The 137,659-nt window shown below is 52.9% G+C and overlaps 1 protein-coding gene across 1 annotated transcript; it reads left to right on the plus strand.

The window, feature by feature from the left end:
* The first annotated feature begins 21,262 nt into the window (after window positions 1-21,262).
* On the plus strand, window positions 21,263-22,296 carry LOC142790433 (uncharacterized). Its single transcript, XM_075885250.1, has one exon. The coding sequence runs from the start codon at window positions 21,288-21,290 to the stop codon at window positions 22,290-22,292; it is 1,005 nt and encodes a 334-aa protein (XP_075741365.1). The 5' UTR covers window positions 21,263-21,287; the 3' UTR covers window positions 22,293-22,296.
* Window positions 22,297-137,659: the final 115,363 nt, after the last annotated feature.

A 137,659-nucleotide genomic window follows, 5' to 3' on the forward strand; every position in this document is an offset into this window, starting at 1 on the left:
GTGGTGCAGTGCTTTTTTTTCTTTGGGCTGATAGCGTTGATGCTATGTTCTGATGGTGGTGAGAAGGGAGCAGGACTGTCTTCGTGGCGCAATTGGCTAGCGCGATCGGCTGTTAACCGAAAGGTTGGAGGTTCTAGCCCAGCCGGTGGCGGTGCGGCGCTTTTTTTTCTTTGGGGTGATAGCTTTGAAGAAATGTTCTGACGGTGGTGAGAGTGGAGCACGACTGTCTCCGTGGGGCAATTGGCTAGCGCGATCGGCTGTTAACCGAAAGGTTGGAGGTTCGAGCCCACCCGGTGGTGGTGCGGCGCTTTTTTTTTTCTTTGGGGTGATAGCTCTGAAGAAATGGTCTGACGGTGGTTAGAGTGGAGCAGGACTTTGTCCGTGGCGCAATTTGCCAGCGCGATCGGCTGTTAACCGAAAAGTTGGAGGTTCGAGCCCTTCCGGGAGTGGTGTTTTGCTTTTTTCTTTGCGCTGATAGCTTTGAAGATATGTTCTGATGGTGGTGAGAGTGGAGCACGACTGTCTCCGTGGCGCAATTGGCTAGCGCGATCGGCTGTTAACCGAAAGGTTGGAGGTTCGAGCCCACCAGGTGGTGGTGCGGTGCTTTTTTTTTCTTTGGGCTGATAGCTTTGAAGTTATGTTCTGATGGTGGTGAGAAGGGAGCAAGACTGTCTCCGTGGCGCAATGGGCTAGCGCGATCGGCTGTTGACCGAAAGGTTGGAGTTTCGAGCCCTCCCGGGAGTGGTGTGTTGCTTTTTTCTTTGCGCTGATAGCTTTGAAGATATGTTCTGATGGTGGTGAGAGTGGAGCAAGACTGTCTCCGTGGCGCATTGTGCTAGCTCGATTTGCTGTTAACCGAAAGGTTGGAGTTTTGAGCCCTCCCGGGAGTGGTGTGTTGCTTTTTTCTTTGCGGTAATAGCTTTGAAGATATGTTCTGATGGTGGTGAGAGTGGAGAAGGACTGTCTTCGTGGCGCAATTGGCTAGCGCGATCGGCTGTTAACCGAAAGGTTGGAGGTTCTAGCCCAACCGGTGGTGGTGCGGCGCTTTTTTTTTCTTTGGGGTGATAGCTCTGAAGAAATGTTCTGACGGTGGTGAGAGTGGAGCACGACTGTCTCCGTGGGGCAATTGGCTAGCGCGATCGGCTGTTAACCGAAAAGTTGGAGGTTCGAGCCCACCCGGTGGTGGTGCGGCGCTTTTTTTTCTTTGGGGTGATAGCTCTGAAGAAATGGTCTGACGGTGGTAAGAGTGGAGCAGGACGGTCCCCGTGGCGCAATTGGCTAGCGCGATCGGCTGTTAACCGAAAAGTTGGAGGTTCGAGCCCACCCGGTGGTGGTGCGGCACCTGTTTTTTTCTTTGGGCTGATAGCTTTGAAGATATGTTCTAATTGTGGTGAGAGTTGAGCGGGACTTTCTCCGTGGCGCAATCGGCCAGCGCGATCGGCTGTTAACCGAAAAGTTGGAGGTTCGAGCCCTCCCGGGAGTGGTATTTTGCTTTTTTCTTTGCGCTGATAGCTTTGAAGATATGTTCTGATGGTGGTGAGAGTGTAGCACGACTGTCTCCGTGGCGCAATTGGCTAGCGCGATCGGCTGTTAACCGAATTGTTGGAGGTTCGAGCCCACCCTGTGGTGGTGCGGTGCTTTTTTTTCTTTGGGCTGATAGGTTTGAAGTTATGTTCTGATGGTGGTGAGAAGGGAGCAAGACTGTCTCCGTGGCGCAATGGGCTAGCGCGATCGGCTGTTGACCGAAAGGTTGGAGTTTCGAGCACTCCCGAGAGTGGTGTGTTGCTTTTTTCTTTGCGCTGATAGCTTTGAAGATATGTTCTGATGGTGGTGAGAGTGGAGCAAGACTGTCTCCGTGGCGCGATGGGCTAGCGCGATCGGCTGTTAACCGAAAGGTTGGAGGTTCGAGCCCACCCGGTGGTGGTGCGGCGCTTTTTTTTCTTTGTGCTGATAGCTTTGAAGATATGTTATGATGGTGGTGAGAGTGGAGCAGGACTGTCTCCGTGGCGCAATTGGCTAGCGCGATCGGCTGTTGACCGAAAGGTTGGAGTTTCGAGCCCTCCCGGGAGTGGTGTGTTGCTTTTTTCTTTGCGGTAATAGCTTTGAACATAAGTTCTGATGGTGGTGAGAGTAGAGCAGGACTGTCTTCGTGGCGCAATTGGCTAGCGCGATCGGCTGTTAACCGAAAGGTTGGAGGTTTGAGCCCACCCGGTGGTGGTGCGGCGCTTTTTTTTCTTTGGAGTGATAGCTCTAAAGAAATGGTCTGACGGTGGTGAGAGTGGAGCAGGGCGGTCCCCGTGGCGCAATTGGCTAGCGCGATCGGCTGTTAACCGAAAAGTTGGAGGCTCGAGCCCACCCGGTGGTGGTGCGGCGCTTTTTTTTCTTTGGGCTGATAGCTTTGAAGATATGTTCTAATTGTGTTGAGAGTTGAGCAGGACTTTCTCCGTGGCGCATTTGACCAGCGCGATCGGCTGTTAACCGAAAAGTTGGAGGTTCGAGCCCTCCCGGGAGTGGTGTTTTGCTTTTTTCTTTGCGCTGATAGCTTTGAAGATATGTTCTGATGGTGGTGAGAGTGGAGCACGACTGTCTCTGTGGCGCAATTGGCTAGCGCGATCGGCTGTTAACCGAAAGGTTGGAGGTTCGAGCCCACCCGGTGGTGGTGCAGTGCTTTTTTTTCTTTGGGCTGATAGCTTTGATGCTATGTTCTGATGGTGGTGAGAAGGGAGCAAGACTGTCTCCGTGGCGCAAAGGGCTAGCGCGATCGGCTGTTGACCGAAAGGTTGGAGTTTCGAGCCCTTCCGGGAGTGGTGTGTTGCTTTTTTCTATGCGCTGATAGCTTTGAAGATATGTTCTGATGGTGGTGAGAGTGGAGCAAGACTGTCTCCGTGGCGCGATGGGCTAGCGCGATCGGCTGTTAACCGAAAGGTTGGAGGTTCGAGCCCACGCGGTGGTGGTGCAGCGCTTTTTTTCTTTGCGCTGATAGCTTTGAAGATATGTTCTGATGGTGGTGAGAGTGGAGCAGGACAGTTTCGTGGTGCAATTGGCTAGCGCGATCGGCTGTTAACCGTAAAGTTGGAGGTTCGAGCCCACCCGGTGGTGGTGCGGTGCTTTTTTTTTCTTTGGGCTGATAGCTTTGATGATATGATCTGATGGTGGTGAGAGATGAGCAAGACTGTCTCCGTGGCGCAATGGGCCTGCGCGATCGGCTGTTGACCGAAAGGTTGGAGTTTCGAGCCCTCCCGGGAGTGGTGTGTTGCTTTTTTCTTTGCGATGATAGCTTTAAAGATATGTTCTGATGGTGGTGAGAGCGGAGCAAGACTGTCTCCGTGGCGCAATGGGCTAGCGCGATCGGCTGTTAACCAAAAGGTTGGAGTTTTGAGCCTCCCGGGAGTGGTGTGTTGCTTTTTTCTTTGCGGTAGTAGCTTTGAAGATATGTTCTGATGGTGGTGAGTGTGGAGCAGGACTGTCTTCGTGGCGCAATTGGCTAGCGCGATCGGCTGTTAACCGAAAGGTTGGAGGTTCTAGCCCAGCCGGTGGCGGTGCGGCGCTTTTTTTTTCTTTGGGGTTATAGCTTTGAAGAAATGTTCTGACGGTGGTGAGAGTGGAGCACGACTGTCTCCGTGGGGCAATTGGCTAGCGCGATCGGCTGTTAACCGAAAGGTTGGAGGTTCGAGCCCACCCGGTGGTGGTGCGGCGCTTTTTTTTTCTTTGGGGTGATAGCTCTGAAGAAATGGTCTGACGGTGGTTAGAGTGGAGCAGGACTTTGTCCGTGGCGCAATTAGCCAGCGCGATCGGCTGTTAACCGAAAAGTTGGAGGTTCGAGCCCTTCCGGGAGTGGTGTTTTGCTTTTTTCTTTGCGCTGATAGCTTTGAAGATATGTTCTGATGGTGGTGAGAGTGGAGCACGACTGTCTCCGTGGCGCAATTGGCTAGCGCGATCGGCTGTTAACCGAAAGGTTGGAGGTTCGAGCCCACCCGGTGGTGGTGCGGTGCTTTTTTTTTCTTTGGGCTGATAGCTTTGAAGTTATGTTCTGATGGTGGTGAGAAGGGAGCAAGACTGTCTCCGTGGCGCAATGGGCTAGCGCGATCGGCTGTTGACCGAAAGGTTGGAGTTTCGAGCCCTCCCGGGAGTGGTGTGTTGCTTTTTTCTTTGCGCTGATAGCTTTGAAGATATGTTCTGACGATGGTGAGAGTGGAGCACGACTGTCTCCGTGGGGCAATTGGCTAGCGCGATCGGCTGTTAACCGTAATGTTGGAGGTTCGAGCCCACCCGGTGGTGGTGCAGCGCTTTTTTTTTCTTTGGGCTGCTAGCTCTGAAGAAATGTTCTGACGGCGGTGAGAGTGGAGCAGGACTGTCTCCGTGGCGCAATTGGCTAGCGCGATCGGCTGTTAACCGAAAAGTCGGAGGTTCGAGCCCACCAAGTGGTGGTGCGGCACTTTTTTTTCTTTGGGCTGATACCTTTGAAGATATGTTCTGATGGTGGTGAGAGTGGAGCAGGACTGTCTCCGTGGCGAAATTGGCTTGCGCGATCGGCTGTTAACCGAGAGGTTGAAGGTTCGAGCCCACCCGGTGGTGGTGCGGCGCTTTTTTTTCTTTGCGCTGATAGCTTTAAAGATATGTTCTGATGGTGGTGAGAGTGGAGCACGATTGTCTCCGTGGCGCAATTGGCCAGCGCGATTGGCTGTTAACCGAAAAGTTGGAGGTTCGAGCCCACCCGGTGGTGGTGCAGCGCTTTTTTTTTCTTTGGGCTGCTAGCTCTGAAGAAATGTTCTGACGGCGGTGAGAGTGGAGCAGGACTGTCTCCGTGGCGCAATTGGCTAGCGCGATCGGCTGTTAACCGAAAAGTCGGAGGTTCGAGCCCACCAAGTGGTGGTGCGGCACTTTTTTTTCTTTGGGCTGATAGCTTTGATGCTATGTTCTGATGGTGGTGAGAAGGGAGCAAGACTGTCTCCGTGGCGCAAAGGGCTAGCGCGATCGGCTGTTGACCGAAAGGTTGGAGTTTCGAGCCCTTCCGGGAGTGGTGTGTTGCTTTTTTCTATGCGCTGATAGCTTTGAAGATATGTTCTGATGGTGGTGAGAGTGGAGCAAGACTGTCTCCGTGGCGCGATGGGCTAGCGCGATCGGCTGTTAACCGAAAGGTTGGAGGTTCGAGCCCACGCGGTGGTGGTGCAGCGCTTTTTTTCTTTGCGCTGATAGCTTTGAAGATATGTTCTGATGGTGGTGAGAGTGGAGCAGGACAGTTTCGTGGTGCAATTGGCTAGCGCGATCGGCTGTTAACCGTAAAGTTGGAGGTTCGAGCCCACCCGGTGGTGGTGCGGTGCTTTTTTTTTCTTTGGGCTGATAGCTTTGATGATATGATCTGATGGTGGTGAGAGATGAGCAAGACTGTCTCCGTGGCGCAATGGGCCTGCGCGATCGGCTGTTGACCGAAAGGTTGGAGTTTCGAGCCCTCCCGGGAGTGGTGTGTTGCTTTTTTCTTTGCGATGATAGCTTTAAAGATATGTTCTGATGGTGGTGAGAGCGGAGCAAGACTGTCTCCGTGGCGCAATGGGCTAGCGCGATCGGCTGTTAACCAAAAGGTTGGAGTTTTGAGCCTCCCGGGAGTGGTGTGTTGCTTTTTTCTTTGCGGTAGTAGCTTTGAAGATATGTTCTGATGGTGGTGAGTGTGGAGCAGGACTGTCTACGTGGCGCAATTGGCTAGCGCGATCGGCTGTTAACCGAAAGGTTGGAGGTTCTAGCCCAGCCGGTGGCGGTGCGGCGCTTTTTTTTTCTTTGGGGTTATAGCTTTGAAGAAATGTTCTGACGGTGGTGAGAGTGGAGCACGACTGTCTCCGTGGGGCAATTGGCTAGCGCGATCGGCTGTTAACCGAAAGGTTGGAGGTTCGAGCCCACCCGGTGGTGGTGCGGCGCTTTTTTTTTCTTTGGGGTGATAGCTCTGAAGAAATGGTCTGACGGTGGTTAGAGTGGAGCAGGACTTTGTCCGTGGCGCAATTGGCCAGCGCGATCGGCTGTTAACCGAAAAGTTGGAGGTTCGAGCCCTTCCGGGAGTGGTGTTTTGCTTTTTTCTTTGCGCTGATAGCTTTGAAGATATGTTCTGATGGTGGTGAGAGTGGAGCACGACTGTCTCCGTGGCGCAATTGGCTAGCGCGATCGGCTGTTAACCGAAAGGTTGGAGGTTCGAGCCCACCCGGTGGTGGTGCGGTGCTTTTTTTTTCTTTGGGCTGATAGCTTTGAAGTTATGTTCTGATGGTGGTGAGAAGGGAGCAAGACTGTCTCCGTGGCGCAATGGGCTAGCGCGATCGGCTGTTGACCGAAAGGTTGGAGTTTCGAGCCCTCCCGGGAGTGGTGTGTTGCTTTTTTCTTTGCGCTGATAGCTTTGAAGATATGTTCTGACGATGGTGAGAGTGGAGCACGACTGTCTCCGTGGGGCAATTGGCTAGCGCGATCGGCTGTTAACCGTAATGTTGGAGGTTCGAGCCCACCCGGTGGTGGTGCAGCGCTTTTTTTTTCTTTGGGCTGCTAGCTCTGAAGAAATGTTCTGACGGCGGTGAGAGTGGAGCAGGACTGTCTCCGTGGCGCAATTGGCTAGCGCGATCGGCTGTTAACCGAAAAGTCGGAGGTTCGAGCCCACCAAGTGGTGGTGCGGCACTTTTTTTTCTTTGGGCTGATACCTTTGAAGATATGTTCTGATGGTGGTGAGAGTGGAGCAGGACTGTCTCCGTGGCGAAATTGGCTTGCGCGATCGGCTGTTAACCGAGAGGTTGAAGGTTCGAGCCCACCCGGTGGTGGTGCGGCGCTTTTTTTTCTTTGCGCTGATAGCTTTAAAGATATGTTCTGATGGTGGTGAGAGTGGAGCACGATTGTCTCCGTGGCGCAATTGGCCAGCGCGATCGGCTGTTAACCGAAAAGTTGGAGGTTCGAGCCCACCCGTTGGTGGTGCGGTGCTTTTTTTTCTTTGGGCTGATAGCTTTGATGATATGTTCTGATGGTGGTGAGAGATGAACAAGACTGTCTCCGTGGCGCAATGGGCTAGCGCGATCGGCTGTTGACCGAAAGATTGGAGGTTCTAGCCCAACCGGTGGTGGTGCGGCGCTTTTTTTTTCTTTGGGGTGATTGCTCTGAAGAAATGTTCTGACGGTGGTGAGAGTGGAGCACGACTGTCTCCGTGGGGCAATTGGCTAGCGCGATCGGCTGTTAACAGAAAAGTTTGAGGTTCGAGCCCACCCGGTGGTGGTGCGGCGCTTTTTTTTTCTTTGGGGTGATAGCTCTGAAGAAATGGTCTGACGGTGGTAAGAGTGGAGCAGGACGGTCCCCGTGGCGCAATTGGCTAGCGCGATCGGCTGTTAACCGAAAAGTTTGAGGTTCGAGCCCACCCGGTGGTGGCGCGGCACCTCTTTTTTTCTTTGGGCTGATAGCTTTGAAGATATGTTCTAATTGTGGTGAGAGTTGAGCGGGACTTTCTCCGTGGGGCAATTGGCCAGCGCGATCGGCTGTTAACCGAAAAGTTGGAGGTTCGAGCCCTCCCGGGAGTGGTATTTTGCTTTTTTCTTTGCGCTGATAGCTTTGAAGATATGTTCTGATGGTGGTGAGAGTGGAGCAAGACTGTCTCGGTGGCGCGATGGGCTAGCGCGATCGGCTGTTAACCGAAAGGTTGGAGGTTCGAGCCCACCCGGTGGTGGTGCGGCGCTTTTTTTTCTTTGCGCTGATAGCTTTGAAGATATGTTATGATGGTGGTGAGAGTGGAGCAGGACTGTCTCCGTGGCGCAATTGGCTAGCGCGATTGGCTGTTAACCGAAAGGTTGGAGGTTCGAGCCCACCCGGTGGTGGTGCGGTGGTTTTTTTTCTTTGGGCTGATAGCTTTGAAGATATGTTCTGATGGTGGTGAGAGTGGAGCAAGACTGTCTCCGTGGGGCATTGTGCTAGCTCGATTTGCTGTTAACCGAAAGGTTGGAGTTTTGAGCCCTCCCGGAAGTGGTGTGTTGCTTTTTTCTTTGCGGTAATAGCTTTGAAGATATGTTCTGATGGTGGTGAGAGTGGAGCAGGACTGTCTTCGTGGCGCAATTGGCTAGCGCGATCGGCTGTTAACCGAAAGGTTGGAGGTTCTAGCCCAACCGGTGGTGGTGCGGCGCTTTTTTTTCTTTGGGGTGATAGCTCTGAAGAAATGTTCTGACGGTGGTGAGAGTGGAGCACGACTGTCTCCGTGGGGCAATTGGCTAGCGCGATCGGCTGTTAACCGAAACGTTGGAGGTTCGAGCCCACCCGGTGGTGGTGCGGCGCTTTTTTTTTTCTTTGGGGTGATAGCTCTGAAGAAATGGTCTGACGGTGGTAAGAGTGGAGCAGGACGGTCCCCGTGGCGCAATTGGCTAGCGCGATCGGCTGTTAACCGAAAAGTTGGAGGTTCGAGCCCACCCGGTGGTGGTGCGGCACCTGTTTTTTTCTTTGGGCTGATAGCTTTGAAGATATGTTCTAATTGTGGTGAGAGTTGAGCGGGACTTTCTCCGTGGCGCAATTGGCCAGCGTGATCGGCTGTTAACCGAAAAGTTGGAGGATCGAGCCCTACCGGGAGTGGTATTTTGCTTTTTTCTTTGCGCTGATAGCTTTGAAGATATGTACTGATGGTGGTGAGAGTGGAGCAAGACTGTCTCCGTGGCGCGATGGGCTAGCGCGATCGGCTGTTAACCGAAAGGTTGGAGGTTCGAGCCCACCCGGTGGTGGTGCGGCGCTTTTTTTTCTTTGCGCTGATAGCTTTGAAGATATGTTATGATGGTGGTGAGAGTGGAGCAGGCCTGTCTCCGTGGCGCAATTGGCTAGCGCGATTGGCTGTTAACCGAAAGGTTGGAGGTTCGAGCCCACCCGGTGGTGGTGTGGTGGTTTTTTTTTCTTTGGGCTGATAGCTTTGATGATATGTTCTGATGGTGGTGAGAGATGAGCAAGACTGTCTCCGTGGCGCAATGGGCTAGCGCGATCGGCTGTTGACCGAAAGGTTGGAGTTTCGAGCCCTCCCGGGAGTGGTGTGTTGCTTTTTTCTTTGCGGTAATAGCTTTGAACATAAGTTCTGATGGTGGTGAGAGTGGAGCAGGACTGTCTTCGTGGCGCAATTGGCTAGCGCGATCGGCTGTTAACCGAAAGGTTGGAGGTTCTAGCCCAACCGGTGGAGGTGTGGCGCTTTTTTTTCTTTGGGGTGATAGCTCTGAAGAAATGTTCTGACGGTGGTGAGAGTGGAGCACGACTGTCTCCGTGGGGCAATTGGCTAGCGCGATAGGCTGTTAACCGAAAGGTTGGAGGTTCGAGCCCACCCGGTGGTGGTGCGGCGCTTTTTTTTCTTTGGAGTGATAGCTCTAAAGAAATGGTCTGACGGTGGTGAGAGTGGAGCAGGACGGTCCCCGTGGCGCAATCGGCTAGCGCGATCGGCTGTTAACCGAAAAGTTGGAGGTTCGAGCCCACCCGGTGGTGGTGCGGCGCTTTTTTTTCTTTGGGCTGATAGCTTTGAAGATATGTTCTAATTGTGGTGAGAGTTGAGCAGGACTTTCTCCGTGGCGCATTTGACCAGCGCGATCGGCTGTTAACCGAAAAGTTGGAGGTTCGAGCCCTCCCGGGAGTGGTGTTTTGCTTTTTTCTTTGCGCTGATAGCTTTGAAGATATGTTCTGATGGTGGTGAGAGATGAGCACGACTGTCTCTGTGGTGCAATTGGCTAGCGCGATCGGCTGTTAACCGAAAGGTTGGAGGTTCGAGCCCACCCGGTGGTGGTGCAGTGCTTTTTTTTCTTTCGGCTGATAGCTTTGATGCTATGTTCTGATGGTGGTGAGAAGAGAGCAAGACTGTCTCCGTGGCGCAAAGGGCTAGCGCGATCGGCTGTTGACCGAAAGGTTGGAGTTTCGAGCCCTTCCGGGAGTGGTGTGTTGCTTTTTTCTATGCGATGATAGCTTTGAAGATATGTTCTGATGGTGGTGAGAGTGGAGCAAGACTGTCTCCGTGGCGCGATGGGCTAGCGCGATCGGCTGTTAACCGAAAGGTTGGAGGTTCGAGCCCACGCGGTGGTGGTGCAGCGCTTTTTTTCTTTGCGCTGATAGCTTTGAAGATATGTTCTGATGGTGGTGAGAGTGGAGCAGGACAGTCTTCGTGGTGCAATTGGCTAGCGCGATCGGCTGTTAACCGTAAAGTTGGAGGTTCGAGCCCACCCGGTGGTGGTGCGGTGCTTTTTTTTTTGGGCTGATAGCTTTGATGATATGATCTGATGGTGGTGAGAGATGAGCAAGACTGTCTCCGTGGCGCAATGGGCCTGCGCGATCGGCTGTTGACCGAAAGGTTGGAGTTTCGAGCCCTCCCGGGAGTGGTGTGTTGCTTTTTTCTTTGCGATGATAGCTTTAAAGATATGTTCTGATGGTGGTGAGAGCGGAGCAAGACTGTCTCCGTGGCGCAATGGGCTAGCGCGATCGGCTGTTAACCAAAAGGTTGGAGTTTTGAGCCTCCCGGGAGTGGTGTGTTGCTTTTTTCTTTGCGGTAGTAGCTTTGAAGATATGTTCTGATGGTGGTGAGTGTGGAGCAGGACTGTCTTCGTGGCGCAATTGGCTAGCGCGATCGGCTGTTAACCGAAAGGTTGGAGGTTCTTGCCCAGCCGGTGGCGGTGCGGCGCTTTTTTTTTCTTTGGGGTGATAGCTTTGAAGAAATGTTCTGACGGTGGTGAGAGTGGAGCACGACTGTCTCCGTGGGGCAATTGGCTAGCGCGATCGGCTGTTAACCGAAAGATTGGAGGTTCGAGCCCACCCGGTGGTGGTGCAGCGCTTTTTTTTTCTTTGGGGTGATAGCTCTGAAGAAATGGTCTGACGGTGGTTAGAGTGGAGCAGGACTTTGTCCGTGGCGCAATTGGCCAGCGCGATCGGCTGTTAACCGAAAAGTTGGAGGTTCGAGCCCTTCCGGGAGTGGTGTTTTGCTTTTTTCTTTGCGCTGATAGCTTTGAAGATATGTTCTGATGGTGGTGAGAGTGGAGCACGACTGTCTCCGTGGCGCAATTGGCTAGCGCGATCGGCTGTTAACCGAAAGGTTGGAGGTTCGAGCCCACCCGGTGGTGGTGCGGTGCTTTTTTTTTCTTTGGGCTGATAGCTTTGAAGTTATGTTCTGATGGTGGTGAGAAGGGAGCAAGACTGTCTCCGTGGCGCAATGGGCTAGCGCGATCGGCTGTTGACCGAAAGGTTGGAGTTTCGAGCCCTCCCGGGAGTGGTGTGTTGCTTTTTTCTTTGCGCTGATAGCTTTGAAGATATGTTCTGACGATGGTGAGAGTGGAGCACGACTGTCTCCGTGGGGCAATTGGCTAGCGCGATCGGCTGTTAACCGTAATGTTGGAGGTTCGAGCCCACCCGGTGGTGGTGCAGCGCTTTTTTTTTCTTTGGGCTGCTAGCTCTGAAGAAATGTTCTGACGGCGGTGAGAGTGGAGCAGGACTGTCTCCGTGGCGCAATTGGCTAGCGCGATCGGCTGTTAACCGAAAAGTCGGAGGTTCGAGCCCACCAAGTGGTGGTGCGGCACTTTTTTTTCTTTGGGCTGATACCTTTGAAGATATGTTCTGATGGTGGTGAGAGTGGAGCACGACTGTCTCCGTGGCGAAATTGGCTTGCGCGATCGGCTGTTAACCGAGAGGTTGAAGGTTCGAGCCCACCCGGTGGTAGTGCGGCGCTTTTTTTTCTTTGCGCTGATAGCTTTAAAGATATGTTCTGATGGTGGTGAGAGTGGAGCACGATTGTCTCCGTGGCGCAATTGGCCAGCGCGATCGGCTGTTAACCGAAAAGTTGGAGGTTCGAGCCCACCCGGTGGTGGTGCAGCGCTTTTTTTTTTCTTTGGGCTGCTAGCTCTGAAGAAATGTTCTGACGGCGGTGAGAGTGGAGCAGGACTGTCTCCGTGGCGCAATTGGCTAGCGCGATCGGCTGTTAACCGAAAAGTCGGAGGTTCGAGCCCACCAAGTGGTGGTGCGGCACTTTTTTTTCTTTGGGCTGATAGCTTTGATGCTATGTTCTGATGGTGGTGAGAAGGGAGCAAGACTGTCTCCGTGGCGCAAAGGGCTAGCGCGATCGGCTGTTGACCGAAAGGTTGGAGTTTCGAGCCCTTCCGGGAGTGGTGTGTTGCTTTTTTCTATGCGCTGATAGCTTTGAAGATATGTTCTGATGGTGGTGAGAGTGGAGCAAGACTGTCTCCGTGGCGCGATGGGCTAGCGCGATCGGCTGTTAACCGAAAGGTTGGAGGTTCGAGCCCACGCGGTGGTGGTGCAGCGCTTTTTTTCTTTGCGCTGATAGCTTTGAAGATATGTTCTGATGGTGGTGAGAGTGGAGCAGGACAGTTTCGTGGTGCAATTGGCTAGCGCGATCGGCTGTTAACCGTAAAGTTGGAGGTTCGAGCCCACCCGGTGGTGGTGCGGTGCTTTTTTTTTCTTTGGGCTGATAGCTTTGATGATATGTTCTGATGGTGGTGAGAGCGGAGCAAGACTGTCTCCGTGGCGCAATGGGCTAGCGCGATCGGCTGTTAACCAAAAGGTTGGAGTTTTGAGCCTCCCGGGAGTGGTGTGTTGCTTTTTTCTTTGCGGTAGTAGCTTTGAAGATATGTTCTGATGGTGGTGAGTGTGGAGCAGGACTGTCTTCGTGGCGCAATTGGCTAGCGCGATCGGCTGTTAACCGAAAGGTTGGAGGTTCTAGCCCAGCCGGTGGCGGTGCGGCGCTTTTTTTTTCTTTGGGGTTATAGCTTTGAAGAAATGTTCTGACGGTGGTGAGAGTGGAGCACGACTGTCTCCGTGGGGCAATTGGCTAGCGCGATCGGCTGTTAACCGAAAGGTTGGAGGTTCGAGCCCACCCGGTGGTGGTGCGGCGCTTTTTTTTTTCTTTGGGGTGATAGCTCTGAAGAAATGGTCTGACGGTGGTTAGAGTGGAGCAGGACTTTGTCCGTGGCGCAATTGGCCAGCGCGATCGGCTGTTAACCGAAAAGTTGGAGGTTCGAGCCCTTCCGGGAGTGGTGTTTTGCTTTTTTCTTTGCGCTGATAGCTTTGAAGATATGTTCTGATGGTGGTGAGAGTGGAGCACGACTGTCTCCGTGGCGCAATTGGCTAGCGCGATCGGCTGTTAACCGAAAGGTTGGAGGTTCGAGCCCACCCGGTGGTGGTGCGGTGCTTTTTTTTTCTTTGGGCTGATAGCTTTGAAGTTATGTTCTGATGGTGGTGAGAAGGGAGCAAGACTGTCTCCGTGGCGCAATGGGCTAGCGCGATCGGCTGTTGACCGAAAGGTTGGAGTTTCGAGCCCTCCCGGGAGTGGTGTGTTGCTTTTTTCTTTGCGCTGATAGCTTTGAAGATATGTTCTGACGATGGTGAGAGTGGAGCACGACTGTCTCCGTGGGGCAATTGGCTAGCGCGATCGGCTGTTAACCGTAATGTTGGAGGTTCGAGCCCACCCGGTGGTGGTGCAGCGCTTTTTTTTCTTTGGGCTGCTAGCTCTGAAGAAATGTTCTGACGGCGGTGAGAGTGGAGCAGGACTGTCTCCGTGGCGCAATTGGCTAGCGCGATCGGCTGTTAACCGAAAAGTCGGAGGTTCGAGCCCACCAAGTGGTGGTGCGGCACTTTTTTTTCTTTGGGCTGATACCTTTGAAGATATGTTCTGATGGTGGTGAGAGTGAAGCAGGACTGTCTCCGTGGCGAAATTGGCTTGCGCGATCGGCTGTTAACCGAGAGGTTGAAGGTTCGAGCCCACCCGGTGGTGGTGCGGCGCTTTTTTTTCTTTGCGCTGATAGCTTTAAAGATATGTTCTGATGGTGGTGAGAGTGGAGCACGATTGTCTCCGTGGCGCAATTGGCCAGCGCGATCGGCTGTTAACCGAAAAGTTGGAGGTTCGAGCCCACCCGTTGGTGGTGCGGTGCTTTTTTTTCTTTGGGCTGATAGCTTTGATGATATGTTCTGATGGTGGTGAGAGATGAACAAGACTGTCTCCGTGGCGCAATGGGCTAGCGCGATCGGCTGTTGACCGAAAGATTGGAGGTTCTAGCCCAACCGGTGGTGGTGCGGCGCTTTTTTTTTCTTTGGGGTGATTGCTCTGAAGAAATGTTCTGACGGTGGTGAGAGTGGAGCACGACTGTCTCCGTGGGGCAATTGGCTAGCGCGATCGGCTGTTAACAGAAAAGTTTGAGGTTCGAGCCCACCCGGTGGTGGTGCGGCGCTTTTTTTTTTCTTTGGGGTGATAGCTCTGAAGAAATGGTCTGACGGTGGTAAGAGTGGAGCAGGACGGTCCCCGTGGCGCAATTGGCTAGCGCGATCGGCTGTTAACCGAAAAGTTTGAGGTTCGAGCCCACCCGGTGGTGGCGCGGCACCTCTTTTTTTCTTTGGGCTGATAGCTTTGAAGATATGTTCTAATTGTGGTGAGAGTTGAGCGGGACTTTCTCCGTGGGGCAATTGGCCAGCGCGATCGGCTGTTAACCGAAAAGTTGGAGGTTCGAGCCCTCCCGGGAGTGGTATTTTGCTTTTTTCTTTGCGCTGATAGCTTTGAAGATATGTTCTGATGGTGGTGAGAGTGGAGCAAGACTGTCTCGGTGGCGCGGTGGGCTAGCGCGATCGGCTGTTAACCGAAAGGTTGGAGGTTCGAGCCCACCCGGTGGTGGTGCGGCGCTTTTTTTTCTTTGCGCTGATAGCTTTGAAGATATGTTATGATGGTGGTGAGAGTGGAGCAGGACTGTCTCCGTGGCGCAATTGGCTAGCGCGATTGGCTGTTAACCGAAAGGTTGGAGGTTCGAGCCCACCCGGTGGTGGTGCGGTGGTTTTTTTTCTTTGGGCTGATAGCTTTGAAGATATGTTCTGATGGTGGTGAGAGTGGAGCAAGACTGTCTCCGTGGCGCATTGTGCTAGCTCGATTTGCTGTTAACCGAAAGGTTGGAGTTTTGAGCCCTCCCGGAAGTGGTGTGTTGCTTTTTTCTTTGCGGTAATAGCTTTGAAGATATGTTCTGATGGTGGTGAGAGTGGAGCAGGACTGTCTTCGTGGCGCAATTGGCTAGCGCGATCGGCTGTTAACCGAAAGGTTGGAGGTTCTAGCCCAACCGGTGGTGGTGCGGCGCTTTTTTTTCTTTGGGGTGATAGCTCTGAAGAAATGTTCTGACGGTGGTGAGAGTGGAGCACGACTGTCTCCGTGGGGCAATTGGCTAGCGCGATCGGCTGTTAACCGAAACGTTGGAGGTTCGAGCCCACCCGGTGGTGGTGCGGCGCTTTTTTTTTCTTTGGGGTGATAGCTATGAAGAAATGGTCTGACGGTGGTAAGAGTGGAGCAGGACGGTCCCCGTGGCGCAATTGGCTAGCGCGATCGGCTGTTAACCGAAAAGTTGGAGGTTCGAGCCCACCCGGTGGTGGTGCGGCACCTGTTTTTTTCTTTGGGCTGATAGCTTTGAAGATATGTTCTAATTGTGGTGAGAGTTGAGCGGGACTTTCTCCGTGGCGCAATTGGCCAGCGCGATCGGCTGTTAACCGAAAAGTTGGAGGATCGAGCCCTACCGGGAGTGGTATTTTGCTTTTTTCTTTGCGCTGATAGCTTTGAAGATATGTACTGATGGTGGTGAGAGTGGAGCAAGACTGTCTCCGTGGCGCGATGGGCTAGCGCGATCGGCTGTTAACCGAAAGGTTGGAGGTTCGAGCCCACCCGGTGGTGGTGCGGCGCTTTTTTTTCTTTGCGCTGATAGCTTTGAAGATATGTTATGATGGTGGTGAGAGTGGAGCAGGCCTGTCTCCGTGGCGCAATTGGCTAGCGCGATTGGCTGTTAACCGAAAGGTTGGAGGTTCGAGCCCACCCGGTGGTGGTGTGGTGGTTTTTTTTCTTTGGGCTGATAGCTTTGATGATATGTTCTGATGGTGGTGAGAGATGAGCAAGACTGTCTCCGTGGCGCAATGGGCTAGCGCGATCGGCTGTTGACCGAAAGGTTGGAGTTTCGAGCCCTCCCGGGAGTGGTGTGTTGCTTTTTTCTTTGCGGTAATAGCTTTGAACATAAGTTCTGATGGTGGTGAGAGTGGAGCAGGACTGTCTTCGTGGCGCAATTGGCTAGCGCGATCGGCTGTTAACCGAAAGGTTGGAGGTTCTAGCCCAACCGGTGGAGGTGTGGCGCTTTTTTTCTTTGGGGTGATAGCTCTGAAGAAATGTTCTGACGGTGGTGAGAGTGGAGCACGACTGTCTCCGTGGGGCAATTGGCTAGCGCGATAGGCTGTTAACCGAAAGGTTGGAGGTTCGAGCCCACCCGGTGGTGGTGCGGCGCTTTTTTTTCTTTGGAGTGATAGCTCTAAAGAAATGGTCTGACGGTGGTGAGAGTGGAGCAGGACGGTCCCCGTGGCGCAATTGGCTAGCGCGATCGGCTGTTAACCGAAAAGTTGGAGGTTCGAGCCCACCCGGTGGTGGTGCGGCGCTTTTTTTTCTTTGGGCTGATAGCTTTGAAGATATGTTCTAATTGTGGTGAGAGTTGAGCAGGACTTTCTCCGTGGCGCATTTGACCAGCGCGATCGGCTGTTAACCGAAAAGTTGGAGGTTCGAGCCCTCCCGGGAGTGGTGTTTTGCTTTTTTCTTTGCGCTGATAGCTTTGAAGATATGTTCTGATGGTGGTGAGAGATGAGCACGACTGTCTCTGTGGTGCAATTGGCTAGCGCGATCGGCTGTTAACCGAAAGGTTGGAGGTTCGAGCCCACCCGGTGGTGGTGCAGTGCTTTTTTTTCTTTCGGCTGATAGCTTTGATGCTATGTTCTGATGGTGGTGAGAAGGGAGCAAGACTGTCTCCGTGGCGCAAAGGGCTAGCGCGATCGGCTGTTGACCGAAAGGTTGGAGTTTCGAGCCCTTCCGGGAGTGGTGTGTTGCTTTTTTCTATGCGCTGATAGCTTTGAAGATATGTTCTGATGGTGGTGAGAGTGGAGCACGACTGTCTCCGTGGCGCAATTGGCTAGCGCGATCGGCTGTTAACCGAAAAGTTGTAGGTTTGAGCCTACCCGGTGGTTGTACGGCGCTTTTTTTTCTGTGGGCTGATAGCTTTGAAGAGATGTTCTGATGGTGGTGAGAGTGGAGCAGGACTGTCTCCGTGGCGCAATTGGCTAGCGTGATCGGCTGTTAACCGGAAAGTTGCAGGTTCGAGCCCACCCGGTGGTGGTGTGGCGCTTTTTTTCTTTGGAGTGATAGCTCTAAAGAAATGTCTGACGGTGGTGAGAGTGGAGCAGGACGGTCCCCGTGGCGCAATTGGCTAGCGCGATCGGCTGTTAACCGAAAAGTTGGAGGTTCGAGCCCACCCGGTGGTGGTGCGGCACCTGTTTTTTTCTTTGGGCTGATAGCTTTGAAGATATGTTCTAATTGTGGTGAGAGTTGAGCGGGACTTTCTCCGTGGCGCAATTGGCCAGTGCGATCGGCTGTTAACCGAAAAGTTGGAGGTTCGAGCCCTCCCGGGAGTGGTATTTTGCTTTTTTCTTCGCGCTGATAGCTTTGAAGATATGTTCTGATGGTGGTGAGAGTGGAGCAAGACTGTCTCCGTGGCGCGATGGGCTAGCGCGATCGGCTGTTAACCGAAAGGTTGGAGGTTCGAGCCCACCCGGTGGTGGTGCGGCGCTTTTTTTTCTTTGCGCTGATAGCTTTGAAGATATGTTATGATGGTGGTGAGAGTGGAGCAGGACTGTCTCCGTGGCGCAATTGGCTAGCGCGATTGGCTGTTAACCGAAAGGTTGGAGGTTCGAGCCCACCCGGTGGTGGTGCGGTGGTTTTTTTTCTTTGGGCTGATAGCTTTGATGATATGTTCTGATGGTGGTGAGAGATGAGCAAGACTGTCTCCGTGGCGCAATGGGCTAGCGCGATCGGCTGTTGACCGAAAGGTTGGAGTTTCGAGCCCTCCCGGGAGTGGTGTGTTGCTTTTTTCTTTGCGGTAATAACTTTGAACATAAGTTCTGATGGTGGTGAGAGTGGAGCAGGACTGTCTTCGTGGCGCAATTGGCTAGCGCGATCGGCTGTTAACCGAAAGGTTGGAGGTTCTAGCCCAACCGGTGGAGGTGTGGCGCTTTTTTTTCTTTGGGGTGATAGCTCTGAAGAAATGTTCTGACGGTGGTGAGAGTGGAGCACGACTGTCTCCGTGGGGCAATTGGCTAGCGAGATAGGCTGTTAACCGAAAGGTTGGAGGTTCGAGCCCACCCGGTGGTGGTGCGGCGCTTTTTTTTCTCTGGAGTGATAGCTCTAAAGAAATGGTCTGACGGTGGTGAGAGTGGAGCAGGACGGTCCCTGTGGCGCAATTGGCTAGCGCGATCGGCTGTTAACCGAAAAGTTGGAGGTTCGAGCCCACCCGGTGGTCGTGCGGCGCTTTTTTTTTTTGGGCTGATAGCTTTGCAGATATGTACTAATTGTGGTGAGAGTTGAGCAGGACTTTCTCTGTGGCGCATTTGACCAGCGCGATCGGCTGTTAACCGAAAAGTTGGAGGTTCGAGCCCTCCCGGGAGTGGTGTTTTGCTTTTTTCTTTGCGCTAATAGCTTTGAAGATATGTTCTGTTGGTGGTGAGAGTGGAGCACGACTGTCTCTTTGGCGCAATTGGCTAGCGCGATCGGCTGTTAACCGAAAGGTTGGAGGTTCGAGCCCACCCGGTGGTGGTGCGGTGCTTTTTTTTTCTTTGGGCTGATAGCTTTGAAGCTATGTTCTGATGGTGGTGAGAAGGGAGCAAGACTGTCTCCGTGGCGCAAAGGGCTAGCGCGATCGGCTGTTGACCGAAAGGTTGGAGTTTCGAGCCCTTCCGGGAGTTGTGTGTTGCTTTTTTCTTTGCGCTGATAGCTTTGAAGATATGTTCTGATGGTGGTGAGAGTGGAGCAAGACTGTCTCCGTGGCGCGATGGGCTAGCGCGATCGGCTGTTAACCGAAAGGTTGGAGGTTCGAGCCCACGCGGTGGTGGTGCAGCGCTTTTTTTCTTTGCGCTGATAGCTTTGAAGATATGTTCTGATGGTGGTGAGAGTGGAGCAGGACAGTCTTCGTGGTGCAATTGGCTAGCGCGATCGGCTGTTAACCGAAAGGTTGGAGGTTCGAGCCCAACCGGTGGTGGTGCGGCGCTTTTTTTTTCTTTGGGGTGATAGCTCTGAAGAAATGTTCTGACGATGGTGAGAGTGGAGCACGACTGTCTCCGTGGCGCAATTGGCTAGCGTGATCGGCTGTTAACCGGAAAGTTGCAGGTTCGAGCCCACCCGGTGGTGGTGCGGCGCTTTTTTTCTTTGGAGTGATAGCTCTAAAGAAATGGTCTGACGGTGGTGAGAGTGGAGCAGGACGGTCCCCGTGGCGCAATTGGCTAGCGCAATCGGCTGTTAACCGAAAAGTTGGAGGTTCGAGCCCACCCGGTGGTGGTGCGGCGCTTTTTTTTTCTTTGGGCTGATAGCTTTGAAGATATACTCTGATGGTGGTGAGAGTGGAGCACGACTGTTTCTGTGGCGCAATTGGCTAGCGCGATCGGCTGTTAACCGAAAAGTTGGAGGTTCGAGCCCACCCGGTGGTGGTGCGGTGCTTTTTTTTTCTTTGGGCTGATAGCTTTGAAGTTATGTTCTGATGGTGGTGAGAAGGGAGCAAGACTGTCTGCGTGGCGCAATGGGCTAGCGCGATCGGCTGTTGACCGAAAGGTTGGAGTTTCGAGCCCTCCCGGGAGTGGTGTGTTGTTTTTTTCTTTGCGCTGATAGCTTTGAAGATATGTTCTGATGGTGGTGAGAGTGGAGCAAGACTGTCTTCGTGGCGCAATGGGCTAGCGCGATCGGCTGTTAACCGAAAGGTTGGAGGTTCGAGCCCACCCGGTGGTGGTGCAGCGCTTTTTTTTCTTTGAGCTGATGGCTTTGAAGATATGTTCTGATGATGGTGAGAGTGGAGCAAGACTGCCTCCGTGGCGCAATGGGCTAGCGCGATCGGCTGTTAACCGAAAGGTTGGAGTCTCGAGCCCTCCCAGGAGTGGTGTTTTGCTTTTTTCTTTGCGGTAATAGCTTTGAAGATATGTTCTGATGGTGGTGTGAGTGGAGCAAGACTGTCTCCGTGGCGCAATGGGCTAGCGCGATCGGCTGTTAACCGAACAGTTGGAGGTTCGAGCCCAACCGGCGGTGGTGCGGCGCTTTTTTTTCTTTGGGGTGATAGCTCTGAAGAAATGTTCTGACGATGTTGAGAGTGGAGCACGACTGTCTCCGTGGGGCAATTGGCCAGCGCGATCGGCTGTTACCGTAAGGTTGGAGGTTCGAGCCCACCCGGTAGTGGTGCAGCGCTTTTTTTTTCTTTGGGCTGATAGCTCTGAAGAAATGTTCTGACGGTGTTGAGAGTGGAGCAGGACTGTCTCCGTGGCGCAATTGGCTAGCGTGATCGGCTGTTAACCGGAAATTTGGAGGTTCGAGCCCACCCGGGGGTGGTGCGGCGCTTTTTTTTTGGGCTGATAGCTTTGAAGTTATGTTCTGATGGTGGTGAGAGTGGAGCAGGACTGTCTGTGTGGCGCAATTGGCTAGCGCGATCGGCTGTTATCCAAAAAGTCGGAGGTTCGAGCCCACCCAGTGGTTGTGCGGCGCTTTTTTTTCTTTGGGCGGATAGCTTTGAAGATATGTTCTTATGGTGGTGACAGTGGAGCAGTACTGTCTCCGAGGTGCAATTGACTAGTGCGATCGGCTGTTAACCGAAAAGTTGGAGGTTCGAGCCTACCCGGTGGTTGTGCGGCGCTTTTTTCTGTGGGCTGATAGCTTTGAAGATATGTTCTGATGGTGGTGAGAGTGGAGCAGGCCTGTCTCCGTGGCGCAATTGGCTAGCGTGATCGGCTGTTAACCAAAAGGTCGGAGGTTCGAGCCCACCCAGTGGTGGTGCGGCGCTTTTTTTCTTTGGGCTGATAGCTTTGAAGATATGTTCTTATAGTGGTGACAGTGGAGCAGGACTGTCTCCGTGGCGCAATTGGCTAGCGCGATCGGCTGTTAACCGAAAAGTTGGAGGTTCGAGCCTACCCGGTGGTTGTGCGGCGCTTTTTTTTCTGTGGGCTGATAGCTTTGAAGATATGTTCCGATGGTGGTGAGAGTGGAGCAGGACTGTCTCCGTGGCGCGATTGGCTAGCGCGATCGGCTGTTAACCGAAATGTTGGAGTTTCGAGCCCACCCGGCGGTGGTGCGGCGCTTTTTTTTCTTTGGGCTGATAGCTTTGAATATATGTGCTGATGGTGGTGAGAGAACAGCAGGACTGTCTTCGTGGCGCCTCCAGCATTACAAAAACACGGATGATTACTGGAAAGAGATATGTGAGAGCACTCGTGAGAAGACAAGAAACTGGGGTGGTAGGGAACTTTCTATGTTTTCTAGAGCGACTGCATGCAATTGGTTCATTGTTTGCAAAGTATGGTATGTTCTGCAGTTCCTATTTATGTCAAGAGCAAATGTGCAGAAATTGCATCGAGTCTTAGCTGTGTTTGTTTGGGGGTCGGTTTGGGAGCGTACGAGTCGAACAAACTTATTTCATTCACTAAGAAATGGTGGTTTAGGATTGGCTCACCTCTTCCTAAAGCAAATTGTGTCTAGATATATTTTTTTACGCGACCAATGTAACCCGTTTGTGAGAACATTTCTACAAATTGTACTTTCTAATAAGATTCCTGATTATGTGGTATCAAGTATGTCTGTGAAATGTAACCTACGTGGATATTTAAGAGAAGTTATAATGGCATATGAAATACTGAAAGTGAGATTTTCAATGGAATATTTATCTGTTGTAAAGAGAAAACGTCTTTACAGAGATTTACGTGACGTAATGCTGCCTCAGCCTATCTACAGATCAGTATACCAGGTTGGTGCTGAACGTGACGTATTGAAGAGAGTGAAAATGATGACCGTACGCGCAAGTGCAAAGACATTTTTTTTTCAGCTGCACAGCGGAACATTGCCCGTAAAACCATGGTTGCAAGAAAAGGGTTTCTTTGTTCCGTGGTCGATGGACTGCCTTATCTGTAAGAAACCCGAGACTGTCAACCACATTTTTCTTGATTGCTGGGATGCTGTTTTTCTGTGGGACATTCTGCAGCGTACCTTGAAAAAGGACTTGCCTATCACACCACACGGTATTAGATTCTTGGCTGTAGAAAATGAGGATGGTGTGCCTTATGATATGTTTATGTTGCTTGTGCTTCACAGCGTGTGGCGAACTAGAATGGCAGTAAGACACGTAGATAAAGATGCCCGATGTGCGCATGAATACTTCACGGAAAGTATTGTATACATAAGAGACGTGTTATCTTCCAGAGAAGAAAGACCTGAATGGGTGTCGTTGTTGAATGTGTTGGCTACAATGAAGCAGTTTTAAATGAAACCAGTCAAAGCCAGGCTGGTGTTTTTTTAAACTTGTTTAAAAGTGATCGTAAATTGTATTTCTTTTGTGCGAAGCCGGCAATAAAGAAAAAAAAAAAAAGTCTCCGTGGCGCGATGGGCTAGCGCGATCGGCTGTTAACCGAACGGTTGGAGGTTCGAGCCCAACCGGCGGTGGTGCGGCGCTTTTTTTTCTTTGGGGTGATAGCTCTGAAGAAATGTTCTGACGATGTTGAGAGTGGAGCACGACTGTCTCCGTGGGGCAATTGGCCAGCGCGATCGGCTGTTACCGTAAGGTTGGAGGTTCGAGCCCACCCGGTAGTGGTGCAGCGCTTTTTTTTTCTTTGGGCTGATAGCTCTGAAGAAATGTTCTGACGGTGTTGAGAGTGGAGCAGGACTGTCTCCGTGGCGCAATTGGCTAGCGTGATCGGCTGTTAACCGGAAATTTGGAGGTTCGAGCCCACCCGGGGGTGGTGCGGCGCTTTTTTTTTGGGCTGATAGCTTTGAAGTTATGTTCTGATGGTGGTGAGAGTGGAGCAGGACTGTCTGTGTGGTGCAATTGGCTAGCGCCATCGGCTGTTAACCAAAAGGTCGGAGGTTCGAGCCCACCCAGTGGTGGTGCGGCGCTTTTTTTTCTTTGGGCGGACAGCTTTGAAGATATGTTCTTATGGTGGTGACAGTGGAGCAGTACTGTCTCCGAGGTGTAATTGGCTAGTGCGATCGGCTGTTAACCGAAAAGTTGGAGGTTCGAGCCTACCCGGTGGTTGTGCGGCGCTTTGTTCTGTGGGCTGATAGCTTTGAAGATATGTTCTGATGGTGGTGAGAGTGGAGCAGGCCTGTCTCCGTGGCGCAATTGGCTAGCGTGATCGGCTGTTAACCAAAAGGTCGGAGGTTCGAGCCCACCCAGTGGTGGTGCGGCGCTTTTTTTCTTTGGGCTGATAGCTTTGAAGATATGTTCTTATAGTGGTGACAGTGGAGCAGGACTGTCTCCGTGGCGCAATTGGCTAGCGCGATCGGCTGTTAACCGAAAAGTTGGAGGTTCGAGCCTACCCGGTGGTTGTGCGGCGCTTTTTTTTTTCTGTGGGCTGATAGCTTTGAAGATATGTTCCGATGGTGGTGAGAGTGGAGCAGGACTGTCTCCGTGGCGCGATTGGCTAGCGCGATCGGCTGTTAACCGAAATGTTGGAGTTTCGAGCCCACCCAGTGGTGGTGCGGCGCTTTTTTTTCTTTGGGCTGATAGCTTTGAATATATGTGCTGATGGTGGTGAGAGTGGAGCAGGACTGTCTTCGTGGCGCAATTGGCTAGCGCGATCGGCTGTTAACCGAAAGGTTGGAGGTTCGAGCCCAACTGGTGGTGGTGCGGCGCTTTTTTTTCTTTGGGGTGATAGCTCTGAAGAAATGTTCTGACGATGGTGAGAGTGGAGCACGACTGTCTCCGTGGGGCAATTGGCTAGCGCGATCGGCTGTTAACCGTAAGGTTGGAGGTTCGAGCCCACTCGGTGGTGGTGCAGCGCTTTTTTTTTCTTTGGGCTGATAGCTCTGAAGGAATGTTCTGACGGTGGTGAGGATGGAGCAGGCCTGTCTCCGTGGCGCAATTGGCTAGCACGATCGGCTGTTAACCGAAAAGTTGAAGGTTCGAGCTCTCCCGGTGGTGGTACGGCGCTTTTTTTCTGTGGGCTGATAGCTTTGAAGATATGTTCTGATGGTGGTGAGAGTGGAGCACGATTGTCTCCGTGGCACGATTGGCTAGCGCGATCTGCTGTTAGCCGAAAGGTTGGAGGTTCGAGCCCACCCGGTGGTGGTGCGGCGCTTTTGTTTTTCTTTGGGCTGATAGCTTTGAAGATATGTTCTAATTGTGCTGAGAGTGGAGCAGGACTGTCTCCGTGGCGCAATTGGCCAGCGCGATCGGCTGTTAACCGTAAAGTTGGAGGTTCGAGCCCACCCGGTGGTGGTGCGGTGCTTTTTTTTTCTTTGGGCTGATAGCTTTGATGATATGATCTGATGGTGGTGAGAGATGAGCAAGACTGTCTCCGTGGCGCAATGGGCCTGCGCGATCGGCTGTTGACCGAAAGGTTGGAGTTTCGAGCCCTCCCGGGAGTGGTGTGTTGCTTTTTTCTTTGCGATGATAGCTTTGAAGATATGTTCTGATGGTGGTGAGAGCGGAGCAAGACTGTCTCCGTGGCGCAATGGGCTAGCGCGATCGGCTGTTAACCAAAAGGTTGGAGTTTTGAGCCCTCCCGGGAGTGGTGTGTTGCTTTTTTCTTTGCGGTAATAGCTTTGAAGATATGTTCTGATGGTGGTGAGTGTGGAGCAGGACTGTCTTCGTGGCGCAATTGGCTAGCGCGATCGGCTGTTAACCGAAAGGTTGGAGGTTCTAGCCCAGACGGTGGCGGTGCGGCGCTTTTTTTTTCTTTGGGGTGATAGCTCTGAAGAAATGTTCTGACGGTGGTGAGAGTGGAGCACGACTGTCTCCGTGGGGCAGTTGGCTAGCGCGATCGGCTGTTAACCGAAAGGTTGGAGGTTCGAGCCCACACGGTGCTGGTGCGGCGCTTTTTTTTTCTTTGGGGTGATAGCTCTGAAGAAATGGTCTGACGGTGGTTAGAGTGGAGCAGGACTTTGTCCGTGGCGCAATTGGCCAGCGCGATCGGCTGTTAACCGAAAAGTTGGAGGTTCGAGCCCTTCCGGGAGTGGTGTTTTGCTTTTTTCTTTGCGCTGATAGCTTTGAAGATATGTTCTGATGGTGGTGAGAGTGGAGCACGACTGTCTCCGTGGCGCAATTGGCTAGCGCGATCGGCTGTTAACCGAAAGGTTGGAGGTTCGAGCCCACCCGGTGGTGGTGCGGTGCTTTTTTTTTCTTTGGGCTGATAGCTTTGAAGTTATGTTCTGATGGTGGTGAGAAGGGAGCAAGACTGTCTCCGTGGCGCAATGGACTAGCGCGATTGGCTGTTGACCGAAAGGTTGGAGTTTCGAGCCCTCCCGGGAGTAGTGTGTTGCTTTTTTCTTTGCGCTGATAGCTTTGAAGATATGTTCTGATGGTGGTGAGAGTGGAGCAAGACTGTCCCCGTGGCGCAATGGGCTAGCGCGACCGGCAGTTAACCGAAAGGTTGGAATCTCGAGCCCTCCCAGGAGTGGTGTGTTGCTTTTTTCTTTGCGGTAATAGCTTTGAAGATATGTTCTGATGGTGGTGAGAGTGGAGCAGGACAGTCTTCGTGGCACAATTGGCTAGCGCGATCGGCTGTTAACCGAAAGGTTGGAGGTTCGAGCCCAATCGGTGGTGGTGCGGCGCTTTTTTTTCTTTGGGGTGATAATTCTGAATAAATGTTCTGACGATGGTGAGAGTGGAGCACGACTGTCTCCGTGGGGCAATTGGCTAGCGCGATCGGCTGTTAACCGTAATGTTGGAGGTTCGAGCACACCCGGTGGTGGTGGTGCAGCGCTTTTTTTTCTTTGGGCTGCTAGCTCTGAAGAAATGTTCTGACGGTGGTGAGAGTGAAGCAGGACTGTCTCCGTGGCGCAATTGGCTAGCGCGATCGGCTGTTAACAGAAAAGTCGGAGGTTCGAGCCCACCAAGTGGTGGGGCGGCACTTTTTTTTCTTTGGGCTGATACCTTTGAAGATATGTTCTGATGGTGGTGAGAGTGGAGCAGGACTGTCTCCGTGGGGAAATTGGCTTGCGCGATCGGCTGTTAACCGAAAGGTTGGAGGTTCGAGCCCACCCGGTGGTGGTGCGGCGCTTTTTTTTCTTTGCGCTGATAGCTTTAAAGATATGTTCTGATGGTGGTGAGAGTGGAGCACGATTGTCTCGTGGCGCAATTGGCTAGCGCGATCTGCTGTTAACCGAAAGGTTGGAGGTTCGAGCCCACAAGTGGTGGTACGGCGCTTTTTTTTTCTTTGGGCTGATAGCTTTGAAGATATGTTCTAATTGTGGTGAGAGTGGAGCAGGACTGTCTCCGTGGCGCAATTGGCCAGCGCGATCGGCTGTTAACCGAAAAGTTGGAGGTTCGAGCCCACCCGTTGGTGGTGCGGCGCTTTTTTTTCTTTGCGCTGATAGCTTTGAAGATATGTTCTGATGGTGGTGAGAGTGGAGCACGATTGTCTCCGTGGCGCAATTGGCTAGCGCGATCTGCTGTTAACCGAAAGGTTGGAGGTTCGAGCCCACAAGTGGTGGTGCGGCGCTTTTTTTTCTTTGGGCTGATAGCTTTGAAGATATGTTCTAATTGTGGTGAGAGTGGAGCAGGACTGTCTCCGTGGCGCAATTGGCCAGCGCGATCGGCTGTTAACCGAAAAGTTGGAGGTTCGAGCCCACCCGTTGGTGGTGCGGTGCTTTTTTTTTCTTTGGGCTGATAGCTTTGATGATATGTTCTGATGGTGGTGAGAGATGAACAAGACTGTCTCCGTGGCGCAATGGGCTAGCGCGATCGGCTGTTAACCGAAAGGTTGGAGGTTCGAGCCCACAAGTGGTGGTGCGGCGCTTTTTTTTCTTTGGGCTGATAGCTTTGAAGATATGTTCTAATTGTGGTGAGAGTGGAGCAGGACTGTCTCCGTGGCGCAATTGGCCAGCGCGATCGGCTGTTAACCGAAAAGTTGGAGGTTCGAGCCCACCCGTTGGTGGTGCGGTGCTTTTTTTTTCTTTGGGCTGATAGCTTTGATGATATGTTCTAATTGTGGTGAGAGTGGAGCAGGACTGTCTCCGTGGCGCAATTGGCCAGCGCGATCGGCTGTTAACCGAAAAGTTGGAGGTTCGAGCCCACCCGTTGGTGGTGCGGCGCTTTTTTTTCTTTGCGCTGATAGCTTTGAAGATATGTTCTGATGGTGGTGAGAGTGGAGCAGGACTGTCTCCGTGGCGCAATTGGCCAGCGCGATCGGCTGTTAACCGAAAAGTTGGAGGTTCGAGCCCACCCGTTGGTGGTGCGGTGCTTTTTTTTTCTTTGGGCTGATAGCTTTGATGATATGTTCTGATGGTGGTGAGAGATGAACAAGACTGTCTCCGTGGCGCAATGGGCTAGCGCGATCGGCTGTTGACCGAAAGATTGGAGTTTCGAGCCCTCCCGGGAGTGCTGTGTTGCTTTTTTCTTTGCGATGATAGCTTTGAAGATATGTTCTGATGGTGGTGAGAGTGGAGCAAGACTGTCTCCGTGGCGCATTGTGCTAGCTCGATTTGCTGTTAACCGAAAGGTTGGAGTTTTGAGCCCTCCCGGGAGTGGTGTGTTGCTTTTTTCTTTGCGGTAATAGCTTTGAAGATATGTTCTGATGGTGGTGAGAGTGGAGCAGGACTGTCTTCGTGGCGCAATTGGCTAGCGCGATCGGCTGTTAACCGAAAGGTTGGAGGTTCTAGCCCAACCGGTGGTGGTGCGGCGCTTTTTTTTCTTTGGGGTGATAGCTCTGAAGAAATGTTCTGACGGTGGTGAGAGTGGAGCACGACTGTCTCCGTGGGGCAATTGGCTAGCGCGATCGGCTGTTAACCGAAAAGTTGGAGGTTCGAGCCCACCCGGTGGTGGTGCGGCGCTTTTTTTTTCTTTGGGGTGATAGCTCTGAAGAAATGGTCTGACGGTGGTAAGAGTGGAGCAGGACGGTCCCCTTGGCGCAATTGGCTAGCGCGATCGGCTGTTAACCGAAAAGTTGGAGGTTCGAGCCCACCCGGTGGTGGTGCGGCACCTGTTTTTTTCTTTGGGCTGATAGCTTTGAAGATATGTTCTAATTGTGGTGAGAGTTGAGCGGGACTTTCTCCGTGGCGCAATTGGCCAGCGCGATCGGCTGTTAACCGAAAATTTGGAGGTTCGAGCCCACCCGTTGGTGGTGCGGTGCTTTTTTTTTCTTTGGGCTGATAGCTTTGATGATATGTTCTGATGGTGGTGAGAGATGAACAAGACTGTCTCCGTGGCGCAATGGGCTAGCGCGATCGGCTGTTGACCGAAAGATTGGAGTTTCGAGCCCTCCCGGGAGTGCTGTGTTGCTTTTTTCTTTGCGATGATAGCTTTGAAGATATGTTCTGATGGTGGTGAGAGTGGAGCAAGACTGTCTCCGTGGCGCATTGTGCTAGCTCGATTTGCTGTTAACCGAAAGGTTGGAGGTTCGAGCCCACCCGGTGGTGGTGCGGCGCTTTTTTTTCTTTGCGCTGATAGCTTTAAAGATATGTTCTGATGGTGGTGAGAGTGGAGCACGATTGTCTCGTGGCGCAATTGGCTAGCGCGATCTGCTGTTAACCGAAAGGTTGGAGGTTCGAGCCCACAAGTGGTGGTACGGCGCTTTTTTTTTCTTTGGGCTGATAGCTTTGAAGATATGTTCTAATTGTGGTGAGAGTGGAGCAGGACTGTCTCCGTGGCGCAATTGGCCAGCGCGATCGGCTGTTAACCGAAAAGTTGGAGGTTCGAGCCCACCCGTTGGTGGTGCGGCGCTTTTTTTTCTTTGCGCTGATAGCTTTGAAGATATGTTCTGATGGTGGTGAGAGTGGAGCACGATTGTCTCCGTGGCGCAATTGGCTAGCGCGATCTGCTGTTAACCGAAAGGTTGGAGGTTCGAGCCCACAAGTGGTGGTGCGGCGCTTTTTTTTCTTTGGGCTGATAGCTTTGAAGATATGTTCTAATTGTGGTGAGAGTGGAGCAGGACTGTCTCCGTGGCGCAATTGGCCAGCGCGATCGGCTGTTAACCGAAAAGTTGGAGGTTCGAGCCCACCCGTTGGTGGTGCGGTGCTTTTTTTTTCTTTGGGCTGATAGCTTTGATGATATGTTCTGATGGTGGTGAGAGATGAACAAGACTGTCTCCGTGGCGCAATGGGCTAGCGCGATCGGCTGTTAACCGAAAGGTTGGAGGTTCGAGCCCACAAGTGGTGGTGCGGCGCTTTTTTTTCTTTGGGCTGATAGCTTTGAAGATATGTTCTTATGGTGGTGAGAGTGGAGCAGGACTGTCTCCGAGGCGCAATTGGCTAGCGCGATCGGCTGTTAACCGAAAAGTTGGAGGTTTGAGCCTACCCGGTGGTTGTACGGCGCTTTTTTTTCTGTGGGCTGATAGCTTTGAAGAGATGTTCTGATGGTGGTGAGAGTGGAGCAGGACTGTCTCCGTGGCGCAATTGGCTAGCGTGATCGGCTGTTAACCGGAAAGTTGCAGGTTCGAGCCCACCCGGTGGTGGTGCGGCGCTTTTTTTTCTTTGGAGTGATAGCTCTAAAGAAATGGTCTGACGGTGGTGAGAGTGGAGCAGGACGGTCCCCGTGGCGCAATTGGCTAGCGCGATCGGCTGTTAACCGAAAAGTTGGAGGTTCAAGCCCACCCGGTGGTGGTGCGGCGCTTTTTTTTTTCTTTGGGCTGATAGCTTTGAAGATATACTCTGATGGTGGTGAGAGTGGAGCACGACTGTTTCTGTGGCGCAATTGGCTAGCACGATCGGCTGTTAACCGAAAAGTTGGAGGTTCGAGCCCACCCGGTGGTGGTGCGGTGCTTTTTTTTCTTTGGGCTGATAGCTTTGAAGTTATGTTCTGATGGTGGTGAGAAGGGAGCAAGACTGTCTGCGTGGCGCAATGGGCTAGCGCGATCGGCTGTTGACCGAAAGGTTGGAGTTTCGAGCCCTCCCGGGAGTGGTGTGTTGTTTTTTTCTTTGCGCTGATAGCTTTGAAGATATGTTCTGATGGTGGTGAGAGTGGAGCAAGACTGTCTTCGTGGCGCAATGGGCTAGCGCGATCGGCTGTTAACCGAAAGGTTGGAGGTTCGAGCCCAACCGGTGGTGGTGCGGCGCTTTTTTTTCTTTGGGGTGATAGCTCTGAAGAAATGTTCTGACGGTGGTGAGAGTGGAGCACGACTGTCTCCGTGGGGCAATTGGCTAGCGCGATCGGCTGTTAACCGAAAAGTTGGAGGTTCGAGCCCACCCGGTGGTGGTGCGGCGCTTTTTTTTTCTTTGGGGTGATAGCTCTGAAGAAATGGTCTGACGGTGGTAAGAGTGGAGCAGGACGGTCCCCTTGGCGCAATTGCCTAGCGCGATCGGCTGTTAACCGAAAAGTTGGAGGTTCGAGCCCACCCGGTGGTGGTGCGGCACCTGTTTTTTTCTTTGGGCTGATAGCTTTGAAGATATGTTCTAATTGTGGTGAGAGTTGAGCGGGACTTTCTCCGTGGCGCAATTGGCCAGCGCGATCGGCTGTTAACCGAAAATTTGGAGGTTCGAGCCCACCCGTTGGTGGTGCGGTGCTTTTTTTTTCTTTGGGCTGATAGCTTTGATGATATGTTCTGATGGTGGTGAGAGATGAACAAGACTGTCTCCGTGGCGCAATGGGCTAGCGCGATCGGCTGTTGACCGAAAGATTGGAGTTTCGAGCCCTCCCGGGAGTGCTGTGTTGCTTTTTTCTTTGCGATGATAGCTTTGAAGATATGTTCTGATGGTGGTGAGAGTGGAGCAAGACTGTCTCCGTGGCGCATTGTGCTAGCTCGATTTGCTGTTAACCGAAAGGTTGGAGTTTTGAGCCCTCCCGGGAGTGGTGTGTTGCTTTTTTCTTTGCGGTAATAGCTTTGAAGATATGTTCTGATGGTGGTGAGAGTGGAGCAGGACTGTCTTCGTGGCGCAATTGGCTAGCGCGATCGGCTGTTAACCGAAAGGTTGGAGGTTCTAGCCCAACCGGTGGTGGTGCGGCGCTTTTTTTTCTTTGGGGTGATAGCTCTGAAGAAATGTTCTGACGGTGGTGAGAGTGGAGCACGACTGTCTCCGTGGGGCAATTGGCTAGCGCGATCGGCTGTTAACCGAAAAGTTGGAGGTTAGAGCCCACCCGGTGGTGGTGCGGCGCTTTTTTTTTCTTTGGGGTGATAGCTCTGAAGAAATGGTCTGACGGTGGTAAGAGTGGAGCAGGACGGTCCCCTTGGCGCAATTGGCTAGCGCGATCGGCTGTTAACCGAAAAGTTGGAGGTTCGAGCCCACCCGGTGGTGGTGCGGCACCTGTTTTTTTCTTTGGGCTGATAGCTTTGAAGATATGTTCTAATTGTGGTGAGAGTTGAGCGGGACTTTCTCCGTGGCGCAATTGGCCAGCGCGATCGGCTGTTAACCGAAAATTTGGAGGTTCGAGCCCACCCGTTGGTGGTGCGGTGCTTTTTTTTTCTTTGGGCTGATAGCTTTGATGATATGTTCTGATGGTGGTGAGAGATGAACAAGACTGTCTCCGTGGCGCAATGGGCTAGCGCGATCGGCTGTTGACCGAAAGATTGGAGTTTCGAGCCCTCCCGGGAGTGCTGTGTTGCTTTTTTCTTTGCGATGATAGCTTTGAAGATATGTTCTGATGGTGGTGAGAGTGGAGCAAGACTGTCTCCGTGGCGCATTGTGCTAGCTCGATTTGCTGTTAACCGAAAGGTTGGAGTTTTGAGCCCTCCCGGGAGTGGTGTGTTGCTTTTTTCTTTGCGGTAATAGCTTTGAAGATATGTTCTGATGGTGGTGAGAGTGGAGCAGGACTGTCTTCGTGGCGCAATTGGCTAGCGCGATCGGCTGTTAACCGAAAGGTTGGAGGTTCTAGCCCAACCGGTGGTGGTGCGGCGCTTTTTTTTCTTTGGGGTGATAGCTCTGAAGAAATGTTCTGACGGTGGTGAGAGTGGAGCACGACTGTCTCCGTGGGGCAATTGGCTAGCGCGATCGGCTGTTAACCGAAAAGTTGGAGGTTCGAGCCCACCCGGTGGTGGTGCGGCGCTTTTTTTTTCTTTGGGGTGATAGCTCTGAAGAAATGGTCTGACGGTGGTAAGAGTGGAGCAGGACGGTCCCCGTGGCGCAATTGGCTAGCGCGATCGGCTGTTAACCGAAAAGTTGGAGGTTCGAGCCCACCCGGTGGTGGTGCGGCACCTGTTTTTTTCTTTGGGCTGATAGCTTTGAAGATATGTTCTAATTGTGGTGAGAGGTGAGCGGGACTTTCTCAGTGGCGCAATTGGCCAGCGCGATCGGCTGTTAACCGAAAATTTGGAGGTTCGAGCCCTCCCGGGAGTGGTATTTTGCTTTTTTCTTTGCGCTGATAGCTTTGAAGATATGTTCTGATGGTGGTGAGAGTGGAGCACGACTGTCTCCGTGGCGCAATTGGCTAGCGCGATCGGCTGTTAACCGAAATGTTGGAGGTTCGAGCCCACCCCGTGGTGGTGCGGGGCTTTTTTTTCTTTGGGCTGATAGGTTTGAAGTTATGTTCTGATGGTGGTGAGAGATGAGCAAGACTGTCTCCGTGGCGCAATGAGCCTGCGCGATCGGCTGTTGACCGAAAGGTTGGAGTTTCGAGCCCTCCCGGGAGTGGTGTGTTGCTTTTTTCTTTGCGATGATATTTTGAAGATATGTTCTGATGGTGGTGAGAGCGGAGCAAGACTGTCTCCGTGGCGCAATGGGCTAGCGCGATCGGCTGTTAACCAAAAGGTTGGAGTTTTGAGCCCTCCCGGGAGTGGTGTGTTGCTTTTTTCTTTGCGGTAATAGCTTTGAAGATATGTTCTGATGGTGGTGAGTGTGGAGCAGGACTGTCTTCGTGGCGCAATTGGCTAGCGCGATCGGCTGTTAACCGAAAGGTTGGAGGTTCTAGCCCAGACGGTGGCGGTGCGGCGCTTTTTTTTTCGTTGGGGTGATAGCTCTGAAGAAATGTTCTGACGGTGGTGAGAGTGGAGCACGACTGTCTCCGTGGGGCAGTTGGCTAGCGCGATCGGCTGTTAACCGAAAGGTTGGAGGTTCGAGCCCACCCGGTGGTGGTGCGGCGCTTTTTTTTTCTTTGGGGTGATAGCTCTGAAGAAATGGTCTGACGGTGGTTAGAGTGGAGCAGGACTTTGTCCGTGGCGCAATTGGCCAGCGCGATCGGCTGTTAACCGAAAAGTTGGAGGTTCGAGCCCTTCCGGGAGTGGTGTTTTGCTTTTTTCTTTGCGCTGATAGCTTTGAAGATATGTTCTGATGGTGGTGAGAGTGGAGCACGACTGTCTCCGTGGCGCAATTGGCTAGCGCGATCGGCTGTTAACCGAAAGGTTGGAGGTTCGAGCCCACCCGGTGGTGGTGCGGTGCTTTTTTTTTCTTTGGGCTGATAGCTTTGAAGTTATGTTCTGATGGTGGTGAGAAGGGAGCAAGACTGTCTCCGTGGCGCAATGGGCTAGCGCGATCGGCTGTTGACCGAAAGGTTGGAGTTTCGAGCCCTCCCGGGAGTAGTGTGTTGCTTTTTTCTTTGCGCTGATAGCTTTGAAGATATGTTCTGATGGTGGTGAGAGTGGAGCAAGACTGTCCCCGTGGCGCAATGGGCTAGCGCGACCGGCAGTTAACCGAAAGGTTGGAGTCTCGAGCCCTCGCAGGAGTGGTGTGTTGCTTTTTTCTTTGCGGTAATAGCTTTGAAGATATGTTCTGATGGTGGTGAGAGTGGAGCAGGACAGTCTTCGTGGCACAATTGGCTAGCGAGATCGGCTGTTAACCGAAAGGTTGGAGGTTCGAGCCCAATCGGTGGTGGTGCGGCGCTTTTTTTCTTTGGGGTGATAATTCTGAATAAATGTTCTGACGATGGTGAGAGTAGAGCACGACTGTCTACGTGGGGCAAATGGCTAGCGCGATCGGCTGTTAACCGTAATGTTGGAGGTTCGAGCCCACCCGGTGGTGGTGGTGCAGCGCTTTTTTTTCTTTGGGCTGCTAGCTCTGAAGAAATGTTCTGACGGTGGTGAGAGTGGAGCAGGACTGTCTCCGTGGCGCAATTGGCTAGCGCGATCGGCTGTTAACAGAAAAGTCGGAGGTTCGAGCCCACCAAGTGGTGGTGCGGCACTTTTTTTTCTTTGGGCTGATACCTTTGAAGATATGTTCTGATGGTGGTGAGAGTGGAGCAGGACTGTCTCCGTGGGGAAATTGGCTTGCGCGATCGGCTGTTAACCGAAAGGTTGGAGGTTCGAGCCCACCCGGTGGTGGTGCGGCGCTTTTTTTTCTTTGCGCTGATAGCTTTAAAGATATGTTCTGATGGTGGTGAGAGTGGAGCACGATTGTCTCCGTGGCGCAATTGGATAGCGCGATCTGCTGTTAACCGAAAGGTTGGAGGTTCGAGCCCACAAGTGGTGGTACGGCGCTTTTTTTTCTTTGGGCTGATAGCTTTGAAGATATAATCTAATTGTGGTGAGAGTGGAGCAGGACTGTCTCCGTGGCGCAATTGGCCAGCGCGATCGGCTGTTAACCGAAAAGTTGGAGGTTCGAGCCCACCCGTTGGTGGTGCGGCGCTTTTTTTTCTTTGCGCTGATAGCTTTGAAGATATGTTCTGATGGTGGTGAGAGTGGAGCACGATTGTCTCCGTGGCGCAATTGGCTAGCGCGATCTGCTGTTAACCGAAAGGTTGGAGGTTCGAGCCCACAAGTGGTGGTGCGGCGCTTTTTTTTCTTTGGGCTGATAGCTTTGAAGATATGTTCTAATTGTGGTGAGAGTGGAGCAGGACTGTCTCCGTGGCGCAATTGGCCAGCGCGATCGGCTGTTAACCGAAAAGTTGGAGGTTCGAGCCCACCCGTTGGTGGTGCGGTGCTTTTTTTTTCTTTGGGCTGATAGCTTTGATGATATGTTCTGATGGTGGTGAGGATGGAGCACGACTGTCTCCGTGGCGCAATTGGCTAGCGCGATCGGCTGTTAACCGAAATGTTGGAGGTTCGAGCCCACCCCGTGGTGGTGCGGTGCTTTTTTTTCTTTGGGCTGATAGGTTTGAAGTTATGTTCTGATGGTGGTGAGAAGGGAGCAAGACTGTCTCCGTGGCGCAATGGGCTAGCGCGATCGGCTGTTGACCGAAAGGTTGGAGTTTCGAGCCCTCCCGGGAGTGGTGTGTTGCTTTTTTCTTTGCGCTGATAGCTTTGAAGATATGTTCTGATGGTGGTGAGAGTGGAGCAAGACTGTCTCCGTGGCGCGATGGGCTAGCGCGATCGGCTGTTAACCGAAAGGTTGGAGGTTCGAGCCCACCCGGTGGTGGTGCAGCGCTTTTTTTCTTTGCGCTCATAGCTTTGAAGATATGTTTTGATGATGGTGAGAGTGGAGCAAGACTGCCTCCGTGGCGCAATGGGCTAGCGCGATCGGCTGTTAACCGAAAGGTTGGAGTCTCGAGCCCTCCCAGGAGTGGTGTGTTGCTTTTTTCTTTGTGGTAATATCTTTGAAGATATGTTCTGATGGTGGTGAGAGTGTAGCAGGACAGTCTTCGTGGCGCAATTGGCTAGCGCGATCGGCTGTTAACCGAAAGGATGGAGGTTCGAGCCCAACCGGTGGTGGTGTGGCGCTTTTTTTCTTTGGGGTTATAGCTCTGAAGAAATGTTCTGACGATGGTGAGAGTGAAGCACGACTGTCCCCGTGGGGCAATTGGCTAGCGCGATCGGCTGTTAACCGTAAGGTTGGAGGTTCGAGCCCACCCGGTGGTGGTGCAGCGCTTGTTTTTTCTTTGGGCTGATAGCTCTGAAGAAATGTTCTGACGGTGGTGAGAGTGGAGCAGGACTGTCTCCATGGCGCAATTGGCTAGCGCGATCGGCTGTTAACCGAAAAGTTGGAGGTTCGAGCTCTCCTGGTGGTGGTGCGGCGCTTTTTTTCTGTGGGCTGATAGCTTTGAAGTTATGTTCTGATGGTGATGAGAGTGGAGCAGGACTGTCTCCGTGGCGCAATTGGCTAGCGTGACCAGCTGTTAACCGGAAAGTTGGAGGTTCGAGCCCTCCCGGGAGTGGTGTTTTGCTTTTTTCTTTGCGGTAATAGCTTTGAAGATATGTTCTGATGGTGGTGAGAGTGGAGCAGGACTGTCTTCGTGGCGCAATTGGCTAGCGCGATCGGCTGTTAACCGAAAGGTTGGAGGTTCGAGCCCAACCGGTGGTGGTGTGGCGCTTTTTTTTCTTCGGGGTGATAGCTCTGAAGAAATGTTCTGACGATGGTGATAGTGGAGCACGACTGTCTTCGTGAGGCAATTGGCTAGCGCGATCGGCTGTTAACCGAAAGGTTGGAGGTTCGAGCCCAACCGGTGGTGTTGCGGCGCTTTTTTTCTTTAGGGTGATAGCTCTGAAGAAATGTTCTGATGGTGGTGAGAGTAGAGCAGGACTGTCTCCGTGGCGCAATTGGCTAGCGCGATCGGCTGTTAACCGAAAGGTTGGAGTTTCGATCCCTCCCGGGAGGGGTGTGTTGCTTTTTTCTTTGCGCTGATAGCTTTGAAGATATGTTCTGATGATGGTGAGAGTGGAGCACGGCTGTCTCCGTGGCGCAGTTGGCTAGCGCGATCGGCTGTTAACCGAAAGGTTGGAGGTTCTAGCCCAACCGGTGGTGGTGCGGCGCTTTTTTTTTCTTTGGGGTGATAGCTCTGAAGAAATGTTCTGACGGTGGTGAGAGTGGAGCACGACTGTCTCCGTGGGGCAATTGGCTAGCGCGATCGGCTGTTAACCGAAAAGTTGGAGGTTCGAGCCCACCCGGTGGTGGTGCGGCGCTTTTTTTTTCTTTGGGGTGATAGCTCTGAAGAAATGGTCTGACGGTGGTAAGAGTGGAACAGGACGGTCCCCGTGGCGCAATTGGCTAGCGCGATCGGCTGTTAACCGAAAAGTTGGAGGTTCGAGCCCACCCGGTGGTGGTGCGGCACCTGTTTTTTTCTTTGGGCTGATAGCTTTGAAGATATGTTCTAATTGTGGTGAGAGTTGAGCGGGACTTTCTCCGTGGCGCAATTGGCCAGCGCGATCGGCTGTTAACCGAAAATTTGGAGGTTCGAGCCCTTCCGGGAGTGGTATTTTGCTTTTTTCTTTGCGCTGATAGCTTTGAAGATATGTTCTGATGGTGGTGAGGATGGAGCACGACTGTCTCCGTGGCGCAATTGGCTAGCGCGATCGGCTGTTAACCGAAATGTTGGAGGTTCGAGCCCACCCCGTGGTGGTGCGGTGCTTTTTTTTCTTTGGGCTGATAGGTTTGAAGTTATGTTCTGATGGTGGTGAGAAGGGAGCAAGACTGTCTCCGTGGCGCAATGGGCTAGCGCGATCGGCTGTTGACCGAAAGGTTGGAGTTTCGAGCCCTCCCGGGAGTGGTGTGTTGCTTTTTTCTTTGCGCTGATAGCTTTGAAGATATGTTCTGATGGTGGTGAGAGTGGAGCAAGACTGTCTCCGTGGCGCGATGGGCTAGCGCGATCGGCTGTTAACCGAAAGGTTGGAGGTTCGAGCCCACCCGGTGGTGGTGCAGCGCTTTTTTTCTTTGCGCTCATAGCTTTGAAGATATGTTTTGATGATGGTGAGAGTGGAGCAAGACTGCCTCCGTGGCGCAATGGGCTAGCGCGATCGGCTGTTAACCGAAAGGTTGGAGTCTCGAGCCCTCCCAGGAGTGGTGTGTTGCTTTTTTCTTTGTGGTAATATCTTTGAAGATATGTTCTGATGGTGGTGAGAGTGTAGCAGGACAGTCTTCGTGGCGCAATTGGCTAGCGCGATCGGCTGTTAACCGAAAGGATGGAGGTTCGAGCCCAACCGGTGGTGGTGTGGCGCTTTTTTTCTTTGGGGTTATAGCTCTGAAGAAATGTTCTGACGATGGTGAGAGTGAAGCACGACTGTCCCCGTGGGGCAATTGGCTAGCGCGATCGGCTGTTAACCGTAAGGTTGGAGGTTCGAGCCCACCCGGTGGTGGTGCAGCGCTTGTTTTTTCTTTGGGCTGATAGCTCTGAAGAAATGTTCTGACGGTGGTGAGAGTGAAGCAGGACTGTCTCCATGGCGCAATTGGCTAGGGCGATCGGCTGTTAACCGAAAAGTTGGAGGTTCGAGCTCTCCTGGTGGTGGTGCGGCGCTTTTTTTCTGTGGGCTGATAGCTTTGAAGTTATGTTCTGATGGTGATGAGAGTGGAGCAGGACTGTCTCCGTGGCGCAATTGGCTAGCGTGACCAGCTGTTAACCGGAAAGTTGGAGGTTCGAGCCCTCCCGGGAGTGGTGTTTTGCTTTTTTCTTTGCGGTAATAGCTTTGAAGATATGTTCTGATGGTGGTGAGAGTGGAGCAGGACTGTCTTCGTGGCGCAATTGGCTAGCGCGATCGGCTGTTAACCGAAAGGTTGGAGGTTCGAGCCCAACCGGTGGTGGTGTGGCGCTTTTTTTTCTTCGGGGTGATAGCTCTGAAGAAATGTTCTGACGATGGTGATAGTGGAGCACGACTGTCTTCGTGAGGCAATTGGCTAGCGCGATCGGCTGTTAACCGAAAGGTTGGAGGTTCGAGCCCAACCGGTGGTGTTGTGGCGCTTTTTTTCTTTAGGGTGATAGCTCTGAAGAAATGTTCTGATGGTGGTGAGAGTAGAGCAGGACTGTCTCCGTGGCGCAATTGGCTAGCGCGATCGGCTGTTAACCGAAAGGTTGGAGTTTCGATCCCTCCCGGGAGGGGTGTGTTGCTTTTTTCTTTGCGCTGATAGCTTTGAAGATATGTTCTGATGATGGTGAGAGTGGAGCACGGCTGTCTCCGTGGCGCAGTTGGCTAGCGCGATCGGCTGTTAACCGAAAGGTTGGAGGTTCGAGCCCACCCGGTGGTGGTGCAGCGCTTTTTTTTCTTTGTGCTGATAGCTTTGAAGATATGGTATGATGGTGGTGAGAGTGGAGCAGGACTGTCTCCGTGGCGCAATTGGCTAGCGCGATTGGCTGATAACCGAAAGGTTAGAGGTTCGAGCCCACCCGGTGGTGGTGCGGTGGTTTTTTTCTTTGGGCTGATAGCTTTGATGATATGTTCTGATGGTGGTGAGAGATGAGCAAGACTGTCTCCGTGGCGCAATGGTCTAGCGCGATCGGCTGTTGACCGAAAGGTTGGAGTTTCGAGCCCTCCCGGGAGTGGTCTGTTGCTTTTTTCTTTGCGATGATAGCTTTGGAGATATGTTCTGATGGTGGTGAGAGTGGAGCAAGACTGTCTCCGTGGTGCAATGGGCTAGCGCGATCGGCTGTTAACCGAAAGGTTGGAGTTTTGAGCCCTCCCGGGAGTGGTGTGTTGCTTTTTTCTTTGCGGTAATGGCTTTGAAGATATGTTCTGATGGTGGTGAGAGTGGAGCAGGACTGTCTTCGTGGCGCCATTGGCTAGCGCGATCGGCTGTTAACCGAAAAGTTGGAGGTTCTAGCCCAACCGGTGGTGGTGCGGAACTTTTTTTTCTTTGGGGTGATAGCTCTGAAGAAATGTTCTGATGGTGGTGAGAGTGGAGCACGACTGTCTCCGTGGGGCAATTGGCTAGCGCGATCGGCTGTTAACCGAAAGGTTGGAGGTTCGAGCCCACCTGGTGGTGGTGCGGCGCTTTTTTTTTCTTTGGAGTGATAGCTCTGAGGAAATGGTCTGACGGTGGTGAGAGTGGAGCAGGACGGTCCCCGTGGCGCAATTGGCTAGCGCGATCGGCCGTTAACCGAAAAGTTAGAGGTTCGAGCCCACCCGGTGGTGGTACGGCGCTTTTTTTTTCTTTGGGCTAATAGCTTTGAAGATATGTTCTAATTGTGGTGAGAGTTGAGTAGGACTTTTTCCGTGGCGCAATTGGCCAGCGCGATCGGCTGTTAACCGAAAAGTTGGAGGTTCGAGCCCTCCCGGGAGTGGTGTTTTGCTTTTTTCTTTGCGCTGATAGCTTTGAAGATATGTTCTGATGGTGGTGAGAGTGGAGCACGACTGTCTCTGTGGCGCAATTGGCTAGCGCGATCGGCTGTTAACCGAAAGGTTGGAGGTTCGAGCCCACCCGGTGCTGGTGCGGTGGTTTTTTTTCTTTGGGCTGATAGCTTTGAAGTTATGTTCTGATGGTGGTGAGAAGGGAGCAAGACTGTCTCCGTGGCGCAATGGGCTAGCGCGATCGGCTGTTGACCGAAAGGTTGGAGTTTCGAGCCCTCCCGGGAGTGGTGTGTTGCTTTTTTCTTTGCGCTGATAGCTTTGAAGATATGTTCTGATGGTGGTGAGAGTGGAGCAAGACTGTCTCCGTGGCGCGATGGGCTAGCGCGATCGGCTGTTAACCGATAGGTTGGAGGTTCGAGCCCACGCGGTGGTGGTGCAGCGCTTTTTTTTCTTTGGGCTGATAGCTTTGAAGTTATGTTCTGATGGTGGTGAGAAGGGAGCAAGACTGTCTCCATGGCGCAATGGGCTAGCGTGATCGGCTGTTAACCGAAAGGTTGGTGGTTCGAGCCCAACCGGTGGTGGTGTGGCGCTTTTTTTTCTTTGGGGTGATAGCTCTGAAGAAATGTTCTGACGATGGTGAGAGTGGAGCACGACTGTATCCGTGGGGCAATTGGCTAGCGCGATCGGCTGTTAACCGAAAGGTTGGAGGTTCGAGCCCACCCGGTGGTGGTGCGGCGCTTTTTTTTCTTTGCGCTGATAGCTTTGAAGGTATGTTCTGATGGTGGTGAGAGTGGAGCACGATTGTCTCCGTGGCGCAATTGGCTAGCGCGATCTTCTGTTAACCGAAAGGTTGAAGGTTCGAGCCCACAAGTGGTGGTACGGCGCTTTTTTTTTTCTTTGGGCTGATAGCTTTGAAGATATGTTCTAATTGTGGTGAGAGTGGAGCAGGACTGTCTCCGTGGCGCAATTGGCCAGCGCGATCGGCTGTTAACCGAAAAGTTGGAGGTTCGAGCCCACCCGTTGGTGGTGCGGCGCTTTTTTTTTCTGTGGGCTGATAGCTTTGATGATATGATCTGATGGTGGTGAGAGATGAGCAAGACTGTCTCCGTGGCGCAATGGGCCTGCGCAATCGGCTGTTGACCGAAAGGTTGGAGTTTCGAGCCCTCCCGGGAGTGGTGTGTTGCTTTTTTCTTTGCGATGATAGCTTTGAAGATATGTTCTGATGGTGGTGAGAGTGGAGCGAAATTGTCTCCGTGGCGCAATGGGCTAGCGCGATCGGCTGTTAACCGAAAGGTTAGAGTTTTGAGCCCTCCCGGGAGTGGTGTGTTGCTTTTTTCTTTGCGGTAATAGCTTTGAAGTAATGTTCCGAAGGTGGTGAGTGTGGAGCAGGACTGTCTTCGTGGCGCAATTGGCTAGCGTGATCGGCTGTTAACCGAAAGGTTGGAGGTTCTAGCCCAGCCGTTGGTGGTGCGGCGCTTTTTTTTTCTTTGGGGTGATAGCTCTGAAGAAATGTTCTGAAGGTGGTGAGAGTGGAGCACGACTGTCTCCGTGGGGCAATTGGCTAGCGCGATCGGCTGTTAACCGTAATGTTTGAGGTTCGAGCCCACCCGGTGGTGGTGCAGCGCTTTTTTTTCTTTGGGCTGCTAGCTCTGAAGAAATGTTCTGACGGTGGTGAGAGTGGAGCAGGACTGTCTCCGTGGCGCAATTGGCTAGCGCGATTGGCTGTTAACCGAAAAGTTGGAGGTTCGAGCCCACCAAGTGGTGGTGCGGCACTTTTTTTTCTTTGGGCTGATACCTTTGAAGATATGTTCTGATGGTGGTGAGAGTGGAGCAAAACTGTCTCCGTGGCGAAATTGGCTTGCGCGATCGGCTGTTAACCGAAAGGTTGGAGGTTCGAGCCCACCCGGTGGTGGTGCGGCGCTTTTTTTTCTTTGCGCTGATAGCTTTAAAGATATGTTCTGATGGTGGTGAGAGTGGAGCACGATTGTCTCCGTGGCGCAATTGGCTAGCGCAATCTGCTGTTAACCGAAAGGCTGGAGGTTCAAGCCCACAAGTGGTGGTATGGCGCTTTTTTTTTCTTTGGGCTGATAGCTTTGAAGATATGTTCTAATTGTGGTGAGAGTGGAGCAGGACTGTCTCCGTGGCGCAATTGGCCAGCGCGATCTGCTGTTAACCGAAAAGTTGGAGGTTCGAGCCCACCCGTTGGTGGTGCGGCGCTTTTTTTTCTTTGCGCTGATAGCTTTGAAGATATGTTCTGATGGTGGTGAGAGTAGAGCACGATTGTCTCCGTGGCGCAATTGGCTAGCGCGATCTGCTGTTAACCGAAAGGTTGGAGGTTCGAGCCCACAAGTGGTGGTGCGGCGCTTTTTTTTCTTTGGGCTGATAGCTTTGAAGATATGTTCTAATTGTGGTGAGAGTGGAGCAGGACTGTCTCCGTGGCGCAATTGGCCAGCGCGATCGGCTGTTAACCGAAATGTTGGAGGTTCGAGCCCACCCGTTGGTGGTGCGGTGCTTTTTTTTCTTTGGGCTGATAGCTTTGATGATATGTTCTGATGGTGGTGAGAGATGAACAAGACTGTCTCCGTGGCGCAATGGGCTAGCGCGATCGGCTGTTGACCGAAAGATTGGAGTTTCGAGCCCTCCCGGGAGTGCTGTGTTGCTTTATTCTTTGCGATGATAGCTTTGAAGATATGTTCTGATGGTGGTGAGAGTGGAGCACGACTGTCTCTGTGGCGCAATTGGCTAGCGCGATCGGCTGTTAACCGAAAGGTTGGAGGTTCGAGCCCACCCGGTGGTGGTGCGGTGCTTTTTTTCTTTGGGCTGATAGCTTTGAAGTTATGCTCTGATGGTGGTGAGAAGGGAGCAAGACTGTCTCCGCGGCGCAATGAGCTAGCGCGATCGGCTGTTGACGGAAAGGTTGGAGTTTCGAGCCCTCCCGGGAGTGGTGTGTTGCTTTTTTCTTTGCGCTGATAGCTTTGAAGATATGTTCTGATGGTGGTGAGAGTGGAGCAAGACTGTCTCCGTGGCGCGATGGGCTAGCGCGATCGGCTGTTAACCGATAGGTTGGAGGTTCGAGCCCACGCGGTGGTGGTGCAGCGCTTTTTTTTCTTTGGGCTGATAGCTTTGAAGTTATGTTCTGATGGTGGTGAGAAGGGAGCAAGACTGTCTCCGTGGCGCAATGGGCTAGCGTGATCGGCTGTTAACCGAAAGGTTGGTCGTTCGAGCCCAACCGGTGGTGGTGTGGCGCTTTCTTTTCTTTGGGGTGATAGCTCTGAAGAAATGTTCTGACGATGGTGAGAGTGGAGCACGACTGTATCCGTGGGGCAATTGGCTAGCGCGATCGGCTGTTAACCGAAAGGTTGGAGGTTCGAGCCCACCCGGTGGTGGTGCGGCGCTTTTTTTTCTTTGCGCTGATAGCTTTGAAGGTATGTTCTGATGGTGGTGAGAGTGGAGCACGATTGTCTCCGTGGCGCAATTGGCTAGCGCGATCTGCTGTTAACCGAAAGGTTGGAGGTTCGAGCCCACAAGTGGTGGTACGGCGCTTTTTTTTTGTTTGGGCTGATAGCTTTGAAGATATGTTCTAATTGTGGTGACAGTGGAGCAGGACTGTCTCTGTGGCGCAATTGGCCAGCGCGATCGGCTGTTAACCGAAAAGTTGGAGGTTCGAGCCCACCCGTTGGTGGTGCGGCGCTTTTTTTTCTGTGGGCTGATAGCTTTGATGATATGATCTGATGGTGGTGAGAGATGAGCAAGACTGTCTCCGTGGCGCAATTGGCTAGCGCGATCGGCTGTTAACCGAAAGGTTGGAGTTTTGATCCCACCCGGGAGTGGTGTGTTGCTTTTTTTCTTTGCGCTGATAGCTTTGAAGATATGTTCTGATGGTGGTGAGAGTGGAGCACGACTGTCTCCGTGCGCAGTTGGCTAGCGCGATCCGCTGTTAACCGAAAGGTTGGAGGTTCGAGCACACCCGGGGGTGGTGCGGCGCTTTTTTGTGCTGATAGCTTTGAAGATATGTTCTGATGGTGGTGAGAGTGGAGCAGGACTGTCTCCGTGGCGCAATTGGCTAGCGCGATTGGCTGTTAACCGAAAGGTTGGAGGTTCGAGCCCACCCGGTGGTGGTGCGGCGCTTTTTTTTCTTTGGGCTGATAGCTTTGAAGATATGTTCTTATGGTGGTGAGAGTGGAGCAAGACTGTCTCCGTGGCGCAATTGGCTAGCGCGATCGGCTGTTAACCGAAAAGTCGGAGGTTCGAGCCTACCCGGTGGTTGTGCGGCGCTTTTTTTTCTGTGGGCTGATAGCTTTGAAGATATGTTCTGATGGTGATGAGAGTGGAGCAGGACTGTCTCCGTGGCGCAATTGGCTAGCGTGATCGGCTGTTAACCGAAAAGTTGGAGGTTCGAGCCCACCCGGTGGTGGTGCGGTGCTTTTTTTTGGGCTGATAGCTTTGAAGATATGTTCTGATGGTGGTGAGAGTGGAGCAGGACTGTCTCCATGGCACAATTGGCTAGCGCGATCGGCTGTTAACCAAAAGGTCGGAGGTTCGAGCCCACCCGGTGGTGGTATGACGCTTTTTTTTTCTTTGGGCTGATAGCTTTGAAGATATGTTCTGACGGTGGAGAGAGTGAAGCAGGACTGTCTCCGTGGCGCAATTGGCTAGCGCGATCGGCTGTTAACCGAAAGGTTGGAGTTTCGAGCCTACCCGGTGGTGGTGCGGCGCTTTTTTTCTTTGGGCTGATAGCTTTGAAGATATGTTCCGATGGTGGTGAGAGTGGAGCACGACTGTCTCCGTGGCGCAGTTGGCTAGCGCGATCGGCTGTTAACCGAAAGGTTGGAGGTTCGAGCCCACCAGGTGGTGGTGCGGCGCTTTTTTTCTTTGTGCCGATAGCTTTGAAGATATGTTCTGATGGTGGTGAGAGTAGAGCAGGACTGTCTCCGTGGTGCGATTGGCTAGCGCGATTGGCTGTTCACCGAAAGGTTGGAGGTTCGAGCCCACTCGGTGGTGGTGCAGTGGTTTTTTTTCTTTGAGCTGATAGCTTTGAAGATATGTTCTGATGGTGGTGAGAGTGGAGCAGGAGTGTCTCCGTGGCGCAATTGGCTAGCGCGATCGGCTGTTAACCGAAAAGTCGGAGGTTCGAGCCCACCCAGTGGTGGTGCGGCGCTTTTTTTCTTTGGGCTGATACCTTTGAAGATATGTTCTCATGGTGGTGAGAGTGGAGCAGGACTGTCTCTATGGCGAAATTGGCTTGCGCGATCGGCTGTTAACCGAAAGGTTAGAGGTTCGAGCCCACCCGGTGGTGGTGCGGCGCTTTTTTTTCTTTGCGCTGATAGCTTTGAAGATATGTTCTGATGGTGGTGAGAGTGGAGCACGATTGTCTCCATGGCGCAATTGGCTAGCGCGATCTGCTGTTAACCGAAAGGTTGGAGGTTCGAGCCCACCCGGTGGTGGTGCGGCGCTTTTTTTTCTTTGGGCTGATAGCTTTGAAGATATGTTCTAATTGTGGTGATAGTGGAGCAGGACTGTCTCCGTGGCGCAATTGGCCAGCGCGATCGGCTGTTAACCGAAAAGTTGGAGGTTCGAGCCCACCCGGTGGTGGTGCGGTGCTTTTTTTTTTGGGCTGATAGCTTTGATGATATGATCTGATGGTGGTAAGAGATGAGCAAGACTGTCTCCGTGGCGCAATGGGCTAGCGCGATCGGTGGTTAACCGAAAAGTTGGAGGTTCAAGCCTACCCGGTGGTAGTGCGGCGCTTTTTTTTCTGTGGGCTGATAGCTTTGAAGATATGTTCTGATGGTGGTAAGAGTGGAGCAGGACTGTCTCCGTGGCGCAATTGGCTTGCGTGATTGGCTGTTAACCGGAAAGTTGGAGGTTCGAGCCCACCCGGTGGTGGTGCGTCGCTTTTTTTTGCGCTGATAGCTTTGAAGATATGTTCTGATGGTGGTGAGAGTGGAGCAGGATTGTCTCCGTGGCGCAATGGCTAGCGCGATCGGCTGTTAACCAAAAGGTCGGAGGTTCGAGCCCACCCAGTGGTGGTGCGGCGCTTTTTTTTCTTTGGGCTGATAGCTTTGAAGATATGTTCTTATGGTGGTGAGAGTGGAGCAGGACTGTCTCCGTGGCGCAATTGGCTAGCGCGATCGGCTGTTAACCGAAAATTCAGAGGTTGGAGCCTACTCGGTGGTTGTGTGGCGCTTTTTTTTCTGTGCGTTGATAGCTTTGAAGATATGTTCTGATGGTGGTGAGAGTGGAGCAGGACTGTCTCCGTGGCGCAATTGGCTAGCGTGATCGGCTGTTAACCGAAAAGTTGGAGGTTCGAGCCCACCCGGTGGTGGTGCGGTGCTTTTTTTCTTTGGGCTGATAGCTTTGAAGATATCTTCTGATGGTGGTGAGAGTGGAACAGGACTGTCTCCATGGCGCAATTGGCGAGCGCGATCGGTGTTAACCAAAAGGTCGGAGGTTCGAGCCCACCCGGTGGTGGTATGGCGCTTTTTTTTTCTTTGGGCTGATAGCTTTGAAGATATGTTCTGATGGTGGTGAGAGTTAAGCAGGACTGTCTCCGTGGCGCAATTGGCTAGCGCGATCGGCTGTTAACCGTAAGGTTGGAGGTTCGAGCCCACCCGGTGGTGGTGCAGCGCTTTTTTTTTCTTTGGGCTGATAGCTCTGAAGAAATGTTCTGACGATGGTGAGAGTGGAGCAGGACTGTCTCCGTGGCGCAATTCGCTAGCACCATCGGCTGTTAACCAAAAGGTCGGAGGTTCGAGCCCACCCAGTGGTGGTATGGCGCTTTTTTTTCTTCGGGCTGATAGCTTTGATGATATGTTCTTATGGTGGTGAGAGTGGAGCAGGTCTGTCTCCGTGGCGCAATTGGCTAGCGCGATCGGCTGTTAACCGAAGAGTCGGAGGTTGGAGCCTACCCGGTGGTTGTGCGGCGCTTTTTTTTCTGTGGGTTGATAGCTTTGAAGATATGTTCTGATGGTGGTGAGAGTGGAGCAGGACTGTCTCCGTGGCGCAATTGGCTAGCGTGATCGGCTGTTAACCGAAAGGTTGGAGGTTCGAGCCCACCCGGTGGTGGTGCGGCGCTTTTTTTTCTTTGGGCTGATAGCTTTGAAGATATGTTCTAATTGTGGTGAGAGTGGAGCAGGACTGTCTCTGTGGCGCAATTGGCAGCGCGATAGGCTGTTAACCAAAAAGTTGGAGGTTCGAGCCCACCCGGTGGTGGTGCGGTGCTTTTTTTTCTTTGGGCTGATAGCTTTGATGATATGATCTGATGGTGGTGAGAGATGAGCAAGACTGTCTCCGTGGCGCAATGGGCTAGCGCGATCGGCTGGTAACCGAAAGGTAGGAGTTTCGAGCCCACCCGGCGTTGGTGCGGCGCTTTTTTTTCTTTGGGCTGATAGCTTTGAAGATATGTTCTGATGGTGGTGAGAGTAGAGCAGGACTGTCTCCGTGGCGCAATTGGCTAGCGCGATCGGCTGTTAACCGAAAGGTTGGAGTTTTGATCCCTCCCGGGAGTGGTGTGTTGCTTTTTTTTTGTGCTGATAGCTTTGAAGATATGTTCTGATGGTGGTGAGAGTGGAACAGGACTGTCTCCGTGGCGCAATTGGCTAGCGCGATTGGCTGTTCACCGAAAGGTTGGAGGTTCGAGCCCACCCGGTGGTGGTGCGGCGCTTTTTTTTGTTTGGGCTGATAGCTTTGAAGATATGTTCTTATGGTGGTGAGAGTGGAGCAAGACTGTCTCCGTGGCGCTATTGGCTAGCGCGATCGGCTGTTACCGAAAAGTCGGAGGTTCGAGCCTACCCGGTGGTTGTGCGGCGCTTTTTTTTCTGTGAGCTGATATCTTTGAAGATATGTTCTGATGGTGGTGATAGTGGAGCAGGACTGTCTCCGTGGCGCAATTGGCTAGCGTGATCGGCTGTTAACCGAAAAGTTGGAGGTTCGAGCCCACCCGGTGGTGGTGCGGTGCTTTTTTTCTTTGGGCTGATAGCTTTGAAGATATGTTGTGATGGTGGTGAGAGTGGAGCAGAACTGTCTCCATGGCGCAATTGGCTAGCGCGATCGGCTGTTAACCAAAAGGTCGGAGGTTCGAGCCCACCCGGTGGTGGTATGACGCTTTTTTTTCTTTGGGCTGATAGCTTTGAAGATATGTTCTGATGGTGGTGAGAGTGAAGCAGGACTGTCTCCGTGGCGCAATTGGCTAGCGCGATCGGCTGTTAACCGAAAGGTTGGAGTTTCGAGCCCACCCGGCGGTGGTGCGGCGCTTTTTTTTCTTTGGGCTGATAGCTTTGAAGATATGTTCCGATGGTGGTGAGTGTGGAGCACGACTGTCTCCGTGGCGCAGTTGGCTAGCACGATCGGCTGTTAATCGAAAGGTTGGAGGTTCGAGCCCACCAGGTGGTGGTGCGGCGCTTTTTTTCTTTGTGCTGATAGCTTTGAAGATATGTTCTGATGGTGGTGAGAGTAGAGCAGGACTGTCTCCGTGGCGCGATTGGCTAGCGCGATTGGCTGTTAACCGAAAGGTTGGAGGTTCGAGCCCACTCGGTGGTTGTGCGGTGGTTTTTTTTCTTTGAGCTGATAGCTTTGAAGATATGTTCTGATGGTGGTGAGAGTGGAGCAGGACTGTCTCCGTGGCGCAATTGGCTAGCGCGATCGGCTGTTAACCGAAAAGTCGGAGGTTCGAGCCCACCCAGTGCTGGTGCGGCGCTTTTTTTTCTTTGGGCTGATACCCTTGAAGATATGTTCTGATGGTGGTGAGAGTGGAGCAGGACTGTCTCCGTGGCGCAATTGGCTAGCGCGATCGGCTGTTAACCAAAAGGTCGGAGGTTCGAGCCCACCCGGCGGTGGTGCGGCGCTTTTTTTTCTGTGGGCTGATAGCTTTGAAGATATGTTCTGATGGTGGTGAGAGTGGAGCAGGACTGTCTCCGTGGCGCAATTGGCTAGCGCGATCGGCTGTTAACCAAAAGGTCGGAGGTTCGAGCCCACCCGGTGGTGGTATGACGCTTTTTTTTCTGTGGGCTGATAGCTTTGAAGATATGTTCTGATGGTGGTGAGAGTGAAGCAGGACTGTCTCCGTGGTGCAATTGGCTAGCGCGATCGGCTGTTAACCAAAAGGTTGGAGTTTCGAGCCCACCCGGCGGTGGTGCGGCGCTTTTTTTTCTTTGGGCTGATAGCTTTGAAGATATGTTCCGATGGTGGTGAGAGTGGAGCACGACTGTCTCTGTGGCGCAGTTGGATAGCGCGATCGGCTGTTAACCGAAAGGTTGGAGGTTCGAGCCCACCAGGTGGTGGTGCGGCGCTTTTTTTCTTTGTGCTGATAGCTTTGAAGATATGTTCTGATGGTGGTGAGAGTAGAGCAGGACTGTCTCTATGGCGAAATTGGCTTGCGCGATCGGCTGTTAACCGAAAGGTTAGAGGTTCGAGCCCACCCGGTGGTGGTGCGGCGCTTTTTTTTCTTTGCGCTGATAGCTTTGAAGATATGTTCTGATGTGGTGAGAGTGGAGCACGATTGTCTCCGTGGCGCAATTGGCTAGCGCGATCTGCTGTTAACCGAAAGGTTGGAGGTTCGAGCCCACCCGGTGGTGGTGCGGCGCTTTTTTTTCTTTGGGCTGATAGCTTTGAAGATATGTTCTAATTGTGGTGAGAGTGGAGCAGGACTGTCTCCGTGGCGCAATTGGCCAGCGCGATCGGCTGTTAACCGAAAAGTTGGAGGTTCGAGCCCACCCGGTGGTGGTGCGGTTCTTTTTTTTCTTTGGGCTGATAGCTTTGAAGATATGTTCTGATGGTGGTAAGAGTGGAGCAGGACTGTCTCCGTGGCGCAATTGGCTTGCGTGATTGGCTGATAACCGGAAAGTTGGAGGTTCGAGCCCACCCGGTGGTGGTGCGTCGCTTTTTTTCTTTGCGCTGATAGCTTTGAAGATATGTTCTGATGGTGTTAAGAGTGGAGCAGGACTGTCTCCGTGGCGCAATTGGCTTGCGTGATTGGCTGTTAACCGGAAAGTTGGAGGTTCGAGCCCACCCGGTGGTGGTGCGTCGCTTTTTTTCTTTGCGCTGATAGCTTTGAAGATATGCTCTGATGGTGGTGAGAGTGGAGCAGGATTGTCTCCGTGGCGCAATGGCTAGCGCGATCGGCTGTTAACCAAAAGGTCGGAGGTTCGAGCCCACCCAGTGGTGGTGCGGCGCTTTTTTTTTCTTTGGGCTGATAGCTTTGAAGATATGTTCTTATGGTGGTGAGCGTGGAGCAGGACTGTCTCCGTGGCGCAATTGGCTAGCGCGATCGGCTGTTAACCGAAAATTCAGAGGTTGGAGCCTACCCGGTGGTTGTGCGGCGCTTTTTTTCTGTGGGTTGATAGCTTTGAAGATATGTTCTTATGGTGGTGAGAGTGGAGCAGGACAATCTCCGTGGCGCAATTGGCTAGCGTGATCGGCTGTTAACCGAAAAGTTGGAGGTTCGAGCCCACCCGGTGGTGGTGCGGTGCTTTTTTTCTTTGGGCTGATAGCTTTGAAGATATCTTGTGATGGTGGTGAGAGTGGAACAGGACTGTCTCCATGGCGCAATTGGCGAGCGCGATCGGTGTTAACCAAAAGGTCGGAGGTTCGAGCCCACCCGGTGGTGGTATGGCGCTTTTTTTTTCTTTGGGCTGATAGCTTTGAAGATATGTTCTGATGGTGGTGAGAGTAGAGCAGGACTGTCTCCGTGGCGCAATTGGCTAGCGTGATCGGCTGTTAACCGCAAGGTTGGAGTTTCGATCCCTCCCGGGAGTGGTGTGTTGCTTTTTTCTTTGCGCTGATAGCTTTGAAGATATGTTCTGATGGTGGTGAGAGTGGAGCACGACTGTCTCCGTGGCGCAGTTGGCTAGCGCGATCGGCTGTTAACCGAAAGGTTGGAGGTTCGAGCCCACCCGGGGTTGGTGCGGCGCTTTTTTTCTTTGTGCTGATAGCTTTGAAGATATGTTCTGATGGTGGTGAGAGTGGAGCAGGACTGTCTCCGTGGCGCAATTGGCTAGCGCGATCTGCTGTTAACCGAAAGGTTGGAGGTTCGAGCCCACCCGGTGGTGGTGCGGCGCTTTTTTTTCTTTGGGCTGATAGCTTTGAAGATATGTTCTAATTGTGGTGAGAGTGGAGCAGGACTGTCTCCGTGGCGCAATTGGCCAGCGCGATCGGCTGTTAACCGAAAAGTTGGAGGTTCGAGCCCACCCGGTGGTGGTGCGGTGCTTTTTTTTCTTTGGGCTGATAGCTTTGATGATATGATCTGATGGTGGTGAGAGATGAGCAGGACTGTCTCCGTGGCGCAATGGGCTAGCGCGATCGGCTGTTGACCGAAAGGTTGGAGTTTCGAGCCCTCCCGGGAGTGGTGTGTTGCTTTTTCTTCTGGCTGATAGCTTTGAAGATATGTTCTGATGGTGGTAAGAGTGGAGCTGGGCTGTCTCCGTAGCGCAATCGGCTTGCGCGATCGGCTGTAAACCGAAAGGTTGAGGGTTCAGCCCACCCGGTGGTGTTGCGGCGCTTATTGTTCTTTGCGCTGATAGCTTTGAAGGTAATTCTGGTGGTGGTGAGAGTAGAGCAAGACTGTCTCCGTGGCGCAATGGGCTAGCGCAATCGGCTGTTAACCGAAAGGTTGGAGTTTCGAGCCCTCCCGGGAGTGGTGTGTTGCTTTTTTCTTTGCGCTGATAGCTTTGAAGATATGTTCTGATGGTGGTCAGAGTGGAGCAGGGCTATCTCCGTGGCGCAATTGGCTAGCGCGATTTCATTGTTAACCGAAAGGTTGGAGGTTTGGGCCCACCCGGTGGTGGTGCGGCGCTTTTTTTTCTTTGTGCTGATAGCTTTGAAGATATGTTCTGACGGTGGAGAGAGTGGAGCAGGACTCTTTCCGTGGCGCAATCGGCTAGCGCGATTGGCTGTTAACCGAAAGGTTGGAGGTTCGAGCCCACCCGGCGGTGGTGCGGTGCTTTTTTTTCTTTGGGCTGATAGCTTTGAAGATATGTTCTGATGGTGGTGAGAGTGGAGCAGGACTGTCTCCATGGCGCAATTGGCTAGCACGATCGGCTGTTAACCAAAAGGTCGGAGGTTCGAGCCCACCCGGTGGTGGTGCGGCGCTTTTTTTCTTTGGGCTGATAGCTTTGAAGATATGTTCTGATGGTGGTGATAGTGGAGCAGGACTGTCTCCGTGGCGCAATTGGCTAGCGTGATCGGCTGTTAACCGAAAAGTTGGAGGTTCGAGCCCACCCGGTGGTGGTGCGGTGCTTTTTTTCTTTGGGCTGATAGCTTTGAAGATATGTTGTGATGGTGGTGAGAGTGGAGCAGAACTGTCTCCATGGCGCAATTGGCTAGCGCGATCGGCTGTTAACCAAAAGGTCGGAGGTTCGAGCCCACCCGGTGGTGGTATGACGCTTTTTTTTCTTTGGGCTGATAGCTTTGAAGATATGTTCTGATGGTGGTGAGAGTGAAGCAGGACTGTCTCCGTGGCGCAATTGGCTAGCGCGATCGGCTGTTAACCGAAAGGTTGGAGTTTCGAGCCCACCCGGCGGTGGTGCGGCGCTTTTTTTTCTTTGGGCTGATAGCTTTGAAGATATGTTCCGATGGTGGTGAGTGTGGAGCACGACTGTCTCCGTGGCGCAGTTGGCTAGCACGATCGGCTGTTAATCGAAAGGTTGGAGGTTCGAGCCCACCAGGTGGTGGTGCGGCGCTTTTTTTCTTTGTGCTGATAGCTTTGAAGATATGTTCTGATGGTGGTGAGAGTAGAGCAGGACTGTCTCCGTGGCGCGATTGGCTAGCGCGATTGGCTGTTAACCGAAAGGTTGGAGGTTCGAGCCCACTCGGTGGTTGTGCGGTGGTTTTTTTTCTTTGAGCTGATAGCTTTGAAGATATGTTCTGATGGTGGTGAGAGTGGAGCAGGACTGTCTCCGTGGCGCAATTGGCTAGCGCGATCGGCTGTTAACCGAAAAGTCGGAGGTTCGAGCCCACCCAGTGCTGGTGCGGCGCTTTTTTTTCTTTGGGCTGATACCCTTGAAGATATGTTCTGATGGTGGTGAGAGTGGAGCAGGACTGTCTCCGTGGCGCAATTGGCTAGCGCGATCGGCTGTTAACCAAAAGGTCGGAGGTTCGAGCCCACCCGGCGGTGGTGCGGCGCTTTTTTTTCTGTGGGCTGATAGCTTTGAAGATATGTTCTGATGGTGGTGAGAGTGGAGCAGGACTGTCTCCGTGGCGCAATTGGCTAGCGCGATCGGCTGTTAACCAAAAGGTCGGAGGTTCGAGCCCACCCGGTGGTGGTATGACGCTTTTTTTTCTGTGGGCTGATAGCTTTGAAGATATGTTCTGATGGTGGTGAGAGTGAAGCAGGACTGTCTCCGTGGTGCAATTGGCTAGCGCGATCGGCTGTTAACCAAAAGGTTGGAGTTTCGAGCCCACCCGGCGGTGGTGCGGCGCTTTTTTTTCTTTGGGCTGATAGCTTTGAAGATATGTTCCGATGGTGGTGAGAGTGGAGCACGACTGTCTCTGTGGCGCAGTTGGATAGCGCGATCGGCTGTTAACCGAAAGGTTGGAGGTTCGAGCCCACCAGGTGGTGGTGCGGCGCTTTTTTTCTTTGTGCTGATAGCTTTGAAGATATGTTCTGATGGTGGTGAGAGTAGAGCAGGACTGTCTCTATGGCGAAATTGGCTTGCGCGATCGGCTGTTAACCGAAAGGTTAGAGGTTCGAGCCCACCCGGTGGTGGTGCGGCGCTTTTTTTTCTTTGCGCTGATAGCTTTGAAGATATGTTCTGATGTGGTGAGAGTGGAGCACGATTGTCTCCGTGGCGCAATTGGCTAGCGCGATCTGCTGTTAACCGAAAGGTTGGAGGTTCGAGCCCACCCGGTGGTGGTGCGGCGCTTTTTTTTCTTTGGGCTGATAGCTTTGAAGATATGTTCTAATTGTGGTGAGAGTGGAGCAGGACTGTCTCCGTGGCGCAATTGGCCAGCGCGATCGGCTGTTAACCGAAAAGTTGGAGGTTCGAGCCCACCCGGTGGTGGTGCGGTTCTTTTTTTTCTTTGGGCTGATAGCTTTGAAGATATGTTCTGATGGTGGTAAGAGTGGAGCAGGACTGTCTCCGTGGCGCAATTGGCTTGCGTGATTGGCTGATAACCGGAAAGTTGGAGGTTCGAGCCCACCCGGTGGTGGTGCGTCGCTTTTTTTCTTTGCGCTGATAGCTTTGAAGATATGTTCTGATGGTGTTAAGAGTGGAGCAGGACTGTCTCCGTGGCGCAATTGGCTTGCGTGATTGGCTGTTAACCGGAAAGTTGGAGGTTCGAGCCCACCCGGTGGTGGTGCGTCGCTTTTTTTCTTTGCGCTGATAGCTTTGAAGATATGCTCTGATGGTGGTGAGAGTGGAGCAGGATTGTCTCCGTGGCGCAATGGCTAGCGCGATCGGCTGTTAACCAAAAGGTCGGAGGTTCGAGCCCACCCAGTGGTGGTGCGGCGCTTTTTTTTTCTTTGGGCTGATAGCTTTGAAGATATGTTCTTATGGTGGTGAGCGTGGAGCAGGACTGTCTCCGTGGCGCAATTGGCTAGCGCGATCGGCTGTTAACCGAAAATTCAGAGGTTGGAGCCTACCCGGTGGTTGTGCGGCGCTTTTTTTCTCTGGGTTGATAGCTTTGAAGATATGTTCTTATGGTGGTGAGAGTGGAGCAGGACTGTCTCCGTGGCGCAATTGGCTAGCGTGATCAGCTGTTAACCGAAAAGTTGGAGGTTCGAGCCCACCCGGTGGTGGTGCGGTGCTTTTTTTCTTTGGGCTGATAGCTTTGAAGATATCTTGTGATGGTGGTGAGAGTGGAACAGGACTGTCTCCATGGCGCAATTGGCGAGCGCGATCGGTGTTAACCAAAAGGTCGGAGGTTCGAGCCCACCCGGTGGTGGTATGGCGCTTTTTTTTCTTTGGGCTGATAGCTTTGAAGATATGTTCTGATGGTGGTGAGAGTAGAGCAGGACTGTCTCCGTGGCGCAATTGGCTAGCGTGATCGGCTGTTAACCGCAAGGTTGGAGTTTCGATCCCTCCCGGGAGTGGTGTGTTGCTTTTTTCTTTGCGCTGATAGCTTTGAAGATATGTTCTGATGGTGGTGAGAGTGGAGCACGACTGTCTCCGTGGCGCAGTTGGCTAGCGCGATCGGCTGTTAACCGAAAGGTTGGAGGTTCGAGCCCACCCGGGGTTGGTGCGGCGCTTTTTTTCTTTGTGCTGATAGCTTTGAAGATATGTTCTGATGGTGGTGAGAGTGGAGCAGGACTGTCTCCGTGGCGCAATTGGCTAGCGCGATCTGCTGTTAACCGAAAGGTTGGAGGTTCGAGCCCACCCGGTGGTGGTGCGGCGCTTTTTTTTCTTTGGGCTGATAGCTTTGAAGATATGTTCTAATTGTGGTGAGAGTGGAGCAGGACTGTCTCCGTGGCGCAATTGGCCAGCGCGATCGGCTGTTAACCGAAAAGTTGGAGGTTCGAGCCCACCCGGTGGTGGTGCGGTGCTTTTTTTTCTTTGGGCTGATAGCTTTGATGATATGATCTGATGGTGGTGAGAGATGAGCAGGACTGTCTCCGTGGCGCAATGGGCTAGCGCGATCGGCTGTTGACCGAAAGGTTGGAGTTTCGAGCCCTCCCGGGAGTGGTGTGTTGCTTTTTCTTCTGGCTGATAGCTTTGAAGATATGTTCTGATGGTGGTAAGAGTGGAGCTGGGCTGTCTCCGTAGCGCAATCGGCTTGCGCGATCGGCTGTAAACCGAAAGGTTGAGGGTTCAGCCCACCCGGTGGTGTTGCGGCGCTTATTGTTCTTTGCGCTGATAGCTTTGAAGGTAATTCTGGTGGTGGTGAGAGTAGAGCAAGACTGTCTCCGTGGCGCAATGGGCTAGCGCAATCGGCTGTTAACCGAAAGGTTGGAGTTTCGAGCCCTCCCGGGAGTGGTGTGTTGCTTTTTTCTTTGCGCTGATAGCTTTGAAGATATGTTCTGATGGTGGTCAGAGTGGAGCAGGGCTATCTCCGTGGCGCAATTGGCTAGCGCGATTTCATTGTTAACCGAAAGGTTGGAGGTTTGGGCCCACCCGGTGGTGGTGCGGCGCTTTTTTTTCTTTGTGCTGATAGCTTTGAAGATATGTTCTGATGGTGGTGAGAGTGGAGCAGGACTGTCTTCGTGGCGCAATTGGCTAGCGCGATCGGCTGTTATCCGAAAGGTTGGAGGTTTGAGCCCACCCTGTGGTGGTTCGGCGCATTTTTTTCTTTGGGGTGATAGCTCGGAAGAATTGGTCTGACGGTGGAGAGAGTGGAGCACGACTGTCTCTGTGGCGCAATTGGCTAGCGCGATCGGTTGTTAACCGAAAGGTTGGAGGTCCGAGCCCACCCGGTGGTGGTGCGGCGCTTTTTTTTCTTTGGTCTGATAGCTCTGAAGAAATGTTCTGACGGTGGTGAGAGTGGAGCAGGACTGTCCCCGTGGCGCAATTGGCTAGCGCGATCGGCTATTAACCGATAAGTTGGAGGTTCCAGCCCGCGCGGGTGGGGTGTGTTGCTTTTTTCTTTGCGCTGATAGCTTTGAAGATATGTTCTAATTGTGGTGAGAGTGGAGCAGGACTCTTTCCGTGGCGCAATCGGCTAGCGCGATTGGCTGTTAACCGAAAGAATGGAGGTTCGAGCCCACCCGGTGGTGGTGCGGTGCTTTTTTTTCTTTGGGCTGATAGCTTTGAAGATATGTTCTGATGGTGGTGAGAGTGGAGCAGGACTGTCTCCATGGCGCAATTGGCTAGCACGATCGGCTGTTAACCAAAAGGTCGGAGGTTCGAGCCCACCCGGTGGTGGTGCGGCGCTTTTTTTCTTTGGGCTGATAGCTTTGAAGATATGTTCTGATGGTGGTGAGAGTGGAGCAGGACTGGGTCCGTGGCGCAATGGGCTAGCGTGATCGGCTGTTAACCGAAAAGTTGGAGGTTCGAGCCCACCTGGTGGTTGTGCAGCGCTTTTTTTTCTGTGGGCTGATAGCTTTGAAGATATTTTCTGATGGTGGTGAGAGTGGAGCAGGACTCTCTCAGTGGCGCAATTGGCTAGAACGATTGGCTGTTAACCGAAAGGTTGGAAGTTCGAGCCCACCCGGTGGTGGTGCGGTGCTTTTTTTTCTTTGGGCTGATAGCTTTGAAGATATATTCTTATGGTGGTGAGAGTGGAGCAAGACTGTCTCCGTGGCGCAATGGGCTAGAGCGATCGGCTGTTAACCGAAACGTTGGAGTTTCGAGCCCTCCCGGGAGTGGTGTGTTGCTTTTTTCTTTGCGCTGATAGCTTTGAAGATATGTTCTGATGGTGGTGAGAGTGGTGCCGGACTGTCTCCTTGGCGCAATGGGTTAGCGTGATCGGCTGTTAACCGAAAGGTTGGAGTTTCTAGCCCTCCCGGGAGAAGTGTTGCTTTTTTCTTTGCGCTGATAGTTTGAAGATATGTTATGATGGTGGTGAGAGTGGAGCAAGACTGTCTCCGTGGCGCAATTGGCTAGCACGATCGGCTGTTAACCGAAAGGTTGGAGGTTCGAGCCCTCCCGGGAGTGGTGTGTTGCTTCTTTTCTTTGCGCTGATAGCTTTGAAGATATGTTCTGATGGTGGTGAGAGTGGAGCTGGACTGTCTCCGTAGCGCAATCGGCTTGCGCGATCGGCTGTAAACCGAAAGGTTGGAGTTTCGAGCTCTCCCGGGAGGGGTGTGTTGCTTTTTTTTCTTTGCGCTGATAGCTTTGAAGGTATGTTCTGACGATGGTGAGAGTGGAGCACGACTGTCTCCGTGGCGCAATTGGCTAGCGCGATCGGCTGTTAACCGAAAGGTTAGAGGTTCGAGCCCACCCGGTGGTGGTGCGGCGCTTTTTTTTCTGTGGGCTGATAGCTTTGAAGATATTTTCTGATGGTGGTGAGAGTGGAGCAGGACTCTCTCAGTGGCGCAATTGGCTAGAACGATTGGCTGTTAACCGAAAGGTTGGAAGTTCGAGCCCACCCGGTGGTGTTGCGGCGCTTTTTGTTCTTCGCGCTGATAGCTTTGAAGATAATTCTGATGGTGGTGAGAGTAGAGCAAGACTGTCTCCGTGGCGCAATGGGCTAGCGCAATCGGCTGTTAACCGAAAGGTTGGAGGTTCGAGCCCACCCGGTGGTGGTGCGGCGCTTTTTTTTCTGTGGGCTGATAGCTTTGAAGATATGTTCTGATGGTGGTGCGAGTGGAGCAGGTCTGTCTCCGTGGCGCAATTGGCTAGCGCGATCGGCTGATAACCGAAAGTTTGGAGGTTCGAGCCCACCCGGTGGTGGTGCGGCGCTTTTTTTTCTTTGGGGTGACAGCTCTGAAGAAATGTTCTGATGGTGATGAGAGTGCAGCAGGACTGTCCCCGTGGCGCAATTGGCTAGCGCGATCGGCTATTAACCGAAAAGTTGGAGGTTCCAGCCCTCGCGGGTGAGGTGTGTTGCTTTTTTCTTTGCGCTGATAGCTTTGAAGATATGTTCTAATTGTGGTGAGAGTGGAGCAGGACTGTCTCCGTGGCGCAATTGGCCAGCGCGATTGGCTGTTAACCGAAAGGTTGGAGTTTCGAGCTCTCCCGGGAGGGGTGTGTTGCTTTTTTTTCTTTGCGCTGATAGCTTTGAAGGTATGTTCTGACGATGGTGAGAGTGGAGCACGACTGTCTCCGTGGCGCAATTGGCTAGCGCGATCGGCTGTTAACCGAAAGGTTGGAGGTTCGAGCCCACCCGGTGGTGGTGCGGCGCTTTTTTTTCTGTGGGCTGATAGCTTTGAAGATATGTTCTGATGGTGGTGCGAGTGGAGCAGGTCTGTCTCCGTGGCGCAATTGGCTAGCGCGATCGGCTGATAACCGAAAGTTTGGAGGTTCGAGCCCACCCGGTGGTGGTGCGGCGCTTTTTTTTCTTTGGTCTGATAGCTTTGAAGATATGTTCTGATGGTGGTGAGAGTGGAGCAGGACTGTCTTCGTGGCGCGATCGGCTAGCGCGATCGGCTCTTATCTGAAAGGTTGGAGGTTTGAGCCCACCCGGTGGCGGTGCGGCGCTTTTTTTTCTTTGGGGTGATAGCTCTGAAGAAATGTTCTGACATGGCACAATTGGCTAGCGTGATCGGCTGTTAACCGAAACGTTGGAGTTTCGAGCCCTCCCAGGAGTGGTGTGTTGCTTTTTTTGGCGCTGATAGCGTTGAAGATATGTTCTGATGGTGGTGAGAGTGGAGCCGGACTGTCTCTTTGGCGCAATGGGTTAGCGCGATCGGCTGTTAACCGAAAGGTTGGAGTTTCTAGCCCTCCCGGGAGAGGTGTTGCTTTTTTCTTTGCGCTGATAGCTTTGAAGATATGTTCTGACAGTGGTGAGAGTGGAGCACGACTGTCTCCGGGGTGCAATTGGCTAGCGTGATCGGCTGTTAACCGAAAGGTTGGAGGTTCGAGCCCACCCGGTGGTGGTGCGGCACTTTTTTTTCTGTGGGCTGATAGCTTTGAAGATATATTCTGATGGTGGTGAGAGTGGAGCAGGACTGTCTCCGTGGCGCAATTGGCTAGCGCGATCGGCTGTTATGCGAAAGTTTGGAGGTTCGAGCCCATCCAGTGGTGGTGCGGTGCTTTTTTTTCTTTGGGCTGATAGCTTTGAAGATATGTTCTGACGGTGGTGAGAGTGGAGCAGGACTCTCTCCGTGGCCCAATTGGCTAGCGCGATTGGCTGTTAACCGAAAGGTTGGAGGTTCGAGCCCACCCGGTGGTGGTGCGGCGCTTTTTTTTCTTTGCGCTGATAGCTTTGAAGTTATGTTGTGATGGTGGTGAGAGTGGAGCAGGACTATCTCCGTGGCGCAATTGGCTAGCGTGATTTCGTTGTTGACTGAAAGGTTGGAGGTTTCAGCCCACCCGGTGGTGGTGCGGCGCTTTTTTTTCTTTGCGCTGATAGCTTTGAAGATATGTTCTGATGGTGGTGAGAGTGGAGCAAGACTGTCTCCGTGGCGCATTGGGCTAGCGCGACCGGCTCTTAACCGAAACGTTGAAGTTTCCAGCCCTCGCGGGTGGGGTGTGTTGCTTTTTTCTTTGCGCTGATAGCTTTGAAGATATGTTCTAATTGTGGTGAGAGTGGAGCAGGACTGTCTCCGTGGCGCAATTGGCCAGCGCGATCGGCTGCTAACCGAAAGGTTGGAGTTTCGAGCTCTCCCGGGAGGGGTGTGTTGCTTTTTTTTCTTTGCGCTGATAGCTTTGAAGATATGTTCTGATGGTGGTGAGAGTAGAGCAGGACTGTCTCCGTGGCGCAATTGGCTAGCGCGATCGGCTGTTAACCGAAAGGTTAGAGTTTCTAGTCCTCCCAGGAGAGGTGTTGCTTTTTTCTTTGCGCTGATAGCTCTGAAGAAATGTTCTGACGGTGGTGAAAGTGGAGCAGGACTGTCTCCGTGGCGCAATTGGCTAGCGCGATCGGCTGTTATCCGAAAGGTTGGAGGTTTGAGCCCACCCGGTGGTGGTGCGGCGCTTTTTTTCTTTGGGTTGATAGCTCTGAAGAAATGGTCTGACGGTGGAGAGAGTGGAGCACGACTGTCTCAGTGGCGCAATTGGCTAGCGCGATCAGCTGTTACCCGAAAGGTTGGAGGTTCGAGCCCACCCGGTGGTGGTGCGGCGCTTTTTTTTCTTTGGTCTGATAGCTTTGAAGATATGTTCTGATGGTGGTGAGAGTGGAGCAGGACTGTCTTCGTGGCGCAATCGGCTAGCGCGATCGGCTCTTATCTGAAAGGTTGGAGGTTTGAGCCCACCCGGTGGTGGTGCGGCGCTTTTTTTTCTTTGGGGTGATAGCTCTGAAGAAATGTTCTGACGTGGCACAATTGGCTAGCGTGATCGGCTGTTAACTGAAACGTTGGAGTTTCGAGCTCTCCCAGGAGTGGTGTGTTGCTTTTTTTGGCGCTGATAGCGTTGAAGATATGTTCTGATGGTGGTGAGAGTGGAGCCGGACTGTCTCTTTGGCGCAATGGGTTAGCGCGATCGGCTGTTAACCGAAAGGTTGGAGTTTCTAGCCCTCCCGGGAGAGGTGTTGCTTTTTTCTTTGCGCTGATAGCTTTGAAGATATGTTATGATGGTGGTGAGAGTGGAGCAGGACTGTCTCCGTGGCGCAATTGGCTAGCACGATCGGCTGTTAACCGAAAGGTTGGAGGTTCGAGCCCACCCGGTGGTGGTGCGGCGCTTTTTTTTCTTTGGGGTGAAGAAATGATCTTACGGTGGTGAGAGTGGAGCAGAACTGTCTCCGTGGCGCAATTGGCGAGCGCGATCGGCTGTTAACCGAAAAGTTGGAGGTTCGAGCTCTCCCGGGAGGGGTGTGTTGCTTTTTTCTTTGCGCTGATAGCTTTGAAGGTATGTTCTTACGGTGGTGAGAGTGGAGCACGACTGTCTCCGTGGCGCAATTGGCTAGCGCGATCGGCTGTTAACCGAAAGGTTGGAGGTTTGAGCCCACCCGGTGGTGGCGCGGCGCTTTTTTTTCTGTGGGCTGATAGCTTTGATGATATGTTCTGATGGTGGTGAGAGTGAAGCAGGACTGTCTCCGTGGCACAATTGGCTAGCGTGATCGGCTGTTAACCGAAAAGTTGGAGTTTCGAGCTCTCCCGGGAGGGGTGTGTTGCTTTTTTTCTTTGCGCTGATAGCTTTGAAGGTATGTTCTGACAGTGGTGAGAGTGGAGCACGACTGTCTCCGTGGTGCAATTGGCTAGCGTGGTCGGCTGTTAACCGAAAGGTTGGAGGTTCGAGCCCACCCGGTGGTGGTGCGGCGCTTTTTTTTCTGTGGGCTGATAGCTTTGAAGATATGTTGTGATGGTGGTGAGAGTGGAGCAGGACTGTCTCCGTGGCGCAATTGGCTAGCGCGATCGGCTGTTATCTGAAAGTTTGGAGGTTCGAGCCCACCCGGTGGTGGTGCGGCGCTTTTTTTTCTTTGGGCTGATAGCTTTGAAGCTATGTTCTGATGGTGGTGAGAGTGGAGCAGGACTGTCTCTGTGGCGCAATCGACTAGCGCGATTTCGATGTTAACCGAAAGATTGGAGGATTGAGCCCACCCGGTGGAGGTGCGGCGCTTTTTTTTCTTTGCGCTGATAGCTTTGAAGTTATGTTGTGATGGTGGTGAGAGTGGAGCAGGACTATCTCCGTGGCGCAATTGGCTAGCGTGATTTCGTTGTTGACTGAAAGGTTGGAGGTTGGAGCCCACCCGGTGGTGGTGCGGCGCTTTTTTTTCTTTGCGCTGATAGCTTTGAAGATATGTTCTGATGGTGGTGAGAGTGGAGCAAGACTGTCTCCGTGGCGCATTGGGGTAGCGCGATCGGCTCTTAACCGAAACGTTGGAGTTTCGAGCCCTCCCGGGAGTGGTGTGTTGCTTTTTTCTTTGCGCTGATAGCTTTGAAGATATGTTCTGATTGTGGTGAGAGTGGAGCAGGACTGTCTCCGTTGCGCAATTGGCTAGCGCGATCGGCTGTTAACCGAAAGGTTGGAGGTTCGAGCCCACCCGGTGGTGGTGTGGCGCTTTTTCTTCTTTGGGGTGATAGCCCTGAATAAATGTTCTGACGGCGGTGAGAGGGGAGCACAACTGTCTCCGTGGGGCAATTGGCTAGCGCGGTCGGCTGTTAACCGAAAGGTTGGAGGTTCGATCCCACCCGGTGGTGGTGCGGCGCTTTTTTTTCTTTGGGCTGATAGCTTTGAAGATATGTTCTGATGGTGGTGAGAGTGGAGCAGGACTGTCTCCGTGGCGCATAGGGCTAGCGCGATTGGCTGTTAACCGAAAAGTTGGAGCTTCGAGCCCACACTGTGGTTGTGCGGCGCTTTTTTTTCTGTGGGCTGATAGCTTTGAAGATATGTTCTGATGGTGGTGAGAGCGGAGCAGGACTGCCTCCGTGGCGCAATTGGCTAGCGCGATCGGCTGTTAACCGAAAGGTTGGAGTTTCGAGCCCTCCCGGGAGTGGTGTGTTGCTTCTTTTCTTTGCGCTGATAGCTTTGAAGATATGTTCTGATGGTGGTGAGAGTGGAGCAGGACTGTCTCCGGGGCGCAATGGGCTAGCGCGATTGGCTGTTAACCGAATAGTTGTAACTTCGAGCCCACACGGTGGTTGTGCGGCGCTTTTTTTTCTGTGGGCTGATAGCTTTGAAGATATGTTCTGATGGTGGTGAGAGTGGAGCAGGGCTGTCTTCGTGGCGCAATTGGCTAGCGCGATCGGCTGTTATCCGAAAGGTTGGAGGTTTGAGCCCACCCGGTGGTGGTGCGGCGCTTTTTTTTCTTTGGGGTGATAGCTCTGAAGAAATGTTCTGGCGGTGGTGAGAGTGGAGCAGGACTGTCCCCGTGGCGCAAATAGGCTAGCGCGATCGGCTATTAATCGAAAAGTTGGAGCTTCGAGCCCACACGGTGGTTGTGCGGCGCTTTTTTTTTCTGTGGGCTGATAGCTTTGAAGATATGTTCTGATGGTGGTGAGAGTGGAGCAGGACTGCCTCCGTAGCGCAATTGGCTAGCGCGATCGGCTGTTAACCGAAAGGTTGGAGTTTCGAGCCCTCCCGGGAGTGGTGTGTTGCTTCTTTTCTTTGCGCTGATAGCTTTGAAGATATGTTCTAATTGTGGTGAGAGTGGAGCAGGACTGTCTCCGTGGCGCAATTGGCCAGCGCGATCGGCTGCTAACCGAAAGGTTGGAGTTTCGAGCTCTCCCGGGAGGGGTGTGTTGCTTTTTTTTCTTTGCGCTGATAGCTTTGAAGGTATGTTCTGACGATGGTGAGAGTGGAGCACGACTATCTCCGTGGCGCAATTGGCTAGCGCGATCGGCTGTTAACCGAAAGGTTGGAGGTTCGAGCCCACCCGGTAGTGGTGCGGCGCTTTTTTTTCTGTGGGCTGATAGCTTTGAATATATGTTCTGATGGTGTTGCGAGTGGAGCAGGTCTGTCTCCGTGGCGCAATTGGCTAGCGCAATCGGCTGATAACCGAAAGTTTGGAGGTTCGAGCCCACCCGGTGGTGGTGCGGCGCTTTTTTTTCTTTGGGCTGATAGCTTTGAAGATATGTTCTGACGGTGGTGAGAATGGAGCAGGACTCTCTCCGTGGCGCAATCGGCTAGCGCGATTTGCTGTTAACCGAAAGATTGGAGGTTCGAGCCCAACCGGTGGTGGTGCGGTGCTTTTTTTTTCTTTGGGCTGATAGCTTTGAAGATATGTTCTGATGGTGGTGAGAGTGGAGCAGGACTGTCTCCGTAGCGCACTTGGCTAGCGCGATCGGCTGTTAACCGAAAGGTTAGAGTTTCTAGTCCTCCCGGGAGAGGTGTTGCTTTTTTCTTTGCGCTCATAGCTCTGAAGAAATGTTCTGACGGTGGTGAAAGTGGAGCAGGACTGTCTCCGTGGCGCAATTGGCTAGCGCGATCGGCTGTTATCCAAAAGGTTGAAGGTTCGAGCCCACCCGGTGGTGGTGCGGCGCTTTTTTTTTCTTTGGTCTGATAGCTTTGAGGATATGTTCTGATGGTGGTGAGAGTGGAGCAGGACTGTCTTTGTGGCGCAATTGGCTAGCGCGATCGGCTGTTATCCGAAAGGTTGGAGGTTTGAGCCCACCCGGTGGTGGTGCGGCGCTTTTTTTTCTTTGGGGTGATAGCTCTGAAGAAATGTTCTGACGTGGCACAATTGGCTAGCGTGATCGGCTGTTAACCGAAACGTTGGAGTTTCGAGCCCTCCCGGGAGTGGTGTGTTGTTTTTTTCTTCGCGCTGATAGCTTTGAAGATATGTTCTGATGGTGGTGAGAGGGGAGCCGGACTGTCTCTTTGGCGCAATGGGTTAGCGCGATCGGCTGTTAACCGTAAGGTTGGAGTTTCTAGCCCTCCCGGGAGAGGTGTTGCTTTTCTTTGCGCTGATAGCTTTGAAGATATGTTATGATGGTGGTGAGAGTGGAGCAGGACTGTCTCCGTGGCGCAATTGGCTGGCACGATCGGCTGTTAACCGAAAGGTTGGAGGTTCGAGCCCACCCGGTGGTGGTGCGGCGCTTTTTTTTCTTTGGGGTGAAGAAATGTTCTGACGGTGGTGAGAGTGGAGCAGAACTGTCTCCGTGGCGCAATTGGCGAGCGCGATCGGCTGTTAACCGAAAAGTTGGAGGTTCGAGCTCTCCCGGGAGGGGTGTGTTGCTTTTTCTTTGCGCTGATAGCTTTGAAGGTATGTTCTTACGGTGGTGAGAGTGGAGCACGACTGTCTCCGTGGCGCAATTGGCTAGCGCGATCGGCTGTTAACCGAAAGGTTGGAGGTTTGAGCCCACCCGGTGGTGGCGCGGCGCTTTTTTTTCTGTGGGCTGATAGCTTTGAAGATATGTTCTGATGGTGGTGAGAGTAGAGCAGGACTGTCTTCGTGGCGCAATTGGCTAGCGCGATTGGCTGTTAACCGAAAGGTTGGAGGTTCGAGCCCACCCGGGAGGGGTGTGTTGCTTTTTTTATTTGCGCTGATAGCTTTGAAGGTATGTTCTGACAGTGGTGAGAGTGGAGCACGACTGTCTCCGTGGTGCAATTGGCTAGCGTGATCGGCCGTTAACCGAAAGGTTGGAGGTTCGAGCCCACCCGGTGGTGGTGCGGTGCTTTTTTTTCTTTGGGCTGATAGCTTTGAAGATATGTTCTGACGGTGGTGAGAGTGGAGCAGGACTCTCTCCGTGGCGCAATTGGCTAGCGCGATTGGCTGTTAACCGAAAGGTTGGAGGTTCGAGCCCACCCGGTGGTGGTGCGCTGCTTTTTTTCTTTGGGCTGATAGCTTTGAAGTTATGTTCTGATGGTGGTGAGAGTGGAGCAAGACTGTCTCCGTGGCGCATTGGGCTAGCGGGACCGGCTCTTAACCGAAACGTTGGAGTTTCGAGCCCTCCCGGGAGTGGTGTGTTGCTTTTTTCTTTGCGCTGATAGCTTTGAAGATATGTTCTGATTGTGGTGAGAGTGGAGCAGGACTGTCTCCGTGGCGCAATTGGCTAGCGCGATCGGCTGTTAACCGAAAGGTTGGAGGTTCGAGCCCACCCGGTGGTGGTGCGACGTTTTTTCTTCTTTGGGCTGATAGCTTTGAAGATATGTTCTGATGGTGGTGAGAGTGGAGCAGGACTGTCTCCGTGGCGCAATTGGCTAGCGCGATCGGCTGTTAACCGAAAGGTTGGAGGTTCGAGCCCACCCGGTGGTGGTGCGGCGCTTTTTTTTCTTTGGGGTGAAGAAATGTTCTGACGGTGGTGAGAGTGGAGCAGAACTGTCTTCGTGGCGCAATTGGCGAGCGCGATCGGCTGTTAACCGAAAAGTTGGAGGTTCGAGCTCTCCCGGGAGGGGTGTGTTGCTTTTTCTTTGCACTGATAGCTTTGAAGGTATGTTCTTACGGTGGTGAGAGTGGAGCACGACTGTCTCCGTGGCGCAATTGGCTAGCGCGATCGGCTGTTAACCGAAAGGTTAGAGTTTCTAGTCCTCCCGGGAGAGGTGTTGCTTTTTTCTTTGCGCTCATAGCTCTGAAGAAATGTTCTGACGGTGGTGAAAGTGGAGCAGGACTGTCTCCGTGGCACAATTGGCTAGCGTGATCGGCTGTTAACCGAAAAGTTGGAGTTCGAGCTCTCCCGGGAGGGGTGTGTTGCTTTTTTTATTTGCGCTGATAGCTTTGAAGGTATGTTCTGACAGTGGTGAGAGTGGAGCACGACTGTCTCCGGGGTGCAATTGGCTAGCGTGATCGGCTGTTAACCGAAAGGTTGGAGGTTCGAGCCCACCCGGTGGTGGTGCGGCACTTTTTTTTCTGTGGGCTGATAGCTTTGAAGATATATTCTGATGGTGGTGAGAGTGGAGCAGGACTGTCTCCGTGGCGCAATTGGCTAGCGCGATCGGCTGTTATGCGAAAGTTTGGAGGTTCGAGCCCATCCAGTGGTGGTGCGGTGCTTTTTTTTCTTTGGGCTGATAGCTTTGAAGATATGTTCTGACGGTGGTGAGAGTGGAGCAGGACTCTCTCCGTGGCCCAATTGGCTAGCGCGATTGGCTGTTAACCGAAAGGTTGGAGGTTCGAGCCCACCCGGTGGTGGTGCGGTGCTTTTTTTCTTTGGGCTGATAGCTTTGAAGTTATGTTCTGATGGTGGTGAGAGTGGAGCAGGACTGTCTCTGTGGCGCAATTGGCTAGCGCGATTTCGTTGTTAACCGAAAGATTGGAGGATTGAGCCCACCTGGTGGAGGTGCGGCGCTTTTTTTTCTTTGCGCTGATAGCTTTGAAGTTATGTTGTGATGGTGGTGAGAGTGGAGCAGGACTATCTCCGTGGCGCAATTGGCTAGCGTGATTTCGTTGTTGACTGAAAGGTTGGAGGTTTGAGCCCACCCGGTGGTGGTGCGGCGCTTTTTTTTCTTTGCGCTGATAGCTTTGAAGATATGTTCTGATGGTGGTGAGAGTGGAGCAAGACTGTCTCCGTGGCGCATTGGGCTAGCGCGACCGGCTCTTAACCGAAACGTTGGAGTTTCGAGCCCTCCCGGGAGTGGTGTGTTGCTTTTTTCTTTGCGCTGATAGCTTTGAAGATATGTTCTGATTGTGGTGAGAGTGGAGCAGGACTGTCTCCGTGGCGCAATTGGCTAGCGCGATCGGCTGTTAACCGAAAGGTTGGAGGTTCGAGCCCACCCGGTGGTGGTGCGACGCTTTTTCTTCTTTGGGGTGATAGCTCTGAATAAATGTTCTGACGGCGGTGAGAGTGGAGCACAACTGTCTCCGTGGGGCAATTGGCTAGCGCAGTCGGCTGTTAACCGAAAGGTTGGAGGTTCGAGCCCACCCGGTGGTGGTGCGGCGCTTTTTTTTCTTTGGGCTGATAGCTTTGAAGATATGTTCTGATGGTGGTGAGAGTAGAGCAGGACTGTCTTCGTGGCGCAATTGGCTAGCGCGATTGGCTGTTAACCGAAAGGTTGGAGGTTCGAGCCCACCCGGGAGGGTTGTGTTGCTTTTTTTATTTGCGCTGATAGCTTTGAAGGTATGTTCTGACAGTGGTGAGAGTGGAGCACGACTGTCTCCGTGGCGCAATTGGCTAGCGCGATCGGCTGTTAACCGAAAGGTTGGAGGTTCGAGCCCACCCGGTGGTGGTGCGACGCTTTTTCTTCTTTGGGGTGATAGCTCTGAATAAATGTTCTGACGGCGGTGAGAGTGGAGCACGACTGTCTCCGTGGCGCAATTGGCTAGCGCGATCGGCTGTTAACCGAAAGGTTGGAGGTTTGAGCCCACCCGGTGGTGGCGCGGCGCTTTTTTTTCTGTGGGCTGATAGCTTTGAAGATATGTTCTGATGGTGGTGAGAGTGGAGCAAGACTGTCTCCGTGGCGCATTGGGCTAGCGCGACCGGCTCTTAACCGAAACGTTGGAGTTTCGAGCCCTCCCGGGAGTGGTGTGTTGCTTTTTTTTTGCGCTGATAGCTTTGAAGATATGTTCTGATTGTGGTGAGAGTGGAGCAGGGCTGTCTCCGTGGCGCAATTGGCTAGCGCGATCGGCTGTTAACCGAAAGGTTGGAGGTTCGAGCCCACCCGGTGGTGGTGCGACGCTTTTTCTTCTTTGGGGTGATAGCTCTGAATAAATGTTCTGACGGCGGTGAGAGTGGAGCACGACTGTCTCCGTGGCGCAATTGGCTAGCGCGATCGGCTGTTAACCGAAAGGTTGGATGTTTGAGCCCACCCGGTGGTGGCGCGGCGCTTTTTTTTTCTGTGGGCTGATAGCTTTGAAGATATGTTCTGATGGTGGTGAGAGTAGAGCAGGACTGTCTTCGTGGCGCAATTGGCTAGCGCGATTGGCTGTTAACCGAAAGGTTGGAGGTTCGAGCCCACCCGGGAGGGGTGTGTTGCTTTTTTTATTTGCGCTGATAGCTTTGAAGGTATGTTCTGACAGTGGTGAGAGTGGAGCACGACTGTCTCCGTGGTGCAATTGGCTAGCGTGATCGGCCGTTAACCGAAAGGTTGGAGGTTCGAGCCCACCCGGTGGTGGTGCGGTGCTTTTTTTTCTTTGGGCTGATAGCTTTGAAGATATGTTCTGACGGTGGTGAGAGTGGAGCAGGACTCTCTCCGTGGCGCAATTGGCTAGCGCGATCGGCTGTTAACCGAAAGGTTGGAGGTTCGAGCCCACCCGGTGGTGGTGCGGCGCTTTTTTTTTCTTTGGGGTGAAGAAATGTTCTGACGGTGGTGAGAGTGGAGCAGAACTGTCTTCGTGGAGCAATTGGCGAGCGCGATCGGCTGTTAACCGAAAAGTTGGAGGTTCGAGCTCTCCCGGGAGGGGTGTGTTGCTTTTTCTTTGCACTGATAGCTTTGAAGGTATGTTCTTACGGTGGTGAGAGTGGAGCACGACTGTCTCCGTGGCGCAATTGGCTAGCGCGATCGGCTGTTAACCGAAAGGTTAGAGTTTCTAGTCCTCCCGGGAGAGGTGTTGCTTTTTTCTTTGCGCTCATAGCTCTGAAGAAATGTTCTGACGGTGGTGAAAGTGGAGCAGGACTGTCTCCGTGGCACAATTGGCTAGCGTGATCGGCTGTTAACCGAAAAGTTGGAGTTCGAGCTCTCCCGGGAGGGGTGTGTTGCTTTTTTTATTTGCGCTGATAGCTTTGAAGGTATGTTCTGACAGTGGTGAGAGTGGAGCACGACTGTCTCCGGGGTGCAATTGGCTAGCGTGATCGGCTGTTAACCGAAAGGTTGGAGGTTCGAGCCCACCCGGTGGTGGTGCGGCACTTTTTTTTCTGTGGGCTGATAGCTTTGAAGATATATTCTGATGGTGGTGAGAGTGGAGCAGGACTGTCTCCGTGGCGCAATTGGCTAGCGCGATCGGCTGTTATGCGAAAGTTTGGAGGTTCGAGCCCATCCAGTGGTGGTGCGGTGCTTTTTTTTCTTTGGGCTGATAGCTTTGAAGATATGTTCTGACGGTGGTGAGAGTGGAGCAGGACTCTCTCCGTGGCCCAATTGGCTAGCGCGATCGGCTGTTAACCGAAAGGTTGGAGGTTCGAGCCCACCCGGTGGTGGTGCGGCGCTTTTTTTTCTTTGGGGTGAAGAAATGTTCTGACGGTGGTGAGAGTGGAGCAGAACTGTCTTCGTGGCGCAATTGGCGAGCGCGATCGGCTGTTAACCGAAAAGTTGGAGGTTCGAGCTCTCCCGGGAGGGGTGTGTTGCTTTTTCTTTGCACTGATAGCTTTGAAGGTATGTTCTTACGGTGGTGAGAGTGGAGCACGACTGTCTCCGTGGCGCAATTGGCTAGCGCGATCGGCTGTTAACCGAAAGGTTAGAGTTTCTAGTCCTCCCGGGAGAGGTGTTGCTTTTTTCTTTGCGCTCATAGCTCTGAAGAAATGTTCTGACGGTGGTGAAAGTGGAGCAGGACTGTCTCCGTGGCACAATTGGCTAGCGTGATCGGCTGTTAACCGAAAAGTTGGAGTTCGAGCTCTCCCGGGAGGGGTGTGTTGCTTTTTTTATTTGCGCTGATAGCTTTGAAGGTATGTTCTGACAGTGGTGAGAGTGGAGCACGACTGTCTCCGGGGTGCAATTGGCTAGCGTGATCGGCTGTTAACCGAAAGGTTGGAGGTTCGAGCCCACCCGGTGGTGGTGCGGCACTTTTTTTTCTGTGGGCTGATAGCTTTGAAGATATATTCTGATGGTGGTGAGAGTGGAGCAGGACTGTCTCCGTGGCGCAATTGGCTAGCGCGATCGGCTGTTATGCGAAAGTTTGGAGGTTCGAGCCCATCCAGTGGTGGTGCGGTGCTTTTTTTTCTTTGGGCTGATAGCTTTGAAGATATGTTCTGACGGTGGTGAGAGTGGAGCAGGACTCTCTCCGTGGCCCAATTGGCTAGCGCGATTGGCTGTTAACCGAAAGGTTGGAGGTTCGAGCCCACCCGGTGGTGGTGCGGTGCTTTTTTTCTTTGGGCTGATAGCTTTGAAGTTATGTTCTGATGGTGGTGAGAGTGGAGCAGGACTGTCTCTGTGGCGCAATTGGCTAGCGCGATTTCGTTGTTAACCGAAAGATTGGAGGATTGAGCCCACCTGGTGGAGGTGCGGCGCTTTTTTTTCTTTGCGCTGATAGCTTTGAAGTTATGTTGTGATGGTGGTGAGAGTGGAGCAGGACTATCTCCGTGGCGCAATTGGCTAGCGTGATTTCGTTGTTGACTGAAAGGTTGGAGGTTTGAGCCCACCCGGTGGTGGTGCGGCGCTTTTTTTTCTTTGCGCTGATAGCTTTGAAGATATGTTCTGATGGTGGTGAGAGTGGAGCAAGACTGTCTCCGTGGCGCATTGGGCTAGCGCGACCGGCTCTTAACCGAAACGTTGGAGTTTCGAGCCCTCCCGGGAGTGGTGTGTTGCTTTTTTCTTTGCGCTGATAGCTTTGAAGATATGTTCTGATTGTGGTGAGAGTGGAGCAGGACTGTCTCCGTGGCGCAATTGGCTAGCGCGATCGGCTGTTAACCGAAAGGTTGGAGGTTCGAGCCCACCCGGTGGTGGTGCGACGCTTTTTCTTCTTTGGGGTGATAGCTCTGAATAAATGTTCTGACGGCGGTGAGAGTGGAGCACAACTGTCTCCGTGGGGCAATTGGCTAGCGCAGTCGGCTGTTAACCGAAAGGTTGGAGGTTCGAGCCCACCCGGTGGTGGTGCGGCGCTTTTTTTTCTTTGGGCTGATAGCTTTGAAGATATGTTCTGATGGTGGTGAGAGTAGAGCAGGACTGTCTTCGTGGCGCAATTGGCTAGCGCGATTGGCTGTTAACCGAAAGGTTGGAGGTTCGAGCCCACCCGGGAGGGTTGTGTTGCTTTTTTTATTTGCGCTGATAGCTTTGAAGGTATGTTCTGACAGTGGTGAGAGTGGAGCACGACTGTCTCCGTGGCGCAATTGGCTAGCGCGATCGGCTGTTAACCGAAAGGTTGGAGGTTCGAGCCCACCCGGTGGTGGTGCGACGCTTTTTCTTCTTTGGGGTGATAGCTCTGAATAAATGTTCTGACGGCGGTGAGAGTGGAGCACGACTGTCTCCGTGGCGCAATTGGCTAGCGCGATCGGCTGTTAACCGAAAGGTTGGAGGTTTGAGCCCACCCGGTGGTGGCGCGGCGCTTTTTTTTCTGTGGGCTGATAGCTTTGAAGATATGTTCTGATGGTGGTGAGAGTGGAGCAAGACTGTCTCCGTGGCGCATTGGGCTAGCGCGACCGGCTCTTAACCGAAACGTTGGAGTTTCGAGCCCTCCCGGGAGTGGTGTGTTGCTTTTTTTTTGCGCTGATAGCTTTGAAGATATGTTCTGATTGTGGTGAGAGTGGAGCAGGGCTGTCTCCGTGGCGCAATTGGCTAGCGCGATCGGCTGTTAACCGAAAGGTTGGAGGTTCGAGCCCACCCGGTGGTGGTGCGACGCTTTTTCTTCTTTGGGGTGATAGCTCTGAATAAATGTTCTGACGGCGGTGAGAGTGGAGCACGACTGTCTCCGTGGCGCAATTGGCTAGCGCGATCGGCTGTTAACCGAAAGGTTGGATGTTTGAGCCCACCCGGTGGTGGCGCGGCGCTTTTTTTTTCTGTGGGCTGATAGCTTTGAAGATATGTTCTGATGGTGGTGAGAGTAGAGCAGGACTGTCTTCGTGGCGCAATTGGCTAGCGCGATTGGCTGTTAACCGAAAGGTTGGAGGTTCGAGCCCACCCGGGAGGGGTGTGTTGCTTTTTTTATTTGCGCTGATAGCTTTGAAGGTATGTTCTGACAGTGGTGAGAGTGGAGCACGACTGTCTCCGTGGTGCAATTGGCTAGCGTGATCGGCCGTTAACCGAAAGGTTGGAGGTTCGAGCCCACCCGGTGGTGGTGCGGTGCTTTTTTTTCTTTGGGCTGATAGCTTTGAAGATATGTTCTGACGGTGGTGAGAGTGGAGCAGGACTCTCTCCGTGGCGCAATTGGCTAGCGCGATCGGCTGTTAACCGAAAGGTTGGAGGTTCGAGCCCACCCGGTGGTGGTGCGGCGCTTTTTTTTTCTTTGGGGTGAAGAAATGTTCTGACGGTGGTGAGAGTGGAGCAGAACTGTCTTCGTGGAGCAATTGGCGAGCGCGATCGGCTGTTAACCGAAAAGTTGGAGGTTCGAGCTCTCCCGGGAGGGGTGTGTTGCTTTTTCTTTGCACTGATAGCTTTGAAGGTATGTTCTTACGGTGGTGAGAGTGGAGCACGACTGTCTCCGTGGCGCAATTGGCTAGCGCGATCGGCTGTTAACCGAAAGGTTAGAGTTTCTAGTCCTCCCGGGAGAGGTGTTGCTTTTTTCTTTGCGCTCATAGCTCTGAAGAAATGTTCTGACGGTGGTGAAAGTGGAGCAGGACTGTCTCCGTGGCACAATTGGCTAGCGTGATCGGCTGTTAACCGAAAAGTTGGAGTTCGAGCTCTCCCGGGAGGGGTGTGTTGCTTTTTTTATTTGCGCTGATAGCTTTGAAGGTATGTTCTGACAGTGGTGAGAGTGGAGCACGACTGTCTCCGGGGTGCAATTGGCTAGCGTGATCGGCTGTTAACCGAAAGGTTGGAGGTTCGAGCCCACCCGGTGGTGGTGCGGCACTTTTTTTTCTGTGGGCTGATAGCTTTGAAGATATATTCTGATGGTGGTGAGAGTGGAGCAGGACTGTCTCCGTGGCGCAATTGGCTAGCGCGATCGGCTGTTATGCGAAAGTTTGGAGGTTCGAGCCCATCCAGTGGTGGTGCGGTGCTTTTTTTTCTTTGGGCTGATAGCTTTGAAGATATGTTCTGACGGTGGTGAGAGTGGAGCAGGACTCTCTCCGTGGCCCAATTGGCTAGCGCGATTGGCTGTTAACCGAAAGGTTGGAGGTTCGAGCCCACCCGGTGGTGGTGCGGTGCTTTTTTTCTTTGGGCTGATAGCTTTGAAGTTATGTTCTGATGGTGGTGAGAGTGGAGCAGGACTGTCTCTGTGGCGCAATTGGCTAGCGCGATTTCGTTGTTAACCGAAAGATTGGAGGATTGAGCCCACCTGGTGGAGGTGCGGCGCTTTTTTTTCTTTGCGCTGATAGCTTTGAAGTTATGTTGTGATGGTGGTGAGAGTGGAGCAGGACTATCTCCGTGGCGCAATTGGCTAGCGTGATTTCGTTGTTGACTGAAAGGTTGGAGGTTTGAGCCCACACGGTGGTGGTGCGGCGCTTTTTTTTCTTTGCGCTGATAGCTTTGAAGATATGTTCTGATGGTGGTGAGAGTGGAGCAAGACTGTCTCCGTGGCGCATTGGGCTAGCGCGACCGGCTCTTAACCGAAACGTTGGAGGTTCGAGCCCTCCCGGGAGTGGTGTGTTGCTTTTTTCTTTGCGCTGATAGCTTTGAAGATATGTTCTGATTGTGGTGAGAGTGGAGCAGGACTGTCTCCGTGGCGCAATTGGCTAGCGCGATCGGCTGTTAACCGAAAGGTTGGAGGTTCGAGCCCACCCGTTGGTGGTGCGACGCTTTTTCTTCTTTGGGGTGATAGCTCTGAATAAATGTTCTGACGGCGGTGAGAGTGGAGCACAACTGTCTCCGTGGGGCAATTGGCTAGCGCGGTCGGCTGTTAACCGAAAGGTTGGAGGTTCGAGCCCACCCGGTGGTGGTGCGGCGCTTTTTTTTCTTTGGGCTGATAGCTTTGAAGATATGTTCTGATGGTGGTGAGAGTGGAGCAGGACTGTCTCCGTGGCGCAATGGGCTAGCGCGATCGGCTGTTAACCGAAAGGTTGGAGTTTCGAGCCCTCCCGGGAGTGGTGTGTTGCTTTTTTTTTGCGCTGATAGCTTTGAAGTTGTTCTGATGGTGGTGAGAGTGGAGCAGGACTATCGCCGTGGCGCAATTGGCTAGCGCGATTTCGTTGGTAACCGAAAGGTTGGAGGTTTGAGCCCACCCGGTGGTGAAGCAGCGCTTTTTTTCTTTGGGGTGATAGCTCTGAAGAAATGGTCTGACGGTGGAGAGAGTGGAGCACGACTGTCTCTGTGGCGCAATTGGCTAGCGCGATCGACTGTTAACCGAAAGGTTGGAGGTTCGAGCCCACCCGGTGGTGGTGCGGCGCTTTTTTTTCTTTGTTCTGATAGCTCTGAAGAAATGTTCTGACGGTGGTGAGAGTGGAGCAGGAATGTCCCCGTGGCGCAATTGGCTACCGCGATCGGCTATTAACCGAAAAGTTGGAGGTTCCAGCCCTCGCGGGTGGGGTGTGTTGCTTTTTTCTTTGCGCTGATAGCTTTGAAGATATGTTCTAATTGTGGTGAGAGTGGAGCAGGACTCTCTCCGTGGCGCAATCGGCTAGTGCGATTGGCTGTTAATCGAAAGGTTGGAGGTTCGAGCCCACCCGGTGGTGGTGCGGTGCTTTTTTTTCTTTGGGCTGATAGCTTTGAAGATATGTTGTGATGGTGGTGAGAGTGGAGCAGGACTGTCTCCGTAGCGCAATTGGCTAGCACGATCGGCTGTTAACCAAAGGTAGGAGGTTCGAGCCCACCCGGTTGTTGTGCGGCGCTTTTTTTTCTTTGGGCTGATAGCTTTGAAGATATGTTCTGATGGTGGTGAGAGTTGAGCAGGACTGTGTCCGTGGCGCAATGGGCTAGCGCGATCGGGTGTTAACCGAAAAGTTGGAGGTTCGAGCACACCCGGTGGTTGTGCAGCGCTTTTTTTTCTGTGGGCTGATAGCTTTGAAGATATTTTCTGATGGTGGTGAGAGTGGAGCAGGACTCTCTCAGTGGCGCAATTGGCTAGCGCGATTGGCTGTTAACCGCAAGGTTGGAGGTTCGAGCCCACCCGGTGGTGATGCGGTGCTTTTTTTTCTTTGGGCTGATAGCTTTGAAGATATGTTCTGATGGTGGTGAGAGTGGAGCAAGACTGTCTCCGTGGCGCAATGGGCTAGCGCGATCGGCTGTTAACCGAAACGTTGGAGTTTCGAGCCCTCCCGGGAGTGGTGTGTTGCTTTTTTCTTTGCGCTGATAGCTTTGAAGATAAGTTCTGATGGTGGTGAGAGTGGAGCCTGACTGTCTCCTTGGCGCAACGGGTTAGCGCGATCGGCTGTTAACCGAAAGGTTGGAGTTTCGAGCCCTCCCGGGAGTGGTGTGTTGCTTCTTTTGTTTGCGCTGATAGCTTTGAAGATATGTTCTGATGGTGGTTAGAGTGAAGCACGACAGTCTCCGTGGCGCAGTTCGCTAGCGCGATTGGCTGTTAACCGAAAGCTTGGAGGTTCGAGCCCACACGTTGGTGGTGCGGCGCTTTTTTTTCTTCGCGCTGATAGCTTTGAAGATATGTTCTGATGGTGGTGAGAGTAGAGCAAGACTGTCTCCGTGGAGCAATGGGCTAGCGCGATCGGCTGTTAACCGAAAGGTTGGAGTTTCGAGCCCTCCCGGGAGTGGTGTGTTGCTTTTTTCTTTGCGCTGATAGCTTTGAAGATATGTACTGATGGTGGTGAGAGCAGAGCAGGACTATCTACGTGGCGCAATTGGCTAGCGCGATTTCGTTGTTAACCGAAAGGTTTGAGGTTTGAGCCCACCCGGTGGTGGTGCGGCGCTTTTTTTTCTTTTCGCTGATAGCTTTGAAGATATGTTCTGATGGTGGTGAGAGTGGAGCGGGACTGTCTTCGTGGCGCAATTGGCTAGCGCGATAGGCTGTTATCCGAAAGTTTGGAGGTTCGAGCCCACGCGGTGGGGGTGCGGCGCTTTTTTTCTTTGGTCTGATCGCTCTGAAGAAATGTTCTGACGGTGGTGAGAGTGGAGCAGCACTGTCCCCGTGGCGCAATTGGATAGCGCGATCAGCTATTACCCGAAAATTTGGAGTTTCCAGCGCTCGCGGATGGGGTGTGTTGCTTTTTTCTTTGCGCTGATAGCTTTGAAGATATGTTCTAATGGTGGTGAGAGTGGAACATGATTGTCTCCGTGGCGCAATTGGCTAGCGCGATCGGCTGTTAACCAAATGTTGGAGGTTCGAGCCCACCCGATGGTGGTGCGGCGCTTTTTTTTCTTTGGGCTGATAGCTTTGAAGATATGTTCTAATTGTGGTGAGAGTGGAGCAGGACTGTCTCCGTGGCGCAATTGGCCAGCGCGATCGGCTGTTAACCGAAAAGTCGGAGGTTCGAGCCCTCCCGCGAGTGGTGTGTTGCTTTTATCTTAGCGCTGATAGCTTTGAAGATATGTTCTGATGGTGTTGAGAGTGGAGCACAACTGTCTCCGTGGCGCACTTGGCTAGCGCGATCGGCTGTTAACCGAAAGGTTGGAGGTTCGAGCCCACCCGGTGGTGGTGCGGCGCTTTTTTTTCTTTGGGCTGATAGCTTTGAAGATATGTTCTGATGGTGGTCAGAGGGGAGCAAGACTGTCTCCGTGGCGCAATGGGCTAGCGCGATCGGCTGGTAACCGAAAGGTTAGAGGTTCGAGCCCACCCGGTGGTGGTGCGGCGCTTTTTTTTCTTTGGGCTGATAGCTTTAAGATATGTTCTGACCGTGGTGAGAGTGGAGCAGGACTCTCTCCGTGGCGCGATTGGCTAGCGCGATTGGCTGTTAACCGAAAGGTTGGAGGTTCGAGCCCACCCGGTGGTGGTGCGGTGCTTTTTTTCTTTGGGCTGATAGCTTTGAAGATATGTTCTGATGGTGGTGAGATTGGAGCAGGACTGTCTCCGTGGCGCAATTGGCTAGCGCGATCGGCTGTTAACCAAAAGGTTGGAGGTTCGAGCCCACCCGGTGGTGGTGCGGTGCTTTTTTTTCTTTGGGCTGATAGCTTTGAAGATATGTTCTGATGGTGGTGAGAGTGGAGCAAGACTGTCTCTGTGGCGCAATGGGCTAGCGCGATCGGCTGTTAACCGAAACGTTGGAGTTTCGAGCCCTCCCGGGAGTGGTGTGTTGCTTTTTTCTTTGCGCTGATAGCTTTGAAGATAAGTTCTGATGGTGGTGAGAGTGGAGCCGGACTGTCTCCTTGGCGCAATGGGTTAGTGCGATCGGCTGTTAACCGAAAGGTTGGAGTTTCGAGCCCTCCCGGGAGTGGTGTGTTGCTTCTTTTGTTTGCGCTGATAGCTTTGAAGATATGTTCTGATGGTGGTGAGAGTGAAGCACGACAGTATCCGTGGCGCAGTTCGCTAGCGCGATTGGCTGTTAACCGAAAAGTTGGAGGTTCGAGCCCACCCGTTGGTGGTGCGGCGCTTTTTTTTCTTCGCGCTGATAGCTTTGAAGATATGTTCTGATGGTGGTGAGAGTAGAGCAAGACTGTCTCCGCTGCGCAATGGGCTAGCGCGATCGGCTGTTAACCGAAAGGTTGGAGTTTCGAGCCCTCCCGGGAGTGGTGTGTTGCTTTTGTCTTTGCGCTGATAGCTTTGAAGATATGTTCTGATGGTGGTGAGAGCAGAGCAGGACTATCTCCGTGGCGCAATTGGCTTGCGCGATTTCGTTGTTAACCGAAAGGTTGGAGGTTTGAGCCCACCCGGTGGTGGTGCGGCGCTTTTTTTTCTTTTCGCTGATAGCTTTGAAGATATGTTCTGATGGTGGTGAGAGTGGAGCGGGACTGTCTTCGTGGCGCAATTGGCTAGCGCGATCGGCCGTTATCCGAAAGGTTGGAGGTTTGGGCCCACCCGGTGGTGGTGCGGTGCTTTTTTTCTTTGGGGTGATAGCTCTGAAGAAATGGTCTGACGGTGGTGATAGTGGACACAACTGTCTCTGTGGCGCAATGGGATAGCGCGATCGGCTGTTAACCGAAACGTTGGAGGTTCGAGCCCACGCGGTGGGGGTGCGGCGCTTTTTTTCTTTGGTCTGATCGCTCTGAAGAAACGTTCTGACGGTGGTGAGAGTGGAGCAGCACTGTCCCCGTGGCGCAATTGGCTAGCGCGTTCAGCTATTACCCGAAAATTTGCAGTTTCCAGCCCTCGCGGATGGGGTGTGTTGCTTTTTTCTTTGCGCTGATAGCTTTGAAGATATGTTCTGATGGTGGTGAGAGTGGAACATGATTGTCTCCGTGGCGCAATTGGCTAGCGCGATCGGCTGTTAACCAAATGTTGGAGGTTCGAGCCCACCCGATGGTGGTGCGGCGTTTTTTTTCTTTGGGCTGATAGCTTTGAAGATATGTTCTAATTGTGGTGAGAGTGGAGCAGGACTGTCTCCGTGGCGCAATTGGCCAGCGCGATCGGCTGTTAACCGAAAAGTTGGAGGTTCGAGCCCTCCCGCGAGTGGTGTGTTGCTTTTATCTTAGCGCTGATAGCTTTGAAGATATGTTCTGATGGTGTTGAGAGTGGAGCACAACTGTCTCCGTGGCGCACTTGGCTAGCGCGATCGGCTGTTAACCGAAATGTTAGAGTTTGGAGCTCTCCCGGGAGGGGTGTGTTGCTTTTTTTCTTTGCGCTGGTAGCTTTGAAGGTATGTTCTGACGATAGTGAGAGTGGAGCACGACTGTCTCCGTGGCGCGATCGGCTAGCGCGATCGGCTGTTAACCGATAGGTTGGAGGTTCGAGCCCACCCGGTGGTGGTGCGGCGCTTTTTTTTCTGTGGGCTGATAGCTTTGAAGTTAAGTTCTGATGGTGGTGAGAGTGGAGCAAGACTGTCACCGTGGCGCAATTGTCTAGCGCGATCGGCTCTTAACCGAAAGTTTAAAGGTTCGAGCCCACCCGGTGGTGGTGCGGCGCTTTTTTTTATTTGGGCTGATAGCTTTAAGATATGTTCTGACGGTGGTGAGAGTGGAGCAGGACTCTCTCCGTGGCGCGATTGGCTAGCGCGATTGGCTGTTAACCGAAAGGTTGGAGGTTCGAGCCCACCCGGTGGTGGTGCGGTGCTTTTTTTTCTTTGGGCTGATAGCTTTGAAGATATGTTCTGATGGTGGTGAGAGTGGAGCAGGACTGTCTCCGTGGCGCAATTGGCTAGCGCGATCGGCTGTTAACCAAAAGGTTGGAGGTTCGAGCCCACCCGGTGGTGATGCGGCGCTTTGTTTTCTTTGGGCTGATAGCTTTGAAGATATGTTCTGATGGTGGTGAGAGTGGAACAAGTCTGTGTCCGTGGCGCAATGGGCTAGCGCGATCGGCTGTTAACCGAAAAGTTGGAGGTTCGAGCCCACCCGGTGGTTGTGCGGCGCTTTTTTTTTCTGTGGGCTGGTAGCTTTGAAGATATGTTCTGATGGTGGTGAGAGTGGAGCAGGACTGTCTCCGTGGCGCAATTGGCTAGCGTGATCGGCTGTTAACCGAAAAGTTGGAGGTTCGAGCCCACCGGGTGGTGGTGTGGCGCTTCTTTTTCTTTGGGCTGATAGCTTTGAAGATATGTTATGATGGTGGTGAGAGTGAAGCAGGACTGTCTCCGTGGCGCAATAGGCTAGCCCGATCGGCTGTTAACCGAAAGGTTGGATTTTCGAGCCCACCCGGTGGTGATGCGGCGCTTTCTTTTCTTTAGGCTGATAGCTTTGAAGATATGTTCTGATGGTGGTGAGAGTGGAGGAGGACTGCCCCCGTGGCGCAATTGGCTAGCGCGATCGGCTAATAACCGAAAAGTTGGAGGTTCCAGCCCTCGCGGGTGGGGTGTGTTGCTTTTTTCTTTGCGCTGATAGCTTTGAAGATATGTTCTGATGGTGGTGAGAGTGGAGCACGATTGTCTCCGTGGCGCAATTGGCTAGCGCGATCGGCTGTTAACCGAAAGGTTGGAGGTTCGAGCCCACCCGGTGGTGGTGCGGCGCTTTTTTTCTTTGGACTGATAGCTTTGAAGATATGTTCTGATGGTGGTGAGAGTGAAGCACGAAAGTCTCCGTGGCGCAGTTCGCTAGCGCGATTGGCTGTTAACCGAAAGCTTGGAGGTTCGAGCCCACACGTTGGTGGTGCGGCGCTTTTTTTTCTTCGCGCTGATAGCTTTGAAGATATGTTCTGATGGTGGTGAGAGTAGAGCAAGACTGTCTCCGTGGAGCAATGGGCTAGCGCGATCGGCTGTTAACCGAAAGGTTGGAGTTTCGAGCCCTCCCGGGAGTGGTGTGTTGCTTTTTTCTTTGCGCTGATAGCTTTGAAGATATGTTCTGATGGTGGTGAGAGCAGAGCAGGACTATCTACGTGGCGCAATTGGCTAGCGCGATTTCATTGTTAACCGAAAGGTTGGAGGTTTGAGCCCACCCGGTGGTGGTGCGGCGCTTTTTTTTCTTTTCGCTGATAGCTTTGAAGATATGTTCTGATGGTGGTGAGAGTGGAGCGGGACTGTCTTCGTGGCGCAATTGGCTAGCGCGATCGGCTGTTATCCGAAAGGTTGGAGGTTCGAGCCCACGCGGTGGGGGTGCGGCGCTTTTTTTCTTTGGTCTGATCGCTCTGAAGAAATGTTCTGACGGTGGTGAGAGTGGAGCAGCACTGTCCCCGTGGCGCAATTGGCTAGCGCGATCAGCTATTACCCGAAAATTTGGAGTTTCCAGCGCTCGCGGATGGGGTGTGTTGCTTTTTTCTTTGCGCTGATAGCTTTGAAGATATGTTCTAATGGTGGTGAGAGTGGAACATGATTGTCTCCGTGGCGCAATTGGCTAGCGCGATCGGCTGTTAACCAAATGTTGGAGGTTCGAGCCCACCCGATGGTGGTGCGGCGCTTTTTTTTCTTTGGGCTGATAGCTTTGAAGATATGTTCTAATTGTGGTGAGAGTGGAGCAGGACTGTCTCCGTGGCGCAATTGGCCAGCGCGATCGGCTGTTAACCGAAAAGTTGGAGGTTCCAGCCCTCCCGCGAGTGGTGTGTTGCTTTTATCTTAGCGCTGATAGCTTTGAAGATATGTTCTGATGGTGTTGAGAGTGGAGCACAACTGTCTCCGTGGCGCACTTGGCTAGCGCGATCGGCTGTTAACCGAAAGGTTGGAGGTTCGAGCCCACCCGGTGGTGGTGCGGCGCTTTTTTTTCTTTGGGCTGATAGCTTTGAAGATATGTTCTGATGGTGGTCAGAGGGGAGCAAGACTGTCTCCGTGGCGCAATGGGCTAGCGCGATCGGCTGGTAACCGAAAGGTTAGAGGTTCGAGCCCACCCGGTGGTGGTGCGGCGCTTTTTTTTCTTTGGGCTGATAGCTTTAAGATATGTTCTGACCGTGGTGAGAGTGGAGCAGGACTCTCTCCGTGGCGCGATTGGCTAGCGCGATTGGCTGTTAACCGAAAGGTTGGAGGTTCGAGCCCACCCGGTGGTGGTGCGGTGCTTTTTTTCTTTGGGCTGATAGCTTTGAAGATATGTTCTGATGGTGGTGAGATTGGAGCACGACAGTATCCGTGGCGCAGTTCGCTAGCGCGATTGGCTGTTAACCAAAAGGTTGGAGGTTCGAGCCCACCCGTTGGTGGTGCGGCGCTTTTTTTTCTTCGCGCTGATAGCTTTGGAGATATGTTCTGATGGTGGTGAGAGTAGAGCAAGACTGTCTCCGCTGCGCAATGGGCTAGCGCGATCGGCTTTTAACCGAAAGGTTGGAGTTTCGAGCCCTCCCGGGAGTGGTGTGTTGCTTTTGTCTTTGCGCTGATAGCTTTGAAGATATGTTCTGATGGTGGTGAGAGCAGAGCAGGACTATCTCCGTGGCGCAATTGGCTAGCGCGATTTCGTTGTTAACCGAAAGGTTGGAGGTTTGAGCCCACCCGGTGGTGGTGCGGCGCTTTTTTTTCTTTTCGCTGATAGCTTTGAAGATATGTTCTGATGGTGGTGAGAGTGGAGCGGGACTGTCTTCGTGGCGCAATTGGCTAGCGCGATCGGCCGTTATCCGAAAGGTTGGAGGTTTGGGCCCACCCGGTGGTGGTGCGGTGCTTTTTTTCTTTGGGGTGATAGCTCTGAAGAAATGGTCTGACGGTGGTGATAGTGGAGCACAACTGTCTCTGTGGCGCAATGGGATAGCGCGATCGGCTGTTAACCGAAACGTTGGAGGTTCGAGCCCACGCGGTGGGGGTGCGGCGCTTTTTTTCTTTGGTCTGATCGCTCTGAAGAAATGTTCTGACGGTGTTGAGAGTGGAGCACAACTGTCTCCGTGGCGCACTTGGCTAGCGCGATCGGCTGTTAACCGAAAGGTTAGAGTTTGGAGCTCTCCCGGGAGGGGTGTGTTGCTTTTTTTCTTTGCGCTGGTAGCTTTGAAGGTATGTTCTGACGATAGTGAGAGTGGAGCACGACTGTCTCCGTGGCGCGATCGGCTAGCGCGATCGGCTGTTAACCGATAGGTTGGAGGTTCGAGCCCACCCGGTGGTGGTGCGGCGCTTTTTTTTCTGTGGGCTGATAGCTTTGAAGTTAAGTTCTGATGGTGGTGAGAGTGGAGCAAGACTGTCACCGTGGCGCAATTGTCTAGCGCGATCGGCTCTTAACCGAAAGTTTAAAGGTTCGAGCCCACCCGGTGGTGGTGCGGCGCTTTTTTTTATTTGGGCTGATAGCTTTAAGATATGTTCTGACGGTGGTGAGAGTGGAGCAGGACTCTCTCCGTGGCGCGATTGGCTAGCGCGATTGGCTGTTAACCGAAAGGTTGGAGGTTCGAGCCCACCCGGTGGTGGTGCGGTGCTTTTTTTTCTTTGGGCTGATAGCTTTGAAGATATGTTCTGATGGTGGTGAGAGTGGAGCAGGACTGTCTCCGTGGCGCAATTGGCTAGCGCGATCGGCTGTTAACCAAAAGGTTGGAGGTTCGAGCCCACCCGGTGGTGATGCGGCGCTTTGTTTTCTTTGGGCTGATAGCTTTGAAGATATGTTCTGATGGTGGTGAGAGTGGAACAAGTCTGTGTCCGTGGCGCAATGGGCTAGCGCGATCGGCTGTTAACCGAAAAGTTGGAGGTTCGAGCCCACCCGGTGGTTGTGCGGCGCTTTTTTTTTCTGTGGGCTGGTAGCTTTGAAGATATGTTCTGATGGTGGTGAGAGTGGAGCAGGACTGTCTCCGTGGCGCAATTGGCTAGCGTGATCGGCTGTTAACCGAAAAGTTGGAGGTTCGAGCCCACCGGGTGGTGGTGTGGCGCTTCTTTTTCTTTGGGCTGATAGCTTTGAAGATATGTTATGATGGTGGTGAGAGTGAAGCAGGACTGTCTCCGTGGCGCAATAGGCTAGCCCGATCGGCTGTTAACCGAAAGGTTGGATTTTCGAGCCCACCCGGTGGTGATGCGGCGCTTTCTTTTCTTTAGGCTGATAGCTTTGAAGATATGTTCTGATGGTGGTGAGAGTGGAGGAGGACTGCCCCCGTGGCGCAATTGGCTAGCGCGATCGGCTAATAACCGAAAAGTTGGAGGTTCCAGCCCTCGCGGGTGGGGTGTGTTGCTTTTTTCTTTGCGCTGATAGCTTTGAAGATATGTTCTGATGGTGGTGAGAGTGGAGCACGATTGTCTCCGTGGCGCAATTGGCTAGCGCGATCGGCTGTTAACCGAAAGGTTGGAGGTTCGAGCCCACCCGGTGGTGGTGCGGCGCTTTTTTTCTTTGGACTGATAGCTTTGAAGATATGTTCTGATGGTGGTGAGAGTGAAGCACGAAAGTCTCCGTGGCGCAGTTCGCTAGCGCGATTGGCTGTTAACCGAAAGCTTGGAGGTTCGAGCCCACACGTTGGTGGTGCGGCGCTTTTTTTTCTTCGCGCTGATAGCTTTGAAGATATGTTCTGATGGTGGTGAGAGTAGAGCAAGACTGTCTCCGTGGAGCAATGGGCTAGCGCGATCGGCTGTTAACCGAAAGGTTGGAGTTTCGAGCCCTCCCGGGAGTGGTGTGTTGCTTTTTTCTTTGCGCTGATAGCTTTGAAGATATGTTCTGATGGTGGTGAGAGCAGAGCAGGACTATCTACGTGGCGCAATTGGCTAGCGCGATTTCGTTGTTAACCGAAAGGTTGGAGGTTTGAGCCCACCCGGTGGTGGTGCGGCGCTTTTTTTTCTTTTCGCTGATAGCTTTGAAGATATGTTCTGATGGTGGTGAGAGTGGAGCGGGACTGTCTTCGTGGCGCAATTGGCTAGCGCGATCGGCTGTTATCCGAAAGGTTGGAGGTTCGAGCCCACGCGGTGGGGGTGCGGCGCTTTTTTTCTTTGGTCTGATCGCTCTGAAGAAATGTTCTGACGGTGGTGAGAGTGGAGCAGCACTGTCCCCGTGGCGCAATTGGCTAGCGCGATCAGCTATTACCCGAAAATTTGGAGTTTCCAGCGCTCGCGGATGGGGTGTGTTGCTTTTTTCTTTGCGCTGATAGCTTTGAAGATATGTTCTAATGGTGGTGAGAGTGGAACATGATTGTCTCCGTGGCGCAATTGGCTAGCGCGATCGGCTGTTAACCAAATGTTGGAGGTTCGAGCCCACCCGATGGTGGTGCGGCGCTTTTTTTTCTTTGGGCTGATAGCTTTGAAGATATGTTCTAATTGTGGTGAGAGTGGAGCAGGACTGTCTCCGTGGCGCAATTGGCCAGCGCGATCGGCTGTTAACCGAAAAGTTGGAGGTTCCAGCCCTCCCGCGAGTGGTGTGTTGCTTTTATCTTAGCGCTGATAGCTTTGAAGATATGTTCTGATGGTGTTGAGAGTGGAGCACAACTGTCTCCGTGGCGCACTTGGCTAGCGCGATCGGCTGTTAACCGAAAGGTTGGAGGTTCGAGCCCACCCGGTGGTGGTGCGGCGCTTTTTTTTCTTTGGGCTGATAGCTTTGAAGATATGTTCTGATGGTGGTCAGAGGGGAGCAAGACTGTCTCCGTGGCGCAATGGGCTAGCGCGATCGGCTGGTAACCGAAAGGTTAGAGGTTCGAGCCCACCCGGTGGTGGTGCGGCGCTTTTTTTTCTTTGGGCTGATAGCTTTAAGATATGTTCTGACCGTGGTGAGAGTGGAGCAGGACTCTCTCCGTGGCGCGATTGGCTAGCGCGATTGGCTGTTAACCGAAAGGTTGGAGGTTCGAGCCCACCCGGTGGTGGTGCGGTGCTTTTTTTCTTTGGGCTGATAGCTTTGAAGATATGTTCTGATGGTGGTGAGATTGGAGCACGACAGTATCCGTGGCGCAGTTCGCTAGCGCGATTGGCTGTTAACCAAAAGGTTGGAGGTTCGAGCCCACCCGTTGGTGGTGCGGCGCTTTTTTTTCTTCGCGCTGATAGCTTTGGAGATATGTTCTGATGGTGGTGAGAGTAGAGCAAGACTGTCTCCGCTGCGCAATGGGCTAGCGCGATCGGCTTTTAACCGAAAGGTTGGAGTTTCGAGCCCTCCCGGGAGTGGTGTGTTGCTTTTGTCTTTGCGCTGATAGCTTTGAAGATATGTTCTGATGGTGGTGAGAGCAGAGCAGGACTATCTCCGTGGCGCAATTGGCTAGCGCGATTTCGTTGTTAACCGAAAGGTTGGAGGTTTGAGCCCACCCGGTGGTGGTGCGGCGCTTTTTTTTCTTTTCGCTGATAGCTTTGAAGATATGTTCTGATGGTGGTGAGAGTGGAGCGGGACTGTCTTCGTGGCGCAATTGGCTAGCGCGATCGGCCGTTATCCGAAAGGTTGGAGGTTTGGGCCCACCCGGTGGTGGTGCGGTGCTTTTTTTCTTTGGGGTGATAGCTCTGAAGAAATGGTCTGACGGTGGTGATAGTGGAGCACAACTGTCTCTGTGGCGCAATGGGATAGCGCGATCGGCTGTTAACCGAAACGTTGGAGGTTCGAGCCCACGCGGTGGGGGTGCGGCGCTTTTTTTCTTTGGTCTGATCGCTCTGAAGAAATGTTCTGACGGTGGTGAGAGTGGAGCAGCACTGTCCCCGTGGCGCAATTGGCTGGCGCGTTCAGCTATTACCCGAAAATTTGGAGTTTCCAGCCCTCGCGGATGGGGTGTGTTGCTTTTTTCTTTGCGCTGATAGCTTTGAAGATATGTTCTGATGGTGGTGAGAGTGGAACATGATTGTCTCCGTGGCGCAATTGGCTAGCGCGATCGGCTGTTAACCAAATGTTGGAGGTTCGAGCCCACCCGATGGTGGTGCGGCGTTTTTTTTCTTTGGGCTGATAGCTTTGAAGATATGTTCTAATTGTGGTGAGAGTGGAGCAGGACTGTCTCCGTGGCGCAATTGGCCAGCGCGATCGGCTGTTAACCGAAAAGTTGGAGGTTCGAGCCCTCCCGCGAGTGGTGTGTTGCTTTTATCTTAGCGCTGATAGCTTTGAAGATATGTTCTGATGGTGTTGAGAGTGGAGCACAACTGTCTCCGTGGCGCACTTGGCTAGCGCGATCGGCTGTTAACCGAAAGGTTGGAGGTTCGAGCCCACCCGGTGGTGGTGCGGCGCTTTTTTTTCTTTGGGCTGATAGCTTTGAAGATATGTTCTGATGGTGGTCAGAGGGGAGCAAGACTGTCTTCGTGGCGCAATGGGCTAGCGCGATCGGCTGTTAACCGAAAGGTTAGAGTTTGGAGCTCTCCCGGGAGGGGTGTGTTGCTTTTTTTCTTTGCGCTGGTAGCTTTGAAGGTATGTTCTGACGATAGTGAGAGTGGAGCACGACTGTCTCCGTGGCGCGATCGGCTAGCGCGATCGGCTGTTAACCGATAGGTTGGAGGTTCGAGCCCACCCGGTGGTGGTGCGGCGCTTTTTTTTCTGTGGGCTGATAGCTTTGAAGTTAAGTTCTGATGGTGGTGAGAGTGGAGCAAGACTGTCACCGTGGCGCAATTGTCTAGCGCGATCGGCTGTTAACCGAAAGTTTAGAGGTTCGAGCCCACCCGGTGGTGGTGCGGCGCTTTTTTTTCTTTGGGCTGATAGCTTTAAGATATGTTCTGACGGTGGTGAGAGTGGAGCAGGACTCTCTCCGTGGCGCGATTGGCTAGCGCGATTGGCTGTTAACCGAAAGGTTGGAGGTTCGAGCCCACCCGGTGGTGGTGCGGTGCTTTTTTTTCTTTGGGCTGATAGCTTTGAAGATATGTTCTGATGGTGGTGAGAGTGGAGCAGGACTGTCCCCGTGGCGCAATTGGCTAGCGCGATCGGCTGTTAACCAAAAGGTTGGAGGTTCGAGCCCACCCGGTGGTGATGCGGCGCTTTGTTTTCTTTGGGCTGATAGCTTTGAAGATATGTTCTGATGGTGGTGAGAGTGGAACAAGTCTGTGTCCGTGGCGCAATGGGCTAGCGCGATCGGCTGTTAACCGAAAAGTTGGAGGTTCGAGCCCACCCGGTGGTTGTGCGGCGCTTTTTTTTTCTGTGGGCTGGTAGCTTTGAAGATATGTTCTGATGGTGGTGAGAGTGGAGCAGGACTGTCTCCGTGGCGCAATTGGCTAGCGTGATCGGCTGTTAACCGAAAAGTTGGAGGTTCGAGCCCACCGGGTGGTGGTGTGGCGCTTCTTTTTCTTTGGGCTGATAGCTTTGAAGATATGTTATGATGGTGGTGAGAGTGAAGCAGGACTGTCTCCGTGGCGCAATAGGCTAGCCCGATCGGCTGTTAACCGAAAGGTTGGATTTTCGAGCCCACCCGGTGGTGATGCGGCGCTTTCTTTTCTTTAGGCTGATAGCTTTGAAGATATGTTCTGATGGTGGTGAGAGTGGAGGAGGACTGCCCCCGTGGCGCAATTGGCTAGCGCGATCGGCTAATAACCGAAAAGTTGGAGGTTCCAGCCCTCGCGGGTGGGGTGTGTTGCTTTTTTCTTTGCGCTGATAGCTTTGAAGATATGTTCTGATGGTGGTGAGAGTGGAGCACGATTGTCTCCGTGGCGCAATTGGCTAGCGCGATCGGCTGTTAACCGAAAGGTTGGAGGTTCGAGCCCACCCGGTGGTGGTGCGGCGCTTTTTTTCTTTGGACTGATAGCTTTGAAGATATGTTCTGACGGTGGTGGGAGTGGAGCAGGACTCTCTCCGTGGCGCAATTGGCTAGCGCGATTGGCTGTTAACCGAAAGGTTGGAGGTTCGAGCCCACCCGGTGGTGGTGCGGTGCTTTTTTTCTGTGGGCTGATAGCTTTGAAGATATGTTCCGATGGTGGTGAGAGTAGAACAGGACTGTCTCTGTGGCGCAATTGGCTAGCGTGATCGGCTGTTAACCGAAAAGTAGGAGGTTCGAGCCCACCCGGTGGTGGTGCGGTGCTTTTTTTTCTTTGGGCTGATAGCTTTGAAGATATGTTCTGATGGTGGTGAGTGGGGAGCAAGACTGTCTCCGTGGCGCAATGGGCTAGCGCTATCGGCTGTTAACCGAAACGTTGGAGTTTCGAGCTCTGCCGGGAGGGGTGTGTTGCTTTTTTCATTGCGCTGATAGCTTTGAAGGTATGATTTGACGGTGGTGAGATTGGAGCACGACTGTCTCCGTGGCGCAATTGGCTAGTGCGATCGGCTGTTAACCGAAAGGTTGGAGGTTCGAGCCCACCCGGTGGTGGTGCGGCGCTTTTTTTTCTGTGGGCTGATAGCTTTAAAGATATGTTCTGATGGTGGTGAGAATGGAGCACGACTGTCTCCGTGGCGCAATTGGCTAGCGCGATCGGCTGTTAACCGAAAGGTTGGAGGTTCGAGCCCACCCGGTGGTGGTGCGGTGCTTCTTTTTCTTTGGGCTGATAGCTTTGAAGATATGTTCTGATGGTGGTGAGAGTGGAGCAGGACTGTCTCCGTGGCGCAATTGGCTAGCGTGATCGGCTGTTAACCAAAAGGTCGGAGGTTCGAGCCCACCCGGTGGTGGTGCGGCGCTTTTTTTCTGTGGGCTGATAGCGTTGAACATATGTTCTGATGGTGGTGAGAGTGGAGCAGGACTGTCTCCGTGGCGCAATTGGCTAGCGCGATCGGCTGTTAACCGAAAAGTTGGAGGTTCGAGCCTACCTGGTGGTTGTGCGGCGCTTTTTTTCTGTGGGCTGATAGCTTTGAAGATATGTTCCGATGGTGGTGAGAGTAGAGCAGGACTGTCTCTGTGGCGCAATTGGCTAGCGTGATCGGCTGTTAACCGAAAAGTAGGAGGTTCGAGCCCACCCGGTGGTGGTGCGGCGCTTTTTATCTTTGGGCTGATAGCTTTGAAGATATGTTCTGATGGTGGTGAGAGTAGAGCAGGACTGTCTCCGTGGCGCAATTGGCTAGCGCGATCAGCTGCTAACCGAAAGATTGGAGGTTCGAGCTCTCCCGGGAGGGGTGTGTTGCTTTTTTTCTTTGCGCTGATAGCTTTGAAGGTATGTTCTGACGGTGGTGAGAGTGGAGCACGACTGTCTTCGTGGCGCAATTGGCTAGCGCGATCGGCTGTTAACCGAAAGGTTGGAGGTTCGAGCCCACCCGGTGGTGTTGCGGTGCTTTTTTTTCTTTGGGCTGATAGCTTTGAAGATATGTTCTGATGGTGGTGAGAGTGGAGCAGGACTGTCTCCGTGGCGCAATTGGCTAGCGCGATCGGCTGTTAACCAAAAGGTCGGAGGTTCGAGCCCACCCGGTGGTGGTGCGGCGCTTTTTTTTCTGTGGGCTGATAGCGTTGAACATATGTTCTGATGGTGGTGAGAGTGGAGCAGGACTGTCTCCGTGGCGCAATTGGCTAGCGCGATCGGCTGTTAACCGAAAAGTTGGAGGTTCGAGCCTACCTGGTGGTTGTGCGGCGCTTTTTTTCTGTGGGCTGATAGCTTTGAAGATATGTTCCGATGGTGGTGAGAGTAGAGCAGGACTGTCTCTGTGGCGCAATTGGCTAGCGTGATCGGCTGTTAACCGAAAAGTAGGAGGTTCGAGCCCACCCGGTGGTGGTGCGGCGCTTTTTATCTTTGGGCTGATAGCTTTGAAGATATGTTCTGACGGTGGCGAGAGTAGAGCAGGACTGTCTCCGTGGCGCAATTGGCTAGCGCGATCAGCTTCTAACCGAAAGGTTGGAGGTTCGAGCCCACCCGGTGGTGGTGCGGTGCTTTTTTTTCTTTCGGCTGATAGCTTAGAAGATATGTTCTGATGGTGGTGAGAGTGGAGCACGACTGTCTCCGTGGCGCAATTGGCTAGCACGATCGGCTGTTAACCGAAAGGTTGGAGGTTCGAGCCCACCCGGTGGTGGTGCGGCGCTTTTTTTCTTTGAGCTGATAGCTTTGAAGATATGTTCTGATGGTGATGAGAGGGGAGCAACACTGTCTCCGTGGCGCAATGGGCTATCGCGATCGGCTGTTAACCGAAAGGTTGGAGTTTCGAGCTCTCCCGGGAGGGGTGTGTTGCTTTTTTTTGCGCTGATAGCTTTGAAGGTATGTTCTGACGGTGGTGAGAGTGGAGCACGACTGTCTTCGTGGCGCAATTGGCTAGCGCGATCGGCTGTTAACCGAAAGGTTGGAGGTTCGAGCCCACCCGGTGGTGGTGCGGCGCATTTTTTTCTGTGGGCTGATAGCTTTAAAGATATGTTCTGATGGTGGTGAGAGTGGAGCAGGACTGTCTCCGTGGGGCAATTGGCTAGCGTGATCGGCTGTTAACCGAAAAGTTGGAGGTTCCAGCCCTCGCGGGTGGGGTGTGTTGCTTTTTTCTTTGCGCTGATAGCTTTGAAGATATGTTCTGATGGTGGTGAGAGTGGAGCACGATTGTCTCCGTGGCGCAATTGGCTAGCGCGATCGGCTGTTAACCGAAAGGTTGGAGGTTCGAGCCCACCCGGTGGTGGTGCGGCGCTTTTTTTCTTTGGACTGATAGCTTTGAAGATATGTTCTGACGGTGGTGGGAGTGGAGCAGGACTCTCTCCGTGGCGCAATTGGCTAGCGCGATTGGCTGTTAACCGAAAGGTTGGAGGTTCGAGCCCACCCGGTGGTGGTGCGGTGCTTTTTTTCTGTGGGCTGATAGCTTTGAAGATATGTTCCGATGGTGGTGAGAGTAGAACAGGACTGTCTCTGTGGCGCAATTGGCTAGCGTGATCGGCTGTTAACCGAAAAGTAGGAGGTTCGAGCCCACCCGGTGGTGGTGCGGTGCTTTTTTTTCTTTGGGCTGATAGCTTTGAAGATATGTTCTGATGGTGGTGAGTGGGGAGCAAGACTGTCTCCGTGGCGCAATGGGCTAGCGCTATCGGCTGTTAACCGAAACGTTGGAGTTTCGAGCTCTGCCGGGAGGGGTGTGTTGCTTTTTTCATTGCGCTGATAGCTTTGAAGGTATGATTTGACGGTGGTGAGATTGGAGCACGACTGTCTCCGTGGCGCAATTGGCTAGTGCGATCGGCTGTTAACCGAAAGGTTGGAGGTTCGAGCCCACCCGGTGGTGGTGCGGCGCTTTTTTTTCTGTGGGCTGATAGCTTTAAAGATATGTTCTGATGGTGGTGAGAATGGAGCACGACTGTCTCCGTGGCGCAATTGGCTAGCGCGATCGGCTGTTAACCGAAAGGTTGGAGGTTCGAGCCCACCCGGTGGTGGTGCGGTGCTTCTTTTTCTTTGGGCTGATAGCTTTGAAGATATGTTCTGATGGTGGTGAGAGTGGAGCAGGACTGTCTCCGTGGCGCAATTGGCTAGCGTGATCGGCTGTTAACCAAAAGGTCGGAGGTTCGAGCCCACCCGGTGGTGGTGCGGCGCTTTTTTTCTGTGGGCTGATAGCGTTGAACATATGTTCTGATGGTGGTGAGAGTGGAGCAGGACTGTCTCCGTGGCGCAATTGGCTAGCGCGATCGGCTGTTAACCGAAAAGTTGGAGGTTCGAGCCTACCTGGTGGTTGTGCGGCGCTTTTTTTCTGTGGGCTGATAGCTTTGAAGATATGTTCCGATGGTGGTGAGAGTAGAGCAGGACTGTCTCTGTGGCGCAATTGGCTAGCGTGATCGGCTGTTAACCGAAAAGTAGGAGGTTCGAGCCCACCCGGTGGTGGTGCGGCGCTTTTTATCTTTGGGCTGATAGCTTTGAAGATATGTTCTGATGGTGGTGAGAGTAGAGCAGGACTGTCTCCGTGGCGCAATTGGCTAGCGCGATCAGCTGCTAACCGAAAGATTGGAGGTTCGAGCTCTCCCGGGAGGGGTGTGTTGCTTTTTTTCTTTGCGCTGATAGCTTTGAAGGTATGTTCTGACGGTGGTGAGAGTGGAGCACGACTGTCTTCGTGGCGCAATTGGCTAGCGCGATCGGCTGTTAACCGAAAGGTTGGAGGTTCGAGCCCACCCGGTGGTGTTGCGGTGCTTTTTTTTCTTTGGGCTGATAGCTTTGAAGATATGTTCTGATGGTGGTGAGAGTGGAGCAGGACTGTCTCCGTGGCGCAATTGGCTAGCGCGATCGGCTGTTAACCAAAAGGTCGGAGGTTCGAGCCCACCCGGTGGTGGTGCGGCGCTTTTTTTTCTGTGGGCTGATAGCGTTGAACATATGTTCTGATGGTGGTGAGAGTGGAGCAGGACTGTCTCCGTGGCGCAATTGGCTAGCGCGATCGGCTGTTAACCGAAAAGTTGGAGGTTCGAGCCTACCTGGTGGTTGTGCGGCGCTTTTTTTCTGTGGGCTGATAGCTTTGAAGATATGTTCCGATGGTGGTGAGAGTAGAGCAGGACTGTCTCTGTGGCGCAATTGGCTAGCGTGATCGGCTGTTAACCGAAAAGTAGGAGGTTCGAGCCCACCCGGTGGTGGTGCGGCGCTTTTTATCTTTGGGCTGATAGCTTTGAAGATATGTTCTGACGGTGGCGAGAGTAGAGCAGGACTGTCTCCGTGGCGCAATTGGCTAGCGCGATCAGCTTCTAACCGAAAGGTTGGAGGTTCGAGCCCACCCGGTGGTGGTGCGGTGCTTTTTTTTCTTTCGGCTGATAGCTTAGAAGATATGTTCTGATGGTGGTGAGAGTGGAGCACGACTGTCTCCGTGGCGCAATTGGCTAGCACGATCGGCTGTTAACCGAAAGGTTGGAGGTTCGAGCCCACCCGGTGGTGGTGCGGCGCTTTTTTTCTTTGAGCTGATAGCTTTGAAGATATGTTCTGATGGTGATGAGAGGGGAGCAACACTGTCTCCGTGGCGCAATGGGCTATCGCGATCGGCTGTTAACCGAAAGGTTGGAGTTTCGAGCTCTCCCGGGAGGGGTGTGTTGCTTTTTTTTGCGCTGATAGCTTTGAAGGTATGTTCTGACGGTGGTGAGAGTGGAGCACGACTGTCTTCGTGGCGCAATTGGCTAGCGCGATCGGCTGTTAACCGAAAGGTTGGAGGTTCGAGCCCACCCGGTGGTGGTGCGGCGCATTTTTTTCTGTGGGCTGATAGCTTTAAAGATATGTTCTGATGGTGGTGAGAGTGGAGCAGGACTGTCTCCGTGGGGCAATTGGCTAGCGTGATCGGCTGTTAACCGAAAAGTTGGAGGTTCGAGCCCACCCGGTGGTGGTGCGGCGCTTTTTTTTCTTTGGGCTGATAGCTTTGAAGATATGTTCTGATGGTGGTGAGAGTAGAGCAGGACTGTCTCTGTGGCGCAATTGGCTGGCGAGATCGGCTGTTAACCGAAAGGTTGGAGGTTCGAGCCCTCCCGGGTGGGGTGTGTTGCTTTTTTCTTCGCGCTGATAGCTTTGAAGATATGTTCTGATGGTGGTGAGAGTGGAGCGCAATTGTCTCCGTGGGGCAATTGGCTAGCGCGATCGGCTGTTAACCGAAAGGTTGGAGGTTCGAGCCCACCCGGTGGTGGTGCGGCGCTTTTTTTCTTTAGGCTGATAGCTTTGAAGATATGTTCTGATGGTGGTGAGAGGGGAGCAAGACTGTCTCCGTGGCGCAATGGGCTAGCGCGATCGGCTGTTAACCGAAAGGTTGGAGTTTCGAGCTCTCCCGGGAAGGGTGTGTTGCTTTTTTTCATTGCGCTGATAGCTTTGAAGGTATGATCTGACGGTGGTTAGATTGGAGCACGACTGTCTCCGTGGCGCAATTGGATGGCGCGATCGGCTGTTAACCGAACGGTTGGAGGTTCGAGCCCACCCGGTGGAGGTGCGGCGCTTTTTTTCTGTGGGCTTATAGCTTTGAAGATATGTTCTGATGGTGGTGAGAGTGGAGCAGGACTGTCTCCGTGGCGCAATTAGCTAGCGCGATCGGCTGTTAACCGAAAGGTTGGAGGTTCGAGCCCACCCGTTGGTGGTGCGGTGCTTTTTTTTCTTTGGGCTGATAGCTTTGAAGATATGTTCTGATGGTGGTGAGAGTGGAGCACGATTGTCTCCGTGGCGCAATTGGCTAGCGCAATCGGCTGCTAACCGAAAGGTTGGAGGTTCGAGCCCACCCGGTGGTGGTGCGGTGCTTTTTTTTCTTTGGGCTGATAGCTTAGAAGATATGTTCTGATGGTGGTGAGAGTGGAGCACGACTGTCTCCGTGGCGCAATTGGCTAGCGCGATCGGCTGTTAACCGAAAGGTTGGAGGTTCGAGCCCACCCGGTGGTGGTGCGGCGCTTTTTTTTGGGCTGATAGCTTTGAAGATATGTTCTGATGGTGGTGAGTGGGGAGCAAGACTGTCTCCGTGGCGCAATTGGCTAGCGCGATCGGCTGTTAACCGAAAAGTTGGAGGTTCGAGCCTACAAGGTGGTTGTGCGGCGCTTTTTTTTCTGTGGGCTGGTAGCTTTGAAGATATGTTCTGATGGTGGTGAGAGTGGAGCAGGACTGTCTCCGTGGCGCAATTGGCTAGCGTGATCGGCTGTTAACCGAAAATTTGGAGGTTCGAGCTCACCGGGTGGTGGTGTGGCGCTTCTTTTTCTTTGGGCTGATAGCTTTGAAGATATGTTATGATGGTGGTGAGAGTGAAGCAGGACTGTCTCCGTGGCGCAATAGGCTAGCCCGATCGGCTGTTAACCGAAAGGTTGGATTTTCGTGCCCACCCGGTGGTGATGCGGCGCTTTCTTTTCTTTAGGCTGATAGCTTTGAAGATATGTTCTGATGGTGGTGAGAGTGGAGGAGGACTGCCCCCGTGGCGCTATTGGCTAGCGCGATCGGCTGTTAACCGAAAAGTTGGAGGTTGGAGCCTACCCGGTGGTTGTGCGGCGCTTTTTTTCTGTGGGCTGATAGCTTTGAAGATATGTTCTGATGGTGGTGAGAGTGGAGCACGATTGTCTCCGTGGCGCAATTGGCTAGCGCAATCGGCTGCTAGCCGAAAGGTTGGAGGTTCGAGCCCACCCGGTGGTGGTGCGGTGCTTTTTTTTTCTTTGGGCTGATAGCTTAGAAGATATGTTCTGATGGTGGTGAGAGTGGAGCACGACTGTCTCCGTGGCGCAATTGGCTAGCGCGATCGGCTGTTAACCGAAAGGTTGGAGGTTCGAGCCCACCCGGTGGTGGTGCGGTGCTTTTTTTTGGGCTGATAGCTTTGAAGATATGTTCTGATGGTGGTGAGAGTGGAGCAGGACTGTCTCTGTGGCGCAATTGGCTAGTGCGAACGGCTGTTAACCTAAAGGTCGGAGGTTCGAGCCCACCCGGTGGTAGTGCGGCGCTTTTTTCTCTTTGGGCTGATAGCTTTAAAGATATGTTCTGATAGTGGTGAGAGTGGAGCACGACTGCCTTCGTGGCGCAATTGGCTAGCGCGATCGGCTGTTAACCGAAAGGTTGGAGGTTCGAGCCCACCCGGTGGTGGTGCGGTGCTTTTTTTTCTTTGGGCTGATAGCTTTGAAGATATGTTCTGATGGTGGTGAGAGTGGAGCAGGACTGTCTCCGTGGCGCAATTGGCTAGCGCGATCGGCTGTTAACCAAAAGGTTGGAGGTTCGAACCCACCCGGTGGTGGTGCGGCGTTTTTTTTTTCTGTGGGCTGATAGCGTTGAACATATGTTCTGATGGTGGTGAGAGTGAAGCAGGACTGTCTCCGTGGCGCAATTGGCTAGCGCGATCGGCTGTTAACCGAAAGGTTGGAGGAGGTTCGAGCCCACTCGGTGGTGGTGCGGTGCTTTTTTTTTCTTTGGGCTGATAGCTTTGAAGATATGTTCTGATGGTGGTGAGCGTAGAGCAGGACTGTCTCCGTGGCGCAATTGGCTAGGGCGATCGGCTGTTAACCAAAAGGTAGGAGGTTCGAGCCCACCCGGTGGTGGTGCGGCGCTTTTTTTTCTTTGGGCTGATAGCTTTGAAGATATAATCTGGTGTGGTGAGAGTGGAGCAGGACTGTCTCCGTGGCGCAATTGGCTAGCGCGATCGGCTGTTAACCAAAAGGTCGGAGGTTCGAGCCCACCCGGTGGTGGTGCGGCGCTTTTATTTCTGTGGGCTGATAGCGTTGAACATATGTTCTGATGGTGGTGAGAGTGGAGCAGGACTGTCTCCGTGGCGCAATTGGCTAGCGCGATCGGCTGTTAACCGAAAAGTTGGAGGTTGGAGCCTACCCGGTGGTTGTGCGGCGCTTTTTTTCTGTGGGCTGATAGCTTTGAAGATATGTTCTGATGGTGGTGAGAGTGGAGCACGATTGTCTCAGGCGCAATTGGCTAGCGCAATCGGCTGCTAACCGAAAGGTTGGAGGTTCGAGCCCACCCGGTGGTGGTGCGGTGCTTTTTTTTTCTTTGGGCTGATAGCTTAGAAGATATGTTCTGATGGTGGTGAGAGTGGAGCACGACTGTCTCCGTGGCGCAATTGGCTAGCGCGATCGGCTGTTAACCGAAAGGTTGGAGGTTCGAGCCCACCCGGTGGTGGTGCGGTGCTTTTTTTTGGGCTGATAGCTTTGAAGATATGTTCTGATGGTGGTGAGAGTGGACCAGGACTGTCTCTGTGGCGCAATTGGCTAGGGCGAACGGCTGTTAACCTAAAGGTCGGAGGTTCGAGCCCACCCGGTGGTAGTGCGGCGCTTTTTTCTCTTTGGGCTGATAGCTTTAAAGATATGTTCTGATAGTGGTGAGAGTGGAGCACGACTGCCTTCGTGGCGCAATTGGCTAGCGCGATCGGCTGTTAACCGAAAGGTTGGAGGTTCGAGCCCACCCGGTGGTGGTGCGGTGCTTTTTTTTCTTTGGGCTGATAGCTTTGAAGATATGTTCTGATGGTGGTGAGAGTGGAGCAGGACTGTCTCTGTGGCGCAATTGGCTAGCGCGATCGGCTGTTAACCAAAAGGTTGGAGGTTCGAACCCACCCGGTGGTGGTGCGGCGTTTTTTTTTCTGTGGGCTGATAGCGTTGAACATATGTTCTGATGGTGGTGAGAGTGAAGCAGGACTGTCTCCGTGGCGCAATTGGCTAGCGCGATCGGCTGTTAACCGAAAAGTTGGAGGTTCGAGCCTACCCGGTGGTTGTGCGGCGCTTTTTTTCTGTGGGCTGATAGCTTTGAAGATATGTTCCGATGGTGGTGAGAGTAGAGCAGGACTGTCTCTGTGGCGCAATTGGCTAGCGTGATCGGCTGTTAACCGAAAAGTAGGAGGTTCGAGCCCACCCGGTGGTGGTGCGGTGCTTTTTTTTCTTTGGGCTGATAGCTTTGAAGATATGTTCTGATGGTGTTGAGAGTGGAGCAGGACTGTCTACGTGGCGCAATGGGCTAGCGCGATTGGCTGTTAACCAAAACGCCGGAGGTTCGAGCCCACCCGGTGGTGGTGCGGTGCTTTTTTTTTCTTTGGGCTGATAGCTTTGATGATATGTTCTGATGGTGGTGAGAGTGGAGCAGGACTGTCTCCGTGGCGAAATTGGCTAGCGCGATTGGCTGTTAACCGAAAGGGTGGAGGTTCGAGCCCACCCGGTGGTGGTGCGGTGCTTTTTTTTCTTTGGGCAGATAGCTTTGAAGATATGTTCTGATGGTGGTGAGAGTGGAGCAGGACTGTCTACGTGGCGCAATTGGCTAGCGCGATCGGCTATTAACCGAAACGCCGGAGGTTCGAGCCCACCCGGTGGTGGTGTGGCGCTTTTTTTTCTTAGGACTGATAGCTTTGAAGATATGTTCTGATGGTGGTGAGAGTGGAGCAAGACTGTCTCCATGGCGCAATGGGCTAGCGCGATCGGCTTTTAACCGAAAGGTTGGAGTTTCGAGCCCTCACGGGAGTGGTGTGTTGCTTTTTTCTTTGCGGTAATAGCTTTGAAGATATGTTCTGATGGTGGTGAGAGTGGAGCAGGACTGTCTTCGTGGCGCAATTAGCTAGCTCGATCGGCTGTTAACCGAAAGGTTGAAGGTTCGAGCACACCCGGTGGTGGTGCGGTGCTTTTTTTTGGGCTGATAGCTTTGAAGATATGTACTGATGGTGGTGAGAGTGGAGCAGGACTGTCTCCGTGGCGCAATTGGCTAGCGCGATCGGCTGTTAACCAAAAGGTCGGAGGTTCGAGCCCACCCGGTGGTGGTGCGGCGCTTTTTTCTCTTTGGGCTGATAGCTTTGAAGATATGTTCTGATGGTGGTGAGAGTGGAGCAGGACTGTCTCCGTGGTGCAATTGGCTAGCGCGATCGGCTGTTAACGAAAAGGTTGGATTTTCGAGCCCACCCGGTGGTGATGCGGCGCTTTCTTTTCTTTAGGCTGATAGCTTTGAAGATATGTTCTGATGGTGGTGAGAGTGGAGGAGGACTGCCCCGTGGCGCAATTGGCTAGCGCGATCGGCTAATAACCGAAAAGTTGGAGGTTCCAGCCCACCCGGTGGTGGTGCGGCGCTTTTTTTCTTTGGACTGATAGCTTTGAAGATATGTTCTGACGGTGGTGGGAGTGGAGCAGGACTCTCTCCGTGGCGCAATTGGCTAGCGCGATTGGCTGTTAACCGAAAGGTTGGAGGTTCGAGCCCACCCGGTGGTGGTGCGGTGCTTTTTTTTCTTTGGGCTGATAGCTTAGAAGATATGTTCTGATGGTGGTGAGAGTGGAGCACGACTGTCTCCGTGGCGCAATTGGCTAGCACGATCGGCTGTTAACCGAAAGGTTGGAGGTTCGAGCCCACCCGGTGGTGGTGCGGCGCTTTTTTTCTTTGAGCTGATAGCTTTGAAGATATGTTCTGATGGTGATGAGAGAGGAGCAACACTGTCTCCGTGGCGCAATGGGCTAGCGCGATCGGCTGTTAACCGAAAGGTTGGAGTTTCGAGCTCTCCCGGGAGGGGTGTGTTGCTTTTTTTGCGCTGATAGCTTTGAAGGTATGTTCTGACGGTGGTGAGAGTGGAGCACGACTGTCTTCGTGGCGCAATTGGCTAGCGCGATCGGCTGTTAACCGAAAGGTTGGAGGTTCGAGCCCTCCCGGGTGGGGTGTGTTGCTTTTTTCTTCGCGCTGATAGCTTTGAAGATATGTTCTGATGGTGGTGAGAGTGGAGCACAATTGTCTCCGTGGGGCTATTGGCTAGCGCGATCGGCTGTTAACCGAAAGGTTGGAGGTTCGAGCCCACCCGGTGGTGGTGCGGCGCTTTTTTTTCTTTAGGCTGATAGCTTTGAAGATATGTTCTGATGGTGGTGAGAGTGGAGCAGGACTGTCTCCGTGGCGCAATTAGCTAGCGCGATCGGCTGTTAACCGAAAGGTTGGAGGTTCGAGCCCACCCGGTGGTGGTGCGGTGCTTTTTTTTGGGCTGATAGCTTTGAAGATATGTTCTGATGGTGGTGAGAGTGGAGCAGGACTGTCTCCGTGGCGCAATTGGCTAGCGCGATCGGCTGTTAACCAAAAGGTTGGAGGTTCGAGCCCACCCGGTGGTGGTGCGGCGCTTTTTTTTGGGCTGATAGCTTTGAAGATATGTTCTGATGGTGGTGAGTGGGGAGCAAGACTGTCTCCGTGGAGCAATGGGCTAGCGCGATCGGCTGTTAACCGAAAGGTTGGAGTTTCGAGCTCTGCCGGGAGGGGTGTGTTGCTTTTTTCATTGCGCTGATAGCTTTGAAGGTATGATCTGACGGTGGTGAGATTGGAGCACGACTGTCTCCGTGGCGCAATTGGCTAGCGCGATCGGTTGCTAACCGTAAGGTTGGAGGTTCGAGCCCACCCGGTGGTGATGCGGCGCTTTTTTTTCTGTGGGCTGATAGCGTTGAACATATGTTCTGATGGTGGTGAGAGCAGAGCAGGACTGTCTCTGTGGCGCAATTGGCTAGCGTGATCGGCTGTTAACCGAAAAGTAGGAGGTTCGAGCCCACCCGGTGGTGGTGCGGCGCTTTTTATCTTTGGGCTGATAGCTTTGAAGATATGTTCTGATGGTGGTGAGAGTAGAGCAGGACTGTCTCCATGGCGCAATTGGCTAGCGCGATCGGCTGTTAACCGAAAGGTTGGAGTTTCGAGCCCTCCCGGGAGTGGTGTGTTGCTTCTTTTCTTTGCGCTGATAGCTTTGAAGATATGTCCTGATGGTGGTGAGAGTGGAGCACGACTGTCTCCGTGGCGCAGTTCGCTAGCGCGATCGGCTGTTAACCGAAAGGTTGGAGGTTCGAGCCCACCCGGTGGTGGTGCGGCGCTTTTTTTCTGTGGGCTGATAGCTTTGAAGGTATGATCTGACGGTGGTGAGAGTGGAGCACGACTGTCTCCGTGGCGCAATCGGCTAGCGCGATCGGCTATTAACCGAAAGGTTGGAGGTTCGAGCCCCCCCCCCCCCCGGTGGTGGTGCGGTGCTTTTTTTTATTTGGGCTGATAGCTTTCAAGATATGTTCTGATGGTGTTGAGAGTGGAGCAGGACTGTCTACGTGGCGAAATTGGCTAGCGCGATCGGCTGTTAACCGAAACGCCGGAGGTTCGAGCCCACCCGGTGGTGGTGTGGCGCTTTTTTTTCTTTGGGCTGATAGCTTTGAAGATATGTTGTGATGGTGGTGAGAGTGGAGCTGGACTGTCTCCGTGGCGCAATTGGCTTGCGCGATCGGCTGTTAACCGAAAGGTTGGAGGTTCGAGCCCACCCGGTGGTGGTGCGGCGCTTTTTTTTCTTTGCGCTGATAGCTTTGAAGATATGTTCTGATGGTGGTGAGAGTAGAGCAAGACTGTCTCCGTGGCGCAATGGGCTAGCGCGATTGGCTGTTAACCGAAAGGTTGGAGTTTCGAGCCCTCCCGGGAGTGGTGTGTTGCTTTTTTCTTTGCGCTGATAGCTTTGAAGATATGTTCTGATGGTGGTGAGAGTGGAGCAGGACTATCTCCGTGGCGCAATTTGCTAGCGCGATTTCGTTGTTAACCGAAAGGTTGGAGGTTTGAGCCCACCCGGTGGTGGTGCGGCGCTTTTTTTTCTTTGCGCTGATAGCTTTGAAGATATGTTCTGATGGTGGTGAGAGTGCAGCAAGACTGTCTCCATGGCGCAATGGGCTAGCGCGATCGGCTGTTAACCGAAAGGTTGGAGTTTTGAGCCCTTACGGGAGTGGTGTGTTGCTTTTTTTAGCGGTAATAGCTTTGAAGATATGTTCTGAAGGTGGTGAGAGTAGAGCAGGACTGTCTCCGTGGCGCAATTGGCTAGCGTGATCGGCTGTTAACCGAAAAGTTGGAGGTTCGAGCCCACCCGGTGGTGGTACGGCGCTTTTTTTTTCTTTGGGCTGATAGCTTTGAAGGTATGATCTGACGGTGGTGAGAGTGGAGCACGACTGTCTCCGTGGCGCAATTGGCTAGCGCGATCGGCTATTAACCGAAAGGTTGGAGGTTCGAGCCCACCCGGTGGTGGTGCGGCGCTTTTTTTCTGTGGGCTGATAGCTTTGAAGATATGTTCTGATGGTGGTAAGAGTGGAGCAGGACTGTCTCCGTGGCGCAATTGGCTAGCGCGATTGGCTGTTAACCGAAAGGTTGGGGGTTCAAGCCCACCCAGTGGTGGTGCGGTGCTTTTTTTCTTTGGGCTGATAGCTTTGAAGATATGTTCTGATGGTGGTGAGAGTGGAGCAGGACTGTCTCCGTGGCGCGATTGGGTAGCGCAATCGGCTGTTAACCAAAAGGTCGGAGGTTCGAGCCCACCCGGTGGTGGTGCGGCGCTTTTTTTTTCTTTGGGCTGATAGCTTTGAAGATATGTTCTGATGGTGGTGAGAGTGGAGCAGGACTGTCTCCGTGGTGCAATTGGCTGGCGCGATCGGCTGTAAACAGAAAAGTTGGAGGTTCGAGCCTACCCGGTGGTTGTGCGGCGATTTTTTTCTGTGGTCTGATAGCTTTGAAGATATGTTCTGATGGTGGTGAGAGTGGGGCAGGACTGTCTCCGTGGCGCAATTGGCTAGCGTGATCGGCTGTTAACCGAAAAGTAGGAGGTTTGAGCTCACCCGGTGGTGGTGCGGCGCTTTTTTTTTTCTTTGTGCTGATAGCTTTTAGGATATGTTCTGATGGTGGTGAGAATGGAGCAAGACTGTCTCCGTGGCGCAATGGGCTAGCGCGATCGGCTGTTAACCGAAAGGTTGGAGTTTCGAGCTCTGCCGGGAGGGGTGTGTTGCTTTTTTCATTGCGCTGATAGCTTTGAAGGTATGATCTGACGGTGGTGAGATTGAAGCACGACTGTCTCCGTGGCGCAATTGGCTAGTGCGATCGGCTGTTAACCGAAAGGTTGGAGGTTCGAGCCCACCCGGTGGTGGTGCGGCGCTTTTTTTTCTGTGGGCTGATAGCTTTGAAGATACGTTCTCATGGTGGTGAAAGTGGAGCAGGACTGTCTCCGTGGCGCAATTGGCTAGCGCGATCGGCTGCTAACCAAAAGGTCGGAGGTTCGAGCCCACCCGGTGGTGGTGCGGCGCTTTTTTTCTGTGGGCTGATAGCGTTGAACATATGTTCTTATGGTGGTGAGAGTGGAGCAGGACTGTCTCCGTGGCGCAATTGGCTAGCGCGATCGGCTGTTAACCGAAAAGTTGGAGGTTCGAGCCTACCCGGTGGTTTTACGGCGCTTTTTTTCTGTGGGCTGATAGCTTTGAAGATATGTTCCGATGGTGGTGAGAGTAGAGCAGGACTGTCTCTGTGGCGCAATTGGCTAGCGTGATCGGCTGTTAACCGAAAAGTAAAAGGTTCGAGCCCACCCGGTGGTGGTGCGGCGCTTTTTATCTTTGGGCTGATAGCTTTGAAGATATGTTCTGATGGTGGTGAGAGTAGAGCAGGACTGTCTCCGTGGCGCAATTGGCTAGAGCGATCGGCTGTTAACCGAAAGGTTGGAGTTTCGAGCCCTCCCGGGAGTGGTGTGTTGCTTCTTTTCTTTGCGCTGATAGCTTTGAAGATATGTCCTGATGGTGGTGAGAGTGGAGCACGACTGTCTTCGTGGCGCAGTTCGCTAGCGCGATCGGCTGTAAACCGAAAGGTTGGAGGTTCGAGCACATCCGGTGGTGGTGCGGCGCTTTTTTTCTGTGGGCTGATAGCTTTGAAGGTATGATCTGACGGTGGTGAGAGTGGAGCACGACTGTCTCCGTGGCGCAATCGGCTAGCGCGATCGACTATTAACCGAAAGGTTGGAGGTTCGACCTCCCCGGTGGTGGTGCGGTGCTTTTTTTTCTTTGGGCTGATAGCTTTGAAGATATGTTCTGATGGTGTTGAGAGTGGAACAGGACTGTCTACGTGGCGCAATTGGCTAGCGCGATCGGCATTTAACCGAAACGAAGGAAGTTCGCGCCCACCCGCTGGTGGTGTGGCGCTTTTTTTTCTTTGGGCTGATAGCTTTGAAAATATGTTCTGATGGTGGTGAGAGCGGAGCTGGACTGTCTCCGTGGCGCAATTGGCTTGCGCGATCGGCTGCTAACCGAAAGGTTGGAGGTTCGAGCCCACCCGGTGGTGGTGCGGCGCTTTTTTTTCTTTGCGCTGATAGCTTTGAAGATATGTTCTGATGGCGGTGAGAGTGGAGCAAGACTGTCTCCATGGCGCAATGGGCTAGCGCGATCGGCTTTTAACCGAAAGGTTGGAGTTTCGAGCCCTCACCGGAGTGGTGTGTTGCTTTTTTCTTTGCGGTAATAGCTTTGAAGATATGTTCTGATGGTGGTGAGAGTGGAGCAGGACTGTCTTCGTGGCTCAATTAGCTAGCTCGATCGGCTGTCAACCGAAAGGTTGAAGGTTCGAGCCCACCTGGTGGTGGTGCGGTGCTTTTTTTGGGCTGATAGCTTTGAAGATATGTACTGATGGTGGTGAGAGTGGAGCAGGACTGTCTCCGTGGCGCAATTGGCTAGCACGATCGGCTGTTAACCAAATGGTCGGAGGTTCGAGCCCACCCGGTGGTGGTGCGGCGCTTTTTTCTCTTTGGGCTGATAGCTTTGAAGATATGTTCTGATGGTGGTGAGAGTGGAGCAGGACTGTCTCCGTGGTGCAATTGGCTAGCGCGATCGGCTGTTAACCAAAAGGTTGGGAGTTCGAGCCCACCCGGTGGTGGTGCGGCGCTTTTTTTTCTTTGGGCTGATAGCTTTGAAGATATGTTCTGATGGTGGTGAGTGGGGAACAAGACTGTCTCCGTGGCGCGATGGGCTAGCGCGATCGGCTGTTAACCGAAACGTTGGAGTTTCGAGCTCTGCCGGGAGGGGTGTGTTGCTTTTTTCATTGCACTGATAGCTTTGAAGGTATGATTTGACGGTGGTGAGATTGGAGCACGACTGTCTCCGTGGCGCAAATGGCTAGCGCGATCGGCTGTTAACCGAAAGGTTGGAGGTTCGAGCCCACCCGGTGGTGGTGCGGCGCTTTTTTTTCTGTGGGCTGATAGCTTTAAAGATATGTTCTGATGGTGGTGAGAGTGGAGCACGACCGTCTCCGTGGCGCAATTGGCTAGCGCGATCGGCTGTTAACCGAAAGGTTGGAGGTTCGAGCCCACCCGGTGGTGGTGCGGTGCTTTTTTTTCTTTGGGCTGATAGCTTTGAAGATATGTTCTGATGGTGGTGAGAGTGGAGCAGGACTGTCTCCGTGGCGCAATTGGCTAGCGCGATCGGCTGTTAACCAAAAGGTCGGAGGTTCGAGCCCACCCGGTGGTGGTGCGGTGCTTTTTTTTCTGTGGGCTGATAGCGTTGAACATATGTTCTGATGGTGGTGAGAGTGGAGCAGGACTGTCTCCGTGGCGCAATTGGCTAGCGCGATCGGCTGTTAACCGAAAAGTTGGAGGTTCGATCCTACCTGGTGGTTGTGCGGCGCTTTTTTTCTGTGGGCTGATAGCTTTGAAGATATGTTCCGATGGTGGTGAGAGTAGAGCAGGACTGTCTCTGTGGCGCAATTGGCTAGCATGATCGGCTGTTAACCAAAAAGTAGGAGGTTCGAGCCCACCAGGTGGTGGTGCGGCGCTTTTTATCTTTGGGCTGAAAGCTTTGAAGATATGTTCTGATGGTGGTGAGAGTAGAGCAGGACTGTCTCCGTGGCGCAATTGGCTAGCGCGATCAGCTGCTAACCGAAAGGTTGGAGGTTCGAGCCCACCCGGTGGTGGTGCGGTGCTTTTTTTTTCTTTGGGCTGATAGCTTAGAAGATATGTTCTGATGGTGGTGAGAGTGGAGCACGACTGTCTCCGTGGCGCAATAGGCTAGCACGATCGGCTGTTAACCGAAAGGTTGGAGGTTCGAGCCCACCCGGTGGTGGTGCGGCGCTTTTTTACTTTGAGCTGATAGCTTTGAAGATATGTTCTGATGGTGGTGAGAGTAGAGCAGGACTGTCTCCGTGGCGCAATTGGCTAGCGCGATCGGCTGTTAACCGAAAGGTTGGAGTTTCGAGCCCTCCCGGGAGTGGTGTGTTGCTTCTTTTCTTTGCGCTGATAGCTTTGAAGATATGTCCTGATGGTGGTGAGAGTGGAGCACGACTGTCTCCGTGGCGCAGTTCGCTAGCGCGATCGGCTGTTAACCGAAAGGTTGGAGGTTCGAGCCCACCCGGTGGTGGTGCGGCGCTTTTTTTCTGTGGGCTGATAGCTTTGAAGGTATGATCTGACGGTGGTGAGAGTGGAGCACGACTGTCTCCGTGGCGCAATCGGCTAGCGCGATCGGCTATTAACCGAAAGGTTGGAGGTTCGAGCCCCCCCCCCGGTGGTGGTGCGGTGCTTTTTTTTCTTTGGGCTGATAGCTTTCAAGATATGTTCTGATGGTGTTGAGAGTGGAGCAGGACTGTCTACGTGGCGAAATTGGCTAGCGCGATCGGCTGTTAACCGAAACGCCGGAGGTTCGAGCCCACCCGGTGGTGGTGTGGCGCTTTTTTTTCTTTGGGCTGATAGCTTTGAAGATATGTTCTGATGGTGGTGAGAGTGGAGCTGGACTGTCTCCGTGGCGCAATTGGCTTGCGCGATCGGCTGTTAACCGAAAGGTTGGAGGTTCGAGCCCACCCGGTGGTGGTGCGGCGCTTTTTTTTCTTTGCGCTGATAGCTTTGAAGATATGTTCTGATGGTGGTGAGAGTAGAGCGAGACTGTCTCCGTGGCGCAATGGGCTAGCGCGATTGGCTGTTAACCGAAAGGTTGGAGTTTCGAGCCCTCCCGGGAGTGGTGTGTTGCTTTTTTCTTTGCGCTGATAGCTTTGAAGATATGTTCTGATGGTGGTGAGAGTGGAGCAGGACTATCTCCGTGGCGCAATTGGCTAGCGCAATTTCGTTGTTAACCGAAAGGTTGGAGGTTTGAGCCCACCCGGTGGTGGTGCGGCGCTTTTTTTTCTTTGCGCTGATAGCTTTGAAGATATGTTCTGATGGTGGTGAGAGTGCAGCAAGACTGTCTCCATGGCGCAATGGGCTAGCGCGATCGGCTGTTAACCGAAAGGTTGGAGTTTTGAGCCCTTACGGGAGTGGTGTGTTGCTTTTTTTTAGCGGTAATAGCTTTGAAGATATGTTCTGAAGGTGGTGAGAGTAGAGCAGGACTGTCTCCGTGGCGCAATTGGCTAGCGTGATCGGCTGTTAACCGAAAAGTTGGAGGTTCGAGCCCACCCGGTGGTGGTACGGCGCTTTTTTTTCTTTGGGCTGATAGCTTTGAAGGTATGATCTGACGGTGGTGAGAGTGGAGCACGACTGTCTCCGTGGCGCAATTGGCTAGCGCGATCGGCTATTAACCGAAAGGTTGGAGGTTCGAGCCCACCCGGTGGTGGTGCGGCGCTTTTTTTCTGTGGGCTGATAGCTTTGAAGATATGTTCTGATGGTGGTAAGAGTGGAGCAGGACTGTCTCCGTGGCGCAATTGGCTAGCGCGATTGGCTGTTAACCGAAAGGTTGGGGGTTCAAGCCCACCCAGTGGTGGTGCGGTGCTTTTTTTCTTTGGGCTGATAGCTTTGAAGATATGTTCTGATGGTGGTGAGAGTGGAGCAGGACTGTCTCCGTGGCGCGATTGGGTAGCGCAATCGGCTGTTAACCAAAAGGTCGGAGGTTCGAGCCCACCCGGTGGAGGTGCGGCGCTTTTTTTTTCTTTGGGCTGATAGCTTTGAAGATATGTTCTGATGGTGGTGAGAGTGGAGCAGGACTGTCTCCGTGGTGCAATTGGCTGGCGCGATCGGCTGTAAACAGAAAAGTTGGAGGTTCGAGCCTACCCGGTGGTTGTGCGGCGATTTTTTTCTGTGGTCTGATAGCTTTGAAGATATGTTCTGATGGTGGTGAGAGTGGGGCAGGACTGTCTCCGTGGCGCAATTGGCTAGCGTGATCGGCTGTTAACCGAAAAGTAGGAGGTTTGAGCTCACCCGGTGGTGGTGCGGCGCTTTTTTTTTCTTTGTGCTGATAGCTTTTAGGATATGTTCTGATGGTGGTGAGAATGGAGCAAGACTGTCTCCGTGGCGCAATGGGCTAGCGCGATCGGCTGTTAACCGAAAGGTTGGAGTTTCGAGCTCTGCCGGGAGGGGTGTGTTGCTTTTTTCATTGCGCTGATAGCTTTGAAGGTATGATCTGACGGTGGTGAGATTGAAGCACGACTGTCTCTGTGGCGCAATTGGCTAGTGCGATCGGCTGTTAACCGAAATGTTGGAGGTTCGAGCCCACCCGGTGGTGGTGCGGCGCTTTTTTTTCTGTGGGCTGATAGCTTTGAAGATACGTTCTCATGGTGGTGAAAGTGGAGCAGGACTGTCTCCGTGGCGCAATTGGCTAGAACGATCGGCTGCTAACCAAAAGGTCGGAGGTTCGAGCCCACCCGGTGGTGGTGCGGCGCTTTTTTTCTGTGGGCTGATAGCGTTGAACATATGTTCTTATGGTGGTGAGAGTGGAGCAGGACTGTCTCCGTGGCGCAATTGGCTAGCGCGATCGGCTGTTAACCGAAAAGTTGGAGGTTCGAGCCTACCCGGTGGTTTTACGGCGCTTTTTTTCTGTGGGCTGATAGCTTTGAAGATATGTTCCGATGGTGGTGAGAGTAGAGCAGGACTGTCTCTGTGGCGCAATTGGCTAGCGTGATCGGCTGTTAACCGAAAAGTAAAAGGTTCGAGCCCACCCGGTGGTGGTGCGGCGCTTTTTATCTTTGGGCTGATAGCTTTGAAGATATGTTCTGATGGTGGTGAGAGTAGAGCAGGACTGTCTCCGTGGCGCAATTGGCTAGAGCGATCGGCTGTTAACCGAAAGGTTGGAGTTTCGAGCCCTCCCGGGAGTGGTGTGTTGCTTCTTTTCTTTGCGCTGATAGCTTTGAAGATATGTCCTGATGGTGGTGAGAGTGGAGCACGACTGTCTCCGTGGCGCAATAGGCTAGCACGATCGGCTGTTAACCGAAAGGTTGGAGGTTCGAGCCCACCCGGTGGTGGTGCGGCGCTTTTTTACTTTGAGCTGATAGCTTTGAAGATATGTTCTGATGGTGATAAGAGGGGAGCAAGACTGTCTCCGTGGCGCAATGGGCTAGCGCGATCGGCTGTTAACCGAAAGGTTGGAGTTTCGAGCTCTCCCGGGAGGGGTGTGTTGCTTTTTTTTGCGCTGATAGCTTTGAAGGTATGTTCTGACGGTGGTGAGAGTGGAGCACGACTGTCTTCGTGGCGCAATTGGCTAGCGCGATCGGCTGTTAACCGAAAGGTTGGAGGTTCGAGCCCACCCGGTGGTGGTGCGGCGCTTTTTTTTCTGTGGGCTGATAGCTTTAAAGATATGTTCTGATGGTGGTGAGAGTGGAGCAGGACTGTCTCCGTGGGGCAATGGGCTAGCGTGATCGGCTGTTAACTGAAAAGTTGGAGGTTCGAGCCCACCCGGTGGTGGTGCGGCGCTTTTTTTTCTTTGGGCTGATAGCTTTGAAGATATGTTCTGATGGTGGTGACAGTAGAGCAGGACTGTCTCTGTGGCGCAATTGGCTGGCGAGATCGGCTGTTAACCGAAAGTTTGGAGTTTCGAGCCCTCCCGGGTGGGGTGTGTTGCTTTTTTCTTCGCGCTGATAGCTTTGAAGATATGTTCTGATGGTGGTGAGAGTGGAGCACAATTGTCTCCGTGGGGCAATTGGCTAGCGCGATGACTGTTAACCGAAAGGTTGGAGGTTCGAGCCCACCCAGTGGTGGTGCGGCGCTTTTTTTCTTTAGGCTGATAGCTTTGAAGATATGTTCTGATGGTGGTGAGAGGGGAGCAAGACTGTCTCCGTGGCGCAATGGGCTAGCGCGATCGGCTGTTAACCGAAAGGTTGGAGTTTCGAGCTCTCCCGGGAAGAGCGTGTTGCTTTTTTTCATTGCGCTGATAGCTTTGAAGGTATGATCTGACGGTGGTGAGATTGGAGCACGACTGTCTCCGTGGCGCAATCGGATGGCGCGATCGGCTGTTAACCGAACGGTTGGAGGTTCGAGCCCACCCGGTGGATGTGCGGCGCTTTTTTTCTGTGGGCTTATAGCTTTGAAGGTATGATCTGACGGTGGTGAGATTGGAGCACGACTGTCTCCGTGGCGCAATCGGATGGCGCGATCGGCTGTTAACCGAACGGTTGGAGGTTCGAGCCCACCCGGTGGATGTGCGGCGCTTTTTTTCTGTGGGCTTATAGCTTTGAAGATATGTTCTGATGGTGGTGAGAGTGGAGCAGGACTGTCTCCATGGCGCAATTAGCTAGCGCGATCGGCTGTTAACCGAAAGGTTGGAGGTTCGAGCCCACCCGGTGGTGGTGCGGTGCTTTTTTTTGGGCTGATAGCTTTGAAGATATGTTCTGATGTTGGTGAGAGTGGAGCAGGACTGTCTCCGTGGCGCAATTGGCTAGCACGATCGGCTGTTAACCAAAAGGTCGGTGGTTCGAGCCCACCCGGTGGTGGTGCGGCGCTTTTTTCTCTTTGGGCTGATAGCTTTGAAGATATGTTCTGATGGTGGTGAGAGTGGAGCAGGACTGTCTCCGTGGCGCAATTTGCTAGCGCGTTCGGCTGTTAACCAAAAGGTTGGAGGTTCGAGCACACCCGGTGGTGGTGCGGCGATTTTTTTTGGGCTTATAGCTTTGAAGATATGTTCTGATGGTGGTTAGTGGGGAGCAAGACTGTCTCCGTGGCGCAATGGGCTAGCGCGATCGGCTGTTAACCGAAAGGTTGGAGTTTCGAGCTCTGCCGGGAGGGGTGTGTTGCTTTTTCCATTGCGCTGATAGCTTTGAAGGTATGATCTGACGGTGGTGAGATTGGAGCACGACTGTCTCCGTGGCGCAATTGGCTAGCGCGATCGGCTGCTAACCGAAAGGTTGGAGGTTCGAGCCCACCCGGTGGTGGTGCGGCGCTTTTTTTTTCTGTGGGCTGATAGCGTTGAACATATGTTCTGATGGTGGTGAGAGAGGAGCAGGACTGTCTCCGTGGCGCAATTGGCTAGCGCGATCGGCTGTTAACCGAAAAGTTGGAGGTTCGAGCCTACCCGGTGGTTGTGCGGCGCTTTTATTCTGTGGGCTGATAGCTTTGAAGATATGTTCCGATGGTGGTGAGAGTAGAGCAGGACTGTCTCTGTGGCGCAATTGGCTAGCGTGATCGGCTGTTAACCGAAAAGTAGGAGGTTCGAGCCCACCCGGTGGTGGTGCGGCGCTTTTTATCTTTGGGCTGATAGCTTTGAAGATATGTTCTGATGGTGGTGAGAGTAGAGCAGGACGGTCTCCGTGGCGCAATTGGCTAGCGCGATCGGCTGTTAACCGAAAGGTTGGAGTTTCGAGCCCTCCCGGGAGTGGTGTGTTCCTTCTTTTCTTTGCGTTGATAGCTTTGAAGATATGTCCTGATGGTGGTGAGAGTGGAGCACGACTGTCTCCGTGGCGCAGTTCGCTAGCGCGATCGGCTGTTAACCGAAAGGTTGGAGGTTCGAGCCCACCCGGTGGTGGTGCGGCGCTTTTTTTCTGTGGGCTGATAGCTTTGAAGGTATGATTTGACGGTGGTGAGAGTGGAGCACGACTGTCTCCGTGGCGCAATCGGCTAGCGCGATCGGCTATTAACCGAAAGGTTGGAGGTTCGAGCCCCCCCCCCGGTGGTGGTGCGGTGCTTTTTTTTCTTTGGGTTTTTAGCTTTGAAGATATGTTCTGATGGTGTTGAGAGTGGAGCAGGACTGTCTACGTGGCGAAATTGGCTAGCGCGATTGGCTGTTAACCGAAACGCCGGAGGTTCGAGCCCACCCGGTGGTAGTGTGGCGCTTTTTTTTCTTTGGGCTGATAGCTTTGAAGATATATTCTGATGGTGGTGAGAGTGGAGCTGGACTGTCTCCGTGGCGCAATTGGCTTGCGCGATCGGCTGTTAACCGAAAGGTTGGAGGTTCGAGCCCACCCGGTGGTGGTGCGGCGCTTTTTTTTCTTTGCGCTGATAGCTTTGAAGATATGTTCTGATGGTGGTGAGAGTAGAGAAAGACTGTCTCCGTGGCGCAATGGGCTAGCACGATTGGCTGTTAACCGAAAGGTTGGAGTTTCGAGCCCTCCCGGGAGTGGTGTGTTGATTTTTTCTTTGCGCTGATAGCTTTGAAGATATGTTCTGATGGTGGTGAGAGTGGAGCAGGACTATCTCCGTGGCGCAATTGGCTAGCGCGATTTCGTTGTTAACCGAAAGGTTGGAGGTTTGAGCCCACCCGGTGGTGGTGCGGCGCTTTTTTTTTTCTTTGCGCTGATAGCTTTGAAGATATGTTCTGATGGTAGTGAGAGTGGAGCAAGACTGTCTCCATGGCGCAATGGGCTAGCGCGATCGGCTGTTAACCGAAAGGTTGGAGTTTCGAGCCCTTACGGGAGTGGTGTGTTGCTTTTTTTTGCGGTAATAGCTTTGAAGATATGTACTGAAGGTGGTGAGAGTAGAGCAGGACTGTCTCCGTGGCGCAATTGGCTAGCGTGATCGGCTCTTAACCGAAAAGTTGGAGGTTCGAGCCCACCCGGTGGTGGTATGGCGCTTTTTTTTCGTTGGGCTGATAGCTTTGAAGGTATGATCTGACGGTGGTGAGAGTGGAGCACGACTGTCTCCGTGGCGCAAGTGGCTAGCGCGATCGGCTATTAACCGAAAGGTTGGAGGTTCGAGCCCACCCGGTGGTGGTGCGGCGCTTTTTTTCTGTGGGCTGATAGCTTTGAAGATATGTTCTGATGGTGGTGAGAGTGGAGCAGGACTGTCTCCGTGGCGCAATTGGCTAGTGCGATTGGCTGTTAACCGAAAGGTTGGAGGTTCAAGCCCACCCAGTGGTGGTGCGGTGCTTTTTTTCTTTGGGCTGATAGCTTTGAAGATATGTTCTGATGGTGGTGAGAGTGGAGCAGGACTGTCTCCGTGGCGCGATTGGCTAGCGCGATCGGCTGTTGACCAAAAGGTCGGAGGTTCGAGCCCACCCGGTGGTGGTGCGGCGCTTTTTTTTCTTTGGGCTGATAGCTTTGAAGATATGTTCTGATGGTGGTGAGAGTGGAGCAGGACTATCATCGTGGTGCAATTGGCTGGCGCGATCGGCTGTAAACAGAAAAGTTGGAGGTTCGAGCCTACCCGGTGGTTGTGCGGCGATTTTTTTCTGTGGTCTGATAGCTTTGAAGATATGTTCTGATGGTGGTGAGAGTGGGGCAGGACTGTCTCCGTGGCGCAATTGGCTAGCGTGATCGGCTGTTAACCGAAAAGTAGGAGGTTCGAGCTCACCCGGTGGTGGTGCGGCGCTTTTTTTTCTTTGGGCTGATAGCTTTTAAGATATGTTCTGATGGTGGTGAGAATGGAGCAAGACTGTCTCCGTGGCGCAATGGACTAGCGCGATCGGCTGTTAACCGAAAGGTTGGAGTTTCGAGCTCTGCCGGGAGGGGTGTGTTGCTTTTTTCATTGCGCTGATAGCTTTGAAGGTATGATCTGACGGTGGTGAGATTGGAGCACGACTGTCTCCGTGGCGCAATTGGCTAGTGCGATCGGCTGTTAACCGAAAGGTTGGAGGTTCGAGCCCACCCGGTGGTGGTGCGGCGCTTTTTTTTCTGTGGGCTGATAGCTTTGAAGATATGTTCTCATGGTGGTGAGAGTGGAGCACGACTGTCTCCGTGGCGCAATTGGCTAGCGCGATCGGCTGTTAACCGAGAGGTTGGAGATTCGAGCCCACCCGGTGGTGGTGCGGTGCTTTTTTTTTCTTTGGGCTGATAGCTTTGAAGATATGTTCTGATGGTCGTGAGAGTGGAGCAGGACTGTCTCCGTGGGACAATTGGCTAGCGCGATCGGCTGCTAACCAAAAGGTCGGAGGTTCGAGCCCACCCGGTGGTGGTGCGGCGCTTTTTTTTCTGTGGGCTGATAGCGTTGAACATATGTTCTGATGGTGGTGAGAGTGGAGCAGGACTGTCTCCGTGGCGCAATTGGCTAGCGCGATCGGCTGTTAACCGAAAAGTTGGAGGTTCGAGCCTACCCGGTGGTTGTGCGGCGCTTTTTTTCTGTGGGCTGATAGCTTTGAAGATATGTTCCGATGGTGGTGAGAGTAGAGCAGCAGGACTGTCTCTGTGGCGCAATTGGCTAGCGTGATCGGCTGTTAACCGAAAAGTAGGAGGTTCGAGCCCACCCGGTGGTGGTGCGGCGCTTTTTATCTTTGGGCTGATAGCTTTGAAGTTATGTTCTGATGGTGGTGAGAGTAGAGCAGGACTATCTCCGTGGCGCAATTGGCTAGCGCGATCGGCTGTTAACCGAAAGGTTGGAGTTTCGAGCCCTCCCGGGAGTGGTGTGTTGCTTCTTTTCTTTGCGCTGATAGTTTGAAGATATGTCCTGATGGTGGTGAGAGTGGAGCACGACTGTCTTCGTGGCGGAGTTCGCTAGAGCGATCGGCTGTTAACCGAAAGGTTGGAGGTTCGAGCCCACCCGGTGGTGGTGCGGCGCTTTTTTTCTGTGGGCTGATAGCTTTGAAGGTATTATCTGACGGTGGTGAGAGTGGAGCACGACTGTCTCCGTGGCGCAATCGGCTAGCGCGATCGGCTATTAACCGAAAGGTTGGAGGTTCGAGCCCCCCCGTTGGTGGTGCGGTGCTTTTTTTTCTTTGGGCTGATAGCTTTGAAGATATGTTCTGATGGTGTTGAGAGTGGAGCAGGACTGTCTACGTGGCGCAATTGGCTAGCGTGATCGGCTGTTAACCGAAACGCCGGAGGTTCGAGCCCACCCGGTGGTGGTGTGGCGCTTTTTTTTCTTTGGGCTGATAGCTTTGAAGATATGATCTGATGGTGGTGAGAGTGGAGCTGGACTGTCTCCGTGGCGCAATTGGCTTGCGCGATCGGCTGTTAACCGAAAGGTTGGAGGTTCGAGCCCACCCGGTGGTGGTGCGGCGCTTTTTTTTCTTTGCGCGGATAGCTTTGAAGATATGTTCGGATGGTGGTGAGAGTAGAGCAAGACTGTCTCCGTGGCGCAATGGGCTAGCACGATTGGCTGTTAACCGAAAGGTTGGAGTTTCGAGCCCTCCCGGGAGTGGTGTGTTGATTTTTTCTTTGCGCTGATAGCTTTGAAGATATGTTCTGATGGTGGTGAGAGTGGAGCAGGACTATCTCCGTGGCGCAATTGGCTAGCGCGATTTCGTTGTTAACCGAAAGGTTGGAGGTTTGAGCCCACCCGGTGGTGGTGCGGCGCTTTTTTTTTCTTTGCGCTGATAGCTTTGAAGATATGTTCTGATGGTAGTGAGAGTGGAGCAAGACTGTCTCCATGGCGCAATGGGCTAGCGCGATCGGCTGTTAACCGAAAGGTTGGAGTTTCGAGCCCTTACGGGAGTGGTGTGTTGCTTTTTTTTGCGGTAATAGCTTTGAAGATATGTACTGAAGGTGGTGAGAGTAGAGCAGGACTGTCTCCGTGGCGCAATTGGCTAGCGTGATCGGCTCTTAACCGAAAAGTTGGAGGTTCGAGCCCACCCGGTGGTGGTATGGCGCTTTTTTTTCTTTGGGCTGATAGCTTTGAAGGTATGATCTGACGGTGGTGAGAGTGGAGCACGACTGTCTCCGTGGCGCAATTAGCTAGCGCGATCGGCTATTAACCGAAAGGTTGGAGGTTCGAGCCCACCCGGTGGTGGTGCGGCGCTTTTTTTCTGTGGGCTGATAGCTTTGAAGATATGTTCTGATGGTGGTGAGAGTGGAGCAGGACTGTCTCCGTGGCGCAATTGGCTAGCGCGATTGGCTGTTAACCGAAAGGTTGGAGGTTCGAGCCCACCCAGTGGTGGTGAGGTGCTTTTTTTCTTTGGGCTGATAGCTTTGAAGATATGTTCTGATGGTGGTGAGAGTGGAGCAGGACTGTCTCCGTGGCGCAATTGGCTAGCGCGATCGGCTGTTAACCAAAAGGTCGGTGGTTCGAGCCCACCCGGTGGTGGTGCGGCGCTTTTTTGGGGCTGATAGCATTGAAGATATGTTCTGATGGTGGTGAGAGTGGAGCAGGACTGTCTCCGTGGCGCAATTGGCTAGCGCGATCGGCTGAAAACAGATAAGTTGGAGGTTCGAGCCTACCCAGTGGTTGTGCGGCGATTTTTTTCTGTGGTCTGATAGCTTTGAAGATATGTTCTGATGCTGGTGAGAGTGGGGCAGGACTGTCTCCGTGGCGCAATTGGCTAGCGTGATCGGCTGTTAACCGAAAAGTAGGAGGTTCGAGCTCACCCGGTGGTGGTGCGGCGCTTTTTTTTTCTTTGGGCTGATAGCTTTTAAGATATGTTCTGATGGTGGTGAGAATGGAGCAGGACTGTCTTCGTGGCGCAATAGGCTAGCGCGATCGGCTGGTAACCGAAAGGTTGGAGGTTCGAGCACACCCGGTGGTGGTGCGGCGCTTTTTTTTCTTTGGGCTGATAGCTTTGAAGATATGTTCTAATTGTGGTGAGAGTGGAGCAGGACTGTCTCCGTGGCGCAATTGGCCAGCGCGATCGGCTGTTAACCAAGAAGTTGGAGGTTGGAGCCCTCCCGGGAGTGGTGTGTTGCTTTTTTTTTCTTTGGGCTGATAGCTTTTAAGATATGTTCTGATGGTGGTGAGAGTGGAGCAGAACTGTCTCCGTGGCGCAATTTTCTAGCGCGATCGGCTGTTAACCAAAAGGTCGGAGGTTCGAGCCTACCCGGTGGTGGTGCGGCGCTTTTTTTTCTTTGGGCTGATAGCATTGAAGATATGTTCTGATGGTGGTGAGAGTGGAGCAGGACTGTCTCCGTGGCGCAATTGGCTAGCGAGATCGGCTGTAAACAGAAAAGTTGTAGGTTCAAGCCTACGCGGTGGTTGTGCGGCGATTTTTTTCTGTGGTCTGATAGCTTTGATGATATTTTCTGATGGTGGTGAGAGTGGGGCAGGACTGTCTCCGTGGCGCAATTGGCTAGCGTGATCGGCTGTTAACCGAAAAGTAGGAGGTTCGAGCTCACCCGGTGGTGGTGCGGCGCTTTTTTTTTCTTTGGGCTGATAGCTTTTAAGATATGTTCTGATGGTGGTGAGACTGAAGCAGGACTGTCTTCGTGGCGCAATAGGCTAGCGCGATCGGCTGTTAACCGAAAGGTTGGAGGTTCGAGCCCGCCCGGTGGTGGTGCGGCGCTTTTTTTTCTTTGGGCTGATAGCTTTGAAGATATGTTCTGATGGTGGTGAAAGGGGAGCAAGACTGTCTCCGTGGCGCAATGGGATAGCGCGATCGGCTGTTAACCGAAAAGTTGGAGTTTCGCGCTCTCCCGGGAGGGGTGTGTTGCTTTTTTCATTGCGCTGATAGCTTTGAAGGTATGATCTGACGGTGGTGAGAGTGGAGCACGACTGTCTCCGTTGCGCAATTGGCTAGCGCGATCGGCTATTCACCGAAAGGTTGGAGGTTCGAGCCCACCCGGTGGTGGTGCGGCGCTTTTTTTTCTGTGAGCTGATAGCTTTGAAGATATGTTCTGATGGTGGTGAGAGTGGAGCAGGACTGTCTCCGTGGCGCAATTGGCTAGCGCGATCGGCTGTTAACTAAAAGGTCTGAGGTTCGAGCCCACCCGGTGGTGGTGCGGCGCTTTTTTTTCTTTGGGCTGATAGCTTTGAAGATATGTTCTGATGGTGGTAAGAGTGGAGCAGGACTGTCTCCGTGGCGCAATGGGCTAGCGCGATCGGCTGTTAACCGAAAAGTTGGAGGTTCGAGCCTACCCGGTGGTTGTGCGGCGATTTTTTTCTGTGGTCTGATAGCTTTGAAGATATGTTCTGATGGTGGTGAGAGTGGGGCAGGACTGTCTCCGTGGCGCAATTGGCTAGCGTGATCGGCTGTTAACCGAAAAGTAGGAGGTTCGAGCTCACCCGGTGGTGGTGCGGCGCTTTTTTTTCTTTGGGCTGATAGCTTTTAAGATATGTTTTGATGGTGGTGAGAATGGAGCAAGACTGTCTCCGTGGCGCAATGGACTAGCGCGATCGGCTGTTAACCGAAAGGTTGGAGTTTCGAGCTCTGCCGGGAGGGGTGTGTTGCTTTTTTCATTGCGCTGATAGCTTTGAAGGTATGATCTGACGGTGGTGAGATTGGAGCACGACTGTCTCCGTGGCGCAATTGGCTAGTGCGATCGGCTGTTAACCGAAAGGTTGGAGGTTCGAGCCCACCCGGTGGTGGTGCGGCGCTTTTTTTTCTGTGGGCTGATAGCTTTGAAGATATGTTCTCATGGTGGTGAGAGTGGAGCACGACTGTCTCCGTGGCGCAATTGGCTAGCGCGATCGGCTGTTAACCGAGAGGTTGGAGATTCGAGCCCACCCGGTGGTGGTGCGGTGCTTTTTTTTTCTTTGGGCTGATAGCTTTGAAGATATGTTCTGATGGTCGTGAGAGTGGAGCAGGACTGTCTCCGTGGGACAATTGGCTAGCGCGATCGGCTGCTAACCAAAAGGTCGGAGGTTCGAGCCCACCCGGTGGTGGTGCGGCGCTTTTTTTTCTGTGGGCTGATAGCGTTGAACATATGTTCTGATGGTGGTGAGAGTGGAGCAGGACTGTCTCCGTGGCGCAATTGGCTAGCGCGATCGGCTGTTAACCGAAAAGTTGGAGGTTCGAGCCTACCCGGTGGTTGTGCGGCGCTTTTTTTCTGTGGGCTGATAGCTTTGAAGATATGTTCCGATGGTGGTGAGAGTAGAGCAGCAGGACTGTCTCTGTGGCGCAATTGGCTAGCGTGATCGGCTGTTAACCGAAAAGTAGGAGGTTCGAGCCCACCCGGTGGTGGTGCGGCGCTTTTTATCTTTGGGCTGATAGCTTTGAAGTTATGTTCTGATGGTGGTGAGAGTAGAGCAGGACTATCTCCGTGGCGCAATTGGCTAGCGCGATCGGCTGTTAACCGAAAGGTTGGAGTTTCGAGCCCTCCCGGGAGTGGTGTGTTGCTTCTTTTCTTTGCGCAGATAGTTTGAAGATATGTCCTGATGGTGGTGAGAGTGGAGCACGACTGTCTTCGTGGCGGAGTTCGCTAGAGCGATCGGCTGTTAACCGAAAGGTTGGAGGTTCGAGCCCACCCGGTGGTGGTGCGGCGCTTTTTTTCTGTGGGCTGATAGCTTTGAAGGTATTATCTGACGGTGGTGAGAGTGGAGCACGACTGTCTCCGTGGCGCAATCGGCTAGCGCGATCGGCTATTAACCGAAAGGTTGGAGGTTCGAGCCCCCCCGTTGGTGGTGCGGTGCTTTTTTTTCTTTGCGCTGATAGCTTTGAAGATATGTTCTGATGGTGTTGAGAGTGGAGCAGGACTGTCTACGTGGCGCAATTGGCTAGCGTGATCGGCTGTTAACCGAAACGCCGGAGGTTCGAGCCCACCCGGTGGTGGTGTGGCGCTTTTTTTTCTTTGGGCTGATAGCTTTGAAGATATGATCTGATGGTGGTGAGAGTGGAGCTGGACTGTCTCCGTGGCGCAATTGGCTTGCGCGATCGGCTGTTAACCGAAAGGTTGGAGGTTCGAGCCCACCCGGTGGTGGTGCGGCGCTTTTTTTTCTTTGCGCGGATAGCTTTGAAGATATGTTCGGATGGTGGTGAGAGTAGAGCAAGACTGTCTCCGTGGCGCAATGGGCTAGCACGATTGGCTGTTAACCGAAAGGTTGGAGTTTCGAGCCCTCCCGGGAGTGGTGTGTTGATTTTTTCTTTGCGCTGATAGCTTTGAAGATATGTTCTGATGGTGGTGAGAGTGGAGCAGGACTATCTCCGTGGCGCAATTGGCTAGCGCGATTTCGTTGTTAACCGAAAGGTTGGAGGTTTGAGCCCACCCGGTGGTGGTGCGGCGCTTTTTTTTTCTTTGCGCTGATAGCTTTGAAGATATGTTCTGATGGTAGTGAGAGTGGAGCAAGACTGTCTCCATGGCGCAATGGGCTAGCGCGATCGGCTGTTAACCGAAAGGTTGGAGTTTCGAGCCCTTACGGGAGTGGTGTGTTGCTTTTTTTTGCGGTAATAGCTTTGAAGATATGTACTGAAGGTGGTGAGAGTAGAGCAGGACTGTCTCCGTGGCGCAATTGGCTAGCGTGATCGGCTCTTAACCGAAAAGTTGGAGGTTCGAGCCCACCCGGTGGTGGTATGGCGCTTTTTTTTCTTTGGGCTGATAGCTTTGAAGGTATGATCTGACGGTGGTGAGAGTGGAGCACGACTGTCTCCGTGGCGCAATTAGCTAGCGCGATCGGCTATTAACCGAAAGGTTGGAGGTTCGAGCCCACCCGGTGGTGGTGCGGCGCTTTTTTTCTGTGGGCTGATAGCTTTGAAGATATGTTCTGATGGTGGTGAGAGTGGAGCAGGACTGTCTCCGTGGCGCAATTGGCTAGCGCGATTGGCTGTTAACCGAAAGGTTGGAGGTTCGAGCCCACCCAGTGGTGGTGAGGTGCTTTTTTTCTTTGGGCTGATAGCTTTGAAGATATGATCTGATGGTGGTGAGAGTGGAGCAGGACTGTCTCCGTGGCGCAATTGGCTAGCGCGATCGGCTGTTAACCAAAAGGTCGGTGGTTCGAGCCCACCCGGTGGTGGTGCGGCGCTTTTTTGGGGCTGATAGCATTGAAGATATGTTCTGATGGTGGTGAGAGTGGAGCAGGACTGTCTCCGTGGCGCAATTGGCTAGCGCGATCGGCTGAAAACAGATAAGTTGGAGGTTCGAGCCTACCCAGTGGTTGTGCGGCGATTTTTTTCTGTGGTCTGATAGCTTTGAAGATATGTTCTGATGCTGGTGAGAGTGGGGCAGGACTGTCTCCGTGGCGCAATTGGCTAGCGTGATCGGCTGTTAACCGAAAAGTAGGAGGTTCGAGCTCACCCGGTGGTGGTGCGGCGCTTTTTTTTTCTTTGGGCTGATAGCTTTTAAGATATGTTCTGATGGTGGTGAGAATGGAGCAGGACTGTCTTCGTGGCGCAATAGGCTAGCGCGATCGGCTGGTAACCGAAAGGTTGGAGGTTCGAGCACACCCGGTGGTGGTGCGGCGCTTTTTTTTCTTTGGGCTGATAGCTTTGAAGATATGTTCTAATTGTGGTGAGAGTGGAGCAGGACTGTCTCCGTGGCGCAATTGGCCAGCGCGATCGGCTGTTAACCAAGAAGTTGGAGGTTGGAGCCCTCCCGGGAGTGGTGTGTTGCTTTTTTTTTCTTTGGGCTGATAGCTTTTAAGATATGTTCTGATGGTGGTGAGAGTGGAGCAGAACTGTCTCCGTGGCGCAATTTTCTAGCGCGATCGGCTGTTAACCAAAAGGTCGGAGGTTCGAGCCTACCCGGTGGTGGTGCGGCGCTTTTTTTTCTTTGGGCTGATAGCATTGAAGATATGTTCTGATGGTGGTGAGAGTGGAGCAGGACTGTCTCCGTGGCGCAATTGGCTAGCGAGATCGGCTGTAAACAGAAAAGTTGGAGGTTCAAGCCTACGCGGTGGTTGTGCGGCGATTTTTTTCTGTGGTCTGATAGCTTTGATGATATTTTCTGATGGTGGTGAGAGTGGGGCAGGACTGTCTCCGTGGCGCAATTGGCTAGCGTGATCGGCTGTTAACCGAAAAGTAGGAGGTTCGAGCTCACCCGGTGGTGGTGCGGCGCTTTTTTTTTCTTTGGGCTGATAGCTTTTAAGATATGTTCTGATGGTGGTGAGACTGAAGCAGGACTGTCTTCGTGGCGCAATAGGCTAGCGCGATCGGCTGTTAACCGAAAGGTTGGAGGTTCGAGCCCGCCCGGTGGTGGTGCGGCGCTTTTTTTTTTGGGCTGATAGCTTTGAAGATATGTTCTGATGGTGGTGAAAGGGGAGCAAGACTGTCTCCGTGGCGCAATGGGATAGCGCGATCGGCTGTTAACCGAAAAGTTGGAGTTTCGCGCTCTCCCGGGAGGGGTGTGTTGCTTTTTTCATTGCGCTGATAGCTTTGAAGGTATGATCTGACGGTGGTGAGAGTGGAGCACGACTGTCTCCGTTGCGCAATTGGCTAGCGCGATCGGCTATTCACCGAAAGGTTGGAGGTTCGAGCCCACCCGGTGGTGGTGCGGCGCTTTTTTTTCTGTGAGCTGATAGCTTTGAAGATATGTTCTGATGGTGGTGAGAGTGGAGCAGGACTGTCTCCGTGGCGCAATTGGCTAGCGCGATCGGCTGTTAACTAAAAGGTCTGAGGTTCGAGCCCACCCGGTGGTGGTGCGGCGCTTTTTTTTCTTTGGGCTGATAGCTTTGAAGATATGTTCTGATGGTGGTAAGAGTGGAGCAGGACTGTCTCCGTGGCGCAATGGGCTAGCGCGATCGGCTGTTAACCGAAAAGTTGGAGGTTCGAGCCTACCCGGTGGTTGTGCGGCACTTTTTTTCTGTGTGCTGATAGCTTTGAAGATATGTCCTGATGGTGGTGAGAGTGGAGCAGGACTGTCTCCGTGGCGCAATTGGCTAGCGTGATCGGCTGTTAACCGAAAAGTTGGAGGTTCGAGCCCACCGGGTGGTGGTGCGGCGCTTGTTTTTCTTTGGGCTGATAGCTTTGAAGATATGTTATGATGGTGGTGAGAGTGGAGCAGGACTGTCTCCGTGGCGCAATAGGCTAGCGCGATCGGCTGTTAACCTAAAGGTTGGAGTTTCGAGCCCACCCGGTGGTGGTGCGGCGCTTTTTTTTTCTTTGGGCTGTTAGCTTTGAAGATAAGTTCTGATGGTGGTGAGAGTGGAGCAGGACTGTCTCCGTGGCGCAATTGGCTAGCGCGATCGGCTATTAACCGAAAATTTGGAGGTTCCAGCCCTCGCGGGTGGGGTGTGTTGCTTTTTTTTGCGCTGATAGCTTCGAAGATATGTTCTGATGGTGGTGAGAGTGGAGCACGATTGTCTGCGTGGCGCAATTGGCTAGCGCGATCGGCTTTTAACCGAAATGTTGGAGGTTCGAGCCCACCCGATGGTGGTGCGGCGCTTTTTTTTCTTTGGGCTGATAGCTTTGAAGATATGTTCTAATTGTGGTGAGAGTGGAGCAGGACTGTCTCCGTGGTGCAATTGGCCAGCGCGATTGGCTGTTAACCGAAAAGTTGGAGGTTCGAGCCCTCCCGGGAGTGGCGTGTTGCTTTTTTCTTAGCGCTGATAGCTTTGAAGATATGTTCTGTTGGTGGTGAGAGTGGAGCACGACTGTCACCGTGGCGCAATTGACTAGCGCGATCGGCTGTTAACCGAAAGTTTGGAGGTTCGAGCCCACCCGGTGGTGGTGCGGCGCTTTTTTTTCTTTGGGCTGATAGCTTTGAAGATATGTTCTGACGGTGGTGAGAGTGGAGCAGGACTCTCTCCGTGGCGCAATTGGCTAGCGCGATTGGCTGTTAACCGAAAGGTTGGAGGTTCGAGCCCACCCAGTGGTGGTGCGGTGCTTTTTTTTCTTTGGGCTGATAGCTTTGAAGATATGTTCTGATGGTGGTGAGAGTGGAGCAGGACTGTCTCCGTGGCGCAATTGGCTAGCGAGATCGGCTGCTAACCGAAAAGTTGGAGGTTCGAGCCTACCCGGTGGTTGTGCGGCGCTTTTTTCTGTGTGCTGATAGTTTTGAAGATATGTTCTGATGGTGGTGAGAGTGGAGCAGGACTGTATCCGTGGCGCAATTGGCTAGCGTGATCGGCTGTTAACTGAAAAGTAGAAGGTTCGAGCTCACCCGGTGGTGGTGCGGCGCTTTTTTTTCTTTGGGCTGATAGCTTTGAAGATATGTTCTGATGGTGGTGAGAGTGGAGCAGGACTGCTTCCATGGCGCAATTGGCTAGCGCGATCAGGTGTTAACCAAAAGGTTGGAGGTTCGAGCCCACCCGGTGGTGGTATGGCGCTTTTTTTTCTTTGGGCTGATGGCTTTGAAGATATGTTCTGATGCTGGTGAGAGTGGAACAGGACTGTCTCCGTGGCGCAATTCGCTAGCGTGTTCGGCTGTTAACCGAAGAGTTGGTGGTTCGAGCCCACCCGGTGGTTGTGCGGCGCTTTTTTTTCTGTGGGCTGATAGCCTTGAAGATATGTTCTGATGGTGGTGAGAGTGGAGCAGGACTTTCTCCGTGGCGCAATTGGCTAGCGTGATCGGCTGTTAACCGAAAAGTTGGAGGTTCGAGCCCACCCGGTGGTGGTGCAGTGGTTTTTTTTCTTTGGGCTGATAGCTTTGAAGATATGTTCTGATGGTGGTGAGAGTGGAGCAGGACTGTCTCCGTGGTGCAATTGGCTGGCGCGATCGGCTGTAAACAGAAAAGTTGGAGGTTCGAGCCTACCCGGTGGTTGTGCGGCGATTTTTTTCTGTGGTCTGATAGCTTTGAAGATATGTTCTGATGGTGGTGAGAGTGGGGCAGGACTGTCTCCGTGGCGCAATTGGCTAGCGTGATCGGCTGTTAACCGAAAAGTAGGAGGTTCGAGCTCACCCGGTGGTGGTGCGGCGCTTTTTTTTCTTTGGGCTGATAGCTTTTAAGATATGTTCTGATGGTGGTGAGAATGGAGCAAGACTGTCTCCGTGGCGCAATGGACTAGCGCGATCGGCTGTTAACCGAAAGGTTGGAGTTTCGAGCTCTGCCGGGAGGGGTGTGTTGCTTTTTTCATTGCGCTGATAGCTTTGAAGGTATGATCTGACGGTGGTGAGATTGGAGCACGACTGTCTCCGTGGCGCAATTGGCTAGTGCGATCGGCTGTTAACCGAAAGTTGGAGGTTCGAGCCCACCCGGTGGTGGTGCGGCGCTTTTTTTTCTGTGGGCTGATAGCTTTGAAGATATGTTCTCATGGTGGTGAGAGTGGAGCACGACTGTCTCCGTGGCGCAATTGGCTAGCGCGATCGGCTGTTAACCGAAAGGTTGGAGATTCGAGCCCACCCGGTGGTGGTGCGGTGCTTTTTTTTCTTTGGGCTGATAGCTTTGAAGATATGTTCTGATGGTCGTGAGAGTGGAGCAGGACTGTCTTCGTGGGACAATTGGCTAGCGCGATCGGCTGCTAACCAAAAGGTCGGAGGTTCGAGCCCACCCGGTGGTGGTGCGGCGCTTTTTTTTCTGTGGGCTGATAGCGTTGAACATATGTTCTGATGGTGGTGAGAGTGGAGCAGGACTGTCTCCGTGGCGCAATTGGCTAGCGCGATCGGCTGTTAACCGAAAAGTTGGAGGTTCGAGCCTACCCGGTGGTTGTGCGGCGCTTTTTTTCTGTGGGCTGATAGCTTTGAAGATATGTTCCGATGGTGGTGAGAGTAGAGCAGCAGGACTGTCTCTGTGGCGCAATTGGCTAGCGTGATCGGCTGTTAACCGAAAAGTAGGAGGTTCGAGCCCACCCGGTGGTGGTGCGGCGCTTTTTATCTTTGGGCTGATAGCTTTGAAGATATGTTCTGATGGTGGTGAGAGTAGAGCAGGACTATCTCCGTGGCGCAATTGGCTAGCGCGATCGGCTGTTAACCGAAAGGTTGGAGTTTCGAGCCCTCCCGGGAGTGGTGTGTTGCTTCTTTTCTTTGCGCTGATAGCTTTGAAGATATGTCCTGATGGTGGTGAGAGTGGAGCACGACTGTCTTCGTGGCGGAGTTCGCTAGAGCGATCGGCTGTTAACCGAAAGGTTGGAGGTTCGAGCCCACCCGGTGGTGGTGCGGCGCTTTTTTTCTGTGGGCTGATAGCTTTGAAGGTATTATCTGACGGTGGTGAGAGTGGAGCACGACTGTCTCCGTGGCGCAATCGGCTAGCGCGATCGGCTATTAACCGAAAGGTTGGAGGTTCGAGCCCCCCCGTTGGTGGTGCGGTGCTTTTTTTTCTTTGGGCTGATAGCTTTGAAGATATGTTCTGATGGTGTTGAGAGTGGAGCAGGACTGTCTACGTGGCGCAATTGGCTAGCGTGATCGGCTGTTAACCGAAACGCCGGAGGTTCGAGCCCACCCGGTGGTGGTGTGGCGCTTTTTTTTCTTTGGGCTGATAGCTTTGAAGATATGTTCTGATGGTGGTGAGAGTGGAGCTGGACTGTCTCCGTCGCGCAATTGGCTTGCGCGATCGGCTGTTAACCGAAAGGTTGGAGGTTCGAGCCCACCCGGTGGTGGTGCGGCGCTTTTTTTTCTTTGCGCGGATAGCTTTGAAGATATGTTCGGATGGTGGTGAGAGTAGAGCAAGACTGTCTCCGTGGCGCAATGGGCTAGCACGATTGGCTGTTAACCGAAAGGTTGGAGTTTCGAGCCCTCCCGGGAGTGGTGTGTTGATTTTTTCTTTGCGCTGATAGCTTTGAAGATATGTTCTGATGGTGGTGAGAGTGGAGCAGGACTATCTCCGTGGCGCAATTGGCTAGCGCGATTTCGTTGTTAACCGAAAGGTTGGAGGTTTGAGCCCACCCGGTGGTGGTGCGGCGCTTTTTTTTTTCTTTGCGCTGATAGCTTTGAAGATATGTTCTGATGGTAGTGAGAGTGGAGCAAGACTGTCTCCATGGCGCAATGGGCTAGCGCGATCGGCTGTTAACCGAAAGGTTGGAGTTTCGAGCCCTTACGGGAGTGGTGTGTTGCTTTTTTTGCGGTATTAGCTTTGAAGATATGTACTGAAGGTGGTGAGAGTAGAGCAGGACTGTCTCCGTGGCGCAATTGGCTAGCGTGATCGGCTCTTAACCGAAAAGTTGGAGGTTCGAGCCCACCCGGTGGTGGTATGGCGCTTTTTTTTCGTTGGGCTGATAGCTTTGAAGGTATGATCTGACGGTGGTGAGAGTGGAGCACGACTGTCTCCGTGGCGCAAGTGGCTAGCGCGATCGGCTATTAACCGAAAGGTTGGAGGTTCGAGCCCACCCGGTGGTGGTGCGGCGCTTTTTTTCTGTGGGCTGATAGCTTTGAAGATATGTTCTGATGGTGGTGAGAGTGGAGCAGGACTGTCTCCGTGGCGCAATTGGCTAGTGCGATTGGCTGTTAACCGAAAGGTTGGAGGTTCAAGCCCACCCAGTGGTGGTGCGGTGCTTTTTTTCTTTGGGCTGATAGCTTTGAAGATATGTTCTGATGGTGGTGAGAGTGGAGCATTACTGTCTCCGTGGCGCGATTGGCTAGCGCGATCGGCTGTTGACCAAAAGGTCGGAGGTTCGAGCCCACCCGGTGGTGGTGCGGCGCTTTTTTTTCTTTGGGCTGATAGCTTTGAAGATATGTTCTGATGGTGGTGAGAGTGGAGCAGGACTGTCTCCGTGGTGCAATTGGCTGGCGCGATCGGCTGTAAACAGAAAAGTTGGAGGTTCGAGCCTACCCGGTGGTTGTGCGGCGATTTTTTTCTGTGGTCTGATAGCTTTGAAGATATGTTCTGATGGTGGTGAGAGTGGGGCAGGACTGTCTCCGTGGCGCAATTGGCTAGCGTGATCGGCTGTTAACCGAAAAGTAGGAGGTTCGAGCTCACCCGGTGGTGGTGCGGCGCTTTTTTTTCTTTGGGCTGATAGCTTTTAAGATATGTTCTGATGGTGGTGAGAATGGAGCAAGACTGTCTCCGTGGCGCAATGGACTAGCGCGATCGGCTGTTAACCGAAAGGTTGGAGTTTCGAGCTCTGCCGGGAGGGGTGTGTTGCTTTTTTCATTGCGCTGATAGCTTTGAAGGTATGATCTGACGGTGGTGAGATTGGAGCACGACTGTCTCCGTGGCGCAATTGGCTAGTGCGATCGGCTGTTAACCGAAAGGTTGGAGGTTCGAGCCCACCCGGTGGTGGTGCGGCGCTTTTTTTTCTGTGGGCTGATAGCTTTGAAGATATGTTCTCATGGTGGTGAGAGTGGAGCACGACTGTCTCCGTGGCGCAATTGGCTAGCGCGATCGGCTGTTAACCGAAAGGTTGGAGATTCGAGCCCACCCGGTGGTGGTGCGGTGCTTTTTTTTTCTTTGGGCTGATAGCTTTGAAGATATGTTCTGATGGTCGTGAGAGTGGAGCAGGACTGTCTCCGTGGGACAATTGGCTAGCGCGATCGGCTGCTAACCAAAAGGTCGGAGGTTCGAGCCCACCCGGTGGTGGTGCGGCGCTTTTTTTTCTGTGGGCTGATAGCGTTGAACATATGTTCTGATGGTGGTGAGAGTGGAGCAGGACTGTCTCCGTGGCGCAATTGGCTAGCGCGATCGGCTGTTAACCGAAAAGTTGGAGGTTCGAGCCTACCCGGTGGTTGTGCGGCGCTTTTTTTCTGTGGGCTGATAGCTTTGAAGATATGTTCCGATGGTGGTGAGAGTAGAGCAGCAGGACTGTCTCTGTGGCGCAATTGGCTAGCGTGATCGGCTGTTAACCGAAAAGTAGGAGGTTCGAGCCCACCCGGTGGTGGTGCGGCGCTTTTTATCTTTGGGCTGATAGCTTTGAAGATATGTTCTGATGGTGGTGAGAGTAGAGCAGGACTATCTCCGTGGCGCAATTGGCTAGCGCGATCGGCTGTTAACCGAAAGGTTGGAGTTTCGAGCCCTCCCGGGAGTGGTGTGTTGCTTCTTTTCTTTGCGCTGATAGCTTTGAAGATATGTCCTGATGGTGGTGAGAGTGGAGCACGACTGTCTTCGTGGCGGAGTTCGCTAGAGCGATCGGCTGTTAACCGAAAGGTTGGAGGTTCGAGCCCACCCGGTGGTGGTGCGGCGCTTTTTTTCTGTGGGCTGATAGCTTTGAAGGTATTATCTGACGGTGGTGAGAGTGGAGCTGGACTGTCTCCGTGGCGCAATTGGCTTGCGCGATCGGCTGTTAACCGAAAGGTTGGAGGTTCGAGCCCACCCGGTGGTGGTGCGGCGCTTTTTTTTCTTTGCGCGGATAGCTTTGAAGATATGTTCGGATGGTGGTGAGAGTAGAGCAAGACTGTCTCCGTGGCGCAATGGGCTAGCACGATTGGCTGTTAACCGAAAGGTTGGAGTTTCGAGCCCTCCCGGGAGTGGTGTGTTGATTTTTTCTTTGCGCTGATAGCTTTGAAGATATGTTCTGATGGTGGTGAGAGTGGAGCAGGACTATCTCCGTGGCGCATTTGGCTAGCGCGATTTCGTTGTTAACCGAAAGGTTGGAGGTTTGAGCCCACCCGGTGGTGGTGCGGCGCTTTTTTTTTCTTTGCGCTGATAGCTTTGAAGATATGTTCTGATGGTAGTGAGAGTGGAGCAAGACTGTCTCCATGGCGCAATGGGCTAGCGCGATCGGCTGTTAACCGAAAGGTTGGAGTTTAGAGCCCTTACGGGAGTGGTGTGTTGCTTTTTTTTGCGGTAATAGCTTTGAAGATATGTACTGAAGGTGGTGAGAGTAGAGCAGGACTGTCTCCGTGGCGCAATTGGCTAGCGTGATCGGCTCTTAACCGAAAAGTTGGAGGTTCGAGCCCACCCGGTGGTGGTATGGCGCTTTTTTTTCTTTGGGCTGATAGCTTTGAAGGTATGATCTGACGGTGGTGAGAGTGGAGCACGACTGTCTCCGTGGCGCAATTAGCTAGCGCGATCGGCTATTAACCGAAAGGTTGGAGGTTCGAGCCCACCCGGTGGTGGTGCGGCGCTTTTTTTCTGTGGGCTGATAGCTTTGAAGATATGTTCTGATGGTGGTGAGAGTGGAGCAGGACTGTCTCCGTGGCGCAATTGGCTAGCGCGATTGGCTGTTAACCGAAAGGTTGGAGGTTCGAGCCCACCCAGTGGTGGTGAGGTGCTTTTTTTCTTTGGGCTGATAGCTTTGAAGATATGTTCTAATTGTGGTGAGAGTGGAGCAGGACTGTCTCCGTGGCGCAATTGGCCAGCGCGATCGGCTGTTAACCAAGAAGTTGGAGGTTGGAGCCCTCCCGGGAGTGGTGTGTTGCTTTTTTTTTCTTTGGGCTGATAGCTTTTAAGATATGTTCTGATGGTGGTGAGAGTGGAGCAGAACTGTCTCCGTGGCGCAATTTTCTAGCGCGATCGGCTGTTAACCAAAAGGTCGGAGGTTCGAGCCTACCCGGTGGTGGTGCGGCGCTTTTTTTTCTTTGGGCTGATAGCATTGAAGATATGTTCTGATGGTGGTGAGAGTGGAGCAGGACTGTCTCCGTGGCGCAATTGGCTAGCGAGATCGGCTGTAAACAGAAAAGTTGGAGGTTCAAGCCTACGCGGTGGTTGTGCGGCGATTTTTTTCTGTGGTCTGATAGCTTTGATGATATTTTCTGATGGTGGTGAGAGTGGGGCAGGACTGTCTCCGTGGCGCAATTGGCTAGCGTGATCGGCTGTTAACCGAAAAGTAGGAGGTTCGAGCTCACCCGGTGGTGGTGCGGCGCTTTTTTTTTCTTTGGGCTGATAGCTTTTAAGATATGTTCTGATGGTGGTGAGACTGAAGCAGGACTGTCTTCGTGGCGCAATAGGCTAGCGCGATCGGCTGTTAACAGAAAGGTTGGAGGTTCGAGCCCACCCGGTGGTGGTGCGGCGCTTTTTTTTCTTTGGGCTGATAGCTTTGAAGATATGTTCTGATGGTGGTGAAAGGGGAGCAAGACTGTCTCCGTGGCGCAATGGGATAGCGCGATCGGCTGTTAACCGAAAAGTTGGAGTTTCGCGCTCTCCCGGGAGGGGTGTGTTGCTTTTTTCATTGCGCTGATAGCTTTGAAGGTATGATCTGACGGTGGTGAGAGTGGAGCACGACTGTCTCCGTTGCGCAATTGGCTAGCGCGATCGGCTATTCACCGAAAGGTTGGAGGTTCGAGCCCACCCGGTGGTGGTGCGGCGCTTTTTTTTCTGTGAGCTGATAGCTTTGAAGATATGTTCTGATGGTGGTGAGAGTGGAGCAGGACTGTCTCCGTGGCGCAATTGGCTAGCGCGATCGGCTGTGAACTAAAAGGTCGGAGGTTCGAGCCCACCCGGTGGTGGTGCGGCGCTTTTTTTTCTTTGGGCTGATAGCTTTGAAGATATGTTCTGATGGTGGTAAGAGTGGAGCAGGACTGTCTCCGTGGCGCAATGGGCTAGCGCGATCGGCTGTTAACCGAAAAGTTGGAGGTTCGAGCCTACCCGGTGGTTGTGCGGCACTTTTTTTCTGTGTGCTGATAGCTTTGAAGATATGTCCTGATGGTGGTGAGAGTGGAGCAGGACTGTCTCCGTGGCGCAATTGGCTAGCGTGATCGGCTGTTAACCGAAAAGTTGGAGGTTCGAGCCCACCGGGTGGTGGTGCGGCGCTTGTTTTTCTTTGGGCTGATAGCTTTGAAGATATGTTATGATGGTGGTGAGAGTGGAGCAGGACTGTCTCCGTGGCGCAATAGGCTAGCGCGATCGGCTGTTAACCTAAAGGTTGGAGTTTCGAGCCCACCCGGTGGTGGTGCGGCGCTTTTTTTTTCTTTGGGCTGATAGCTTTGAAGATAAGTTCTGATGGTGGTGAGAGTGGAGCAGGACTGTCTCCGTGGCGCAATTGGCTAGCGCGATCGGCTATTAACCGAAAATTTGGAGGTTCCAGCCCTCGCGGGTGGGGTGTGTTGCTTTTTTTTGCGCTGATAGCTTCGAAGATATGTTCTGATGGTGGTGAGAGTGGAGCACGATTGTCTGCGTGGCGCAATTGGCTAGCGCGATCGGCTTTTAACCGAAATGTTGGAGGTTCGAGCCCACCCGATGGTGGTGCGGCGCTTTTTTTTCTTTGGGCTGATAGCTTTGAAGATATGTTCTAATTGTGGTGAGAGTGGAGCAGGACTGTCTCCGTGGTGCAATTGGCCAGCGCGATTGGCTGTTAACCGAAAAGTTGGAGGTTCGAGCCCTCCCGGGAGTGGCGTGTTGCTTTTTTCTTAGCGCTGATAGCTTTGAAGATATGTTCTGTTGGTGGTGAGAGTGGAGCACGACTGTCACCGTGGCGCAATTGACTAGCGCGATCGGCTGTTAACCGAAAGTTTGGAGGTTCGAGCCCACCCGGTGGTGGTGCGGCGCTTTTTTTTCTTTGGGCTGATAGCTTTGAAGATATGTTCTGACGGTGGTGAGAGTGGAGCAGGACTCTCTCCGTGGCGCAATTGGCTAGCGCGATTGGCTGTTAACCGAAAGGTTGGAGGTTCGAGCCCACCCGGTGGTGGTGCGGTGCTTTTTTTTCTTTGGGCTGATAGCTTTGAAGATATGTTCTGATGGTGGTGAGAGTGGAGCAGGACTGTCTCCGTGGCGCAATTGGCTAGCGCGATCGGCTGTTAACCGAAAAGTTGGAGGTTCGAGCCTACCCGGTGGTTGTGCGGCGCTTTTTTCTGTGTGCTGATAGTTTTGAAGATATGTTCTGATGGTGGTGAGAGTGGAGCAGGACTGTATCCGTGGCGCAATTGGCTAGCGTGATCGGCTGTTAACTGAAAAGTAGAAGGTTCGAGCTCACCCGGTGGTGGTGCGGCGCTTTTTTTTCTTTGGGCTGATAGCTTTGAAGATATGTTCTGATGGTGGTGAGAGTGGAGCAGGACTGCTTCCATGGCGCAATTGGCTAGCGCGATCAGGTGTTAACCAAAAGGTTGGAGGTTCGAGCCCACCCGGTGGTGGTATGGCGCTTTTTTTTCTTTGGGCTGATGGCTTTGAAGATATGTTCTGATGGTGGTGAGAGTGGAACAGGACTGTCTCCGTGGCGCAATTCGCTAGCGTGTTCGGCTGTTAACCGAAGAGTTGGAGGTTCGAGCCCACCCGGTGGTTGTGCGGCGCTTTTTTTTCTGTGGGCTGATAGCCTTGAAGATATGTTCTGATGGTGGTGAGAGTGGAGCAGGACTTTCTCCGTGGCGCAATTGGCTAGCGTGATCGGCTGTTAACCGAAAAGTTGGAGGTTCGAGCCCACCCGGTGGTGGTGCAGTGGTTTTTTTTCTTTGGGCTGATAGCTTTGAAGATATGTTCTGATGGTGGTGAGAGTGGAGCAGGACTGTCTCCGTGGCGCAATTGGCTTGCGCGATCGGCTTTTAACCGAAAGGTTGGAGGTTCGAGCCCACCCGGTGGTGGTGCGGCGCTGTTTTTCTTTGGGCTGATAGCTTTGAAGATATGTTCTGATGGTGGTGAGAGTGGAGCAGGACTGTCTCCGTGGCGCAATTGGCTAGCGCGATCGGCTGTTAACCGAAAGGTTGGAGGTTCGAGCCCACCCGGTGGTGGTGCGGCGCTTCTTTTTCTTTGGGGTGATAGCTCTGAATAAATGTTCTGACGGCGGTGAGAGTGGAGCACAACTGTCTCCGTGGGGCAATTGGCTAGCGCGGTCGGCTGTTAACCGAAAGGCTGGAGGTTTGAGCCCACCCGGTGGTGGTGCGGCGCTTTTTTTTCTATGGGCTGATAGCTTTGATGATATGTTCTGATGGTGGTGAGAGTGAAGCAGGAGTGTCTCCTTGGCACAATTGGCTAGCGTGATCGGCTGTTAACCGAAAAGTTGGATGTTCGAGCCCACCCGGTTGTGGTGCGGTGCTTTTTTTTCTTTGGGCTGATAGCTTTGAAGTTATGTTCTGACGGTGGTGAGAGTGGAGCAGGGTTGTCTCCGTGGCGCAATTGGCTAGCGCGATTGGCTGTTAACCAAAAGGTTGGAGGTTCGAGCCCACCCGGTGGTGGTGCGGTGCTTTTTTTTCTTTGGGCTGATAGCTTTGAAGATATGTTCTGATAGTGGTGAGAGTGGAGCAGGACTGTCTCCGTGGCGCAATTGGCTAGCGCGATCGGCTGTTAACCAAAAGGTCGGAGGTTCGAGCCCACCCGGTGGTGGTGCGGCGCTTTTTTTTGGGCTGATAACTTTGAAGATATGTTCTGATGGTGGTGAGAGTGGAGCAGGACTGTCTCCGTGGCGCAATGGGCTAGCGCGATCGGCTGTTAAACGAAAAGTTGGAGGTTCGAGCCCACCCGGTGGTTGTGCAGCGCTTTTTTTTCTGTGGGCTGATAGCTTTGAAGATATGTTCTGATGGTGGTGAGAGTGGAGCAGGACTGTCTCCGTGGCGCAATTGGCTAGCGTGATCGGCTGTTAACCGAAAAGTTGGAGGTTCGAGCCCACCGGGTGGTGGTGCGGCGCTTTTTTTTCTTTGGGCTGATAGCTTTGAAGATATGTTATGATGGTGGTGAGAGTGGAGCAGGACTGTCTCCGTGGCGCAATAGGCTAGCGCGATCGGCTGTTAACCGAAAGGTTGGAGCTTCGAGCCCACCCGGTGGTGGTGCGGCGCTTTTTTTTCTTTGGGCTGATAGCTTTGAAGATAAGTTCTGATGGTGGTGAGAGTGCAGCACGATTGTCTGCTTGGCGCAATTGGCTAGCGCGATCGGCTTTTAACCGAAATGTTGGAGGTTCGAGCCCACCCAATGGTGGTGCGGCGCTTTTTTTTCTTTGGGCTGATAGCTTTGAAGTTATGTTCTAAATGTGGTGAGAGTGGAGCAGGACTGTCTCCGTGGCGCAATTGGCCAGCGCGATTAGCTGTTAACCGAAAAGTTGGAGGTTCGAGCCCTCCCGGGAGTGGCGTGTTGCTTTTTTCTTAGCGCTGATAGCTTTGAAGATATGTTCTGTTGGTGGTGAGAGTGGAGCACGACTGTCTCCGTGGCGCACTTGGCTAGTGCGATCGGCTGTTAACCGAAAAGTTGGAGGTTCGAGCTCTCCCGGGAGGGGTGTGTTGCTTTCTTTCTTTACGCTGGTAGCTTTGAAGGTATGTTCTGACGATGGTGAGAGTGGAGCACGACTGTCTCCGTGGCACAATTGGCTAGCGCGATCGGCTGTTAACCGAAAGGTTGGAGGTTCGAGCCCACCCGGTGGTGGTGCGGCGCTTTTTTTCTGTGGGCTGATAGCTTTGAAGATATGTTCTGATGGTGGTGAGAGTGGAGCAGGACTGTCACCGTGGCGCAATTGGCTAGCGCGATCGGCTGTTAACCGAAAGTTTGGAGGTTCGAGCCATCCCGGTGGTGGTGCGGCGCTTTTTTTTCTTTGGGCTGATAGCTTTGAAGATATGTTCTGACGGTGGTGAGAGTGGAGCAGGACTCGCTCCGTGGCGCAATTGGCTAGCGCGATTGGCTGTTAACCGAAAGGTTGGAGGTTCGAGCCCACCCGGTGGTGGTGCGATGCTTTTTTTTCTTTGGGCTGATAGCTTTGAAGATATGTTCTGATGGTGGTGAGAGTGGAGCAGGACTGTCTCCGTGGCACAAACGGCTAGCGCGATCGGCTGTTAACCAAAAGGTCGGAGGTTCGAGCCCACCCGGTGGTGGAGCGGCGCTTTTTTTTCTTTGGGCTGATAGCTTTGAAGATATGTTCAGATTGTGGTGAGAGTGCAGCAGGACTGTGTCCGTGGCGCAATGGGCTAGCGCAATCGGCTGTTAACCGAAAGGTTGGAGGTTTGAGCCCACCCGGTGGTGGTGCGGCGCTTTTTTTTCTTTGGGCTGATAGCTTTGAAGATATGTTCTGATGGTGGTAAGAGGGGAGCAAGACTGTCTCCGTGGCGCAATGGGCTAGCGCGATCGGCTGTTAACCGAAAGGTTGGAGATTCGACCTCTCCCGGGAGGGGTGTGTTGCTTTTTTTCTTTACGCTGGTAGCTTTGAAGGTATGTTCTGACGATGGTGAGAGTGGAGCAGGGTTGTCTCCGTGGCGCAATTGGCTAGCGCGATTGGCTGTTAACCGAAAGGTTGGAGGTTCGAGCCCACCCGGTGGTGGTGCGGCGCTTTTTTTTTGGGGCTGATAACTTTGAAGATATGTTCTGATGGTGGTGAGAGTGGAGCAGGACTGTCTCCGTGGCGCAATGGGCTAGCGCGATCGGCTGTTAAACGAAAAGTTGGAGGTTCGAGCCCACCCGGTGGTTGTGCGGCGCTTTTTTTCTGTGGGCTGATAGCTTTGAAGATATGTTCTGATGGTGGTGAGAGTGGAGCAGGACTGTCTCCGTGGCGCAATTGGCTAGCGTGATCGGCTGTTAACCGAAAAGTTGGAGGTTCGAGCCCACCGGGTTGTGGTGCGGCCCTTTTTTTCTTTGGGCTGATAGCTTTGAAGATAATTTTATGATGGTGGTGAGAGTGGAGCAGGACTGTCTCCGTGGCGCAATAGGCTAGCGCGATCGGCTGTTAACCGAAAGGTTGGAGCTTCGAGCCCACCCGGTGGTGGTGCGGCGCTTTTTTTTCTTTGGGCTGATAGCTTTGAAGATAAGTTCTGATGGTGGTGAGAGTGGAGCAGGACTGTCTCCGTGGCGCAATTGGCTACCGCGATCGGCTATTAACCGAAAATTTGGAGGTTCCAGCCCTCGCGGGTGGGGTGTGTTGCTTTTGTCTTTGCGCTGATAGCTTCGAAGATATGTTCTGATGGTGGTGAGAGTGGAGCACGATTGTCTGCGTGGCGCAATTGGCTAGCGCGATCGGCTTTTAACCGAAATGTTGGAGGTTCGAGCCCACCCGATCGTGGTGCGGCGCTTTTTTTTCTTTGGGCTGATAGCTTTGAAGATATGTTTAATTGTGGTGAGAGTGGAGCAGGACTGTCTCCTTGGCGCAATTGGCCAGCGCGATTAGCTGTTAACCGAAAAGTTGGAGGTTCGAGCCCTCCCGGGAGTGGCGTGTTGCTTTTTTCTTAGCGCTGATAGCTTTGAAGATATGTTCTGACGATGGTGAGAGTGGAGCACGACTGTCTCCATGGCACAATTGGCTAGCGCGATCGGCTGTTAACCGAAAGGTTGGAGGTTCGAGCCCACCCGGTGGTGGTGCGGCGCTTTTTTTTCTGTGGGCTGATAGCTTTGAAGATAAGTTCTGATGGTGGTGAGAGTGGAGCAGGACTGTCACCGTGGCGCATTTGGCTAGCGCGATCGGCTGTTAACCGAAAGTTTGGAGGTTCGAGCCCACCCGGTGGTGGTGCGGCGCTTTTTTTTCTTTGGGCTGATAGCTTTGAAGATATGTTCTGATGGTGGTGAGAGTGCAGCAGGACTGTGTCCGTGGCGCAATGGGCTAGCGCAATCGGCTGTTAACCGAAAGGTTGGAGTTTCGAGCTCTCCCGGGAGGGGTGTGTTGCTTTTTTTCTTTACGTTGGTAGCTTTGAAGGTATGTTCTGACGATGGTGAGAGTGGAGCAGGGTTGTCTCCGTGGCGCAATTGGCTAGCGCGATTGGCTGTTAACCGAAAGGTTGGAGGTTAGAGCCCATCCGGTGGTGGTGCGGTGCTTTTTTTTTTGGGCTGATAGCTTTGAAGATATGTTCTGATAGTGGTGAGAGTGGAGCAGGACTGTCTCCGTGGCGCAATTGGCTAGCGCGATCGGCTGTTAATCAAAAGGTCGGAGGTTCGAGCCCACCCGGTGGTGGTGCGGCGCTTTTTTTTGGGCTGATAACTTTGAAGATATGTTCTGATGGTGGTGAGAGTGGAGCAGGACTGTCTCCGTGGCGCAATGGGCTAGCGCGATCGGCTGTTAAACGAAAAGTTGGAGGTTCGAGCCCACCCGGTGGTTGTGCGGCGCTTTTTTTCTGTGGGCTGATAGCTTTGAAGATATGTTCTGATGGTGGTGAGAGTGGAGCAGGACTGTCTCCGTGGCGCAATTGGCTAGCGTGATCGGCTGTAACCGAAAAGTTGGAGGTTCGAGCCCACCGGGTGGTGGTGCGGCGCTTTTTTTTTTTGGGCTGATAGCTTTGAAGATATGTTATGATGGTGGTGAGAGTGGAGCAGGACTGTCTCCGTGGCGCAATAGGCTAGCGCGATCGGCTGTTAACCGAAAGGTTGGAGCTTCGAGCCCACCCGGTGGTGGTGCGGCGCTTTTTTTTCTTTGGGCTGATAGCTTTGAAGATAAGTTCTGATGGTGGTGAGAGTGGAGCAGGACTGTCTCCGTGGCGCAATTAGCTAGCGCGATCGGCTATTAACCGAAAATTTGGAGGTTCCAGCCCTCGCGGGTGGGGTGTGTTGTTTTTGTCTTTGCGCTGATAGCTTCGAAGATATGTTCTGATGGTGTTGAGAGTGGAGCACGATTGTCTGCGTGGCGCAATTGGCTAGCGCGATCGGCTTTTAACCGAAATGTTGGAGGTTCGAGCCCACCCGATGGTGGTGCGGCGCTTTTTTTGGGGCTGATAGCTTTGAAGATGTGTTCTAATTGTGGTGAGAGTGGAGCAGGACTGTCTCCGTGGCGCAATTGGCCAGCGCGATTAGCTATTAACCGAAAAGTTGGAGGTTCGAGCCCTCCCGGGAATGGCGTCTTGCTTTTTTCTTAGCGCTGATAGCTTTGAAGATATGTTCTGTTGGTGTTGAGAGTGGAGCACGACTGTCTCCGTGGCGCACTTGGCTAGTGCGATCGGCTGTTAACC

This window comes from Rhipicephalus microplus, unplaced genomic scaffold (assembly GCF_043290135.1).
Source record: "Rhipicephalus microplus isolate Deutch F79 unplaced genomic scaffold, USDA_Rmic scaffold_101, whole genome shotgun sequence".
In the NCBI taxonomy this organism is placed as follows: Eukaryota; Metazoa; Arthropoda; class Arachnida; order Ixodida; family Ixodidae; genus Rhipicephalus; species Rhipicephalus microplus.

What these genes read in the sequence shown, in the direction of transcription:
- LOC142790433 (XM_075885250.1), top strand. Translation starts at nt 21,288, where the DNA reads ATGTTTTCTAGAGCGACTGCATGCAATTGGTTCATTGTTTGCAAAGTA.